The sequence below is a fragment of the Oncorhynchus clarkii genome, chromosome 17, assembly GCF_045791955.1.
Source record: "Oncorhynchus clarkii lewisi isolate Uvic-CL-2024 chromosome 17, UVic_Ocla_1.0, whole genome shotgun sequence".
Taxonomy (NCBI): Eukaryota; Metazoa; Chordata; class Actinopteri; order Salmoniformes; family Salmonidae; genus Oncorhynchus; species Oncorhynchus clarkii.
Window position 1 is genome coordinate 17,197,562 of NC_092163.1, and position 126,560 is coordinate 17,324,121.

Here is a 126,560-nt window from a genome sequence, read left to right on the forward strand (position 1 = left end):
ATAGAGACATACCCCAAGCGACTTACAGCTGTAATCGCAGCAAAAGGTGGCGCTACAAAGTATTAACTTAAGGGGGCTGAATAATTTTGCACGCCCAATTTTTCAGTTTTTGATTTGTTAAAAAAGTTTGAAATATCCAATAAATGTCGTTCCACTTCATGATTGTGTCCCACTTGTTGTTGATTCTTCACAAAAAATACAGTTTTATATCTTTGTTTGAAGCCTGAAATGTGGCAAAAGGTCGCAAAGTTCAAGGGGGCCGAATACTTTCGCAAGGCACTGTATATACACACACACACACACACACACAGAAACGATATCATAACTGCCATCGATAAGAGACATATTCATCGACCTGGCCAAGGCTTTCGACTCTGTCAATCACCACATTCTTATCGGCAGACTCAACAGAGCCAATTCTTCATTTGGCCACCTTTCCTTCCAGTTCTCTGCTGCCAATGAGTGGAACGAACTGCAAAAGTCACTGAAGCTGGAGACTCATATCTCCCTTACTAGCTTTAAGCACCAGCTGTCAGAGCAGCTCACAGATCACTGCACCTGTACATAGCCCATCTGTAAATAGCCCATCCAACTACCTCATCCCCATAATGTATTTATTTATTTATTTATCTTGCTCCTTGGCACCCCAGTATCTCTACTTGCACATTCATCTTCTGCACATCTACCATTCCAGTGTTTATTTGCTCTGTTGTAACTACTTCGCCACCATGGCCTATTTATTGCCTTACCTCCCTTATCTTACCTCATTTGCACACACTGTATATAGACTTTTTCTACTGTATGTTTGTTTATTCCATGTGTAACTCTGTGTTGTTGTATGTGTCAAACTGCTTTGCTTTATCTTGGCCAGGTCGCAGTTGTAAATGAGAACTTGTTCTCAACTAGTCTACCTGGTTAAATAAAAGTGAAATAAATAAAATAAATAAAAATACAATTAATAAATAAAACCAGCCAATACCAGTCAGAGGTGAACTGGTAGATCTCGGTTGATGATCCTGTGTAATAGTCAACGTGAAAGTGAGGAGGGGGAGACAGAGGGTGTATCTTACTGTAAACAGCCCATAGTACCGACCTGCACTCCCTGTGATGGAGGAAATGTATGCAACTCCATAGCCGCTCCCACCATCAACCCACATCTTCAAATCAAATCAAATTTTATTTGTCACATACACATGGTTAGCAGATGTTAATGCGAGTGTAGCGAAATGCTTGTGCTTCTAGTTCCGACAATGCAGTAATAACCAACAAGTAATCTAGCTAACAATTCCAAAACTACTACCTTATAGACACAAGTGTAAGGGGATAAAGAATATGTACATAAAGATATATGAATGAGTGATGGTACAGAGCGGCATAGGCAAGATACAGTAGATGGTATTGAGTGCAGTATATACATATGAGATGAGTATGTAAACAAAGTGGCATAGTTAAAGTGGCTAGTGATACATGTATTACATAAAGATGCAGTAGATGATATAGAGTACAGTATATACATATTCATATGAGATGAATAATGTAGGGTATGTAAACATTATATTAGGTAGCATTGTTTAAAGTGGCTAGTGATATTTTTTACATAATTTCCCATCAATTCCCATTATTAAAGTGGCTGGAGTTGAGTCAGTGTGTTGGCAGCAGCCACTCAATGTTAGTGGTGGCTGTTTAACAGTCTGATGGCCTTGAGATAGAAGCTGTTTTTCAGTCTCTCGATCCCAGCTTTGATGCACCTGTACTGACCTCGCCTTCTGGATGATAGCGGGGTGAACAGGCAGTGGCTCGGGTGGTTGTTGTCCTTGATGATCTTTATGGCCTTCCTGTGACATCGGGTGGTGTAGGTGTCCTGGAGGGCAGGTAGTTTGCCCCCGCTGATGCGTTGTGCAGACCTCAATACCCTCTGGAGAGCCTTATATTTGTGGGCGGAGCAGTTTCCGTACCAGGCGGTGATACAGCCCGACAGGATGCTCTCGATTGTGCATCTGTAGAAGTTTGTGAGTGCTTTAGGTGACAAGCCAAATTTCTTCAGCCTCCTGAGGTTGAAGAGGCACTGCTGCGCCTTCTTCACGATGCTGTCTGTGTGGGTGGACCAATTCAGTTTGTCTGTGATGTGTACGCCGAGGAACTTAAAACTTACTACCCTCTCCACTGCTGTTCCATCGATGTGGATAGGGGGGTGTTCCCTCTGCTGTTTCCTGAAGTCCACAATCATCTCCTTAGTTTTGTTGACGTTGCGTGTGAGGTTATTTTCCTGACACCACACTCCGAGGGCCCTCACCTCCTCCCTGTAGGCCGTCTTGTCGTTGTTGGTAATCAAGCCTACCACTGTTGTGTCGTCCGCAAACTTGATGATTGAGTTGGAGGCGTGCATGGCCACGCAGTCGTGGGTGAACAGGGAGTACAGGAGAGGGCTCAGAACGCACCCTTGTGGGGCCCCAGTGTTGAGGATCAGCGGGGTGGAGATGTTGTTGCCTACCCTCACCACCTGGGGGCGGCCCGTCAGGAAGTCCAGTACCCAGTTACACAGGGCAGGGTTTCGAGCTTGATGACGAGCTTGGAGGGCACTATGGTGTTAAATGCCGAGCTGTAGTCGATGAACAGCATTCTCACATAGGTATTCCTCTTGTCCAGATGGGTTAGGGCAGTGTGCAGTGTGGTTGAGATTGCATCGTCTGTGGACCTATTTGGGCGGTAAGCAAATTGGAGTGGGTCTAGGGTTTCAGGTAGGGTGGAGGTGATATGGTCCTTGACTAGTCTCTCAAAGCACTTCATGATGACGGAAGTGAGTGCTATGGGGCGGTAGTCGTTTAGCTCAGTTACCTTAGCTTTCTTGGGAACAGGAACAATGGTGGCCCTCTTGAAGCATGTGGGAACAACAGACTGGGATAGGGATTGATTGAATATGTCCGTAAACACACCAGCCAGCTGGTCTGCGCATGCTCTGAGGGCGCGGCTGGGGATGCCGTCTGGGCCTGCAGCCTTGCTGAGTGGGTGGATAGAGGGAGTGGACAGGATAGGTCAGAATATGGGAGCAGTGAAAGGAAGATGTTGAGGTTACGTGTTGCCAGTGGGACACTGAGAGGTCCAGACAGGTTTAATCTCATCTGCATCATGTTCTGTGTGCGTAACTCAAATAAAATGTATTCATAAAGCTTTTTTTACATCAGCAGATGTCACAAAGTGCTTATACAGAAACCAAGCCTATAACCCTAAACAGCAAGCAATGCCGATGTAGAAGCACAGTGGCTAGGAAAAACTCCCTAGAAAGGCAGGAACCTAGGAAGAAACCTAGAGAGGAACCAGGCTCTGAGGGGTGGCCAGTCCTCTTCTGGCTGTGCCCGGTAGAGAGTATAAGTGTACCTGGCCATTAAAGCCAAATAATTCTTCAAGATGTTCAAACTTTCATAGATGACCATCAGGGTCAAATAACAGAGTGGACCATTGTGGTCTAATAAAACTATTGAGAGAAGCTTTGGGGAAATTGTTTAGCTGAAAAGATTTAGTTTCATCGAGCTGCCTCTTTCTCAAATGCTCATTTAATTTTGAACTAAGGTAGTTCCAACATGAGAATTCAGTGTCCATATAGACCTATTCACTACATCTGCTGAGGAGAGTGTTGATGCTACATGCATAGTTGAACACCCACACTACCTACTATTAATAGCACCCCTTTTTAACCCCTATCCACATCATCAAGCGGTACCAGAGCGCCAAGTCTAGGTCCAAAAGGCTCCTGAACAGCTTCTACCCCCAAGCTATAAACTGCTGAACAATTAATCAAATGGACACCCGGACTATATACATTGACCCCCCCCACCCCTTTGTTTTTACACTGCTGCTGCTCGCTATGCATAGTCACTTTACCCGTACCTACATGTACAAATTACCGCAACTAACCTGTACCCCCACACATTTACTCAGTACTGGACCCCTGTATATAGCCTCGTTATTGTTATGTCATTCTACTGTTACTTTTTATTTTTACTTTATTTTATTTAGTAAATATTTTCTTAACTCTTATTTCTTGAACTGCATTGTTGGTTAAGGGCTTGTAAGTAAGTATTTCACGGTAAGGTCTACTACACCTGTTGTATTTGGCACATTTGACAAATAAAATTTGATTTGATCCATTTGCCCACAGTCCATGCAAAGCATCCCAAAAGAACCAATCAGAGCTAATGTTCCAGAGAAGTGATAAGCAACAGAACACGGGGGAGCCAATCAACACTAATGTTCCAGCCCTGTGACATACATTGGAACACAAGGGACTTGTGTGAACAACAACCTATTTTTGGATGGGCCATTGTTAATTATTCAACAACAGTTAAAACATCAAGACCAAACGGGTATCATTTAGCCAATGACAAAGTCGGGAGTGTATGGGTTGTCCAATTAAAACTGGTCTGAGATCAGTTTATGCTTATCAACCTGTGGGAAGTTGAGTGCATCCATCCCCAACTCACACTCAGAACAGTAGGACACACTGCAGGACAGTGGACTCCTGTAGAGCAACGCTGATCTGCCTGTGTATGCATACTATGGCACCCTATTTTGACCAGGGGGACCAGGACCCACAGGGTTCTGGTCAAAAGTAGTGCACTATATAGGGAATAGGGTGCCATTTCAAACACAGCCTATGAATCATTCTTACTGGAAAAAGCCTGTATGGAGACAGGCAAAGTGGTCTATTACCAACCTGATTACATTTACAAAGATACACAGCGCCAATTAAAATAGTTAATTGTTCACATAAAGAGAGTGCCAATTCACTGCACACAATTATTATTCAGACAGAGCAGGTCAGTGACGGGTTAGGATAAGATAAAGTCTCTTGGGTGCTTTGCGCTGTTTCTAGTCTAGGCTATATATCTGTTTCCGAATCTACACAGGCAGGTCTATGCATGCTCGCTCCCTGCTCACACAATCACTCAGCCCAGTTCAGCAGAGCGCAGCCATGCCATGACAAATGGCAGAAGGCTTGTGTTAAGCCTAATTTATAGCAGAGAAAACTCCTTTACTAAAACAAACCTGTCTGCCTATGTTTATTACTATGTTGAGGCTGGCACATTATATTAAATATCAAAAGGCTGATGCAATTGAGAGCTATTGGCTATATATAGTCCATTAATACCGTCAGAAGAACACAATTAGCCTATTTTCCAGTCTCTCTCTCTCAGTAGTTGACCTAATTTCTCTACCACAAAATAACACATTTGGACGAAAATGAGTTTCACTTTTTGGGCCAAAATTAGAGCCTGAATACAAGGAATGGGAGAGAAAGGCTGAATCAGATTATCTCACTGGAAAGTGTTACTGTACTCTCCTCCACAGCCACACTGAAAACTAGTTATAACGTTAACAGTTACTTGAAAATAAAATCTCACGTCTATCTTGTATTTTAGCATCCAAGAAAATATACTTTTACAGGTGTAAGACTGAACTTTGTTCAGCTTTTGGTACAAAGAGCCTGTTCCACTTTATGGTATAGGCTATATGTTCTGAATAGCCAAACATGAATGAATTAGTATATTGTAAGTAAATATCTATGCATGTGTAATAACATAGTCTACACGACATAAAACACAACAAGAAACATAGAAACGAAGCCTTTAAACGTATAAACAAACGCTACTGTAGCGCAACGTTACTCCATAAAACACCAGGGGATGCTTGATTGGCATTTATATTACCTCGTCTCCTTGGCCGAACTGTGAACCGAGGTTTACGAAATGCTCCACGCGAATATAACCATCCGAATCCTCGTTGCACAAGTCGACACCTCTTTGAGTTTCCTGAGGAACAGCAGGAGCTGCTCCGCGTCGGGAAGGACACTTTCCATCGGAAGTTTGTTGTCCTGAGGTTGAAAACCCGACTTGAACACCGAAGCAGAGGGCGCCATCCCCGAGGCGAGAACCACGGCTGCTCTGGCGCGCCCGACAGCAGCCTGTGAGTGACTTCACCAACTCAGTAGAGCACGAGGACCACTGGATGCTGAGAGTTGGAAGAGGTACACTAGCGGGAGCGGGAAAAACCCATAAACAGCAGCCAGGATTAAATGGATAAAAATATTATGAACATAACGGACGAATCATTGACTTGAATGGGGACAGCCGTCCTAGTCATTATAATTCCGTGCATTTAATCCTATCCGATATGCGAAATCCAGACAGATAAGTTTTGATAAACTGGGAGTTGATGACAGGTAAAGTTGCAAATTTCGCCCAAACCTAATATACTGTTAAAAAATCACCACCTGAGGGCGAAGTTTTCTAGACAATTTTTTTTGTCCTGAATGAGCAGCCTACTGCACGTTTCAGTTTTTCAGATTTGGATGTCCACATAACATGCTTTTTATTGTAAATGTCTGCATATGATTATGTGAGAATGTCAGTGTTGTCCTGTGATATCTCTGTGTTCAGTACACTATAAAGAAGATACTATTCAATACATTTAATAATAGGTCTAAACCACCTAAACCTCAATGTCTATGGTCCCCAATGGGTCTCTCCATACATTCTGCCCCATACTGACTGGTCTAGTCCGTGCATCCCCCAGAATCCACCCATACCCTGTCTGTTTGTGTTGATGGAATCAATACTGGAGTTCCTGTTCAGTGATAAAAATAACAGAGTGGCTTTTTAGCATTTTTTTCACCCAGGCTCAGCCTTAAAGGTGTAGTCTTAAAGGAACAGTTTAGTATTTTGTTCATTAGTCCGCTGTTAGTGATAGCTCACCCAAATTACAAAATGGCATACAGGCTACTGGTTTCCTTATTGTTAGCAGTCTATGGACAAGGTATGACAGCAATCCATGCTTGGTTTTTGTTTACCTGGTTACTGTCTCCAAATCCTACATTTTGTTGCATGTGTGGCACAAAGGTACTGATATTAGCATTGTTTTGTGCTTACTGACCAAATCATCCTAAAGTATCTCAAATTGATTGTGTAGCTCAGGGAAGTTACTATAGATGATTTGGACATGAAGCATGAAAAATGCATATATCAGTACCATTGACTTGCACTGGATTTGTGCCAATAGTGGAAACAGTGACCATGTAAACAAAACCAAACCAGTGACTACTGTCTTACTTTGCCCATAGATTGCGAACAGGGTAAGGAAACCAATATGTCATTTTGTAATTTGGGTGAACTATCCCTTTAACACATTCCCAAACATGTCAGCAGCCAAGGTGATGTGTTTTGCGAATCCTTTCAGTTTATCAACCTCTTGCTAATCATATGACTGCCAAATGAAAGAATTTGAAACGATACAAGATGTTCAAATAAAACATCACATGTAACTGAAACAGGCTGGTCAGCTTTGTATCACGTGAACAACAACAATCACTAGTGCCATGTTAATAGCTTGGCTACATATTCTCAGTTATGACAAACACACATTTGAAGTAGACGTTGTACAATTGTATAACAGTTTTATTGTAAAACATTTCATTTGACAGTTTTGGAGTAACAAATCATAATTAAAGATGTATAAGCAATAGTTTTTCAGATAGCAGGAACAGCGTGAATGAATCCCAAACATAATACACAATATTGAAAATGATTCACCAATGGTATTCATTATTGACTATTCTCTATTATTATTATTATGTATTCATTATGTTTATTGGTATTGTTGATTACATTATCTCACTTCGCTTTAGCAACAGTGGCTTTGTCATTCATGTTAATACAACTCATCTGAATCTGGTAAGAGATTAGAGGTCATTTGAAGTGAATTGGTATTGGTCCAGTCATTTCTGAACACGTCTCATTTACAGACAGAGCTCCTTTTAGTACTGCAGTCAGTGGAGACAGGCTATCATTACCATTCCCTGCATAGATAACTACTTTGTGCACTATATAGGGAATAGTGTGCCATTTGAGACACATATTTCTTTCATTACCACCTCTCACATAAACCTCTGTTTTTAGACAGCTCATCATCCCAACTACACTGAACGTCACTCTCTACTGCAGAGAGTTAGTGTCAAGTTCTTTGGACAAGAATACGAATAAATAATGTTAATACTCAAGTACCCTGCGCTGAGCTAAATGCTCCATCTTGTCAGTCTCTTCGTCAAGACGTTTCAGCCCATCCAGGCTTGACGTCACTTATCTTCTAAAGTCACTGTTCTCAGTGCATTGTGTTATGCCCCAGTATCACGCCAGCCCTCATAGAGCTGGGTTGTAGTCTTAGTGCACACCCTAGCAAAATGTTTTGCAACGGATAACCAAAGGTATTTATTATTGAACAACTTCAGCTTGTCCCTCCCTGTGTCAGACTCTTTTCTTCCATTCGGTGCCTAGTGAATATGACCCTGGTTAGTGTAGGCAAAGCATCATATCACTTTATACAGCAAATAACCCTGTACAGTTCCTTCATGTGTTTCTATTCTACAACACAGTGCTGTGTTGTCACCTGTTTCTCATCTGTTTCTCTCTGTCGTTGCTGTGAAGGCCCTAGCAACTCATTATGTCACACCGTAACTAAACAAAAACGCCAGGTGGGACTGTAGGCCGGAGTTCAGAGCCATGTCTGAGGAACATTCAGGAGTGGATGGATGACCTGTCAATCAAAACCACTCCAGTCAAACATACAGTAAGTACTTTACTATTTGGGGGTTTGCTACTATAGTGCCAGGCTTTCACTGAGAGCCCATTGTGAAGCTCAGTTCTGTTATTTGAGGCCTGCAGAGAAAAACACCCTCAAGGCCCATGGTATTTTTTTTTTTAAATGTCACCCTTCCCTTGTCAATGTTCTCAGTCAAGTTTGAGGATTCTGTTCAAACACGATCAAGCTAGTCGATGAACTTATGTGTGTCTCCATACATCCAGTGCTGTGGTGGCAAGGCTACTTCGTTGAGATGGCCGCATTCCTTGCTACACTTGCACGACTGGATGAACATGGCGTCTCTCTGGAAACGCTCGCCATCCGGGCACACAAAAGTCACAGGAACGGTGCGCGTGCGACGCGGCGAGCAGCAGCGGCCATCCGTACACACGCCGCAGTAATTGGGCCGGTAGAGGCGGACACTCTGACACTCGCCATACGACAGACGCATGGGTTCTGAGGCTTTTGGAGTCGGGGAGCACTTCTTGCCCTTCTATAAAGGGAATAGAAGGAGGAAGGGGATGATAGAGAAAGAGGGAGATAGTCAGAGAGGGCAGAGGAAAGTAAAATTCTCATGCTGTACTGTCGGGGCACCTGTATTGTTTCAATAAAATGACAAACTTTTGCAGACATCTTTAAAACATCTTTGAATTAAATGTCCGGAAGGCTTATGCAACCAAATCATGAAGTTATCGCCAACAAAGTGTCAGTACTGAAAACAAAACTGAAGTTTATTCAATTATAGTAAAGTTATGAAATTAACTGAACACAGTGACAAAACAAAGTTTTAAATCAAACTCACTGAAACTCATTAATCTCACACTCAGCCAGACAGATGCCTTATTAGTCTCAGTGGTAAATCAGCTATAATCTCCCAGCCCACAGTGGTGCATCCCAAATGGCACCCTATTCCCTACATTGTACACTACTTTTGACCAGAGCCTTATGGGCACTGTCAGGAGCCCTATGCGCCCTGGTCAAAAGTAGTGCACTAAATAGGGAATAGGGTGTGGCATTTGGGTCGCAAGCACTGATCCAGAGAAACAGATGAGGATTAATATAGACACACCATCTCCCTGGCTGAGTGCACAGGGCCCAGGCGCCTAGCTATGGACAGTTGCTTGGCAGGAATGCCGTGGGTGGGGTGGAGGGGACTATATTTAAAAGGGCGCCACCGCCACTGTGAGTAAATCAACGCTAGTCTGTTCCCACCGGGACGTGCTCCGCAGAGGAAACAGTCTAGGGGGTTGGGGTGTGTTATCAAAGTGATATCAGATCAGTAAATGATAACGGAGATATTGTTACTGCCTGGGATGATGATGATGATGGATGAAAATATGTGCGGTCACACTGATGGGCACACAGACACACTACAGTTGCCCACTGCGTTGTCTAAATATGGAATTTACCTTGGGCGGGACGGCTACGTCACCGCAGGGCCGGATGGTGCACAGGCGAGTCTCTCTATCCAGCTTACACTGAGCATTGTCGTTGGTGATGCGCGAGGACACTCCCATCCCACAGCTTCGTGAGCAATGGGACCAGTCCGTTGTCTGGACAACACACTTCTCCAACGAATTCTTCCATACTGGGAAGGGTGGGAGGAAGAGGAGCATGGGAGACAAAGGGAAGGAAGGAAGGGAGTTACAGGGAGAATATCCCTCAGAGGGAAGAAACCAGGATACATGACTGACTGATGTACAGACAAACATGAGTAACTATCGACCAATAGTCCTCAACTATTATACCAAAAATGCTAATAGTGCTAGCGATGATCACTCAGTGTACATGATAAGCTACAGCCAAGTATCTATCATGATCAATAACAATGCATTTGGTCAATGTCAAGAGTGCAACAGCTCCTCACCAGGCAGATGCTTGTAGCCTTGTTCATTCTCCCAGCCCTTGCCTCTCTCCACCAGCTCATTGCCCAGTGTGTTATCCGGCTGGTACTGGTCTGGCTGAGGTTTGGGTTGTGTTGGTTGGCGATGTTGCTTGGTGGGGGGAAGGCGCCAGGTACCTTTGTGGCAGTCCACAGTGAAGCAGCACTGCCCTGGCACCCTGACCAGCCGGGGGTAGGGGCAGGAGGGGATGGCGGGGGGCAGACGGTTGGCACAGAGCAGGGAACAGCCCACGACACCGTCGATGCAGGTACACTGGTGTTTACAGCCGGCACGGAAATTCTCACCGTTTTGGTAGATCCTCCCGTTGTACTCGCACGTACGACCCTCCTTTCTTGCTGTTAAGAGAGGGAAATGAGGAGAATGCATTGAATTCCATTGAGTTCAGTACAGCACGGTACAGTGCAGTACAACTCAATTCAACTTCATAATTCCTTTAGGGGCAATTTAGATGGATACTAAGACCACTTTGAGGTAGTAACATATTTATGATTTATATACACATAAAAACATCAGCAGGACCAAGGAACTGCTTACTGTCTACAGTGTTTAATGTGCTATCATGTAACGAGGGGGTATTTTGGGAACCATCCATCCCTGTCTCTGGAGAGTCTAAATATGAGGATGTGTTTTAAAGTCAAAGTATACAAGAACTTCCACTGACAATCCCAGGTATGACCGGGAGGAATCTGTCATATACTCCAGATACACCAGCTGAAACCCCCTTTACTCAATCCTCCCCTTAACAACTAGCAAACACACAATAAACTACACCGACACGGCACAGACTGTAACCCAGAGAAAACACTTAGATCTAGAGGGAGGTCAGAGAAAGGAAGTCTTGTGAGTAAGAATCCAGAAGAGTCTCATTGTCTGCATGTCATGGACACGGTGGAAGCCTCCAATCTTAGTCTATGAAGGATTGGAATCTTGGTTTGATGTAGCTAGAACTAGTTCCATTTTGGTCTGTGAGATTGAGCTCCATAAGGAATCTACTTAACATCCAAATATCCTCCCCCACTGGGATACAACGTGTTAAGTCCGGGGCTGTGGTGACGTTCAACACATGGTTTAGTCCTACGGTAATATTTCTCATACATGCACCCTAAGATGCTATCACATAAAAACTCAGCATCAACTAACTACTACACATCACACTTGACAAGATATACACTATTTACACCTCATCATAGTTCCAACACTGAACACCTACAACCTTCATTACACACTTTGAATCCCAACACTTCTACAATACACACTTCCAAACGCCCCACTTCCTCCCCCTATCACAACCTTACCCCTGCAGATGCCTTGGGCCAGGGTCACGTCATTGCCGTAGTTGCACTCCAGTCCCTTGTGGTGGTCGCAGGGCATCGTGGGGCTGCAGTCCTGGTTCAGCTGGGAGGCACACACCTTGCAGCACCCGCAGCCGTCGGCCACCGCACTCACCCCGGGGGGGCACGAGAGGGGCATGGCTGGACACTCACATACCGCCGGGCAGCTGGCACCCACCTGGAGGTGTGGGGAGGAGAGAGGAAGAGGATAGAGGAGAGGTTTAGGTTCCTAGGCATAAAGAAAGAAGCATAGGAAAGGAAGTCATTTTTGTCATGTAATTTCTTGCTGTGGTCTGCCTTCATGGGTAAAACACTACTAGTGATAAAGATGCTCTAGGAGTCTATTTTGATCATTTTATATTCATTGTGAGATGTCAACTGATTTATTTAAATTGATTATTGTGTCCCCTTTGGAGTGGTTTTGAACACCGTTTACAATGACTGTATGTACTTGAACTTCAATTTGAAGTAGTCAATTTAATTTGCTCATATAATTTCTACCCCTTCATCCCCGTGGATGTTTTGTCTGTCTAGGCAGCTGTTTAAGTGTCGTACCCAATCCCCTGCCAACTCGTGAATCGAGTAACAGTACATTAGTCTTCCGTGCCAACTTCTTCCAGTAAAAAAAAAAAAAGTCCCACCCTCAGACAGTGAGTCAAAGTTATTTGACAAGCACACACATGCCTATAAAAAAAGAGACACAATTCAAGGTAGGACTGGTAGGCTGCAAAAAAAGTCAGTCACATTTTACATTACTGTGCCCTCATAACTGTGATTATTCCTGTAATCACAGTGTAACCAGTATTGTAATTACTCATTAGAACACTGGGTTAGGGTTAAGGATTTCTACTGTAAGTACATTGTAACTAATTGTAACAATGAGTAATTACAAAAATTGTTACACTGTAATTACACGAGCAGTTACACAGTAGCACGCTCTTGTAAAAATGTTACCAAATAGTCTGTAGGCGACAGCAGTTTGAAAATATATATCTTCAGTTAACAGAAAAAACACGGTAGACAAAGTTCTCACTTGTGTCTCTCTAAAATACAATGACTTGTGTATGACAGTCAAATCACCGCCAACTGTTCGTTACAAAACAGTCTAAGCAATCCACTCATCCATTGCTATTTTGTTGCATGATTTGCATATGATCAAAATCATACTAATTTGACAGCTGCCAAGGTGATACGACTTACCTGACTGGTGACTGCCATTGTCAAGAAAACAAAGGTGATACGTTTTGCCATAATTATTGAAAGAAACAGTAGACAGTTGTCAAAAAACAAGCTCTGCCCCCGTTATTAGTCTGCTTGAAGACAGATCTGAACTTTTAAATCCTCTTTCAAGAATAGACTACAGTCGCACAGTTGCGTTGGATGAACAGAAGTCGTTGAAGTGTAGAGAACAGTTATTTTCATCCCTTCCCCGAGATCGTTACAGCACTCCAAAAAAATAAATAATTCAACAGAGAGAGTATTCTGATCTACTTTATACCAACTCGTGAGCTACGCAGAAACTCCGCCCCATGCGTCGCCATATGTCCAGCCAATTATCATTCGGGCAGCGGGCCAGACATTCTAAATGGGTGGAGTTAAGGAGAGGGCCACAAATTGATTGGGGGTGTGCTTGGGGATGAATACGGTCATTCATAAAAATCCGTAGAAGTAGTCCGTGTTTATTTTATTGGCTGGACTAAAATGTAACCGGTGCTTTTAAGTCACATTTAGGCTTACTGACATTCCACCTTTGTAGCCACCGCTCTGCTAACACCAAGATAACTATACCCGGCTTGCTGGTGAGCACTGCAGACACTCCCAGTACAGTTCAGTAATACTTATAGCAACAGCACCTCAGGAAAGGCGAAGCATTCCGGTGGTTTTGATATTAGTGTAACAGTACAAAAAATGTAGTCAAGGTGAAATGCAAAACATTCAAGTTATATTAAGAGTATAGGTATTACATGATTTCAGGGAAGTGAGACCTTGTCTACCTACTTGTGGCTTAATAAAACCTTGTCCATTTTGTGGACTGCACAGATGTTTCATTACTTCTACTTCCACTGTCTGGGTCTTGATTGTTTAAAACGACCCCCATGTCTGCCTAGCTTTCCGTCTTGAATTGAGGTGGTCTGTTCTGACACAGCCATGAGGATAGACCTTGGTGTGTATTGTTGTAAAGTTAACGGTTAACCCTGTTTATTACTAAAAGCCCATGTGAGCCCATTGTGCATCTTCTCCCAGACTCCCACTCAATAGTACATTCCCATTTCTCCCATCAAGTTCTCTTTCTTTGTGGTTAGCTACTCCCTTGTGCTCTTTCCATTCCTGACACACCTCAAACACACAACCCTTATTTGATGAAAGAATGCATGAAATATGATAGGGAGAATATGCAGGTGAGAACAATATGAACGGTTAACAGTCATATTGGTCTCCTATAGACTGCCTATAGCAGCATTGCTGTTGATAGCAAAGCTGCTTTGCAACAGTTACTACTCAATAGAGCGTTGTAGTCCACAGAGCTCATATGTAAATAGAGTTGCCTCTTTGAACTGGCAGGTGCTTCATTGTTTCTCTTTGAGGGGCAGTGGTTCCATATTTGAGTTGTGATCCACTGAAAGCCTTTTGAATGAACCTGGTTCCTCTAGAGGTTTCTTCCTATGTTCCTTCCTTCTAGGGAGTTTTTCCTAGCCACTACGCTTTTTCTCTTTGGGGTTTTAGGCTGGGTATCTGTAAAGCACTTTGTGACAACTGCATATGTTTGAATTTGATTGATTGCATTAGCAGCGATCCGGAAGGAACTAGCCACAATTGACTAGCTAGTCCTCACCCACCACTCAGGAAACACTGCTGTAGGGCTTAAAAGCTGTATGCATCCCAAGCTATTCCCTATATAGTGCACTGCTTTTGACCAGAGCCCTGTAGGCCCAGATAAAAAGTAATGTACTATAAAAGGAATAGGGTACCATTTGGGATGCACAAGTGGTAATGTGACCATTGGAGACGGAAGTCATGGCCCATCTATTTTAATCCAGGGGTACAGGATTTGAGAGACCCATTTAACCGGCGACCACAGGTTTTCACCACATCACTGAGCTGAACGAGACAGACTGGGACATTTAAAAAAAAAAAAAAAAAAAAAAATGTAAATATGCTTTTTCAAAGACTAAGGTCCATTTGATTTTGGAGGTTATTTATGGTTTGACAATTGTTGAGGTCTGTCAGAAGCCATATGATAAATAGGCCACAGGAGGACAAGACTGTCTGTCCCAAATGGCACCCTATTCCCTATGTATCCCCATTTGGGATGCATATTATGACACAACGGAAGAGAGAAATAGCTGATATTGTGTTTCTAAAGCTAGTCACCCAGGTTGAACACAATACAGATACAGTACTTTAGAGATTGAGGAGCACAATACTATGGGTGCATCCAAAATGGCTCCCTATTCCCTATGTAGTTCAGTAGTTTTGACCAGAGCTCTATGGATTTTGGTCAAAAGTAGTCCACTATGTAGGGAATAGAGTGCACTTATGACACAACGGAAGAGAGAAACAGCTGATATTGTGTTTCTAAGGCCAGTCACACGGTGAACACAAAGCATGGAACTTGATACAGATAAGACAGTGCAGGAGAGAATGAGTGATTGGCTGAGAGCAGAATGGAGAGAACAAGGAAGACCAATGGAAGCGATGGACAAAGAACTGGGCTGAGAAGAAAAGAGTCTGAGAAGGCTTGCCTGAGAGGGAGAAGAAAGGAGGCGTACAGGGATAGAGGGGGAGAAGTGGAGAAAGGGAGGACAGGTGTTCTGTGGTAACAGAGCTTGTTTTTTCAAGGGGAGGAGGTAGCATACACCACGTCTCCTGCTCCACCCCTATATGTGGTGCTACTGACAGCCTGGCGTAAAGTACAGTACTTCACAAAGAAAACAAGCTATGAGGTGAAGATTCCCCTAGGTAGAGACCTAGAATCAGTTTCAACTCCCCAAATCCTAACCGTAGCCATTATGGGGAAAGTTCAAAACTGACAAGATCAGCGTCTAGAGGCAACTTCACCCAACACGCAAAAACACAGCACTATGGTCTGGTCTTACCCAGCATATATTATAACCTTTACATTTAAGATAACTTAAAATACACATTTGCCTACATATTAGGATTTAAACGTAGAGGGCTAAATATGTTACAATTTAATTCCACTAATTATCTAAATAACATTCTGAAATAGGTATACTGAGGAGAGGAAATGTAGTAGCCGTATTCTGAAATAGAAAATAAAACAAGTTTGTGCATGAATGTGAAGAAAAGGGAGAGGGAATAGAGAAAGGGCAGAGGAGAAAGAGGGAAATAGAAATAGAGGAATAGAGTTGCTCCTAGTTATATATTGAACAAAAATAAACGCAACGTGCAACAATTTCAAAGATTTTACTGAATTACAGTTCATATAAGGAAATCAGCCAATTTAAATAAATTCATTAGGCCCTAATCTATAGATTTCACATGACTGGGAATACAGATATGCATCTGGTGGTCACAGATACCTTAAAAAAAAAGAAGGGCGTGGATCAGAAAACTAGTTGGTATCTGGTGTGACCACCATTTGCCTCACGCAGCGCAACACATCTCCTTCCGAGAGTTGATCAGGCAGTTGATAGTGGAATGTTGTCCAACTCCTCTTCAATGAATGTGTAAAGTTGCCGTATATAGGCAGGAACAAGAACCCGCTGTTGTACACGTCGATCCAGAGCATCCCAAACATGCTCAACCGGTGACAAGTCTTGAGCGTTTGCCCGTTACGAAGCCGAACTGCAGTCAGGTCAAGACGAGCTTCTTACAATTTGTACAGAAATTCTTCAGTCGTGCAAACCCCCAGTTTCAGCTGTCCGGGTGGCTGGTCTCAGACGATCCTGCAGGTGAAGAAGTCGGATGTGGAGGTCTGGCATGGTTACATGTGTTCTGCGGTTGTTAAGCCGGTTGGACCTACTGCAAAATTCTCTAAAATGACATTGGTAGCTTACTGTAGGGAAATTAAATTAGCTGGCAACAACTCTGGTGGACATTTCCTGCAACCGGCATGCCAATGGCACACTCCCTAAAACGTATCTGCAGCATTGTGTTGTGTGACAAAACAGCACACTGTAGTCCCCCAACACATGGTGCACATGTGTAATAATGCTGTGTTTAATCAGTTTGATATGCCACACCTGTCAGGTAGATGGATTATCTTGGCAAAGGAGGATGTAAACCAATTTGTGCACAAAATGAGAAATAGGCTTTGTGCACATTTGGAATATTTCTGGGAGCTTGTTTCAGCTCATGAAACCAACACTTTACATGTTTACAATATTTTTGATAAGTGTATATTTGTAAAAAAAAAAGTGTTTAAATGTATGATCATAGCACCACTTACTTCTGACAATTGAATCTGATATTCTATAGTGTTAATCTAGGTTTGTCTTCTGACTCATTTTATTCAACAATGATATACTGCAATGTGAAAATCCAACTTCTCTCTAATTAGTAAGTATGGTTAAATTCTGCTAACTTTCCCAGGGAGGGAATAAGCAGGGAATCACCCAACTGGGAGGTCTTAATTTTTGGAAATTGCCAGAATTTTACAACCCCATTAGCAAGGGAAAAAAAGAAGCCATACAGTGACATAACATTGTATAAAAAGTTTTAATTTCAATTATTTTATTAACCTAATAATAGAAAACCATTAACAGGGAAAATAACATTAAAACTGCAGCCTCGGGAGGATAAAATCAAATAAAAAGTGATGCTTACTTAAAAAAAAAAAAGACATTTTTTATTCTCCATCTCCAAAAAAAAGACAGGGACAGAGGGGCACGCATGCACACGTCGTCTTCACTGGTCAGGGGGTGATTTTCATCTGGACTGTTCAACTGAAACAAGAAAAGAGGGAGAAGTTAGTTTATAGCATCAAGCAGTGTACCCACATAAAATGACTGGCAGATGCTGGGAACCAAAAAAAGTAACCCGAAAATAAAATAGATCCCTTCAGCATAACTACACAGGCCACATACTTGGAATGACTGGGTAATAATCAAATGCTCTAAAGTGTCATCAACTATTGAAGGAACAATTGCAAGCAGCACTGGCATTACAAACAGTAATAATTAAGGAAACTCCAAAACCCAGAGGAATAAATGAGAAGTGAAAACATAGTTGTCTGAAATGGCATCCTATTCAGTGCACTACTTCTGACCAACTACTTCTGACCAGAACCTCTGGCTCTGATCAAAAGTAGTGCCCTACATAGGGAATAGGGTGACATTTAAGACAAAAAAAATGAAAAAGTACTGCAGTAGCACATGAAATCCAAATGAGTGCTAGACTAGTTGGTTGATTATAGCTTACTGTAGGTGGAGATGTCAATCTCTTCTGGGAGCTCTGCCACATTGACCTCAAAGCGGTCCTGCACATCGTTCAGGGTCTTGGCGTCGGTCTCGTCAGACACAAAGGTCACGGCCAGACCTTTCGTCCCGAACCTGCCAGCACGGGCCACTCTGTGCAGGTAGGTGTCGGAGTCCTCAGGCATGTCGTAGTTGAAGACTATGTTGACGCGCTCAATGTCCATCCCTCGGCCAAACAGGTTGGTGGCCACCAGGATCCGCCTCTGGAAGTCCTTGAACTGCTGGTACCGGGAAAGCCTAGGGGAGGGAGGCATCGACAGATTTAAAATAAGTAGAACAAGCATTATACTTCCTGCTTCACTTTTGTGGGTACACTGAAACTGTTACCTACAAACATGTAATCTGAGAGAAGGTTATTGTTCAGGCCCTCTAGATAACAGCTTCTTGACCATTATACAAAATGTGCATGTAAATGAGATTCTCAATTTGATTGCTCAACTCCTGTCCTCTCCACCTCCTTCTGAAAAAAAAGTAAACTAACTGAGCAGAGGAGAAAATGTGCTTGTATGAAATTAGACTACATTCACATCATGAAAATGACATTTACAGGGGTGGAATCCCAAATTAAAATGTGCTAAGTAGTAGAAAAAAAAATAGCTAGACATTTTATGCTACTTATCGTTTTAAATATGTGCATGCTTCTCATCAGAGTAAGCAGCTGATTCAAAAGTAGAGGGGTAGATGTGTCCTTCCCTGAAGAGTTTTGACATGTGCTTCCTCGGAAGCGAGGACACCGTTTACCTACTAACGAATTGACACTCCTCAACCACTTATCGGTTTACGGATAAGAGAAAACGGAGTCAGCGAGGACAGTCTTGTCCAAATGAGAATTTCCCAATGAGAGAAATCTACCCCAAAACCCTACGCACTTATTGATATCTGAGATGATTTGAAGTGTAAGCAATAGCCTAATCTTTGATATAATATTGCTTATACCAATCAAAACCTCTCAGATTTTAACAAATGCTTAGACTGTAGGGTTTAGCCAGTTTTTCCCTCTCCATCAGAACCCACCTCTCCTCCTGGGCCATGCCCCTATGGATGGCGATTGCAGGGAAGTTCTGCTCCACCAGCAGCTGAGACAGAGCCACACAGCGCTGCACAGACTTCACAAAGATCACCACCTTCAGACAGGGGAGAAAATGGCAGTGAGACACCAAAGACAAACATGGGGCACAAACCCATGCTGCATCTGATGTGGCACCCTGGCTTTACCCTGGTCAAATAGATGTACACTCTGAAGACGAAAAACATAGGGCATAAAACTCACAGGCAGAAACTGTCAATGCATAGACAGAGTTCACTTGAATGAGTACAATTGCATTTAAAACGTGACTTTCAAATCCATGGACAAAATACATTCAAGCCACTAAGATTAAAACTAAAATAAATTACGTTTTAGCATAAAAATCTGAAAATATTTATTTTGTCCGTACCTGGTTGAACTCAAGCACATCGAGCAGGTCGAAGAGCTTGCGGTTCTTCTCGCTATCCTTCAGCTTGCAGTAGTACTGCTGCAGACCGTGCAGCGTCAGCTTGGTCTCATCGTCCACAAACACCTCCATGGGCTACAGGAGGAAGGAGATATTCATTAAGCACCAAACAGAACACAGGGAGGGACTACCTGGACTTTCATTGCAAGACATTTTGCTACAGTGTGTCCTAGTGAATCTAACATGGGGAAAGTGTCACTCTTTGGTCCAGTTCTATAAACATAGCTACATTAAGTGAATACCTGAGTAAACCACATTCTGTGTTGGTGGATGAAGAACTAGAAATGTGATTGTTAACGTCAATTATTAGTACTAGAGCCGGATGGAACTTATAGCTTTAATGCAAGGACAGTTCCTCACGAAAATGTCCAAAAGCAGGGGTAGAGCCCAAGATCCTGGTTAAGAGTCACTCTGCCGCACCGATATGGCCACTTGTGAGACGGACAGTCACGAGCAGGCAAACTTAGATGGGCTTGACTTGAACTTTTTACATCACTATTAAACCATATGCAAAAGTCACTTAACTATCGCTTTAAAAAAAAGGGGCAATCAGCAGTTTCTACATACATTTTTGGACATTTAAATTAAAAGAATATAACAAATGTCTCATGAGCTTAATTCAACTTTTGTACCTCATCAGAACCCAAAATAAGCTTGTTTCACTCCAATATTTTTAAACAAAGTACGCGTAAAAACTATATAGCCTCAAAACATGGTCAAAATGATAATTCTGATATCATTGATGGTCAGTCCTTGCATCCATAGCTCTACAAATTTGAGTGGTTAAATTGCTCCAGACGAATCCCTCAGCTTTTTACCGAAAAGGGGCAAGGAAGATGCTTCATGTTTCTACTGCCAGATGTCTCTTTAAAAGTACAATTTAGGGAGATTGGTTCATCTGTGTGTGTGTGTGTGTAAAACTGCTACTTTAAGTTTCAGAACCCCTTCCAACTTACATCCTGCATGAACTTGCGGCAGACAGGGCGAATCTCTTTGCTTAAGGTGGCACTGAACATCATGCACTGCTTCTCGTGGGGTGTGAGCCTGAAGATGTCCTGAACATCACGTCTCATGTCTGAGGGAGATAGGAAAATAAATGTCAAAAAAAGTCAACCCACTCAGTCTGAAATCAGAGTACTACATAAAATAAAATGTAAATACACTTTCCTACGTTTTGGCAAAATCCTTACTTAAGTCACACCATCTATCACAATCTGTTCTAAGATCCACTACTACTTAGCATGAAAGTGCATTCTAAGTGGTATGCTAGGAGGTACATCGAACACATGGTTTCAATTGACTGTTCATCTTTAAAGTTTCAACTTACTCCCGTCACACACATCTGGCATCATCCCCCCTGTCCTACTCACCCAGCTGCTCCAGCATCTTGTCACACTCATCCAGGACAAAGTGCTTCACGTTCTTCAGGTTCAGGGTCTTGTTGCGGATGAGGGCCAGGATGCGGCCGGGCGTACCCACCACGATGTGGGGGCAGTTCTTCTTCAGCACGTCCTCGTCCTTCTTGATGGACAGGCCCCCGAAGAACACGGCCGCCTTGACGGTGGGCATGTACTTGGAGAAGCGCTCATACTCTTTGCTGATCTGGAAGGCCAGCTCTCGTGTGTGGCACATCACCAGCACAGACACCTGGTAGACAGAGAGAGGTAGGAAGGGGAGGATGTTTAATACAGAGCTCTCTGAACATCAGAAAAACACAAGATTATCAAATAGGATAGAAAAGCAGTGTAAAACAGTGAGATTAAAAACAGAACTTCAGACTGCAATAGGGTGGCACATTAGGGTTTGACCGAGGTAGGCTGGCATCATAAATAAGCATTTGCTAACTGACTTGCCTAGTTAAATATATAAAAAGCTGCCGACAAGAAGTTAACACCTTGTGCAAGTTTCCCAGATACATATTAAGCCTATTCCTAAACTTAAAAGCAGTCAATGGATTCTCCAGTGAAAGCTATTTTTAGTCCAGGAGGACTAGGCTTCAATGTGACCGCAATTCAATGGCTGCGTCCACAGTGTAAAGATGAATTTCACTATTCAAACACTCACCTGCCCGTCCACAGGTTCAATCTGCTGCAGGGTGGCCAGTACAAACACAGCCGTCTTGCCCATACCCGACTTGGCCTGGCACAGGATGTCCATGCCCAGGATGGCCTGTGGGATGCACTCGTGTTGGACTGAAAGACAGAAACACAAGTATTTTTTATTTTACTAGGCAAGTCAGTTAAGAACAAATTCTTCTTTACAATGATGGCCAACGAAAAGGCGGTGACACAAAACTACATTGAGAGACCTAAGACAACATAGCAAGGCAGCAACACATGACAACACAGCATGGTAGCAACATGGTAGTAGCACAAAACATGGTACAAACATTGGGCACAGACAACAGCACAAACGGAAGAAGGTAGAGACAACAATACATCACACAAAGCAGCTACAACTGTCAGTAAGTGTCCCTGATTGAGTTTTTGAATGCAGAGATTGAGATAAAACTGTCTAGTTTGAGTGTTTGTTGCTGAAGAGCTAGGGATGTGTGACCTTTGGGGACATTTAACAGAATGTGACTGGCAGAACAGGTGTTGTATGTGGAGGATGAGGGCTTCAGTAGATCTCAGATAGGGTGGAGTGAGGCCTAAGAGGGTTTTATAAATAAGCATCAACCAGTGAGTCTTGCTACAGGTATACAGAGATTATCAGTTTAAGTATGATGTGATCTTTGAAGGGGCATACATGTATAACTCAGTGAATTACTTTCGACCAGGGCCAAATATATAGCACTACTTGTGAACAAAGTCCTATAGGTCCTGCTCAAAAGTAGTACACTATGTTAGGAATAGGGTGCTATTTGAGACAGACAAAATAGACAAAGTAAAAGAAAGTCCTTGGTTGAAGGTGGGCAGTGCCTGCGAGACTCACCTTCAGAGGGATGTTCAAAGCCACAGTCGACAATGGCGCGGAGCAGCTCTGGTTTGAGCAGGAAGTCTCGGAAACCGGAGCTGTGGATGGAGACATAAGAGCCCTTTACCTCCTTCTTGCCCGCAGGTGTGGTGGTCTCCGGGGCAACCTGAGGCTCCTCATCCTCTTCATAGTCCAACAGCTCGTTGTCAACGTCATTCTCTGCCATTCTAGAGAAGGGGTACATGCGTTAGTTGAAGCTAGGAAAGACTGGAGACTAGTTTTTTTTTTTGGGGGGGGGGGGGTTGTATGAACAGTAAATTCAGAAGGTTAATTGTAATGTCAATTCAATACTTTATGTAAAATTCTTCACCTTCTAACCTTAGTTACAAGAATCGTAATAATTTAATGTAACTTCACTTCCTGAATTGAATCCTAGTGAAACATCACCGTCTAGCACCTAGTTACCCTTACTTAGTCCTTAGTACTTACTTACCCTTAGTCCTGGGGATTCCAAGGGGTGCACGTTCTTTCCCCCTAGCATTACACATCTCAAATAACCAAAGCTTGGTGAGTTCATTATTCGAATCAGCTGTGTAGTGCTACCGCAAGAACCAAAACGTGCAACCCTTAGGGACCCTAGGACCGAGTTTGGGAAACGCTGGTCTGACGTGTATTCCTACACAGCATTAGCTAGCTAACAGCTAGGCTAGCTGCTAATAATGCTAGTAGCAGGCCGCATTCACACCACCAAAGTTTAAATTTGACACAATCATTACAATTGACCTAATAACAAGGATTGGACCAGCGACCACCCAGTAACTCAGTTTACAGTAGTTAACCAGTTGCCATATTCAATTAAGTTGAACAGGGAGTCAAGCCTCAAACAATGGTAGCCGCCTCCACTCATTCAAACTGACAGAAAAGTGCTATAAAAAAGGACAATAATAGGTTCCAAATGCAGGGTGGAGATTCAGAAACAACGTTGACTCAAATTAATAACAAGCAAGACATTTCTTGGGCCTAACTTCACCTAAAATGTAATTCTCGGAACCGACCTGCGACACACTGCTAGCAGAAGTTAACTGCTAACTGACATGACCGTGCTAGTACTAACATTAGCTTGACCGCAATGCTAAATGTGTTAGTTAGCCAGATCGCACACGGTTTTAGCAAAGATTAACAATAAATATAGTCGAACATTGCTATTTATGAGCGTTATGGAAAGAGAAATAGATGTCTCCATTTTACAATACATGTGATATTGAAATTTACTCAATACAGCACATTTCTTATGCAATTAAAATACACTTACTTCTCGGTGGTAATTCAAAACGGCTTCGACTATCACTGCTAGCTAGGTTCACAGGGGCAGTCCTCAAGTACTTTCGTCCGGAAGCAGTGTATTCGTGGACACTATTGGTCAATTTTAAAGGCAATCTCCCCAAACCGGTCTGAAAACTAACCATGATTAGCCTATTCAAATGTCGATCTTGAAAACACAAGCAAATAAGGCGGGATTTCACCAGCTAATTGTGGGCATAATTTCTTGTATGACAACCCTGTTATGAAACAAGTACACTGTGATAGCCTTATTCAGCAATAATGTAAACATTTCTGATTTCTGTAAATTATAGCTACGTATGACTAGGTTTCCTCACCAAGAAATGATTTCTGAATTTAGATTCGAATCGATTAGATTAATTTATTAGTCACATACATAGCGTCGCAGATGTAATTGCAGGGTACAGTGAAATTCTTAAGATCTGAACTCCAACAGTGCAGGTCAAAAAGATAATTAATAATAATATAATAATAATATACACCATATATACATATTTATTTACAACATTTACAAACCAACAGCCTGCATTCATCCAGTTTGTATAAATTATGATAGAAGTGTGACATGACTGTAATGAGTATCTTGGACAAATAGGCAGTTGGCTTAATAAAACATTTATTCATAATTGGCAATATGTGGGCCTGCCCTGATTATATCAGCTTACCACATCTGTCTTCCCTCACCAAACCCATCAATGATTAGATTTATTTGACCATAATAATTTGTTTGGTCCATATTATTGACACTAAATAGAGGTTATTTTAACCGTAGCTGTTAAAAGTCCAGTGGGAGTGTGCAGCAGACTAATGATGGCGCGACTTTAATTCCTGACTATTTCAGTTATGGCCAACAGAGGGCAACATTTATCCATAAAATACGATTAAACCTCACTGAACCAAAGTGAATTGGGTTACACTGTAAACTTTATAGAGATTTCGTATGTGATCAGAAACGATGCATTCATTTCCCAGAGTGGTCGCACTGTGTTATTGTAGTTGACGTAATCGTGTACAATGGCATGACGTAATATATGAGCCTATGACTTAAACGCACTCAAGAGAATGTTCAGTGCCTACTTCTGGCTCAGTTGAGTTGATGATTTACAAAGGAGAGTCATCCTCATGTTCAAATAAATCACTTTGAGTGGACAAAGATTACATTCTGTGAGTACAGCAAAACGGGCCAAGATTTTGTAAAAAAAAAAATTGAAATGTATTTTAAAATGTATTTGTTTATAAAAAATGTCAGGTCCAATCTGAAGGGTGCCTGAAAGCACAATGGATAGAAATCATAAACGGTTGAGAATAATTCTTCAAAAAGTAAGTCTCATAAGTGATTAAATTTTTTTTTTTGTTAATTCTGGGGCTTTCTCTCTTGATATGTAATGGGGCTATCTTCTTGGTAGTATAGCCTATATGCTGTAAAAACAGATTGACATGATTTATAGTTGGAAAAGTGGGCATAATAATGGAGGGCTTAAGTTAAATGTATTTCCTTATGATCCTGTACCCCAGGCTGGGACCCTCCAAGCTAGTGCTGGAGAGCAGGTGCTCCAGACAGACGTCATTTCTGCTGGCCATGCTGGAGTAAGGCTGCCAGCCCTGGGAGACTGCCCCAAGGACAGCCCTCTAAAGGTAAGACACAGCTTTTAGTTCTGATGCAAAACATCTGGTTGTAACGGAGACCAGTTGGTTGTAATCTAGTAATATGATGTGTTGAAAACCAGTTTTCAACGAGATAATAACACCATTAAGACACATGGACCACCTACTAGTTAGAACTAATAGTATTGGAATTCTGATTGTAAATATAAGGTTATGATTTATAGTTGGAAAAGTGGGCATAATAATGGAGGGCTTAAGTTAAATGTATTTCCTTATGATCCTGTACCCCAGGCTGAGACCCTCCAAGCTAGTGCTGGAGAGCAGGTGCTCCAGACAGACGTCCATTCTGCTGGCCATGATGGAGTAAGGCTGCCAGCCCTGGGAGACTGCCCCAAGGACAGCCCTCTAAAGGTAAGAAACAGCTTTTAGTTCTGATGCAAAACGTCTGGTTGTAACGGAGACCAGTTGGTTGTAATCTAGTAATATGACGGGTTGAAAAACCAGTTTACAACGAGATAATAACACAATTAAGACACATGGACCACCTACTAGTTAGAACTAATAGTATTGGAATTCTGATTCTAATTCTAAGGTTAACCCTTATGTGACATGTCACTTAGTACCACCATGCCTATGGTGAAATAGGTGGTTTCTATGGTGATATGATTTCCCCACTGTTGTTATATGTCTCAGAACCTTGTGCCGAAGCCCCCACAAGGCCCCAGGCCCAGCCGAGAGGCCAATATAGCAAAGGCAGAAAAGAAGGCCAGAGAGGTTATCAAGGCTAAAAAGTCTAGGGAGGCTAAGTCAGGGGTGATATACGCAAGCCGCCAAGTAGTTGGTGTGTTGGCACTGCCTCAAACTCTTATATCTCGAACAACCAGTTACAGTGAGTATTGATCTCCACTTCCAAAAATCTTGGATTTTTTGATGCAATTCTAAAAGGATATATGGTGGAAGGATCCACTATTATCTACGACTCTCCTCTTTCTGTAGGTGTCCTGCCAGCTATCAAGAAGGGCACTAAAGTTACTCAAATGGAGACAACAGGTGACAGTGTTTATTTCTGATTATACAACTTCAATAGAATCTTTACGGTGGTCACTAGCTTGTTCGGTGGTAATTCTGATTGTCTTCTGTTTCAGAAACCCCAGGTCCCCTGACACCTAATGATGGGGAGATAATGATCTCCTCTCCATCTGTTGATGACCTCCTGACCCCAAAGAGTGATGTGACGTCCGAGGCTAAGAGCGATGATGCCTCCTGTCCAATTTCACCTGAGGCGTTCTCTCTAACGAACTTCCTGAAGTCTCACCCGTGAGTCCTGCTTTGAACCTCTATATGTGCAGAACAAATATAATCTATGTAAACACTAGTTTAAGTTGCCAATGATTCCTGGTGTTGGTTTGTTTTCCAGTCAGAGAAAGCTTATCAGGAAGTTCCTCAAACAAATGGTAAGTCCCGCATTTTTTCTGCTTTCAAGGGTGGAGTGATCATTGGAAACAACTATCTTGTAACATAAAAACTACTAGCTGTCAGATTGTTTTCTGTTTCTCTTTCTAAGAACGTGACAATAGGCGACCTGGACGAAATCATCGAGTGGGTGGTGTGTGTCTCCAGTGAGGTGTTCCTCCCAGTGATGGCTCTGCACAGGACCTCCAGACCAGAGTCGTCAGACTCGTCCCACTGGGGGTCAGGTGTGCTCCAGATCGTCTCTGAAAAGTTCCACCAGCGGAGTTCTGAGTCGAAGGGAAGGCTCCTGGGCGGGCAGCCGCCCACTCCCCCTTCTGAGACCGACAAGGAGCTTCAGGGCATAGCAGATCTGTCTGTGAGTAACATCCTGAAAAGGGCCCAGGAGGACCTCTTCTCTTCTGGTGAGGATGACCTGGAGAACACCCATCCAGGTATTACTCTGACAGAAGAGAAGCTCTCCAGCATCTTCTCAGAGCTGTTCAGGGATGCCTGTGAGAGTGCCCAGGAGGCCGCCAGACGGATCCACCACATGAGGTCTGGAAGAGGCAACAACAGCCAGAATGGGAGTTGGCCTGGGTCGTCACAGGGATCGAGCAAATCCAACATGCCAGAGTTGGGAGAACTGGGATCAGTGAGGAGTCCCAAGGGAAGTGACGTCCATAAAGTCCTTAGCGAGGGGTCCCTCCCTGTCTTTGCCCTGTTTGAGGAGAGGCCAGGGGAAGTTGGGGAGACCAGCAGCCCTGCTGGGGAGATGGACGAAACACAGACTGCCAGCACTCCCAGCATTCCCCGGTCTGGGCATGGCGGCAGAAGGAGTAGCCAGACCACCACTCCCACCCCCGGCCACAGAGAGGCAGGATTCACAGCCAGTAACATCTTTGATGTTATTATTCATCTGGCGCACTCTGACACTGACCGGGAACTCCACCAGGAGTTCAGCAGTGAGGATGATGTTTCACTGAATGACATCATGGACATGAAGTCAACCCTGGCAGTGGAGCCCCTGGGTCAGATCCTGTCCTCATGGAAGCTGGTCAACATGATCTTCAGGGGGAAGGTCCACTACTTTGGGAAGGAGCTCATCTGCAAGGTGTATCAGATGCTTCTGGACACCGGTATGGGCAGGAGGCCAATGGCCCGCCAGAGCAGGTCCGAGCCCATCCTGAAAGACCAGGCTGCCAACCGTAGGCTCTCCAATGAATTCTTCACAGACGTGCTGTACATGTTCATCCAACGGGCCATTAAGAATCTGCTGGAGAACTTCTTGGGTCTGCCGACCACCCCACCAGGTAGAGACATTATGTGGAATGACAACTTTAACTGGATGTATAGGGACGGCTGGGGGAACACCCCCACATCCAGCGAGGAGGAATTGTGGGACAGCGACTCCACCTGGTCAAGTGGGCATGGGGAGGAGGAAGGGACAGAGTCCCGTGGGAGGTGGGCCGCTCTGTTGGAGAAGGGCAGCTTACTGACCCTCCATTCCTCCAGCTCCCTCTCCCTCTCCGATGACAACAAGGAGGCACTAGGTTAGTTATTGTGTTGTTTTTACCGTCTTTTGCACCCGCACATTCCCCTTCTTTCTTTTCTCTTATTGTCAGTAATGGTATTTTCATTTACTCTCCTCTTTTTTTCTTATTTTTCTATACAGTGTTTGGAGACATTTTATGTGTGAAGTATTACTTTGAATCAAATGTCAAACTCATTCTATAGAAGGCCGGGTTTCTGCAGGTTTTCACTCCACCCTTGATTGATGAATTAAGGTCACTAATTAGTTAGAAACTCCTCTCACCTGGTTGTCTAGGTCTTAATTGAAAGGAAAAAACTAAAACCCGCAGACACTCGGCCCCCATGGAATGAGTTTGACACCCCTGTATTAAATAAATGTTGATTTGACCAGGGGCCGTCTGCCAGGTCCTGACCACCAGGGTGGGAGACATCCTGAACAGTACCTGCAACGACGATTGCAAGGCCAGGCTCATCATCCAGAAAGGTACACTTATAACCTGTTTTACCCATATGACCAGTAATAACAGTGTAATAACCTGTGTAATAACCCGTGTATTACCATTATAGTAAATGTGCTAGATACTGCATAGTGTTATACATGAATGTGGCTTTGAACCATTTCAGAATATGAGTGTATTTTCTTAGGATTGGATTCCGGTGCCAGGGAAAGGTTCCCTGACTCTCCGTGTCCCTCTTCACCCAAGGACGAAGAGGAGGTGGTTGTGAGTGCCATGACTGTCTCATACCCTAAACCCTCCACCTCAACCCAGGCAGCATGGGCAGCTCCTGCCCAGACTCTGGACGTTTTTCTGCCCAGACCATGCCTGGATGAAGAAGAGGTAGTGCCCAGCACCTCCTTGAAGGACAACTCTGTGACAACCACCCATGCAGCACTGGCAGCTCCTTCCCAGAGCCTGGAAGAAGAGGTGGGAGAAGCTGAGGTGTCCCACGTGAGTGAGAGCTCCCTGATGCCCACCAAGGCCATTGAGAAGATTCCCTCCCTCCTACCAGGCAAGATCCTTATCGAGGAGGACACCCTCAGTTGCAGCACTCCCTGGGCCACCGTCATGAGCCCCCAGACCCTGAAGTTCATCCTCCACGGCATCATGTGCCGACTGGAGGCCTCAGAGTCCCCCCAGACAAGGAGGGCCAATGACCCCTTCAGGCTGATGAAGGATCTCTTTCTGGAGGTCCAGCATGCCCTGAAGTATGCTGACATCTCTGTCCTCTTTGGCCTGGAGGAGAGCATCCAATTCATTGGGGAGGATGCGGTGAAGGCCATCGTGAAGACTGCAGCTATAAGATTGTCCCTGCGTTCGGACTCCAACCGGGCTCAACTGCGTGCCGCGCGCTCTGGTGGTGAGGCAGCCATCAGGTGCATGGCGGACACCATCACACAAGTCATAGATGACTATTCCGAGCACTGGAGTTCCAGCGGCCATTTTGGAGCCAGGAGGAGCCGTGCTAGTGGGAGGTCACACTCCTCAACCTCCTCAAGGAGTGACGTCACCCTCACCGAGGAGCTCCTGGCCCAGAGGGAATCCCTTGAAGAGGACCTAGCGGAGATGGCTGATGACAGCACTGGTTTGGAGAAGACCATTGTAAGCTCAGCCATCTCTGCCAAGTCCCAGGTAATTAGCTACATTTCAGAGAGCTCCGAGCCCAACAGCTGTGCCCTCTTCACAGACCTCGAGGACATCACCTCCACACATGTGAGACAGACAAGAACTAGTAGATTGTTTAGTTATTTGGGCTGTTTGATTGTGAGGCATCAACTCAAATCTGTTTCTCTCTCTACGAAGGAGAAGGAGAAGGAAGAGGCTATGAAGGAAGAAGTGAGGAAGTCAGGAAAGAAGAGGCGAAGAAATAACAAGGACCAGAAGAAGAACAAGGTGTCTCCTCTTGGCAATGATAGTAAGTCCTCATTTCTGTCAGTCAACATGTGCGTCTGTCTTCAGCACACTATTGTAATGTAAGGACGGGAGACTATGATGAAGTTATCAGGCTCTTATTCATTAGCCACTAAATGGAAGAGAACAGACTAAAACAGGGAGGAACTTTCTTGAACTTGCCAATAACAAATTCTTGTTTTTGTTTTCTGTTTCAAAACATTTTGCTACTGTGTGCCTGAATGAACACGACCCTGATTTCATGCCCTGTTCTATGTCACCTGTTCAGGTACTGTGGCTGCAGATGAGCCGAAGAAAAAACAGGCTCTCCTCCCGCGGATCACAGCTGCCCTGGCAAGACTATTTTGCTTCCCCTGCAAAAAAAGATGCAAAAAGTAACTGTGCAGAGACGAGTTTGGGAAACCCTGATACCACCTCCCCCAACCCACTTTCTAAAAAAACATCAGTGCCACCAGAAGAGGGAGACAACCCCCCCTATTCACAACTCATTTTATTACCCCCCCATTTAATTTAATAAACACAACTTTCAGCTATTTTGATCTTCTTTACTTTTTTTTTTACAGACCCACCTGCATGCTATAGATTCGTAAGGTCAATTTGCTGTGTACTGTCTACAGTATCATTGTTATGAGTAGGTTCACTGTGTCAGTCATTATTTTTACCTTTATTTAACTAGGCAAGTTAGTTTAGAACAAATTCTTATTTTCAATGACGACCTAGGAACATTGGGTTAACTGCCTTGTTCAGGGGCAGAACAACAGATATTTTAGGCTACCTGTCGCTATATAGGTATAGGCTAAATGCCCTAACCTAATTGCAATTTACATAATAAGAGTTACAATAGAATAATTCCCTAATTTTATCTTTCTTGAGAGGGAATAAATCTCTAATACACTATACTCAATACCATACAGTAAGCACACCACTGTATACCGATGCAAGCCCCGCCTCCCCGCAGAATAAAGAATAGACACGAGTGGATAATTGCGGTGTCACTACAAAGGATACCTTAATTAAGCCAATTCATTGGCTTTAGACATGCCAATCATGTCTGTGTTGTAATCTGATTGGTGTGTGTACCACCTCATGGCAAAAGGTGTAAAAACGCTGAAGCACTCCATTCTGTTTATGATTTCTATTTATGATTGACGCTGCTGTTTAAAGCTATATTTTTTAATGTCTGCCTTATTTGCATTATTACACATTTGGAGAGGACAGGGGAGATAGGGTGGACAGCTCCCTGTCTAGTAGTTGTAGCTGTAGTATCTGGGATCTACATCTGTTTATATTAGTTACTGTGCTGTTACTAAGCAGTAATGCATTACGGCAGTGTTACGTTACTACACCTAATAGGAAATGCACATGCGCACTGGAATGCCGCGAACTGTAGAGCACGAGGGGTTTTGACTAAACGAAATCTAACTGTACTCTCATCTCCTGCCTGGTAATTTCTCCACAACACAAATATTACAGTGGCGACGAGGTGATTAAACTACATAAACGGACATTGCTTGAAGGGAAGAATGTTGCTTGAGTAATGAAACTCAAAATAATTATGTAATTCGTCAGTTATATTTATTTTCTTTCGCCAGTAGAGAAGGCTAAGCACTGCTAGCACTGCTAGTACAGTATTCAGGAGCTGCCAAGTAGCAAGACTATTGGAGTCCAGAATAGCGACACTACCCATTGAAATTAGGCGATCTCAGTGGAGAAATATTGACAAGGGAAAAAAGGAAGAAGGGACGTACATTAATACAAATGAGTGCAGTGAATGAAGTAATTGCAGAAACTTCTGAAGTGAAGAAGTAGATGAATATTCAGAAAATTAAGGAATATAAGGAAACTGAACAATTAACTGTGAAAATGGCAACCATCGGTCGAGTACCAGAGTTTGAGGCTACAAAAGAGGATTTTGATTCCTATTTGGAGCGTTTTGAGCGTTGGCTGATAAACCCATCAATGATTAGATTTATTTGACCATAATAATTTGTTTGGTCCATATTATTGACACTAAATAGAGGTTATTTTAACCGTAGCTGTTAAAAGTCCAACAGTGGGAGTGTGCAGCAGACTAATGATGGCGCGACTTTAATTCCTGACTATTTCAGTTATGGCCAACAGAGGGCAACATTTATCCATAAAATACGATTAAACCTCACTGAACCAAAGTGAATTGGGTTACACTGTAAACTTTATAGAGATTTCGTATGTGATCAGAAACGATGCATTCATTTCCCAGAGTGGTCGCACTGTGTTATTGTAGTTGACGTAATCGTGTACAATGGCATGACGTAATATATGAGCCTATGACTTAAACGCACTCAAGAGAAGGTTCAGTGCCTACTTCTGGCTCAGTTGAGTTGATGATTTACAAAGGAGAGTCATCCTCATGTTCAAATAAATCACTTTGAGTGGACAAAGATGACATTCTGTGAGTACAGCAAAACGGGCCAAGATTTTGTAAAAAAAACAAATTGAAATGTATTTTAAAATGTATTTGTTTATAAAAAATGTCAGGTCCAATCTGAAGGGTGCCTGAAAGCACAATGGATAGAAATCATAAACGGTTGAGAATAATTCTTCAAAAAGTAAGTCTCATAAGTGATTAAAAAAATGTTTTTGTTAATTCTGGGGCTTTCTCTCTTGATATGTAATGGGGCTATCTTCTTAGCCTATATGCTGTATAGCCTATATGCTGTAAAAACAGATTGACATGATTTATAGTTGGAAAAGTGGGCATAATAATGGAGGGCTTAAGTTAAATGTATTTCCTTATGATCCTGTACCCCAGGCTGGGACCCTCCAAGCTAGCGCTGGAGAGCAGGTGCTCCAGACAGACGTAATTTCTGCTGGCCATGATGGAGTAAGGCTGCCAGCCCTGGGAGACTGCCCCAAGGACAGCCCTCTAAAGGTAAGAAACAGCTTTTAGTTCTGATGCAAAACGTCTGGTTGTAACGGAGACCAGTTGGTTGTAATCTAGTAATATGATGTGTTGAAAACCAGTTTACAACGAGATAATAACACCATTAAGACACATGGACCACCTACTAGTTAGAACTAATAGTATTGGAATTATGATTGTAAATATAAGGTTAGGATTTATAGTTGGAAAAGTGGGCATAATAATGGAGGGCTTAAGTTAAATGTATTTCCTTATGATCCTGTACCCCAGGCTAGGACCCTCCAAGCTAGTGCTGGAGAGCAGGTGCTCCAGACAGACGTCCATTCTGCTGGCCATGATGGAGTAAGGCTGCCAGCCCTGGGAGACTGCCCCAAGGACAGCCCTCTAAAGGTAAGAAACAGCTTTTAGTTCTGATGCAAAACGTCTGGTTGTAACGGAGACCAGTTGGTTGTAATCTAGTAATATGACGGGTTGAAAACCAGTTTACAACGAGATAATAACACCATTAAGACACATGGACCACCTACTAGTTAGAACTAATAGTATTGGAATTCTGATTCTAATTCTAAGGTTAACCCTTATGTGACATGTCACTTAGTACCACCATGCCTATGGTGAAATAGGTGGTTTCTATGGTGATATGATTTCCCCACTGTTGTTATATGTCTCAGAACCTTGTGCCGAAGCCCCCACAAGGCCCCAGGCCCAGCCGAGAGGCCAATATAGCAAAGGCAGAAAAGAAGGCCAGAGAGGTTATCAAGGCTAAAAAGTCTAGGGAGGCTAAGTCAGGGGTGATATACGCAAGCCGCCAAGTAGTTGGTGTGTTGGCACTGCCTCAAACTCTTATATCTCGAACAACCAGTTACAGTGAGTATTGATCTCCACTTCCAAAAATCTTGGATTTTTTGATGCAATTCTAAAAGGATATATGGTGGAAGGATCCACTATTATCTACGACTCTCCTCTTTCTGTAGGTGTCCTGCCAGCTATCAAGAAGGGCACTAAAGTTACTCAAATGGAGACAACAGGTATTGGTGACACAGTGTTTATTTCTGATTATACAACTTCAATAGAATCTTTACGGTGGTCACTAGCTTGTTCGGTGGTAATTCTGATTGTCTTCTGTTTCAGAAACCCCAGGTCCCCTGACACCTAATGATGGGGAGATAATGATCTCCTCTCCATCTGTTGATGACCTCCTGACCCCAAAGAGTGATGTGACGTCCGAGGCTAAGAGCGATGATGCCTCCTGTCCAATTTCACCTGAGGCGTTCTCTCTAACGAACTTCCTGAAGTCTCACCCGTGAGTCCTGCTTTGAACCTCTATATGTGCAGAACAAATATAATCTATGTAAACACTAGTTTAAGTTGCCAATGATTCCTGGTGTTGGGTTGTTTTCCAGTCAGAGAAAGCTTATCAGGAAGTTCCTCAAACAAATGGTAAGTCCCGCATTTTTTCTGCTTTCAAGGGTGGAGTGATCATTGGAAACAACTATCTTGTAACATAAAAACTACTAGCTGTCAGATTGTTTTCTGTTTCTCTTTCTAAGAACGTGACAATAGGCGACCTGGACGAAATCATCGAGTGGGTGGTGTGTGTCTCCAGTGAGGTGTTCCTCCCAGTGATGGCTCTGCACAGGACCTCCAGACCAGAGTCGTCAGACTCGTCCCACTGGGGGTCAGGTGTGCTCCAGATCGTCTCTGAAAAGTTCCACCAGCGGAGTTCTGAGCCGAAGGGAAGGCTCCTGGGCGGGCAGCCGCCCACTCCCCCTTCTGAGACCGACAAGGAGCTTCAGGGCATAGCAGATCTGTCTGTGAGTATCATCCTGAAAAGGGCCCAGGAGGACCTCTTCTCTTCTGGTGAGGATGACCTGGAGAACACCCATCCAGGTATTACTCTGACAGAAGAGAAGCTCTCCAGCATCTTCTCAGAGCTGTTCAGGGATGCCTGTGAGAGTGCCCAGGAGGCCGCCAGACGGATCCACCACATGAGGTCTGGAAGAGGCAACAACAGCCAGAATGGGAGTTGGCCTGGGTCGTCACAGGGATCGAGCAAATCCAACATGCCAGAGTTGGGAGAACTGGGATCAGTGAGGAGTCCCAAGGGAAGTGACGTCCATAAAGTCCTTAGCGAGGGGTCCCTCCCTGTCTTTGCCCTGTTTGAGGAGAGGCCAGGGGAAGTTGGGGAGACCAGCAGCCCTGCTGGGGAGATGGACGAGACACAGACTGCCAGCACTCCCAGCATTCCCCGGTCTGGGCATGGCGGCAGAAGGAGTAGCCAGACCACCACTCCCACCCCCGGCCACAGAGAGGCAGGATTCACAGCCAGTAACATCTTTGATGTTATTATTCATCTGGCGCACTCTGACACTGACCGGGAACTCCACCAGGAGTTCAGCAGTGAGGATGATGTTTCACTGAATGACATCATGGACATGAAGTCAACCCTGGCAGTGGAGCCCCTGGGTCAGATCCTGTCCTCATGGAAGCTGGTCAACATGATCTTCAGGGGGAAGGTCCACTACTTTGGGAAGGAGCTCATCTGCAAGGTGTATCAGATGCTTCTGGACACCGGTATGGGCAGGAGGCCAATGGCCCGCCAGAGCAGGTCCGAGCCCATCCTGAAAGACCAGGCTGCCAACCGTAGGCTCTCCAATGAATTCTTCACAGACGTGCTGTACATGTTCATCCAACGGGCCATTAAGAATCTGCTGGAGAACTTCTTGGGTCTGCCGACCACCCCACCAGGTAGAGACATTATGTGGAATGACAACTTTAACTGGATGTATAGGGACGGCTGGGGGAACACCCCCACATCCAGCGAGGAGGAATTGTGGGACAGCGACTCCACCTGGTCAAGTGGGCATGGGGAGGAGGAAGGGACAGAGTCCCGTGGGAGGTGGGCCGCTCTGTTGGAGAAGGGCAGCTTACTGACCCTCCATTCCTCCAGCTCCCTCTCCCTCTCCGATGACAACAAGGAGGCACTAGGTTAGTTATTGTGTTGTTTTTACCGTCTTTTGCACCCGCACATTCCCCTTCTTTCTTTTCTCTTATTGTCAGTAATGGTATTTTCATTTACTCTCCTCTTTTTTTCTTATTTTTCTATACAGTGTTTGGAGACATTTTATGTGTGAAGTATTACTTTGAATCAAATGTCAAACTCATTCTATAGAAGGCTGGGTTTCTGCAGGTTTTCACTCCACCCTTGATTGATGAATTAAGGTCACTAATTAGTTAGAAACTCCTCTCACCTGGTTGTCTAGGTCTTAATTGAAAGGAAAAAACTAAAACCCGCAGACACTCGGCCCCCCATGGAATGAGTTTGACACCCCTGTATTAAATAAATGTTGATTTGACCAGGGGCCGTCTGCCAGGTCCTGACCACCAGGGTGGGAGACATCCTGAACAGTACCTGCAACGACGATTGCAAGGCCAGGCTCATCATCCAGAAAGGTACACTTATAACCTGTTTTACCCATATGACCAGTAATAACAGTGTAATAACCTGTGTAATAACCCGTGTATTACCATTATAGTAAATGTGCTAGATACTGCATAGTGTTATACATGAATGTGGCTTTGAACCATTTCAGAATATGAGTGTATTTTCTTAGGATTGGATTCCGGTGCCAGGGAAAGGTTCCCTGACTCTCCGTGTCCCTCTTCACCCAAGGACGAAGAGGAGGTGGTTGTGAGTGCCATGACTGTCTCATACCCTAAACCCTCCACCTCAACCCAGGCAGCATGGGCAGCTCCTGCCCAGACTCTGGACGTTTTTCTGCCCAGACCATGCCTGGATGAAGAAGAGGTAGTGCCCAGCACCTCCTTGAAGGACAACTCTGTGACAACCACCCATGCAGCACTGGCAGCTCCTTCCCAGAGCCTGGAAGAAGAGGTGGGAGAAGCTGAGGTGTCCCACGTGAGTGAGAGCTCCCTGATGCCCACCAAGGCCATTGAGAAGATTCCCTCCCTCCTACCAGGCAAGATCCTTATCGAGGAGGACACCCTCAGTTGCAGCACTCCCTGGGCCACCGTCATGAGCCCCCAGACCCTGAAGTTCATCCTCCACGGCATCATGTGCCGACTGGAGGCCTCAGAGTCCCCCCAGACAAGGAGGGCCAATGACCCCTTCAGGCTGATGAAGGATCTCTTTCTGGAGGTCCAGCATGCCCTGAAGTATGCTGACATCTCTGTCCTCTTTGGCCTGGAGGAGAGCATCCAATTCATTGGGGAGGATGCGGTGAAGGCCATCGTGAAGACTGCAGCTATAAGATTGTCCCTGCGTTCGGACTCCAACCGGGCTCAACTGCGTGCCGCGCGCTCTGGTGGTGAGGCAGCCATCAGGTGCATGGCGGACACCATCACACAAGTCATAGATGACTATTCCGAGCACTGGAGTTCCAGCGGCCATTTTGGAGCCAGGAGGAGCCGTGCTAGTGGGAGGTCACACTCCTCAACCTCCTCAAGGAGTGACGTCACCCTCACCGAGGAGCTCCTGGCCCAGAGGGAATCCCTTGAAGAGGACCTAGCGGAGATGACTGATGACAGCACTGGTTTGGAGAAGACCATTGTAAGCTCAGCCATCTCTGCCAAGTCCCAGGTAATTAGCTACATTTCAGAGAGCTCCGAGCCCAACAGCTGTGCCCTCTTCACAGACCTCGAGGACATCACCTCCACACATGTGAGACAGACAAGAACTAGTAGATTGTTTAGTTATTTGGGCTGTTTGATTGTGAGGCATCAACTCAAATCTGTTTCTCTCTCTACGAAGGAGAAGGAGAAGGAAGAGGCTATGAAGGAAGAAGTGAGGAAGTCAGGAAAGAAGAGGCGAAGAAATAACAAGGACCAGAAGAAGAACAAGGTGTCTCCTCTTGGCAATGATAGTAAGTCCTCATTTCTGTCAGTCAACATGTGCGTCTGTCTTCAGCACACTATTGTAATGTAAGGACGGGAGACTATGATGAAGTTATCAGGGTCTTATTCATTAGCCACTAAATGGAAGAGAACAGACTAAAACAGGGAGGAACTAACCCTAACCCTAATAACAAATTATTGTTTTTGTTTTCTGTTTCAAAACATTTTGCTACTGTGTGCCTGAATGAACACGACCCTGATTTCATGCCCTGTTCTATGTCACCTGTTCAGGTACTGTGGCTGCAGATGAGCCGAAGAAAAAACAGGCTCTCCTCCCGCGGATCACAGCTGCCCTGGCAAGACTATTTTGCTTCCCCTGCAAAAAAAGATGCAAAAAGTAACTGCAGAGACGAGTTTGGGAAACCCTGATACCACCTCCCCCAACCCATTTTCTAAAAAAACATCAGTGCCACCAGAAGAGGGAGACAAACCCCCCTATTCACAACTCATTTTATTACCCCCCCCCCCCATTTAATTTAATAAACACAACTTTCAGCTATTTTGATATTCTTTACTTTTTTTTTTACAGACCCACCTGCATGCTATAGATTCGTAAGGTCAATTTGCTGTGTACTGTCTACAGTATCATTGTTATGAGTATGTGTGTGTCAGTCATTATCAGTCACTGTGTCAGTCATTATTTTTACCTTTATTTAACTAGGCAAGTTAGTTTAGAACAAATTCTTATTTTCAATGACGACCTAGGAACATTGGGTTAACTGCCTTGTTCAGGGGCACAACGACAGATATTTTAGGCTACCTGTCGCTATATAGGTATAGGCTAAATGCCCTAACCTAATTGCAATTTACATAATAAGAGTTACATTAGAATAATTCCCTAATTGTATCTTTCTTGAGAGGGAATACATCTCTAATACACTATACTCAATACCATACAGTAAGCACAGAGAGGACAGGGGAGATAGGGTGGACAGCTCCCTGTCTAGTAGTTGTAGCCTGTAGCTAGTTATACGTCTTCTTGAGGAAGCGCCGACAGACGGACAGCTGTGCGAGTTCGCATTTTCCAATAAAACAGCAGCACCAGCGATGGCTTCCGCGTAGCATGTCGTACCGTATTTTTCACACGGCGGTGAAGTCGACATTGTGAAAGTTTTGTTCTGTGCTAGTTTCGTGGTGTCCGTGTGTTGGCATGACATAGCAGCTACTAGCAAGAGCCGCTTCGATTATGGGAACATTCAGGTAGGCATTACTGTTTTATTTATAAATGTATTATTTACTGTTGTTCTTGTTATAATTGCATGTGTCACATAAATATTTGTTATGCATGTAGATGGATCGAGCGAAGTTTACGTTTATGCTCCTAAACAAAGCACTTGGACCCTGTGTATTTTTACATTGAGGAAGCCTTAATGTTCATCAGAGGTTACTCACTGTGATAGCCTTATTCAGCAATAATGTAAACATTTCTGATTTCTGTAAATTATAGCTACGTATGACTAGGTTTCCTCACCAAGAAATGATTTCTGAATTTAGATTCGAATCGATTAAATTAATTTATTAGTCACATACATAGCGTCGCAGATGTAATTGCAGGGTACAGTGAAATTCTTAAGATCTGAACTCCCAACAGTGCAGGTCAAAAAGATAAGCGAATGAAACAATATTAATATTAATAATAATATACACCATATATACATATTTATTTACAACATTTACAAACCAACAGCCTGCATTCATCCAGTTTGTATAAATTATGATAGAAGTGTGACATGACTGTAATGAGTATCTTGGACAAATAGGCAGTTGGCTTAATAAAACATTTATTCATAATTGGCAATATGTGGGCCTGCCCTGATTATATCAGCTTACCACATCTGTCTTCCCTCACCAAACCCATCAATGATTAGATTTATTTGACCATAATAATTTGTTTGGTCCATATTATTGACACTAAATAGAGGTTATTTTAACCGTAGCTGTTAAAAGTCCAACAGTGGGAGTGTGCAGCAGACTAATGATGGCGCGACTTTAATTCCTGACTATTTCAGTTATGGCCAACAGAGGGCAACATTTATCCATAAAATACGATTAAACCTCACTGAACCAAAGTGAATTGGGTTACACTGTAAACTTTATAGAGATTTCGTATGTGATCAGAAACGATGCATTCATTTCCCAGAGTGGTCGCACTGTGTTATTGTAGTTGACGTAATCGTGTACAATGGCATGACGTAATATATGAGCCTATGACTTAAACGCACTCAAGAGAAGGTTCAGTGCCTACTTCTGGCTCAGTTGAGTTGATGATTTACAAAGGAGAGTCATCCTCATGTTCAAATAAATCACTTTGAGTGGACAAAGATGACATTCTGTGAGTACAGCAAAACGGGCCAAGATGTTGTAAAAAAAACAAATTGAAATGTATTTTAAAATGTATTTGTTTATAAAAAATGTCAGGTCCAATCTGAAGGGTGCCTGAAAGCACAATGGATAGAAATCATAAACGGTTGAGAATAATTCTTCAAAAAGTAAGTCTCATAAGTGATTAAAAAAATGTTTTTGTTAATTCTGGGGCTTTCTCTCTTGATATGTAATGGGGCTATCTTCTTGGCCTATATGCTGTATAGCCTATATGCTGTAAAAACAGATTGACATGATTTATAGTTGGAAAAGTGGGCATAATAATGGAGGGCTTAAGTTAAATGTATTTCCTTATGATCCTGTACCCCAGGCTGGGACCCTCCAAGCTAGCGCTGGAGAGCAGGTGCTCCAGACAGACGTAATTTCTGCTGGCCATGATGGAGTAAGGCTGCCAGCCCTGGGAGACTGCCCCAAGGACAGCCCTCTAAAGGTAAGAAACAGCTTTTAGTTCTGATGCAAAACGTCTGGTTGTAACGGAGACCAGTTGGTTGTAATCTAGTAATATGATGTGTTGAAAACCAGTTTACAACGAGATAATAACACCATTAAGACACATGGACCACCTACTAGTTAGAACTAATAGTATTGGAATTATGATTGTAAATATAAGGTTAGGATTTATAGTTGGAAAAGTGGGCATAATAATGGAGGGCTTAAGTTAAATGTATTTCCTTATGATCCTGTACCCCAGGCTAGGACCCTCCAAGCTAGTGCTGGAGAGCAGGTGCTCCAGACAGACGTCCATTCTGCTGGCCATGATGGAGTAAGGCTGCCAGCCCTGGGAGACTGCCCCAAGGACAGCCCTCTAAAGGTAAGAAACAGCTTTTAGTTCTGATGCAAAACGTCTGGTTGTAACGGAGACCAGTTGGTTGTAATCTAGTAATATGACGGGTTGAAAACCAGTTTACAACGAGATAATAACACCATTAAGACACATGGACCACCTACTAGTTAGAACTAATAGTATTGGAATTCTGATTCTAATTCTAAGGTTAACCCTTATGTGACATGTCACTTAGTACCACCATGCCTATGGTGAAATAGGTGGTTTCTATGGTGATATGATTTCCCCACTGTTGTTATATGTCTCAGAACCTTGTGCCGAAGCCCCCACAAGGCCCCAGGCCCAGCCGAGAGGCCAATATAGCAAAGGCAGAAAAGAAGGCCAGAGAGGTTATCAAGGCTAAAAAGTCTAGGGAGGCTAAGTCAGGGGTGATATACGCAAGCCGCCAAGTAGTTGGTGTGTTGGCACTGCCTCAAACTCTTATATCTCGAACAACCAGTTACAGTGAGTATTGATCTCCACTTCCAAAAATCTTGGATTTTTTGATGCAATTCTAAAAGGATATATGGTGGAAGGATCCACTATTATCTACGACTCTCCTCTTTCTGTAGGTGTCCTGCCAGCTATCAAGAAGGGCACTAAAGTTACTCAAATGGAGACAACAGGTGGGTATTGGTGACACAGTGTTTATTTCTGATTATACAACTTCAATAGAATCTTTACGGTGGTCACTAGCTTGTTCGGTGGTAATTCTGATTGTCTTCTGTTTCAGAAACCCCAGGTCCCCTGACACCTAATGATGGGGAGATAATGATCTCCTCTCCATCTGTTGATGACCTCCTGACCCCAAAGAGTGATGTGACGTCCGAGGCTAAGAGCGATGATGCCTCCTGTCCAATTTCACCTGAGGCGTTCTCTCTAACGAACTTCCTGAAGTCTCACCCGTGAGTCCTGCTTTGAACCTCTATATGTGCAGAACAAATATAATCTATGTAAACACTAGTTTAAGTTGCCAATGATTCCTGGTGTTGGTTTGTTTTCCAGTCAGAGAAAGCTTATCAGGACGTTCCTCAAACAAATGGTAAGTCCCGCATTTTTTCTGCTTTCAAGGGTGGAGTGATCATTGGAAACAACTATCTTGTAACATAAAAACTACTAGCTGTCAGATTGTTTTCTGTTTCTGTTTCTAAGAACGTGACAATAGGCGACCTGGACGAAATCATCGAGTGGGTGGTGTGTGTCTCCAGTGAGGTGTTCCTCCCAGTGATGGCTCTGCACAGGACCTCCAGACCAGAGTCGTCAGACTCGTCCCACTGGGGGTCAGGTGTGCTCCAGATCGTCTCTGAAAAGTTCCACCAGCGGAGTTCTGAGTCGAAGGGAAGGCTCCTGGGCGGGCAGCCGCCCACTCCCCCTTCTGAGACCGACAAGGAGCTTCAGGGCATAGCAGATCTGTCTGTGAGTAACATCCTGAAAAGGGCCCAGGAGGACCTCTTCTCTTCTGGTGAGGATGACCTGGAGAACACCCATCCAGGTATTACTCTGACAGAAGAGAAGCTCTCCAGCATCTTCTCAGAGCTGTTCAGGGATGCCTGTGAGAGTGCCCAGGAGGCCGCCAGACGGATCCACCACATGAGGTCTGGAAGAGGCAACAACAGCCAGAATGGGAGTTGGCCTGGGTCGTCACAGGGATCGAGCAAATCCAACATGCCAGAGTTGGGAGAACTGGGATCAGTGAGGAGTCCCAAGGGAAGTGACGTCCATAAAGTCCTTAGCGAGGGGTCCCTCCCTGTCTTTGCCCTGTTTGAGGAGAGGCCAGGGGAAGTTGGGGAGACCAGCAGCCCTGCTGGGGAGATGGAAGAGGCAACAACAGCCAGAATGGGAGTTGGCCTGGGTCGTCACAGGGATCGAGCAAATCCAACATGCCAGAGTTGGGAGAACTGGGATCAGTGAGGAGTCCCAAGGGAAGTGACGTCCATAAAGTCCTTAGCGAGGGGTCCCTCCCTGTCTTTGCCCTGTTTGAGGAGAGGCCAGGGGAAGTTGGGGAGACCAGCAGCCCTGCTGGGGAGATGGACGAGACACAGACTGCCAGCACTCCCAGCATTCCCCGGTCTGGGCATGGCGGCAGAAGGAGTAGCCAGACCACCACTCCCACCCCCGGCCACAGAGAGGCAGGATTCACAGCCAGTAACATCTTTGATGTTATTATTCATCTGGCGCACTCTGACACTGACCGGGAACTCCACCAGGAGTTCAGCAGTGAGGATGATGTTTCACTGAATGACATCATGGACATGAAGTCAACCCTGGCAGTGGAGCCCCTGGGTCAGATCCTGTCCTCATGGAAGCTGGTCAACATGATCTTCAGGGGGAAGGTCCACTACTTTGGGAAGGAGCTCATCTGCAAGGTGTATCAGATGCTTCTGGACACCGGTATGGGCAGGAGGCCAATGGCCCGCCAGAGCAGGTCCGAGCCCATCCTGAAAGACCAGGCTGCCAACCGTAGGCTCTCCAATGAATTCTTCACAGACGTGCTGTACATGTTCATCCAACGGGCCATTAAGAATCTGCTGGAGAACTTCTTGGGTCTGCCGACCACCCCACCAGGTAGAGACATTATGTGGAATGACAACTTTAACTGGATGTATAGGGACGGCTGGGGGAACACCCCCACATCCAGCGAGGAGGAATTGTGGGACAGCGACTCCACCTGGTCAAGTGGGCATGGGGAGGAGGAAGGGACAGAGTCCCGTGGGAGGTGGGCCGCTCTGTTGGAGAAGGGCAGCTTACTGACCCTCCATTCCTCCAGCTCCCTCTCCCTCTCCGATGACAACAAGGAGGCACTAGGTTAGTTATTGTGTTGTTTTTACCGTCTTTTGCACCCGCACATTCCCCTTCTTTCTTTTCTCTTATTGTCAGTAATGGTATTTTCATTTACTCTCCTCTTTTTTTCTTATTTTTCTATACAGTGTTTGGAGACATTTTATGTGTGAAGTATTACTTTGAAACAAATGTCAAACTCATTCTATAGAAGGCTGGGTTTCTGCAGGTTTTCACTCCACCCTTGATTGATGAATTAAGGTCACTAATTAGTTAGAAACTCCTCTCACCTGGTTGTCTAGGTCTTAATTGAAAGGAAAAAACTAAAACCCGCAGACACTCGGCCCCCCATGGAATGAGTTTGACACCCCTGTATTAAATAAATGTTGATTTGACCAGGGGCCGTCTGCCAGGTCCTGACCACCAGGGTGGGAGACATCCTGAACAGTACCTGCAACGACGATTGCAAGGCCAGGCTCATCATCCAGAAAGGTACACTTATAACCTGTTTTACCCATATGACCAGTAATAACAGTGTAATAACCTGTGTAATAACCCGTGTATTACCATTATAGTAAATGTGCTAGATACTGCATAGTGTTATACATGAATGTGGCTTTGAACCATTTCAGAATATGAGTGTATTTTCTTAGGATTGGATTCCGGTGCCAGGGAAAGGTTCCCTGACTCTCCGTGTCCCTCTTCACCCAAGGACGAAGAGGAGGTGGTTGTGAGTGCCATGACTGTCTCATACCCTAAACCCTCCACCTCAACCCAGGCAGCATGGGCAGCTCCTGCCCAGACTCTGGACGTTTTTCTGCCCAGACCATGCCTGGATGAAGAAGAGGTAGTGCCCAGCACCTCCTTGAAGGACAACTCTGTGACAACCACCCATGCAGCACTGGCAGCTCCTTCCCAGAGCCTGGAAGAAGAGGTGGGAGAAGCTGAGGTGTCCCACGTGAGTGAGAGCTCCCTGATGCCCACCAAGGCCATTGAGAAGATTCCCTCCCTCCTACCAGGCAAGATCCTTATCGAGGAGGACACCCTCAGTTGCAGCACTCCCTGGGCCACCGTCATGAGCCCCCAGACCCTGAAGTTCATCCTCCACGGCATCATGTGCCGACTGGAGGCCTCAGAGTCCCCCCAGACAAGGAGGGCCAATGACCCCTTCAGGCTGATGAAGGATCTCTTTCTGGAGGTCCAGCATGCCCTGAAGTATGCTGACATCTCTGTCCTCTTTGGCCTGGAGGAGAGCATCCAATTCATTGGGGAGGATGCGGTGAAGGCCATCGTGAAGACTGCAGCTATAAGATTGTCCCTGCGTTCGGACTCCAACCGGGCTCAACTGCGTGCCGCGCGCTCTGGTGGTGAGGCAGCCATCAGGTGCATGGCGGACACCATCACACAAGTCATAGATGACTATTCCGAGCACTGGAGTTCCAGCGGCCATTTTGGAGCCAGGAGGAGCCGTGCTAGTGGGAGGTCACACTCCTCAACCTCCTCAAGGAGTGACGTCACCCTCACCGAGGAGCTCCTGGCCCAGAGGGAATCCCTTGAAGAGGACCTAGCGGAGATGGCTGATGACAGCACTGGTTTGGAGAAGACCATTGTAAGCTCAGCCATCTCTGCCAAGTCCCAGGTAATTAGCTACATTTCAGAGAGCTCCGAGCCCAACAGCTGTGCCCTCTTCACAGACCTCGAGGACATCACCTCCACACATGTGAGACAGACAAGAACTAGTAGATTGTTTAGTTATTTGGGCTGTTTGATTGTGAGGCATCAACTCAAATCTGTTTCTCTCTCTACGAAGGAGAAGGAGAAGGAAGAGGCTATGAAGGAAGAAGTGAGGAAGTCAGGAAAGAAGAGGCGAAGAAATAACAAGGACCAGAAGAAGAACAAGGTGTCTCCTCTTGGCAATGATAGTAAGTCCTCATTTCTGTCAGTCAACATGTGCGTCTGTCTTCAGCACACTATTGTAATGTAAGGACGGGAGACTATGATGAAGTTATCAGGGTCTTATTCATTAGCCACTAAATGGAAGAGAACAGACTAAAACAGGGAGGAACTAACCCTAACCCTAATAACAAATTATTGTTTTTGTTTTCTGTTTCAAAACATTTTGCTACTGTGTGCCTGAATGAACACGACCCTGATTTCATGCCCTGTTCTATGTCACCTGTTCAGGTACTGTGGCTGCAGATGAGCCGAAGAAAAAACAGGCTCTCCTCCCGCGGATCACAGCTGCCCTGGCAAGACTATTTTGCTTCCCCTGCAAAAAAAGATGCAAAAAGTAACTGCAGAGACGAGTTTGGGAAACCCTGATACCACCTCCCCCAACCCATTTTCTAAAAAAACATCAGTGCCACCAGAAGAGGGAGACAAACCCCCCTATTCACAACTCATTTTATTACCCCCCCCCCCCCCCATTTAATTTAATAAACACAACTTTCAGCTATTTTGATATTCTTTACTTTTTTTTTTACAGACCCACCTGCATGCTATAGATTCGTAAGGTCAATTTGCTGTGTACTGTCTACAGTATCATTGTTATGAGTATGTGTGTGTCAGTCATTATCAGTCACTGTGTCAGTCATTATTTTTACCTTTATTTAACTAGGCAAGTTAGTTTAGAACAAATTCTTATTTTCAATGACGACCTAGGAACATTGGGTTAACTGCCTTGTTCAGGGGCACAACGACAGATATTTTAGGCTACCTGTCGCTATATAGGTATAGGCTAAATGCCCTAACCTAATTGCAATTTACATAATAAGAGTTACATTAGAATAATTCCCTAATTTTATCTTTCTTGAGAGGGAATAAATCTCTAATACACTATACTCAATACCATACAGTAAGCACAGAGAGGACAGGGGAGATAGGGTGGACAGCTCCCTGTCTAGTAGTTGTAGCCTGTAGCTAGTTATACGTCTTCTTGAGGAAGCGCCGACAGACGGACAGCTGTGCGAGTTCGCATTTTCCAATAAAACAGCAGCACGAGCGATGGCTTCGGCGTAGCATGTCGTACCGTATTTTTCACACGGCGGTGAAGTCGACATTGTGAAAGTTTTGTTCTGTGCTAGTTTCGTGGTGTCCGTGTGTTGGCATGACATAGCAGCTACGAGCAAGAGCCGCTTCGATTATGGGAACATTCAGGTAGGCATTACTGTTTTATTTATAAATGTATTATTTACTGTTGTTCTTGTTATAATTGCATGTGTCACATAAATATTTGTTATGCATGTAGATGGATCGAGCGAAGTTTACGTTTATGCTCCTAAACAAAGCACTTGGACCCTGTGTATTTTTACATTGAGGAAGCCTTAATGTTCATCAGAGGTTACTCACTGTGATAGCCTTATTCAGCAATAATGTAAACATTTCTGATTTCTGTAAATTATAGCTACGTATGACTAGGTTTCCTCACCAAGAAATGATTTCTGAATTTAGATTCGAATCGATTAAATTAATTTATTAGTCACATACATAGCGTCGCAGATGTAATTGCAGGGTACAGTGAAATTCTTAAGATCTGAACTCCCAACAGTGCAGGTCAAAAAGATAAGCGAATGAAACAATATTAATATTAATAATAATATACACCATATATACATATTTATTTACAACATTTACAAACCAACAGCCTGCATTCATCCAGTTTGTATAAATTATGATAGAAGTGTGACATGACTGTAATGAGTATCTTGGACAAATAGGCAGTTGGCTTAATAAAACATTTATTCATAATTGGCAATATGTGGGCCTGCCCTGATTATATCAGCTTACCACATCTGTCTTCCCTCACCAAACCCATCAATGATTAGATTTATTTGACCATAATAATTTGTTTGGTCCATATTATTGACACTAAATAGAGGTTATTTTAACCGTAGCTGTTAAAAGTCCAACAGTGGGAGTGTGCAGCAGACTAATGATGGCGCGACTTTAATTCCTGACTATTTCAGTTATGGCCAACAGAGGGCAACATTTATCCATAAAATACGATTAAACCTCACTGAACCAAAGTGAATTGGGTTACACTGTAAACTTTATAGAGATTTCGTATGTGATCAGAAACGATGCATTCATTTCCCAGAGTGGTCGCACTGTGTTATTGTAGTTGACGTAATCGTGTACAATGGCATGACGTAATATATGAGCCTATGACTTAAACGCACTCAAGAGAAGGTTCAGTGCCTACTTCTGGCTCAGTTGAGTTGATGATTTACAAAGGAGAGTCATCCTCATGTTCAAATAAATCACTTTGAGTGGACAAAGATGACATTCTGTGAGTACAGCAAAACGGGCCAAGATGTTGTAAAAAAAACAAATTGAAATGTATTTTAAAATGTATTTGTTTATAAAAAATGTCAGGTCCAATCTGAAGGGTGCCTGAAAGCACAATGGATAGAAATCATAAACGGTTGAGAATAATTCTTCAAAAAGTAAGTCTCATAAGTGATTAAAAAAAATGTTTTTGTTAATTCTGGGGCTTTCTCTCTTGATATGTAATGGGGCTATCTTCTTGGCCTATATGCTGTATAGCCTATATGCTGTAAAAACAGATTGACATGATTTATAGTTGGAAAAGTGGGCATAATAATGGAGGGCTTAAGTTAAATGTATTTCCTTATGATCCTGTACCCCAGGCTGGGACCCTCCAAGCTAGCGCTGGAGAGCAGGTGCTCCAGACAGACGTAATTTCTGCTGGCCATGATGGAGTAAGGCTGCCAGCCCTGGGAGACTGCCCCAAGGACAGCCCTCTAAAGGTAAGAAACAGCTTTTAGTTCTGATGCAAAACGTCTGGTTGTAACGGAGACCAGTTGGTTGTAATCTAGTAATATGATGTGTTGAAAACCAGTTTACAACGAGATAATAACACCATTAAGACACATGGACCACCTACTAGTTAGAACTAATAGTATTGGAATTATGATTGTAAATATAAGGTTAGGATTTATAGTTGGAAAAGTGGGCATAATAATGGAGGGCTTAAGTTAAATGTATTTCCTTATGATCCTGTACCCCAGGCTAGGACCCTCCAAGCTAGTGCTGGAGAGCAGGTGCTCCAGACAGACGTCCATTCTGCTGGCCATGATGGAGTAAGGCTGCCAGCCCTGGGAGACTGCCCCAAGGACAGCCCTCTAAAGGTAAGAAACAGCTTTTAGTTCTGATGCAAAACGTCTGGTTGTAACGGAGACCAGTTGGTTGTAATCTAGTAATATGACGGGTTGAAAACCAGTTTACAACGAGATAATAACACCATTAAGACACATGGACCACCTACTAGTTAGAACTAATAGTATTGGAATTCTGATTCTAATTCTAAGGTTAACCCTTATGTGACATGTCACTTAGTACCACCATGCCTATGGTGAAATAGGTGGTTTCTATGGTGATATGATTTCCCCACTGTTGTTATATGTCTCAGAACCTTGTGCCGAAGCCCCCACAAGGCCCCAGGCCCAGCCGAGAGGCCAATATAGCAAAGGCAGAAAAGAAGGCCAGAGAGGTTATCAAGGCTAAAAAGTCTAGGGAGGCTAAGTCAGGGGTGATATACGCAAGCCGCCAAGTAGTTGGTGTGTTGGCACTGCCTCAAACTCTTATATCTCGAACAACCAGTTACAGTGAGTATTGATCTCCACTTCCAAAAATCTTGGATTTTTTGATGCAATTCTAAAAGGATATATGGTGGAAGGATCCACTATTATCTACGACTCTCCTCTTTCTGTAGGTGTCCTGCCAGCTATCAAGAAGGGCACTAAAGTTACTCAAATGGAGACAACAGGTGGGTATTGGTGACACAGTGTTTATTTCTGATTATACAACTTCAATAGAATCTTTACGGTGGTCACTAGCTTGTTCGGTGGTAATTCTGATTGTCTTCTGTTTCAGAAACCCCAGGTCCCCTGACACCTAATGATGGGGAGATAATGATCTCCTCTCCATCTGTTGATGACCTCCTGACCCCAAAGAGTGATGTGACGTCCGAGGCTAAGAGCGATGATGCCTCCTGTCCAATTTCACCTGAGGCGTTCTCTCTAACGAACTTCCTGAAGTCTCACCCGTGAGTCCTGCTTTGAACCTCTATATGTGCAGAACAAATATAATCTATGTAAACACTAGTTTAAGTTGCCAATGATTCCTGGTGTTGGTTTGTTTTCCAGTCAGAGAAAGCTTATCAGGAAGTTCCTCAAACAAATGGTAAGTCCCGCATTTTTTCTGCTTTCAAGGGTGGAGTGATCATTGGAAACAACTATCTTGTAACATAAAAACTACTAGCTGTCAGATTGTTTTCTGTTTCTGTTTCTAAGAACGTGACAATAGGCGACCTGGACGAAATCATCGAGTGGGTGGTGTGTGTCTCCAGTGAGGTGTTCCTCCCAGTGATGGCTCTGCACAGGACCTCCAGACCAGAGTCGTCAGACTCGTCCCACTGGGGGTCAGGTGTGCTCCAGATCGTCTCTGAAAAGTTCCACCAGCGGAGTTCTGAGTCGAAGGGAAGGCTCCTGGGCGGGCAGCCGCCCACTCCCCCTTCTGAGACCGACAAGGAGCTTCAGGGCATAGCAGATCTGTCTGTGAGTAACATCCTGAAAAGGGCCCAGGAGGACCTCTTCTCTTCTGGTGAGGATGACCTGGAGAACACCCATCCAGGTATTACTCTGACAGAAGAGAAGCTCTCCAGCATCTTCTCAGAGCTGTTCAGGGATGCCTGTGAGAGTGCCCAGGAGGCCGCCAGACGGATCCACCACATGAGGTCTGGAAGAGGCAACAACAGCCAGAATGGGAGTTGGCCTGGGTCGTCACAGGGATCGAGCAAATCCAACATGCCAGAGTTGGGAGAACTGGGATCAGTGAGGAGTCCCAAGGGAAGTGACGTCCATAAAGTCCTTAGCGAGGGGTCCCTCCCTGTCTTTGCCCTGTTTGAGGAGAGGCCAGGGGAAGTTGGGGAGACCAGCAGCCCTGCTGGGGAGATGGACGAGACACAGACTGCCAGCACTCCCAGCATTCCCCGGTCTGGGCATGGCGGCAGAAGGAGTAGCCAGACCACCACTCCCACCCCCGGCCACAGAGAGGCAGGATTCACAGCCAGTAACATCTTTGATGTTATTATTCATCTGGCGCACTCTGACACTGACCGGGAACTCCACCAGGAGTTCAGCAGTGAGGATGATGTTTCACTGAATGACATCATGGACATGAAGTCAACCCTGGCAGTGGAGCCCCTGGGTCAGATCCTGTCCTCATGGAAGCTGGTCAACATGATCTTCAGGGGGAAGGTCCACTACTTTGGGAAGGAGCTCATCTGCAAGGTGTATCAGATGCTTCTGGACACCGGTATGGGCAGGAGGCCAATGGCCCGCCAGAGCAGGTCCGAGCCCATCCTGAAAGACCTGGCTGCCAACCGTAGGCTCTCCAATGAATTATTCACAGACGTGCTGTACATGTTCATCCAACGGGCCATTAAGAATCTGCTGGAGAACTTCTTGGGTCTGCCGACCACCCCACCAGGTAGAGACATTATGTGGAATGACAACTTTAACTGGATGTATAGGGACGGCTGGGGGAACACCCCCACATCCAGCGAGGAGGAATTGTGGGACAGCTACTCCACCTGGTCAAGTGGGCATGGGGAGGAGGAAGGGACAGAGTCCCGTGGGAGGTGGGCCGCTCTGTTGGAGAAGGGCAGCTTACTGACCCTCCATTCCTCCAGCTCCCTCTCCCTCTCCGATGACAACAAGGAGGCACTAGGTTAGTTATTGTGTTGTTTTTACCGTCTTTTGCACCCGCACATTCCCCTTCTTTCTTTTCTCTTATTGTCAGTAATGGTATTTTCATTTACTCTCCTCTTTTTTTCTTATTTTTCTATACAGTGTTTGGAGACATTTTATGTGTGAAGTATTACTTTGAATCAAATGTCAAACTCATTCTATAGAAGGCCGGGTTTCTGCAGGTTTTCACTCCACCCTTGATTGATGAATTAAGGTCACTAATTAGTTAGAAACTCCTCTCACCTGGTTGTCTAGGTCTTAATTGAAAGGAAAAAACTAAAACCCGCAGACACTCGGCCCCCCATGGAATGAGTTTGACACCCCTGTATTAAATAAATGTTGATTTGACCAGGGGCCGTCTGCCAGGTCCTGACCACCAGGGTGGGAGACATCCTGAACAGTACCTGCAACGACGATTGCAAGGCCAGGCTCATCATCCAGAAAGGTACACTTATAACCTGTTTTACCCATATGACCAGTAATAACAGTGTAATAACCTGTGTAATACCTGACATGATGACTCCTTGCTGTCCCCAGTCCACCTGGCTGTGCTGCTGCTCCAGTTTCAACTGTTCTGCCTTAATATTATTTGACCATGCTGGTCATTTATGAACATTTGAACATCTTGGCCATGTTCTGTTATAATCTCCACCCGGCACAGCCAGAAGAGGACTGGCCATCCCACATATGCTCTCTCTAATTCTCTCTTTCTTTCTCTCTCTCGGAGGACCTGAGCCCTAGGACCATGCCCCAGGAATACCTGACATGATGACTCCTTGCTGTCCCCAGTCCACCTGACTGTGCTGCTGCTCCAGTTTCAACTGTTCTGCCTTATTATTATTTGACCATGCTGGTCATTCATGAACATTTGAACATCTTGACCATGTTCTGTTATAATCTCCACCCGGCACAGCCAGAAGAGGACTGGCCACCCCACATAGCCTGGTTCCTCTCTAGGTTTCTTCCTAGGTTTTGGCCTTTCTAGGGAGTTTTTCCTAGCCACCGTGCTTCTACACCTGCATTGCTTGCTGTTTGGGGTTTTAGGCTGGGTTTCTGTACAGCACTTTGAGATATCAGCTGATGTACGAAGGGCTATATAAATAAATTTGATTTGAAATTTGAGTTATACGTCTTCTTGAGGAAGCGCCGACAGACGGACAGCTGTGCGAGTTCGCATTTTCCAATAAAACAGCAGCACCAGCGATGGCTTCGGCGTAGCATGTCGTACCGTATTTTTCACACGGCGGTGAAGTCGACATTGTGAAAGTTTTGTTCTGTGCTAGTTTCGTGGTGTCCGTGTGTTGGCATGACATAGCAGCTACGAGCAAGAGCCGCTTCGATTATGGGAACATTCAGGTAGGCATTACTGTTTTATTTATAAATGTATTATTTACTGTTGTTCTTGTTATAATTGCATGTGTCACATAAATATGTGTTATGCATGTAGATGGATCGAGCGAAGTTTACGTTTATGCTCCAAAACAAAGCACTTAGACCCTGTGTATTTTTACATTGAGGAAGCCTTAATCTTCATCAGAGGTTACTTACTCACTGTGATAGCCTTATTCAGCAATAATGTAAACATTTCTGATTTCTGTAAATTATAGCTACGTATGACTAGGTTTCCTCACCAAGAAATGATTTCTGAATTTAGATTCGAATCGATTAAATAAATTTATTAGTCACATACATAGCGTCGCAGATGTAATTGCAGGGTACAGTGAAATTCTTAAGATCTGAACTCCCAACAGTGCAGGTCAAAAAGATAAGCGAATGAAACAATATTAATATTAATAATAATATACACCATATATACATATTTATTTACAACATTTACAAACCAACAGCCTGCATTCATCCAGTTTGTATAAATTATGATAGAAGTGTGACATGACTGTAATGAGTATCTTGGACAAATAGGCAGTTGGCTTAATAAAACATTTATTCATAATTGGCAATATGTGGGCCTGCCCTGATTATATCAGCTTACCACATCTGTCTTCCCTCACCAAACCCATCAATGATTAGATTTATTTGACCATAATAATTTGTTTGGTCCATATTATTGACACTAAATAGAGGTTATTTTAACCGTAGCTGTTAAAAGTCCAACAGTGGGAGTGTGCAGCAGACTAATGATGGCGCGACTTTAATTCCTGACTATTTCAGTTATGGCCAACAGAGGGCAACATTTATCCATAAAATACGATTAAACCTCACTGAACCAAAGTGAATTGGGTTACACTGTAAACTTTATAGAGATTTCGTATGTGATCAGAAACGATGCATTCATTTCCCAGAGTGGTCGCACTGTGTTATTGTAGTTGACGTAATCGTGTACAATGGCATGACGTAATATATGAGCCTATGACTTAAACGCACTCAAGAGAAGGTTCAGTGCCTACTTCTGGCTCAGTTGAGTTGATGATTTACAAAGGAGAGTCATCCTCATGTTCAAATAAATCACTTTGAGTGGACAAAGATGACATTCTGTGAGTACAGCAAAACGGGCCAAGATTTTGTAAAAAAAACAAATTGAAATGTATTTTAAAATGTATTTGTTTATAAAAAATGTCAGGTCCAATCTGAAGGGTGCCTGAAAGCACAATGGATAGAAATCATAAACGGTTGAGAATAATTCTTCAAAAAGTAAGTCTCATAAGTGATTAAAAAAATGTTTTTGTTAATTCTGGGGCTTTCTCTCTTGATATGTAATGGGGCTATCTTCTTAGCCTATATGCTGTATAGCCTATATGCTGTAAAAACAGATTGACATGATTTATAGTTGGAAAAGTGGGCATAATAATGGAGGGCTTAAGTTAAATGTATTTCCTTATGATCCTGTACCCCAGGCTGGGACCCTCCAAGCTAGCGCTGGAGAGCAGGTGCTCCAGACAGACGTAATTTCTGCTGGCCATGATGGAGTAAGGCTGCCAGCCCTGGGAGACTGCCCCAAGGACAGCCCTCTAAAGGTAAGAAACAGCTTTTAGTTCTGATGCAAAACGTCTGGTTGTAACGGAGACCAGTTGGTTGTAATCTAGTAATATGATGTGTTGAAAACCAGTTTACTACGAGATAATAACACCATTAAGACACATGGACCACCTACTAGTTAGAACTAATAGTATTGGAATTATGATTGTAAATATAAGGTTAGGATTTATAGTTGGAAAAGTGGGCATAATAATGGAGGGCTTAAGTTAAATGTATTTCCTTATGATCCTGTACCCCAGGCTAGGACCCTCCAAGCTAGTGCTGGAGAGCAGGTGCTCCAGACAGACGTCCATTCTGCTGGCCATGATGGAGTAAGGCTGCCAGCCCTGGGAGACTGCCCCAAGGACAGCCCTCTAAAGGTAAGAAACAGCTTTTAGTTCTGATGCAAAACGTCTGGTTGTAACGGAGACCAGTTGGTTGTAATCTAGTAATATGACGGGTTGAAAACCAGTTTACAACGAGATAATAACACCATTAAGACACATGGACCACCTACTAGTTAGAACTAATAGTATTGGAATTCTGATTCTAATTCTAAGGTTAACCCTTATGTGACATGTCACTTAGTACCACCATGCCTATGGTGAAATAGGTGGTTTCTATGGTGATATGATTTCCCCACTGTTGTTATATGTCTCAGAACCTTGTGCCGAAGCCCCCACAAGGCCCCAGGCCCAGCCGAGAGGCCAATATAGCAAAGGCAGAAAAGAAGGCCAGAGAGGTTATCAAGGCTAAAAAGTCTAGGGAGGCTAAGTCAGGGGTGATATACGCAAGCCGCCAAGTAGTTGGTGTGTTGGCACTGCCTCAAACTCTTATATCTCGAACAACCAGTTACAGTGAGTATTGATCTCCACTTCCAAAAATCTTGGATTTTTTGATGCAATTCTAAAAGGATATATGGTGGAAGGATCCACTATTATCTACGACTCTCCTCTTTCTGTAGGTGTCCTGCCAGCTATCAAGAAGGGCACTAAAGTTACTCAAATGGAGACAACAGGTATTGGTGACACAGTGTTTATTTCTGATTATACAACTTCAATAGAATCTTTACGGTGGTCACTAGCTTGTTCGGTGGTAATTCTGATTGTCTTCTGTTTCAGAAACCCCAGGTCCCCTGACACCTAATGATGGGGAGATAATGATCTCCTCTCCATCTGTTGATGACCTCCTGACCCCAAAGAGTGATGTGACGTCCGAGGCTAAGAGCGATGATGCCTCCTGTCCAATTTCACCTGAGGCGTTCTCTCTAACGAACTTCCTGAAGTCTCACCCGTGAGTCCTGCTTTGAACCTCTATATGTGCAGAACAAATATAATCTATGTAAACACTAGTTTAAGTTGCCAATGATTCCTGGTGTTGGTTTGTTTTCCAGTCAGAGAAAGCTTATCAGGAAGTTCCTCAAACAAATGGTAAGTCCCGCATTTTTTCTGCTTTCAAGGGTGGAGTGATCATTGGAAACAACTATCTTGTAACATAAAAACTACTAGCTGTCAGATTGTTTTCTGTTTCTCTTTCTAAGAACGTGACAATAGGCGACCTGGACGAAATCATCGAGTGGGTGGTGTGTGTCTCCAGTGAGGTGTTCCTCCCAGTGATGGCTCTGCACAGGACCTCCAGACCAGAGTCGTCAGACTCGTCCCACTGGGGGTCAGGTGTGCTCCAGATCGTCTCTGAAAAGTTCCACCAGCGGAGTTCTGAGCCGAAGGGAAGGCTCCTGGGCGGGCAGCCGCCCACTCCCCCTTCTGAGACCGACAAGGAGCTTCAGGGCATAGCAGATCTGTCTGTGAGTAACATCCTGAAAAGGGCCCAGGAGGACCTCTTCTCTTCTGGTGAGGATGACCTGGAGAACACCCATCCAGGTATTACTCTGACAGAAGAGAAGCTCTCCAGCATCTTCTCAGAGCTGTTCAGGGATGCCTGTGAGAGTGCCCAGGAGGCCGCCAGACGGATCCACCACATGAGGTCTGGAAGAGGCAACAACAGCCAGAATGGGAGTTGGCCTGGGTCGTCACAGGGATCGAGCAAATCCAACATGCCAGAGTTGGGAGAACTGGGATCAGTGAGGAGTCCCAAGGGAAGTGACGTCCATAAAGTCCTTAGCGAGGGGTCCCTCCCTGTCTTTGCCCTGTTTGAGGAGAGGCCAGGGGAAGTTGGGGATACCAGCAGCCCTGCTGGGGAGATGGACGAGACACAGACTGCCAGCACTCCCAGCATTCCCCGGTCTGGGCATGGCGGCAGAAGGAGTAGCCAGACCACCACTCCCACCCCCGGCCACAGAGAGGCAGGATTCACAGCCAGTAACATCTTTGATGTTATTATTCATCTGGCGCACTCTGACACTGACCGGGAACTCCACCAGGAGTTCAGCAGTGAGGATGATGTTTCACTGAATGACATCATGGACATGAAGTCAACCCTGGCAGTGGAGCCCCTGGGTCAGATCCTGTCCTCATGGAAGCTGGTCAACATGATCTTCAGGGGGAAGGTCCACTACTTTGGGAAGGAGCTCATCTGCAAGGTGTATCAGATGCTTCTGGACACCGGTATGGGCAGGAGGCCAATGGCCCGCCAGAGCAGGTCCGAGCCCATCCTGAAAGACCAGGCTGCCAACCGTAGGCTCTCCAATGAATTCTTCACAGACGTGCTGTACATGTTCATCCAACGGGCCATTAAGAATCTGCTGGAGAACTTCTTGGGTCTGCCGACCACCCCACCAGGTAGAGACATTATGTGGAATGACAACTTTAACTGGATGTATAGGGACGGCTGGGGGAACACCCCCACATCCAGCGAGGAGGAATTGTGGGACAGCGACTCCACCTGGTCAAGTGGGCATGGGGAGGAGGAAGGGACAGAGTCCCGTGGGAGGTGGGCCGCTCTGTTGGAGAAGGGCAGCTTACTGACCCTCCATTCCTCCAGCTCCCTCTCCCTCTCCGATGACAACAAGGAGGCACTAGGTTAGTTATTGTGTTGTTTTTACCGTCTTTTGCACCCGCACATTCCCCTTCTTTCTTTTCTCTTATTGTCAGTAATGGTATTTTCATTTACTCTCCTCTTTTTTTCTTATTTTTCTATACAGTGTTTGGAGACATTTTATGTGTGAAGTATTACTTTGAATCAAATGTCAAACTCATTCTATAGAAGGCCGGGTTTCTGCAGGTTTTCACTCCACCCTTGATTGATGAATTAAGGTCACTAATTAGTTAGAAACTCCTCTCACCTGGTTGTCTAGGTCTTAATTGAAAGGAAAAAACTAAAACCCGCAGACACTCGGCCCCCCATGGAATGAGTTTGACACCCCTGTATTAAATAAATGTTGATTTGACCAGGGGCCGTCTGCCAGGTCCTGACCACCAGGGTGGGAGACATCCTGAACAGTACCTGCAACGACGATTGCAAGGCCAGGCTCATCATCCAGAAAGGTACACTTATAACCTGTTTTACCCATATGACCAGTAATAACAGTGTAATAATACCTGTGTAATAACCCGTGTATTACCATTATAGTAAATGTGCTAGATACTGCATAGTGTTATACATGAATGTGGCTTTGAACCATTTCAGAATATGAGTGTATTTTCTTAGGATTGGATTCCGGTGCCAGGGAAAGGTTCCCTGACTCTCCGTGTCCCTCTTCACCCAAGGACGAAGAGGAGGTGGTTGTGAGTGCCATGACTGTCTCATACCCTAAACCCTCCACCTCAACCCAGGCAGCATGGGCAGCTCCTGCCCAGACTATGGACGTTTTTCTGCCCAGACCATGCCTGGATGAAGAAGAGGTAGTGCCCAGCACCTCCTTGAAGGACAACTCTGTGACAACCACCCATGCAGCACTGGCAGCTCCTTCCCAGAGCCTGGAAGAAGAGGTGGGAGAAGCTGAGGTGTCCCACGTGAGTGAGAGCTCCCTGATGCCCACCAAGGCCATTGAGAAGATTCCCTCCCTCCTACCAGGCAAGATCCTTATCGAGGAGGACACCCTCAGTTGCAGCACTCCCTGGGCCACCGTCATGAGCCCCCAGACCCTGAAGTTCATCCTCCACGGCATCATGTGCCGACTGGAGGCCTCAGAGTCCCCCCAGACAAGGAGGGCCAATGACCCCTTCAGGCTGATGAAGGATCTCTTTCTGGAGGTCCAGCATGCCCTGAAGTATGCTGACATCTCTGTCCTCTTTGGCCTGGAGGAGAGCATCCAATTCATTGGGGAGGATGCGGTGAAGGCCATCGTGAAGACTGCAGCTAAAAGATTGTCCCTGCGTTCGGACTCCAACCGGGCTCAACTGCGTGCCGCGCGCTCTGGTGGTGAGGCAGCCATCAGGTGCATGGCGGACACCATCACACAAGTCATAGATGACTATTCCGAGGACTGGAGTTCCGGCGGCCATTTTGGAGCCAGGAGGAGCCGTGCTAGTGGGAGGTCACACTCCTCAACCTCCTCAAGGAGTGACGTCACCCTCACCGAGGAGCTCCTGGCCAGGAGGGAATCCCTTGAAGAGGACCTAGCGGAGATGGCTGATGACAGCACTGGTTTGGAGAAGACCATTGTAAGCTCAGCCATCTCTGCCAAGTCCCAGGTAATTAGCTACCTTTCAGACAGCTCCGATCCCAACAGCTGTGCCCTCTTCACAGACCTCGAGGACATCACCTCCACACATGTGAGACAGACAAGAACTAGTAGATTGTTTAGTTATTTGGGCTGTTTGATTGTGAGGCATCAACTCAAATCTGTTTCTCTCTCTACGAAGGAGAAGGAGAAGGAAGAGGCTATGAAGGAAGAAGTGAAGAAGTCAGGAAAGAAGAGGCGAAGAAATAACAAGGACCAGAAGAAGAACAAGGTGTCTCCTCTTGGCAATGATAGTAAGTCCTCATTTCTGTCAGTCAACATGTGCGTCTGTCTTCAGCACACTATTGTAATGTAAGGACGGGAGACTATGATGAAGTTATCAGGGTCTTATTCATTAGCCACTAAATGGAAGAGAACAGACTAAAACAGGGAGGAACTAACCCTAACCCTAATAACAAATTATTGTTTTTGTTTTCTGTTTCAAAACATTTTGCTACTGTGTGCGTGAATGAACACGACCCTGATTTCATGCCCTGTTCTATGTCACCTGTTCAGGTACTGTGGCTGCAGATGAGCCGAAGAAAAAACAGGCTCTCCTCCCGCGGATCACAGCTGCCCTGGCAAGACTATTTTGCTTCCCCTGCAAAAAAAGATGCAAAAAGTAACTGCAGAGACGAGTTTGGGAAACCCTGATACCACCTCCCCCAACCCATTTTCTAAAAAAACATCAGTGCCACCAGAAGAGGGAGACAACCCCCCCTATTCACAACTCATTTTATTACCCCCCCCCCCCCCCATTTAATTTAATAAACACAACTTTCAGCTATTTTGATATTCTTTACTTTTTTTTTTACAGACCCACCTGCATGCTATAGATTCGTAAGGTCAATTTGCTGTGTACTGTCTACAGTATCATTGTTATGAGTATGTGTGTGTCAGTCATTATCAGTCACTGTGTCAGTCATTATTTTTACCTTTATTTAACTAGGCAAGTTATTTTAGAACAAATTCTTATTTTCAATGACGACCTAGGAACATTGGGTTAACTGCCTTGTTCAGGGGCACAACGACAGATATTTTAGGCTACCTGTCGCTATATAGGTATAGGCTAAATGCCCTAACCTAATTGCAATTTACATAATAAGAGTTACATTAGAATAAATCCCTAATTGTATCTTTCTTGAGAGGGAATAAATCTCTAATACACTATACTCAATACCATACAGTAAGCACAGAGAGGACAAGGGAGATAGGGTGGACAGCTCCCTGTCTAGTAGTTGTAGCCTGTAGCTAGTTATACGTCTTCTTGAGGAAGCGCCGACAGACGGACAGCTGTGCGAGTTCGCATTTTCCAATAAAACAGCAGCACGAGCGATGGCTTCGGCGTAGCATGTCGTACCGTATTTTTCACACGGCGGTGAAGTCGACATTGTGAAAGTTTTGTTCTGTGCTAGTTTCGTGGTGTCCGTGTGTTGGCATGACATAGCAGCTACGAGCAAGAGCCGCTTCGATTATGGGAACATTCAGGTAGGCATTACTGTTTTATTTATAAATGTATTATTTACTGTTGTTCTTGTTATAATTGCATGTGTCACATAAATATTTGTTATGCATGTAGATGGATCGAGCGAAGTTTACGTTTATGCTCCTAAACAAAGCACTTGGACCCTGTGTATTTTTACATTGAGGAAGCCTTAATGTTCATCAGAGGTTACTCACTGTGATAGCCTTATTCAGCAATAATGTAAACATTTCTGATTTCTGTAAATTATAGCTACGTATGACTAGGTTTCCTCACCAAGAAATGATTTCTGAATTTAGATTCGAATCGATTAAATTAATTTATTAGTCACATACATAGCGTCGCAGATGTAATTGCAGGGTACAGTGATATTCTTAAGATCTGAACTCCCAACAGTGCAGGTCAAAAAGATAAGCGAATGAAACAATATTAATATTAATAATAATATACACCATATATACATATTTATTTACAACATTTACAAACCAACAGCCTGCATTCATCCAGTTTGTATAAATTATGATAGAAGTGTGACATGACTGTAATGAGTATCTTGGACAAATAGGCAGTTGGCTTAATAAAACATTTATTCATAATTGGCAATATGTGGGCCTGCCCTGATTATATCAGCTTACCACATCTGTCTTCCCTCACCAAACCCATCAATGATTAGATTTATTTGACCATAATAATTTGTTTGGTCCATATTATTGACACTAAATAGAGGTTATTTTAACCGTAGCTGTTAAAAGTCCAACAGTGGGAGTGTGCAGCAGACTAATGATGGCGCGACTTTAATTCCTGACTATTTCAGTTATGGCCAACAGAGGGCAACATTTATCCATAAAATACGATTAAACCTCACTGAACCAAAGTGAATTGGGTTACACTGTAAACTTTATAGAGATTTCGTATGTGATCAGAAACGATGCATTCATTTCCCAGAGTGGTCGCACTGTGTTATTGTAGTTGACGTAATCGTGTACAATGGCATGACGTAATATATGAGCCTATGACTTAAACGCACTCAAGAGAAGGTTCAGTGCCTACTTCTGGCTCAGTTGAGTTGATGATTTACAAAGGAGAGTCATCCTCATGTTCAAATAAATCACTTTGAGTGGACAAAGATGACATTCTGTGAGTACAGCAAAACGGGCCAAGATTTTGTAAAAAAAACAAATTGAAATGTATTTTAAAATGTATTTGTTTATAAAAAATGTCAGGTCCAATCTGAAGGGTGCCTGAAAGCACAATGGATAGAAATCATAAACGGTTGAGAATAATTCTTCAAAAAGTAAGTCTCATAAGTGATTAAAAAAATGTTTTTGTTAATTCTGGGGCTTTCTCTCTTGATATGTAATGGGGCTATCTTCTTGGCCTATATGCTGTATAGCCTATATGCTGTAAAAACAGATTGACATGATTTATAGTTGGAAAAGTGGGCATAATAATGGAGGGCTTAAGTTAAATGTATTTCCTTATGATCCTGTACCCCAGGCTGGGACCCTCCAAGCTAGCGCTGGAGAGCAGGTGCTCCAGACAGACGTAATTTCTGCTGGCCATGATGGAGTAAGGCTGCCAGCCCTGGGAGACTGCCCCAAGGACAGCCCTCTAAAGGTAAGAAACAGCTTTTAGTTCTGATGCAAAACGTCTGGTTGTAACGGAGACCAGTTGGTTGTAATCTAGTAATATGATGTGTTGAAAACCAGTTTACAACGAGATAATAACACCATTAAGACACATGGACCACCTACTAGTTAGAACTAATAGTATTGGAATTATGATTGTAAATATAAGGTTAGGATTTATAGTTGGAAAAGTGGGCATAATAATGGAGGGCTTAAGTTAAATGTATTTCCTTATGATCCTGTACCCCAGGCTAGGACCCTCCAAGCTAGTGCTGGAGAGCAGGTGCTCCAGACAGACGTCCATTCTGCTGGCCATGATGGAGTAAGGCTGCCAGCCCTGGGAGACTGCCCCAAGGACAGCCCTCTAAAGGTAAGAAACAGCTTTTAGTTCTGATGCAAAACGTCTGGTTGTAACGGAGACCAGTTGGTTGTAATCTAGTAATATGACGGGTTGAAAACCAGTTTACAACGAGATAATAACACCATTAAGACACATGGACCACCTACTAGTTAGAACTAATAGTATTGGAATTCTGATTCTAATTCTAAGGTTAACCCTTATGTGACATGTCACTTAGTACCACCATGCCTATGGTGAAATAGGTGGTTTCTATGGTGATATGATTTCCCCACTGTTGTTATATGTCTCAGAACCTTGTGCCGAAGCCCCCACAAGGCCCCAGGCCCAGCCGAGAGGCCAATATAGCAAAGGCAGAAAAGAAGGCCAGAGAGGTTATCAAGGCTAAAAAGTCTAGGGAGGCTAAGTCAGGGGTGATATACGCAAGCCGCCAAGTAGTTGGTGTGTTGGCACTGCCTCAAACTCTTATATCTCGAACAACCAGTTACAGTGAGTATTGATCTCCACTTCCAAAAATCTTGGATTTTTTGATGCAATTCTAAAAGGATATATGGTGGAAGGATCCACTATTATCTACGACTCTCCTCTTTCTGTAGGTGTCCTGCCAGCTATCAAGAAGGGCACTAAAGTTACTCAAATGGAGACAACAGGTGGGTATTGGTGACACAGTGTTTATTTCTGATTATACAACTTCAATAGAATCTTTACGGTGGTCACTAGCTTGTTCGGTGGTAATTCTGATTGTCTTCTGTTTCAGAAACCCCAGGTCCCCTGACACCTAATGATGGGGAGATAATGATCTCCTCTCCATCTGTTGATGACCTCCTGACTCCAAAGAGTGATGTGACGTCCGAGGCTAAGAGCGATGATGCCTCCTGTCCAATTTCACCTGAGGCGTTCTCTCTAACGAACTTCCTGAAGTCTCACCCGTGAGTCCTGCTGTGAACCTCTATATGTGCAGAACAAATATAATCTATGTAAACACTAGTTTAAGTTGCCAATGATTCCTGGTGTTGGTTTGTTTTCCAGTCAGAGAAAGCTTATCAGGAAGTTCCTCAAACAAATGGTAAGTCCCGCATTTTTTCTGCTTTCAAGGGTGGAGTGATCATTGGAATCAACTATCTTGTAACATAAAAACTACTAGCTGTCAGATTGTTTTCTGTTTCTCTTTCTAAGAACGTGACAATAGGCGACCTGGACGAAATCATCGAGTGGGTGGTGTGTGTCTCCAGTGAGGTGTTCCTCCCAGTGATGGCTCTGCACAGGACCTCCAGACCAGAGTCGTCAGACTCGTCCCGCTGGGGGTCAGGTGTGCTCCAGATCGTCTCTGAAAAGTTCCACCAGCGGAGTTCTGAGCCGAAGGGAAGGCTCCTGGGCGGACAGCCGCCCACTCCCCCTTCTGAGACCGACAAGGAGCTTCAGGGCATAGCAGATCTGTCTGTGAGTAACATCCTGAAAAGGGCCCAGGAGGACCTCTTCTCTTCTGGTGAGGATGACCTGGAGAACACCCATCCAGGTATTACTCTGACAGAAGAGAAGCTCTCCAGCATCTTCTCAGAGCTGTTCAGGGATGCCTGTGAGAGTGCCCAGGAGGCCGCCAGACGGATCCACCACATGAGGTCTGGAAGAGGCAACAACAGCCAGAATGGGAGTTGGCCTGGGTCGTCACAGGGATCGAGCAAATCCAACATGCCAGAGTTGGGAGAACTGGGGTCAGTGAGGAGTCCCAAGGGAAGTGACGTCCATAAAGTCCTTAGCGAGGGGTCCCTCCCTGTCTTTGCCCTGTTTGAGGAGAGGCCAGGGGAAGTTGGGGAGACCAGCAGCCCTGCTGGGGAGATGGACGAGACACAGACTGCCAGCACTCCCAGCATTCCCCGGTCTGGGCATGGCGGCAGAAGGAGTAGCCAGACCACCACTCCCACCCCCGGCCACAGAGAGGCAGGATTCACAGCCAGTAACATCTTTGATGTTATTATTCATCTGGCGCACTCTGACACTGACCGGGAACTCCACCAGGAGTTCAGCAGTGAGGATGATGTTTCACTGAATGACATCATGGACATGAAGTCAACCCTGGCAGTGGAGCCCCTGGGTCAGATCCTGTCCTCATGGAAGCTGGTCAACATGATCTTCAGGGGGAAGGTCCACTACTTTGGGAAGGAGCTCATCTGCAAGGTGTATCAGATGCTTCTGGACACCGGTATGGGCAGGAGGCCAATGGCCCGCCAGAGCAGGTCCGAGCCCATCCTGAAAGACCAGGCTGCCAACCGTAGGCTCTCCAATGAATTCTTCACAGACGTGCTGTACATGTTCATCCAACGGGCCATTAAGAATCTGCTGGAGAACTTCTTGGGTCTGCCGACCACCCCACCAGGTAGAGACATTATGTGGAATGACAACTTTAACTGGATGTATAGGGACGGCTGGGGGAACACCCCCACATCCAGCGAGGAGGAATTGTGGGACAGCGACTCCACCTGGTCAAGTGGGCATGGGGAGGAGGAAGGGACAGAGTCCCGTGGGAGGTGGTCCGCTCTGTTGGAGAAGGGCAGCTTACTGACCCTCCATTCCTCCAGCTCCCTCTCCCTCTCCGATGACAACAAGGAGGCACTAGGTTAGTTATTGTGTTGTTTTTACCGTCTTTTGCACCCGCACATTCCCCTTCTTTCTTTTCTCTTATTGTCAGTAATGGTATTTTCATTTACTCTCCTCTTTTTTTCTTATTTTTCTATACAGTGTTTGGAGACATTTTATGTGTGAAGTATTACTTTGAATCAAATGTCAAACTCATTCTATAGAAGGCCGGGTTTCTGCAGGTTTTCACTCCACCCTTGATTGATGAATTAAGGTCACTAATTAGTTAGAAACTCCTCTCACCTGGTTGTCTAGGTCTTAATTGAAAGGAAAAAACTAAAACCCGCAGACACTCGGCCCCCCATGGAATGAGTTTGACACCCCTGTATTAAATAAATGTTGATTTGACCAGGGGCCGTCTGCCAGGTCCTGACCACCAGGGTGGGAGACATCCTGAACAGTACCTGCAACGACGATTGCAAGGCCAGGCTCATCATCCAGAAAGGTACACTTATAACCTGTTTTACCCATATGACCAGTAATAACAGTGTAATAATACCTGTGTAATAACCTGTGTATTACCATTATAGTAAATGTGCTAGATACTGCATAGTGTTATACATGAATGTGGCTTTGAACCATTTCAGAATATGAGTGTATTTTCTTAGGATTGGATTCCGGTGCCAGGGAAAGGTTCCCTGACTCTCCTTGTCCCTCTTCACCCAAGGACGAAGAGGAGGTGGTTGTGAGTGCCATGACTGTCTCATACCCTAAACCCTCCACCTCAACCCAGGCAGCATGGGCAGCTCCTGCCCAGACTCTGGACGTTTTTCTGCCCAGACCATGCCTGGATGAAGAAGAGGTAGTGCCCAGCACCTCCTTGAAGGACAACCCTGTGACAACCACCCATGCAGCACTGGCAGCTCCTTCCCAGAGCCTGGAAGAAGAGGTGGGAGAAGCTGAGGTGTCCCACGTGAGTGAGAGCTCCCTGATGCCCACCAAGGCCATTGAGAAGATTCCCTCCCTCCTACCAGGCAAGATCCTTATCGAGGAGGACACCCTCAGTTGCAGCACTCCCTGGGCCACCGTCATGAGCCCCCAGACCCTGAAGTTCATCCTCCACGGCATCATGTGCCGACTGGAGGCCTCAGAGTCCCCCCAGACAAGGAGGGCCAATGACCCCTTCAGGCTGATGAAGGATCTCTTTCTGGAGGTCCAGCATGCCCTGAAGTATGCTGACATCTCTGTCCTCTTTGGCCTGGAGGAGAGCATCCAATTCATTGGGGAGGATGCGGTGAAGGCCATCGTGAAGACTGCAGCTAAAAGATTGTCCCTGCGTTCGGACTCCAACCGGGCTCAACTGCGTGCCGCGCGCTCTGGTGGTGAGGCAGCCATCAGGTGCATGGCGGACACCATCACACAAGTCATAGATGACTATTCCGAGGACTGGAGTTCCGGCGGCCATTTTGGAGCCAGGAGGAGCCGTGCTAGTGGGAGGTCACACTCCTCAACCTCCTCAAGGAGTGACGTCACCCTCACCGAGGAGCTCCTGGCCAGGAGGGAATCCCTTGAAGAGGACCTAGCGGAGATGGCTGATGACAGCACTGGTTTGGAGAAGACCATTGTAAGCTCAGCCATCTCTGCCAAGTCCCAGGTAATTAGCTACATTTCAGACAGCTCCGATCCCAACAGCTGTGCCCTCTTCACAGACCTCGAGGACATCACCTCCACACATGTGAGACAGACAAGAACTAGTAGATTGTTTAGTTATTTGGGCTGTTTGATTGTGAGGCATCAACTCAAATCTGTTTCTCTCTCTACGAAGGAGAAGGAGAAGGAAGAGGCTATGAAGGAAGAAGTGAAGAAGTCAGGAAAGAAGAGGCGAAGAAATAACAAGGACCAGAAGAAGAACAAGGTGTCTCCTCTTGGCAATGATAGTAAGTCCTCATTTCTGTCAGTCAACATGTGCGTCTGTCTTCAGCACACTATTGTAATGTAAGGACGGGAGACTATGATGAAGTTATCAGGGTCTTATTCATTAGCCACTAAATGGAAGAGAACAGACTAAAACAGGGAGGAACTAACCCTAACCCTAATAACAAATTATTGTTTTTGTTTTCTGTTTCAAAACATTTTGCTACTGTGTGCCTGAATGAACACGACCCTGATTTCATGCCCTGTTCTATGTCACCTGTTCAGGTACTGTGGCTGCAGATGAGCCGAAGAAAAAACAGGCTCTCCTCCCGCGGATCACAGCTGCCCTGGCAAGACTATTTTGCTTCCCCTGCAAAAAAAGATGCAAAAAGTAACTGCAGAGACGAGTTTGGGAAACCCTGATACCACCTCCCACAACCCATTTTCTAAAAAAACATCAGTGCCGCCAGAAGAGGGAGACAACCCCCCCTATTCACAACTCATTTTATTACCCCCCCCCCATTTAATTTAATAAACACAACTTTCAGCTATTTTGATATTCTTTACTTTTTTTTTTACAGACCCACCTGCATGCTATAGATTCGTAAGGTCAATTTGCTGTGTACTGTCTACAGTATCATTGTTATGAATATGTGTGTGTCAGTCAGTTATCAGTCACTGTGTTAGTCATTATTTTTACCTTTATTTAACTAGGCAAGTTAGTTTAGAACAAATTCTTATTTTCAATGACGACCTAGGAACATTGGGTTAACTGCCTTGTTCAGGGGCACAACGACAGATATTTTAGGCTACCTGTCGCTATATAGGTATAGGCTAAATGCCCTAACCTAATTGCAATTTACATAATAAGAGTTACATTAGAATAATTCCCTAATTGTATCTTTCTTGAGAGGGAATACATCTCTAATACACTATACTCAATACCATACAGTAAGCACAGAGAGGACAGGGGAGATAGGGTGGACAGCTCCCTGTCTAGTAGTTGTAGCCTGTAGCTAAGTTATACGTCTTCTTGAGGAAGCGCCGACAGACGGACAGCTGTGCGAGTTCGCATTTTCCAATAAAACAGCAGCACCAGCGATGGCTTCGGCGTAGCATGTCGTACCGTATTTTTCACACGGCGGTGAAGTCGACATTGTGAAAGTTTTGTTCTGTGCTAGTTTCGTGGTGTCCGTGTGTTGGCATGACATAGCAGCTACGAGCAAGAGCCGCTTCGATTATGGGAACATTCAGGTAGGCATTACTGTTTTATTTATAAATGTATTATTTACTGTTGTTCTTGTTATAATTGCATGTGTCACATAAATATTTGTTATGCATGTAGATGGATCGAGCGAAGTTTACGTTTATGCTCCAAAACAAAGCACTTGGACCCTGTGTATTTTTACATTGAGGAAGCCTTAATCTTCATCAGAGGTTACTTACTCACTGTGATAGCCTTATTCAGCAATAATGTAAACATTTCTGATTTCTGTAAATTATAGCTACGTATGACTTTTCCTCACCAAGAAATGATTTCTGAATTTAGATTCGAATCGATTAGATTAATTTATTAGTCACATACATAGCGTCGCAGATGTAATTGCAGGGTACAGTGAAATTCTTAAGATCTGAACTCCCAACAGTGCAGGTCAAAAAGATAAGCGAATGAAACAATATTAATATTAATAATAATATACACCATATATACATATTTATTTACAACATTTACAAACCAACAGCCTGCATTCATCCAGTTTGTATAAATTATGATAGAAGTGTGACATGACTGTAATGAGTATCTTGGACAAATAGGCAGTTGGCTTAATAAAACATTTATTCATAATTGGCAATATGTGGGCCTGCCCTGATTATATCAGCTTACCACATCTGTCTTCCCTCACCAAACCCATCAATGATTAGATTTATTTGACCATAATAATTTGTTTGGTCCATATTATTGACACTAAATAGAGGTTATTTTAACCGTAGCTGTTAAAAGTCCAACAGTGGGAGTGTGCAGCAGACTAATGATGGCGCGACTTTAATTCCTGACTATTTCAGTTATGGCCAACAGAGGGCAACATTTATCCATAAAATACGATTAAACCTCACTGAACCAAAGTGAATTGGGTTACACTGTAAACTTTATAGAGATTTCGTATGTGATCAGAAACGATGCATTCATTTCCCAGAGTGATCGCACTGTGTTATTGTAGTTGACGTAATCGTGTACAATGGCATGACGTAATATATGAGCCTATGACGTAAACGCACTCAAGAGAAGGTTCAGTGCCTACTTCTGGCTCAGTTGAGTTGATGATTTACAAAGGAGAGTCATCCTCATGTTCAAATAAATCACTTTGAGTGGACAAAGATTACATTCTGTGAGTACAGCAAAACGGGCCAAGATTTTGTAAAAAAAAAAATTGAAATGTATTTTAAAATGTATTTGTTTATAAAAAATGTCAGGTCCAATCTGAAGGGTGCCTGAAAGCACAATGGATAGAAATCATAAACGGTTGAGAATAATTCTTCAAAAAGTAAGTCTCATAAGTGATTAAAAAAATGTTTTTGTTAATTCTGGGGCTTTCTCTCTTGATATGTAATGGGGCAATCTTCTTGGTAGTATAGCCTATATGCTGTAAAAACAGATTGACATGATTTATAGTTGGAAAAGTGGGCATAATAATGGAGGGCTTAAGTTAAATGTATTTCCTTATGATCCTGTACCCCAGGCTGGGACCCTCCAAGCTAGCGCTGGAGAGCAGGTGCTCCAGACAGACGTCATTTCCGCTGGCCATGATGGAGTAAGGCTGCCAGCCCTGGGAGACTGCCCCAAGGACAGCCCTCTAAAGGTAAGAAACAGCTTTTAGTTCTGATGCAAAACATCTGGTTGTATCGGAGACCAGTTGGTTGTAATCTAGTAATATGACGGGTTGAAAACCAGTTTACAACGAGATAATAACACCATTAAGACACATGGACCACCTACTAGTTAGAACTAATAGTATTGGAATTCTGATTGTAATTCTAAGGTTCTGATTTATAGTTGGAAAAGTGGGCATAATAATGGAGGGCTTAAGTTAAATGTATTTCCTTATGATCCTGTACCCCAGGCTGGGACCCTCCAAGCTAGTGCTGGAGAGCAGGTGCTCCAGACAGACGTCATTTCCACTGGCCATGATGGAGTAAGGCTGCCAGCCCTGGGAGACTGCCCCAAGGACAGCCCTCTAAAGGTAAGAAACAGCTTTTAGTTCTGATGCAAAATGTCTGGTTGTAACGGAGACCAGTTGGTTGTAATCTAGTAATATGATGTGTTGACAACCAGTTTACAACGAGATAATAACACCATTAAGACACATGGACCACCTACTAGTTAGAACTAATAGTATTGGAATTCTGATTCTAATTCTAAGGTTAACCCTTATGTGACATGTCACTTAGTACCACCATGCCTATGGTGAAATAGGTGGTTTCTATGGTGATATGATTTCCCCACTGTTGTTATATGTCTCAGAACCTTGTGCCGAAGCCCCCACAAGGCCCCAGGCCCAGCCGAGAGGCCAATATAGCAAAGGCAGAAAAGAAGGCCAGAGAGGTTATCAAGGCTAAAAAGTCTAGGGAGGCTAAGTCAGGGGTGATATACGCAAGCCGCCAAGTAGTTGGTGTGTTGGCACTGCCTCAAACTCTCATATCTCGAACAACCAGTTACAGTGAGTATTGATCTCCACTTCCAAAAATCTTGGATTTTTTGATGCAATTCTAAAAGGATATATGGTGGAAGGATCCACTATTATCTACGACTCTCCTCTTTCTGTAGGTGTCCTGCCAGCTATCAAGAAGGGCACTAAAGTTACTCAAATGGAGACAACAGGTATTGGTGACACAGTGTTTATTTCTGATTATACAACTTCAATAGAATCTTTACGGTGGTCACTAGCTTGTTCGGTGGTAATTCTGATTGTCTTCTGTTTCAGAAACCCCAGGTCCCCTGACACCTAATGATGGGGAGATAATGATCTCCTCTCCATCTGTTGATGACCTCCTGACCCCAAAGAGTGATGTGACGTCCGAGGCTAAGAGCGATGATGCCTCCTGTCCAATTTCACCTGAGGCGTTCTCTCTAACAAACTTCCTGAAGTCTCACCCGTGAGTCCTGCTGTGAACCTCTATATGTGCAGAACAAATATAATCTATGTAAACACTAGTTTAAGTTGCCAATGATTCCTGGTGTTGGTTTGTTTTCCAGTCAGAGAAAGCTTATCAGGAAGTTCCTCAAACAAATGGTAAGTCCCGCATTTTTTCTGCTTTCAAGGGTGGAGTGATCATTGGAATCAACTATCTTGTAACATAAAAACTACTAGCTGTCAGATTGTTTTCTGTTTCTCTTTCTAAGAACGTGACAATAGGCGACCTGGACGAAATCATCGAGTGGGTGGTGTGTGTCTCCAGTGAGGTGTTCCTCCCAGTGATGGCTCTGCACAGGACCTCCAGACCAGAGTCGTCAGACTCGTCCCGCTGGGGGTCAGGTGTGCTCCAGATCGTCTCTGAAAAGTTCCACCAGCGGAGTTCTGAGCCGAAGGGAAGGCTCCTGGGCGGACAGCCGCCCACTCCCCCTTCTGAGACCGACAAGGAGCTTCAGGGCATAGCAGATCTGTCTGTGAGTAACATCCTGAAAAGGGCCCAGGAGGACCTCTTCTCTTCTGGTGAGGATGACCTGGAGAACACCCATCCAGGTATTACTCTGACAGAAGAGAAGCTCTCCAGCATCTTCTCAGAGCTGTTCAGGGATGCCTGTGAGAGTGCCCAGGAGGCCGCCAGACGGATCCACCACATGAGGTCTGGAAGAGGCAACAACAGCCAGAATAGGAGTTGGCCTGGGTCGTCACAGGGATCGAGCAAATCCAACATGCCAGAGTTGGGAGAACTGGGGTCAGTGAGGAGTCCCAAGGGAAGTGACGTCCATAAAGTCCTTAGCGAGGGGTCCCTCCCTGTCTTTGCCCTGTTTGAGGAGAGGCCAGGGGAAGTTGGGGAGACCAGCAGCCCTGCTGGGGAGATGGACGAGACACAGACTGCCAGCACTCCCAGCATTCCCCGGTCTGGGCATGGCGGCAGAAGGAGTAGCCAGACCACCACTCCCACCCCCGGCCACAGAGAGGCAGGATTCACAGCCAGTAACATCTTTGATGTTATTATTCATCTGGCGCACTCTGACACTGACCGGGAACTCCACCAGGAGTTCAGCAGTGAGGATGATGTTTCACTGAATGACATCATGGACATGAAGTCAACCCTGGCAGTGGAGCCCCTGGGTCAGATCCTGTCCTCATGGAAGCTGGTCAACATGATCTTCAGGGGGAAGGTCCACTACTTTGGGAAGGAGCTCATCTGCAAGGTGTATCAGATGCTTCTGGACACCGGTATGGGCAGGAGGCCAATGGCCCGCCAGAGCAGGTCCGAGCCCATCCTGAAAGACCTGGCTGCCAACCGTAGGCTCTCCAATGAATTCTTCACAGACGTGCTGTACATGTTCATCCAACGGGCCATTAAGAATCTGCTGGAGAACTTCTTGGGTCTGCCGACCACCCCACCAGGTAGAGACATTATGTGGAATGACAACTTTAACTGGATGTATAGGGACGGCTGGGGGAACACCCCCACATCCAGCGAGGAGGAATTGTGGGACAGCGACTCCACCTGGTCAAGTGGGCATGGGGAGGAGGAAGGGACAGAGTCCCGTGGGAGGTGGTCCGCTCTGTTGGAGAAGGGCAGCTTACTGACCCTCCATTCCTCCAGCTCCCTCTCCCTCTCCGATGACAACAAGGAGGCACTAGGTTAGTTATTGTGTTGTTTTTACCGTCTTTTGCACCCGCACATTCCCCTTCTTTCTTTTCTCTTATTGTCAGTAATGGTATTTTCATTTACTCTCCTCTTTTTTTCTTATTTTTCTATACAGTGTTTGGAGACATTTTATGTGTGAAGTATTACTTTGAATCAAATGTCAAACTCATTCTATAGAAGGCTGGGTTTCTGCAGGTTTTCACTCCACCCTTGATTGATGAATTAAGGTCACTAATTAGTTAGAAACTCCTCTCACCTGGTTGTCTAGGTCTTAATTGAAAGGAAAAAACTAAAACCCGCAGACACTCGGCCCCCCATGGAATGAGTTTGACACCCCTGTATTAAATAAATGTTGATTTGACCAGGGGCCGTCTGCCAGGTCCTGACCACCAGGGTGGGAGACATCCTGAACAGTACCTGCAACGACGATTGCAAGGCCAGGCTCATCATCCAGAAAGGTACACTTATAACCTGTTTTACCCATATGACCAGTAATAACAGTGTAATAACCTGTGTAATAACCTGTGTATTACCATTATAGTAAATGTGCTAGATACTGCATAGTGTTATACATGAATGTGGCTTTGAACCATTTCAGAATATGAGTGTATTTTCTTAGGATTGGATTCCGGTGCCAGGGAAAGGTTCCCTGACTCTCCGTGTCCCTCTTCACCCAAGGACGAAGAGGAGGTGGCTGTGAGTGCCATGACTGTCTCATACCCTAAACCCTCCACCTCAACCCAGGCAGCATGGGCAGCTCCTGCCCAGACTCTGGACGTTTTTCTGCCCAGACCATGCCTGGATGAAGAAGAGGTAGTGCCCAGCACCTCCTTGAAGGACAACCCTGTGACAACCACCCATGCAGCACTGGCAGCTCCTTCCCAGAGCCTGGAAGAAGAGGTGGGAGAAGCTGAGGTGTCCCACGTGAGTGAGAGCTCCCTGATGCCCACCAAGGCCATTGAGAAGATTCCCTCCCTCCTACCAGGCAAGATCCTTATCGAGGAGGACACCCTCAGTTGCAGCACTCCCTGGGCCACCGTCATGAGCCCCCAGACCCTGAAGTTCATCCTCCACGGCATCATGTGCCGACTGGAGGCCTCAGAGTCCCCCCAGACAAGGAGGGCCAATGACCCCTTCAGGCTGATGAAGGATCTCTTTCTGGAGGTCCAGCATGCCCTGAAGTATGCTGACATCTCTGTCCTCTTTGGCCTGGAGGAGAGCATCCAATTCATTGGGGAGGATGCGGTGAAGGCCATCGTGAAGACTGCAGCTAAAAGATTGTCCCTGCGTTCGGACTCCAACCGGGCTCAACTGCGTGGCGCGCGCTCTGGTGGTGAGGCAGCCATCAGGTGCATGGCGGACACCATCACACAAGTCATAGATGACTATTCCGAGGACTGGAGTTCCGGCGGCCATTTTGGAGCCAGGAGGAGCCGTGCTAGTGGGAGGTCACACTCCTCAACCTCCTCAAGGAGTGACGTCACCCTCACCGAGGAGCTCCTGGCCCGGAGGGAATCCCTTGAAGAGGACCTAGCGGAGATGGCTGATGACAGCACTGGTTTGGAGAAGACCATTGTAAGCTCAGCCATCTCTGCCAAGTCCCAGGTAATTAGCTACATTTCAGACAGCTCCGGGCCCAACAGCTGTGCCCTCTTCACAGACCTCGAGGACATCACCTCCACACATGTGAGACAGACAAGAACTAGTAGATTGTTTAGTTATTTGGGCTGTTTGATTGTGAGGCATCAACTCAAATCTGTTTCTCTCTCTACGAAGGAGAAGGAAGAGGCTATGAAGGAAGAAGTGAGGAAATCAGGAAAGAAGAGGCGAAGAAATAACAAGGACCAGAAGAAGAACAAGGTGTCTCCTCTTGGCAATGATAGTAAGTCCTCATTTCTGTCAGTCAACATGTGCGTCTGTCTTCAGCACACTATTGTAATGTAAGGACGGGAGACTATGATGAAGTTATCAGGGTCTTATTCATTAGCCACTAAATGGAAGAGAACAGACTAAAACAGGGAGGAACTTTCTTGAACTTGCCAATAACAAATTCTTGTTTTTGTTTTGTGTTTCAAAACATTTTGCTACTGTGTGCCTGAATGAACACGACCCTGATTTCATGCCCTGTTCTATGTCACCTGTTCAGGTACTGTGGCTGCAGATGAGCCGAAGAAAAAACAGGCTCTCCTCCCGCGGATCACAGCTGCCCTGGCAAGACTATTTTGCTTCCCCTGCAAAAAAAGATGCAAAAAGTAACTGCAGAGACGAGTTTGGGAAACCCTGATACCACCTCCCCCAACCCACTTTCTAAAAAAACATCAGTGCCACCAGAAGAGGGAGACAACCCCCCCTATTCACAACTAATTTTATTACCCCCCCCCCATTTAATTTAATAAACACAACTTTCAGCTATTTTGATCTTCTTTACTTTTTTTTTTACAGACCCACCTGCATGCTATAGATTCGTAAGGTCAATTTGCTGTGTACTGTCTACAGTATCATTGTTATGAGTAGGTTCACTGTGTCAGTCATTATTTTTACCTTTATTTAACTAGGCAAGTTAGTTTAGAACAAATTCTTATTTTCAATGACGACCTAGGAACATTGGGTTAACTGCCTTGTTCAGGGGCAGAACACAGATATTTTAGGTTACCTGTCGCTATTTAGGTATAGACTAAATGCCCTAACCTAATTGCAATTTACATAATAAGAGTTACATTAGAATAATTCCCTAATTGTATCTTTCTTGAGAGGGAATAAATCTCTAATACACTATACTCAACCATACAGTAAGCACACCACTGTATACCGATGCAAGCCCCGCCTCCCCGCAGAATAAAGAATAGACACGAGTGGATAATTGCGGTGTCACTACAAAGGATACCTTAATTAAGCCAATTCATTGGCTTTAGACATGCCAATCATGTCTGTGTTGTAATCTGATTGGTGTGTGTACCACCTAAGGCAAAAGGTGTAAAAACGCTGAAGCACTCCATTCTGTTTATGATTTCTATGTATGATTGACGCTGCTGTTTAAAGCTATATTTTTTAATGTCTGCCTTATTTGTATTATTACACAGTTGGAGAGGACAGGGAAGATAGGGTGGACAGCTCCCTGTCTAGTAGTTGTAGCCTGTAGCTAGTTATACGTCTTCTTGAGGAAGCGCCGACAGACGGACAGCTGTGCGAGTTCGCATTTTCTAATAAAACAGCAGCACGAGCGATGGCTTCGGCGTAGCATTTCGTACTGTATTTTTCACACGGCGGTGAAGTCGACATTGTGAAGGTTTTGTTCTGTGCTAGTTTCGTGGTGTCCGTGTGTTGGCATGACATAGCAGCTACGAGCAAGAGCCGCTTCGATTATGGGAACATTCAGGTAGGCATTACTGTTTTATTTATAAATGTATTATTTACTGTTGTTCTTGTTATAATTGCATGTGTCACATAAATATTTGTTATGCATGTAGATGGATCGAGCGAAGTTTACGTTTATGCTCCTAAACAAAGCACTTAGACCCTGTGTATTTTTACATTGAGGAAGCCTTAATGTTCATCAGAGGTTACTCGGCGACAGCAGGGCTGATACTGCTCCATTTCTCTCTTGTCGAATTAATACAGTGGTCCTCATTTGCATATTTCCGGAAAGCGAATAGGCCCCTCAAATGGAAAGGGAAGGCAAGCGAAAAAGAAATTAGCCGAAATAGGCTACATCCCCGTTATTTTTCTGTTGGCTATTGTTTTACGCATAGAAATAAGAGGACACATTGTAGCCTCTTCCCCTGCGCGGCCTCAATTTCATACATCGTTTTACAATCGTTGCAACGTTTTGAATGGCCTTCTTCTTGTCACATTGCACTGCAAGACATAGGCTTGAGCTGCCATTTGAATTGGTGACAGATGCTGAAGCATCATCTGCAGCGCGACAGCCTGTTATACAGGTAACAGCCATATGCATCAGCATATTGGCCTGAAATCCGGGCTAAGTGCCATCACACAAACAGAAACAGGCATAAACCCACGGAATTACATCCTCAGACAGTTCTTTGTAGCCTATACAACGCAGGTTATTTGTCCTTCAGATGTATTCTTTTTGCTAGTGAAGGCATGCTACAGCCGTTAGAATATTGTAGTCAGAAATGGATGTGCCTTGGGTTGGCTTTACTCCAAAATATTATGAGAGCAGAAGATCTCAAAGTATGGATTGTGGCTAACATTTTATTATGGAAGGGCTATTATGACTGACAATAAACAAGTGAAGTATTCTGCCCCAGGCATCTGAATTCAGTCTCTTTTGGGGACTTACTATTCAAGGAATAAATTACCTTGCATTTCAGACCAATTATGGTTAATATTATAAACGGTGGAATAGAACAGACTAGAGACATGCACCACCAAGTGAAAGCGCTGGGTAGATTTCACCAGCACAGAGTGTGTTGAGTGAGAAATCAAGTCATTGCTTTTAGCCTTATCTAGGAAATGCACTCACCATACAGAGAGTGAAACACACGGGCTCTCAAGAAAACAATTATCTGATCTTCACACATCCTCATGACCTTGTTTTGAAAAGAAATGCTATACCCGTTTACCACACACACGCACACACACACACACACACACACAGATGGGACATTTGAACATTACAGCTCAGTAAAAGTGACAGTTGGCATTCACACACGGCTGTCTAAACCTCACTTCTTTCTCATCATCCCTGCTACTTGCTGTTGCTACGGCAATCCATGCTGAGGTGAACTGTGAATGAATGGTAAGCTAATAGGCCTTTGATGTTGTCAGATGAACAGTCTTTTGTGTTTTACACTGGCTTGGCTGTGGCGTGCCTCTGCTGTACAACCTGCTGAATGCCACAATAAGGGCTGTGGAAATAGGAGGGAGGGATACCATCTACCTGTCCTGATGTCTGTGTCTGTCTGGATCGCTGTCAGGTTCTGTATGTCTGTCTCTGCATCTCTGTGAGGGTCTCTCTGTCTGTCTGCATCTCTGTGAGGGTCTCTCTGTCTGTCTCTGCATCTCTGACAGGTTCTATCTGTTCGTCACACTGACTCTCTCACTGTGGTTGTTTGGTTGTAGCGATCAGCAGAGGCCTGCCCTGTGCTAAAGGCTCCACTCCATTATCCTGCTGTGCTGCTGACGCTGAGATACTGGGAGCAACTCCATGACCTGACATACCAAGCCTAAAACTCCAGTATCCTGCCCTACTGCAGCTACTACAAGCTCCCTTGTAGTGTGTTGTTCCTGTCATTTTGGTAGCACTACATTACAGCACGGAATAAAGCGGTAATAGAATAATAACTAGTTAAAGTTACTCACAAGCAAACCATTATTTGCCCAGATACAGGATGCTACAGATCAGTATAACTGTATTGTTTCAGAGACCTCACATACTAGAGGGGTGATAATATTACAAAAACAACATGGCAGTGTTTCCCCTAAAATTCTCCAAATGTCTTGGCATGGGGCCCCCATTGATTTTGTTATAATGTTTGAGTCACTCAGATACACTATATATACAAAAGTATGTGGACACCACTTCAAATTAGTGGATTCAAACATTTCAGCTGACATATGTATAAAATTAGGCACACAGTCATGCAATCTCCATAGACAAACATTGGCAGTAGAATGGCCTTACTGTCAAGTTCAGTGACTTTCAACGTGGCACTATCATAGGATGTCACCTTTCCAACAAGTCTGTTTGTCAGATGTCTGCCCTGCTAGAGCTGCCCTGGTCAACTGTAAGTGCTGTTATTGTGAATTGGAAATGTCTAGGAGCAACAAAGGCTCAGCCACAAAGTGGTAGGCCACACAAACACACAGAATGAGACCGTTGAGTGTTGAAGCACGTAGCGCGTAAAAAATTATCTGTCCTCGGTTGCAACACTCACTACCGAGTTCCCAACTGCCTCTGGAAGCAACGTCAGCATAATAACTGTTTGTCGGGAGCTTCATGAAAGGGGTTTCCATGACCGAGCAGCCGCACACAAGTCTAAGATCACCATGCGCAATGCCAAGCATTGGTTGGAGTGGCGTATGGCCTGCTGCCATTGGACTCTGGAGCAGTGGAAACGCATTCTCTGGAGTGATGAATCACGCTCCACTAGTTGGCAGACCGACGGACAAATCTAGGTTTGGCGGATCCCAGGAGTATGCTACCTGCCCCAATGCATTGTGCCAACTAAAGTTTGGAGAAGGAATAATGAATGGTCTGGGGCTGTTTTTCATGGTTCGGGATAGGCCCCTTAGTTCCATTGAAGGGACATCTTAACGCTACAGCATACAATGACATTCTAGACGATTCTGTGCTTCCAACTTTGTGGCAACAGTTTGGTGAAGGACCTTTCCTGTTTTAACATGACAATGCCCCCTTGCACAAAGAGTTCCAAACATAAATGGTTTGTCGAGGTTGGTGTGGAATAACTGGACTGCCCTGCACAGAGCCCTGACCTTAACCCCATCGAACAACTTTGGAATTAATTGGAACGCCGACTGCAAGCCAGGCCTAATTGCCCAGCATCATTGCCCAACCTCACTAATGCTTTTGTGGCTGAATGGAAGCAAGTTCCAATATCAAGTGGAAAGCCTTCCCAGAAGAGTGGAGGCTGTTATAGCAGCAAAGTGGGGACCAACTCTATATTAATGCTCATTATTTGGTAATGAGATGTTTGACAAGCTTTTGGTCATGTAGTGTAGCATAAGAACACAACGTAAGACATAGCAAAATGTGTAGAATTTCAGGGAACTAGCTTTAAAACTGTAAAATGTTTTCTCTTCCCCATGGCAAAATGTCTAGAATTGCGACTAGCAGACAAATTTGCTTTAAAACAGCAACATTTTATCTCTGATGCCATGGGAGGGCCTCTAAAAATATTGGTCGAAGAAGGCGCTGTTGGTCACGCCCACGCCCACTACCACTATTTCTCCACCTAGTCATGTGAACAGGGCCTTGCCCTTTATTATGATAAACAAGCCTGGGCAACCATTTCACCAGAGCTGTTGTCTTGGTTGCACTTGTTTTCTAGGATCACTGGTGTCTGGTAATGTACAGGAATGATTCACCTCAGTTCACAGTTCACTCTCGCTGGGAGTATGATTAACGTCACCTCTCTATTGGCCCATTCCACTGTGTGTGGTAAACTATCCAGACCTGTTCTATAACCACAGAGGGAGGTTTCATATGGCTTTAAAATAGAGCTGAATGAACACACAATCAACTGGTGACACGATGTCCCGAGGCTATTGTACCAAAGTGGCACAGGTGTGCCAGTAATAGGTCGGATGGTTTCTGTTTGATGCCGCACTAACTATACTGGCCCCAGATCAGTTTGGATCAGTGCCCCAGAAAAGGGGATCTGGTTGGTTCATCTACTGTGGGGAAAGTGAGGCTTAAACCAATCCCACGGACATCCCATGTATCGTTTATGTGTGTATTTTCTGTTCATGCCTAGGCAAATGCAAGGGCACCCTGGGTTATGTTGGTGCACAGTGTTTAATCTGTTTGTAATCCGTTTGAGGATGACGCAGCATATCTGCTGGTGATCCTTTTAATCTGTATCTTATTGAATCACCTGATCAGGGTCAGGTACACTCACTACCATTGCAGAATAAATTATTAGTCACATCGCATTGCTTTGGAAGTTGTTTGGAGGGAGGATGGTGGAAATGTGTATTTTAAAGCCATGTTCCCCTTGGTATTCATGGAAACGTGATTATCAGGAGGGCGCTTATAGCTAAACTAGGAATTCAGGAAGCAATTCTTGTTCTAAATGTGCTTACTTTTAGGGAACTTTGGTAGTCTGAGGGAGCTTCACCGGATGACATGTCATTCTAATTAGCCCAAATGTGTCTGGTCATCATTCAAGCTTACCGTCAAAGCAACTTATTCATTAGATTCATCTCAATTCTAGATAACAACATCTGCTGTACAGGGCCTTGGACCGATATAACGAATGTATATATAATTCACTTTGTCAAGGAAGGTCATGTGGAGACCAGGCTGTCATTGCCATGACGATTTTGGATGACTAGGGGAGGTCAAGCCTATTAGAGACAAGGGTTAATATGCAGCCATTACAGAATCCGAGGGAATACGTCAACAGCAGTGACGTCAGAAGAGCACAGGGTTCATAATACTAACCCTAGACACCAGAGTGGGAGAAGAACTGGGCACGACATAGTGGACTACTTTTGACCAGGGCCCATTCCCAAGTAGCACACTATATAGAGCATAGGTTGCCATTTTGGATGCTGCCAGTCGCATGCACTTGGATGTTGTGGCGTTGAGGAACAAGCCACGTGTCAGCGGACAGATGGGAACAAAGCTGTAAATGAGATGTAGCAACAGCGAGGTTAGGGCGTACAGGAGGTAGGACTGGGGGTTTAGCGTGGGGGCTGCCCTTGATGTCAAGCATGGCCTGAGGGGGAGTCACAACACGTACAAGGAGGGAGAGAGGGGAGAGGAAGGGATGGGATGGGTGGATTAGGGGTTCAGGGGGAGAAATGGGGGATAGAGAGGGTTGATAGTTGGGGGTACAATAGGTCTGTCTGTCTGCTGTGGACAGTGGGAGCGAGGATAGGAAGTGCTGAGGCGCACACACAATGCGATAATTGTGCACGTGGATAGCGGTTTACATACAAACTCATGCATAGGCACAACACAGTGCTCACATTGAAGATGCCCCATTCATGGCAAGGGAGAAGCTGCTGTTTACACACACAGCAGGGCTCACATTGAGGCTCCCTCGTGTGCTGGGTACAGCCTTTGTTCCCCCAAGGCTAACCCCATCTCCAGTACTCTGCAGTCCCAAGTTCACCATGGTGGTGTCTCAAATTGCACCCTATTCCTTAAATAGTGCAGTACTTTTAACCAGGGCCCATAGGGCTCTGATCAAAAGTAGTGCACTATATAGGGTGCCGTTTGGGAAGCACAACATGCAACCTCCAGACACACTAAATGGGAGAACTTCTGCATTCAGTGCTATTTTTTTGTTGTCCTACCATTACCCTTAGAGAGATTTAATGTACTGATAGCCAGAGCAGCAATTGTCCCACATATTGCTGTAGTCGAGCATGACTCACAGAGTTTGGACTACAGCCTGGCTTCAATGACATTGCTGTACATCCTACTGTAGCTGGACTGGAGTGATTCCTGGTGAGATGACCAATGGGGATGCCAGTAATTTAGGGGATTAGTTTTCAGAGGGAGACTAGTGTTATATTTTCAGAGATGTTAAGATTATTTCTTGCATTGGTTTCTTAAAAGGTAACTACAGTTGAAGTCGGAAATGTAAATACACTTAAACTCAGTTTTTCACAATTCCTGACATTTAATCCTAGTAAAAATTCCCTTTCTTAGGTCAGTTAGGATCACCACTTTATTTTAAGAATGTGAAATGTCAGAATAATAGTAGCGAATTATTTATTTCAGCTTTTATTTCTTTCATCACATTCCCAGTGGGTCAGACGTTTACATACACTGAATTAGTATTTGGTAGCGTTGCCTTTAAATTGTTGGGTCTATCGTTTTGGGTATCCTTCTACGAGCTTCCCACAATAAATTGGGTGAATTTTGGCCCGTTCTTCCTGACAGAGCTGGTGTAACTGAGTCAGATTTGTAGGCCTCCTTGCTCACATACACTTTTTCAGTTCTGCCCACAAATTTTCTAAAGGATTGAGGTCAGGGCTTTGTGATACCTTGACTTTGTTGTCCTTAAGCCATTTTGCTACAACTTTGGAAGTATGCTTGGGTCATTGTCCATTTGGAAGACTCATTTGCAACCAAGCTTAAACTTCCTGACTGACTGATGTCTTGAGATGTTGCTCAATATATCCACATAATTTTCAGTCCTCGTGAAGCCGTCTATTTTGTGAAGTACACTAGTCCCTCCTGCATTAAAACACCCCCACAACATGATGCTGCCACCCCTGCTTCACGTTTAGGATGGTGTTCTTCGGCTTGCAAGCCTCCCCCTTTTTCCTCCAAACATAACGATGGCCATTATGGCCAAACAGTTCTATTTTTGTTTCTTCAGACCAGAGGACATTTCCCAAAAAGTATGATCTTTGTCCCCATGTGCAGTTTCAAACCGTAGTCTGGCTTTTTTATGGCGGTTTTGGAGCAGTGGCTTCTTCCTTGCTGAGTGGCCTTTCAGGTTATGTCGGTATAGGACTCGTTTTACTGTGGATATAGATACTTTTTTACCTGTTTCCTCCAGCATCTTCACAGGGTCCTTTGCTGTTGTTCTGGGATTGATTTGCACTTTTTGCACCAAAGCACGTTCATCAGCACGCGTCTTCTTTCTGAGCGGTATGACGGCTTGCGTATTATTGTTTGCACAGATGCATGTGGTACCTTCAGGTGTTTGGAAATTGCTCCCAATGATAAACCAGAATTGTGGAGTCCTACAATTGTTTTTCTGAGGTCTTGGCTGATTTCTTTAGATTTTCCCATGATATCAAGCAAAGAGGCACTGAGTTTGAAGCTAGGCCTTGAAATACATCCACAGGTGCACCTTCAATTGACTCAAATTATGTCAATTTGCTTATCAGAAGCTTCTGAAGCCATGACATTTTATGAAAATTTCAAGCTGTTTAAGGGCACAGTCAACTTAGTGTATGTAAACTTCTGACCCACTGGAATTCTGATTTAAGTGAAATAATCTGTCTGTAAACAATTGATGGAAAAATGACTTGTGTCATGCACAAAGTAGATGTCCTAACCGACTTGCCAAAACTATAGTTTGTTAACATGAAATTTGTGGATGGGTTGAAAAACAAGTTTTAATGACTCCAACCTAAGTGAATGTAACCTTCCGAGTTCAACTGTATATGCATCGTCACAGTGAGCAGTCGAGAGGAATATCAAGGGTTAAAGTTCAGTATTTCTAGTGTCATAAGATTAGCTTTGATAAAATTAGGCTACAACTTTTCTCTGTTGCTATTGTTACGTTGTTTTGGAGGAACTAGCTACGTGTCATTCTGAGAGAGGATTGTGACGGTTTGGGGACGCTCGTTTTCCTGAGCTGCTTCTTCTGAGGCAATTGGTCTCATGCTAGTTAATGGCTCTTTTGATTGGCCTCTCCCAGCACATGAATGGCGTCCTTGTCCCTCCATCCCTCTGCAGTGTTTTCTTCCCTTCAAACAATCTTTTTTTTTTCTCTCTGGGCAGTTTTTCTGTTTTCCTTGTCGTTGTCGTGCTTCAGTAGACATATGTATCAGTGTGACTATGGCTGATATTAAAACAGCTAGGGTGTGTGTGAGTTGTAGTCATAGAGCTGTTCAGCATTCCGAGGATGGCTAGCCCATTCCCCTCATCTCTCTCGCGCTCACTCGCAGATGTGCATAAGCCCTACATTCTGGGATTCCGTTTGTCAAATGTATGCTGAATTACCCTCGGCTTGGGGTTACGCCTATCTCTCCTCTCCCTCTATGTGGATTGGGGCCACCAGCTTGGCTGGACTCTGGCTTACCCAGTAATAGAGCTCCCATACATGATGCAGGCCAGGGCTGTACTTCTGTCCATAGAAACAGAATCACTAGAATGGAAATGCTATGAGGGTGCAGTCAAATTGCCATTGCCAAAGGTGTTTTACTTGTTCGAATAATTATATTTCTATGAGGCTGTCAGGGTTTCCTTTTTCATTCTAGTAATTCTATTTTTATGGTGCTGCCTGGCTGCCAAGTAGAACAGGAAAGAACCCTGGCCACCGCAATTTGGCTGCACCCTCATGGGATTCTCATTCTAGTAATTCTATTTCTATGGTGCAGCTTGGCTGCCACAGACAGGAGTGTAGAGAGGAACTGCTGAGCAGCATTGGTACCTTCATGATTAAACAGTAGCAGCGGACCTCTGGTTTATCACTGACCAATGGTTCCCCCCTATTAGTTTTGTGATTAGTAGCTGCATTGTGCAGTGCACAGTCTGTTCTTGGCTTTACTAGAGGGTGGAGATGGGATAGTGGACTGAGAGAGTACCAGGCCTTGCCTACCTGGCCTCGCCTCACATAGGCCAGTAGAATGTTGCACATTGTGAATCACAAGCCTGAGTGCGTGTGCGCACACACACACACACACACCGCAACAATATACACAAAACCTTCCTTATCAGAAAATGGGATTTCATGGATTTAACCTCTGCTTAAATTGCCATTATTTCTTTCTTTGTCAATGGATTTGCATGAGAAAACAAACAATTAGAAATTATAATACTTTGAGGAATATTTTCATAGCTCTGCAGATTTCTACTATATCAACATGGCCTATCTTTCTCAACACATTCTTTCTAGTTTGCTAATCTCATAATTAATTATGGCTCCAATCCAATCACCTTTAATGCACTGTCTCTTCCTGCTTGCTTGATATTCACAGCATGATGTCATCAAACATTCATGACATCACATTTAATGGTAATCTAGCTAATGTTGATCCATCAGTGAGTGATTTAAATGGTGATCTACTCTGCAACACAGAGTGCTAGGACACAGCCCTTAGTCATGGTATATTGGTTCTGTAACAAATCCCCTGAGGATTTATTGCTATTATAAACTGATTACCAACGTAATTGGAGCAGTAAAAATACATGTTTTGTCATACCCATACAGTCTGATATACCACGACTTTCAGCCAATCAGCATTCACGGCTCGCACCACCCAGTTTATAATACAGGATTACATAATGATCCATTAAATCCATACACTTAGAATGTGTGCGTCCCAAATGGCACCCTAATTCCTATGTAGTGCACTCCTTTGACCAGAGCCCTGGTTAAATGTAGTGCACTATAGAGAATAGGGTGCCATTTGAGGCACAAACCAATCTCTTTATAAAGAAGACTGTAAGTGAATGTTGAGCCACAGTGAGACAATGGCCATTATAGAATGTGATCCATGGTGACTCAGGCCCACACCCTGATAACCACTCCCTTAGCAAGTGGACGGCTATAATATCGTTCACTGTGGATTGACTGTGATCAATTCACTTAGATGGGAATCAAGGGACTGTGTGTCAATTATTTTTGTTTGTTGTGTTTGACATAGAAATTGGCTCTGTAGGAAAATGTCAAACAACCAAATTATCTTTTCATAGCACTTAACCATTTATCACAGAATTCAACAAACAGTTGACCTCGTATAAGCATTGACTAATGAGACACAGGACTATGTACAGTGCATTCTGAAGTATTCAGACCTCGTGACTTTTTCCACATTTTGTTACGCTACAGCCTTATTGTAAAATGGATTCAATTGTTTTTTTCCCCTCATCAATCTACACACAATGCCCCATTTAGACGTGTGTGTGTGTGATATAACATTTACATAATTATTCAGACCCTTTACTCAGTACTTTGTTGAAGTACCTTCGGCAGCGATTACAACCTGGATTCTTCTTGGGTATGAATCTACAAGCTTGTCATGCCTGTATTTGGGGAGTTTCTCCCATTCTTCTCTGCAGATCCTCTCAAGCTCTGTCCAGTTTTTTCAAATCAAATCAAATTTGATTGGTCACATGCACATGGTTAGCAGATGTTATTGTACATATAAATATATGGATGGGCCATGACCGACCGGCATAGACGAAATGCAATAGATGGTATAAAATACAGTATATACATCTGGGATGAGTAGTGCAAGATACAGTTTAAGTCGGAAGTCTACATACACTTAGGTTGGAGTCATAAACTCATTTTCAACCACTCCACAAATTTCTTGTTCACAAACTATAGTTTTGGCAAGTCGGTTAGGACATCTACATTGTGCATGACACAAGTAATTTTTCCAACCATTGTTTACAGATAGATTATTTTACTTATAATTCACTGTATCACAATTCCAGTGGGTCAGAAGTTTACATACACTAAGTTGACTGTGCCTTTAAACAGCTTGGAAAATTTCAGAAAATGTCATGGCTTTAGAAGTTTCTGATAGGCAAATTGACATAATTTGAGTCATATGGAGGTGTACCTGTGGATGTATTTCAAGGCCTTACCTTCAAACTCAGTGTTTCTTTGCTTGACATCATAAAAAATCTAAAGAAATCAGCCAAGACCTCAGAATATTTTTTTAGACCACAAGTCTGGTTCATCCTTGGGAGCAATTTCCAAACGCCTGAAGGTACCACGCTCATCTTTACAAACAATAGTATGCAAGTATAAACACCATGGGACCACGCAGCCAGCTTACCGCTCAGGAAGGAGACGCGTTCTGTCTCCTAGAGATGAACGTACGTTGGTGTGAAAAGTGTAAATCAATCCCAGAACAACAGCAAAGGACTTTGTGAAGATGCTGGAGGAAACAGTTACAAAGTATCTATAACCACAGTAAAACATATCCTATATCGACATAACCTGAAAGGCCGCTCAGCAAGGAAGAAGCCACAGCTCCAAAACCGGCATAAAAAAAAGCCAGACTACGGTTTGCAACTGCACATGGGGACAAAGATTGTACTTTTTGGAGAAATGTCCTCTGTTCTGATGAAACAAAAATTGAACTGTTTGGCCATAATGACCATCGTTATGTTTGGAGGAAAAAGGGGGAGGCTTGCAAGCTAAAGAACACCATCCCAACCGTGAAGCACGGGGGTGGCAGTATCATGTTGTGGGGGTGCTTTGCTGGTGTACTTCACAAAATAGATGGCATCATGAGGGAGGAAAATTATGTTTATATATTGAAGCAACATCTCAACACATCAATCAGGAAGTTAAAGCTTGGTGACAAATGGGTCTTCCAAATGGACAATGACCCCAAGCATACTTCCAAAGTTGTGGCAAAATGGCTTAAGGACAACAAAGTCAAGGTATTGGAGTGGCCATCACAAAGCCCTAACCTCAATCCTATTGAAAGTTTGTGGTCAGAACTGAAAAAGCGTATGCAATCAAGGAGGCCTATAAACATGACTCAGTTACAACAGCTCTGTCAGGAGGATTGGGCCAAAATGCACCCAACTTAGTGTGTGAAGCTTGTGGAAGGCTATCCAAAACGTTTGACCCAAGTTAAACAATTAAAAGGCAATGCTACCAAATACTAATTGAGTGTATGTGAACTTCTGACTCACTGGGAATGTGACGAATGAAACAAAATCTGAAATAAATCATTCTCTCTACTATTATTGTGACATTTCACATTCTTAAAATAAAGTGGTGATCCTAACTGACCTAAGACAGGGAATTTTTACTATAAAAAATGTCAGGAATGGTGAAATGTATTTGCCTAAGGTGTTTGTAAACTTCCGACTTAAACTGTATAATAAACATCATTATTAGAGCCCTGCGGTTGTGGGTGGTGCAGTTTCTTTTCCAGGCGGCGATATAGCCGGGCAGGATGTTCTCAATTGTGCATCTGTAGAAGTTTGAGGGTTTTATTTGACAAATATCTTCAGCCTCCTGAGGTTGAAGAGACGCTGTTGCGCCTTTTTCACTGCACTGTCTGTGTGGGTGGACCATTTCAGTTTGTCCGCGATGTGTACGCCGAGGAACTCAACTTTCCATCCAACTTGGAAGCGTAGCTGCACAGCTATTTTCAGGTCTCTCCAGAGATGTTCAATCGGGTTCAAGTCCGGGCTCTGGCTGGGCCAATCAAGGATCTTCAGAGACTTGTCCCGAAGCCACTCTTGCATTGTTTTGGCTGTGTGCTTCGGGTCGTTGCTCTGTTGGAAGGTGAACCTTCATCCCAGTCTGAGGTCTGGAGCACTCTGGAGCAGGTTTTCATCACTAGTCTCCCAGTCCCTGCCACTGAAAAACATACCTACAGCATGATGCTGCCACCACCATGCTTCACCGTAGGGATGGTGCCAGGTTTCCTCCAGATGTGGATCTTGGCATTCAGGCCAGATAATCTTGTTTCTCATCCTTTAGGTGTCTTTTGGAAAACTCCAAGCGGGCTGTCATGGAAGCAACTCCTCAGTAAAATTCACGTCTTTTTACTCTACCATAAAGGCCTGATTGGTGGAGTGCAATAGAGATTGTTGTCCTCCTGGAAGGTTCTCCCATCTCCACAGAGAAACTGGAGCTCTGTCAGAGTGACCATTGGGTTCTTGGTCACCTCCCTGACCAAGGCATTCTCCTCCGATTGCTCAGTTTTGCCGGGCGGCCAGCTCTAGGAAGAGTCTTGGTGTTTACAAACTTCTTCCTTTTAGAATGATGGAGGCCACTCTTGGGGACCTTCAATGCTGCAAAAATGTTTTGGTGCCCTTCCCCAGATCTGTGCCTCAACACAATCCTGTCTCAGAGCTCTACGGGACCTTATATAGACAGGTGTGTGCCTTTCCAAATCATGTCCAATCAATTGAATATACCACAGGTGGACCAAGTTGTAGAAACATCTCAAGGATAGTCAATGGAAACAGGATGCACCTGAGCTCAATTTTTGAGTCTCATCGCAAAGAGTCAATACTTACAGGAGAAGAAAAACCCTTGAATGAGTAGGTGTGTACTAACTTTTGACTGGTACTGTATAAGGTATTTTATATTTTTAATAAATTAGCAAACATTTCTACAAACCTCCTTTCGCTTTGTCATTATGGGGTATTGTGTGTAGATTGAGATTTTTATTTTATTTAATCCATTTTAGAATAAGGCTGTAAAGTAACAACATTTGGAAAAAGTCAAGGGTATGTATGTATGTATGTATGTATGTATGTATGTATGTATGTATGTATGTATGTATGTATGTATGTATGTATGTATGTATGTATGTATGTATGTATGTATGTATGTATGTATGTATGTATGTATGTATGTATGTATGTATGTATGTATGTATGTATGTTTAACAAAAATGTAAACGCAGCATGCATCAAAGATTTCACTGAGTTACAGTTCATATAAGGAAATCAGTCATTTTGAAATAAATTCATTAGGCCCTAATCTATGGATTTTACATGAATGGGAATGCAGATCTGTGTCTATTGTACAGAAGAAGGTAGGGGCATGGATCAGAAAACCAGTCAGTTTCTGGTGTGACCACCATTTGCTTCATGCAGCGCGACACATTTCCTTCTGATAGTTGATCAGGCTGTTGATTGTTTCCTGTGGAACATGCTGTAGTATACATTGATCGGTGAGTATGCAGGCCATGGAAGACCTGAGAGATTGAGCTTCCAGGAATTGTGTACAGATCCTTGCGGCATGGGGCTGTGCATTATCATGCTGAAACATGAGTTGATGGCGGCTGATTAATGGCACGACAATGGGCCTCAGGATCTCGTCACGGTACCTCTGTGCATTCAAATTGACATTGATCAAATGCAATTGTGTTCATTGTCTGTAGCTAATGCCTGCCCATACCATAACCCCACCGCTACCATGGTGCACTCAAACCGCTCGCCCACACAACGACATACACATGGTCAGCAGTTGAGGCCAGTTGGACGTACTGCCAAATTCCCTAAAACAACGTTGGAGGTGGCTTACGGTAGAAAAATGGGCATTCAATTCTCTGGCAACAGCGCTGGTGGACATTCCTGCAGTCAGCATGCCAATTGCACGCTCCTTCAGAACTTGTGGCATTGTGTTGTGTGACAAAACTGCACATTTTAGAGTGTCCTTTTACTGACCCCAGCACAAGGTGCACCTGTGTAATGATTATTCTGTTTATCAGCTTCTTGATATGCCACACTTGTCAGGTGGATGGATTATCTTGGTAAAGGAGAAATGTTCACTAACAAGGATGTAATCAAATTTGTTCACGAAATTTGAGAGAAATAAGCTTTTTGTGCATATGGAACATTTCTGGGATCTTTTATTTCAGCTCATGAAACATGGGACCAACACTTTACATGTTGCATTCATATTTTTGTTCAGTGTATGTCCTCGTGAATATGTCCTCGTAATTAAAATGTCCTCTAAATTCACAACAGGTTTGAGGAACCCTGATCCGATTGGCTCCGGCACCGCCCTACCAGGTGACCCTACAGCCGGGAAGACGTGTAAGGAGACCCAGCCACAGCCTCCCCTGTCCAACAGTGCGTTGCACTGTGCCTACCACCACAACCATGCCCACCCCCAGCGGCAGCCCCGAGAGAGAGGGCTCCACAGGGGGACCCAACCAGCTGGCGTGTCCCCCCTCCTCTCCCCCTGGCATGGACCATTCCATGGGCAGCCCCCTGCTCAGCCCGGACTCATCTTGCCAAGATGCCATGCTCTCAGCCCCCGCTGCCTCCCCTGCTGACTCGGAGAGCCTGAGCCCCGACGAGCTAGAGCTGCTGGCCAAGCTGGAGGAGCAGAACAGGTGAGAAAGAGATGGGAACTGGGGTTCACATGTGTTGCACAGTAGCTACAGGTAACTGCCAAAATAAAGGAAACCCCAACATAAGTTGTCTTTAATAGGGCGTTGGGCCACCACGAGCCGCCAGAACAGCTTCCATCCACCTTGGTATAGATTCTACAAGTGTCTGGAACCCTATTGGAGGGATGCGACACCATTCTTCAGCGAGAAATTCCATAGTTTATTGTTTTGTTGACGGTGGTGGAAAACGCTGTCTCAGGCCCTGCTCCAGGATCTCCCATAAGTGTTCTGTTGGGTGGAGATCTGGTGACTGAGACACACACACTTTAAACCCCCTATACTCCTTTAAGACCCCTCTTTCAAAGTCACTGAGATCTCTTCTAGCCATGGTAGCCAAATTAATGGCCAACTGGGTGTTTTTATACATAGATGCTAAGCATGATGGGATGTTAATTGCTTAATTAACTCAGGAACCACGCCTGTGTAGAAGCACCTGCTTTCAATATACTTTGTATGCCTCGTTCACTCAAGTGTAATTTATTTAGGCAGTTACCTGTATGTTTCCATTAACTTGTCCAGTGGTTTTGTGTAGACATTTGGAGAGTTTGCATAGAAAATAGATGTGACAATTGCCTGCCACGTTGCGTTTCCATTGAACTGTCTTGTGTCGATTAAAAAATCTGGACGTAATGACATCCCACATCCCACAAAAACAACAACAAAACTTTTTTTTGCAAAAACGTGTCATATAAAAATGAAGTGGTTGAAATGTTTCCGTTATCCATTTAAGGCAAATTGCTCATTAATAAATTGGCGGCAGCCTGTATGCCCTCCCACCTATCTGTTTCATGTCTCAGGTAGCTCCCAAAAGCTTGCATGGATAGAATGCAAGAATTTACTCATATTTGCCATATTCTAATAATTCTCATGTGCCACCTTGTTGCCATGGTAAAACTTGCACTCCTGTAGATCTAAAATCATTGGATCTTGAACTTGCAACCAGAAAAGCAACGCTAAGCAATTCAGGCGTTATTGAACGTCACTGCAAAGGGACATTCTTTTTTTTTTAATAGTAAAATGTTTTATTTGGGTAGTAGTTGGCATTTAGAATTACATGTGGATTTGATGAGCCCCTCGTAGGCCTACCTTAAAAATGATTTGGCAATCATTTCTTAGATGAACACTGTTTCCATCATTTGTTGCAATAGGTTTTACAAAATAAACATCCACCCCTGTTGAACGGATAAATGTTGTCTATCTTTAGAACATTTCTCCTGTATCTGCCGTTTCCAATGACACATGTCACCAAGATAATTTTTTTGCAACATTGCTTTTGTCGAGTAAACCTTGTTCAATGGAAACCTACTGTTAGGTTGTGACTGGTCTCGCATGGCTGCGTTCAAGATCACTGCGCTGTTGTGACAATGGCATTTTCTGATATTTTGGCAGGTAAATGATGAGCCACTCATTTAAAAAAAAAATGTAACCTTTATTTAACTAGGCAAGTCAGTTAAGAACAAATTCTTATTTACAATGACGGCCTACCCCGACCAAACTCGGACGTTGCTGGGCCAATTGTGCACCGCCCTATGGAACTCCCAATCACGGCCGGATGTGATACAGCCTGAATTCGAACCAGGTACTGCAGTGACAACTCTTGCACTGAGATGCAGTGTCTTAGGCCACTCATAAACAAACAGGTACAGTCCAGCGATTCAACTGTGTTACAGCACATTTTACTATGAGGCTTCCAGGTCAGTATGGGGTAGCAGAGTAGCCTCTCCCCGCTGTGGGTAGCTTCAGAGCAGATGCACTGAGCAGATGTGTCATTGGGCTGGAGGAGCTTCTGGCCAAGGCCTAGCGGGCCGGCTAGGCTAGCTGTGAGACGCTTTGATGCCAGAGCTGGAACATGCACTGTTGAACCTTCCTCTTTTGCCTCTGTGAGCTGGACATTTGCTGTTATTGGCACAGTATTATAACCAATGTGTTCAGCACTCAGTATGCGTCCCAAATGACACCCTATTCCCTATGTAGTGCACTACTTTTGATCAGGGTCCTGATGAGCTCTGGTCAAAAGCAGTGCACTATATAGGGAAAAAGCTGCCATTTTGGATGCAACCTCAATGTGTCTCTACTATCGGAGTAGCTGCTACGGCCTTGGCACTGATAAGTATCTCAACAATAGGCCCAGTGTTTCACTATCAGAGAGGTGCTCAGTGTCTTGACGTAGTAGTAGTAGTAAAGGTACTGCTGGTTGTTTGTGCCCTCCAGTGTTTTAGATGACATTCTCCCACACGTGACTTTCTACTATTTTCTACTAATTAAAAACGTTTTGAATTAAGTCTAATGTAATGCAAAAGAGAATATAACATTAAGCCTGAAAAGCTTAACATCATGGATTAACAATAAAAAGATCAAAACAAGTAATAGAAACAAGACTAGTGTAATGAAAGCATAAGTGGCTCTTGATTCACTCATATGACCCTTGTCTGATGACCTCTAACCCCTTGATACCCCCTCCTCCTCCCCAGACTTCTGGAGGCAGACTCCAAGTCGATGCGTTCGATGAGCGGCTCGCGGCGGAACAGCGGCTCGTCCCTGGTGTCCAGCTCCTCTGCCTCGTCCAACCTGTCCCACCTGGAGGAGGACACCTGGATCCTGTGGGGACGCATCGTCAACGAGTGGGACGAATGGAGACGCAAGAAGGACAAGCTGCTCAAGGTGAGGGGGGAGGATGGATTAGTGATCGAGAGACTGATAGAGCAAAGGGAAGAGAGGGGAGAAGATGGAGAGAGGACAGGGGGAAAAGTGGTGTTGGAGGGCCAGTAGGAGGCACCCTTCCCTCTGGTCTAAAAAAAAATATCCCAATTCCCCAGGGCAGTGATTGGGGACATTGCCCTGTGTAGGGTGCCGTCTTTCGGATGGGACATTAAATGGGTGTCCTGACTCTGTGGTCACTAAAGATCCTATGGCACTTATCGTAAGAGTAGGGGTGTTAACCCCGGTGTCCTGGCCAAATTCCCAATCTGGCCCTCATACCATCAGTCACCTAATCATCCCCAGTTTACAATTGGCTCATTCACCCCCCTCCTCTCCCGTGTAACTATTCCCCAGGTCGTTGCTGTAAATGAGAATGTGTTTTCAGTCAACTTACCTGGTAAAATAAGGGTTAAATAAAATGAAAATAAGAGAGCAGACAGAGCCAGGGAGAGGGGAACAGAACAGCAGGAGAGATTAGAGAGGAGAAAATGGGAGTGAGGACAAATGAGCAGAGAGCACAGATGGAGGGATATGATCAGTGAAGATAAGGTATGAGATGACATAGATATTCATTATAGGCTAGGATGTAGAGTTCTACACTAAGCTGAGAATTAGATTTGTAAAATAAACCTTTCCTTTCACCTACAGGAGCTGATCCGTAAGGGCATCCCACACCACTTCCGGGCCATCGTGTGGCAGCTGCTTGGTAACGCCACAGACATGCCAGTGAAGAACCAGTACTCTGAGCTGCTCAAGATGTCCTCGCCCTGCGAAAAGCTCATCCGCCGGGACATCGCCCGCACCTACCCCGAGCATGAGTTCTTCAAGGGCCAGGACAGCCTGGGTCAGGAGGTGCTCTTCAACGTCATGAAGGTGAGGATATTTTGACATTTGACCTTAAACATGACTTTTTTTCTGCATTATTAGAATGTTGTCTCTTAGGTTTACATGGACAAACAGAATGGATTTGGTATGATTAGTCATTTGTGTACTAGTGAGATGTGAAGTTAGATGAAGTTAGAAGCAGTTACATCTGCATTGCTTGCTGTTTGGGGTTTTGGGCTGGGTTTCTGGTTTTAGGGCTTTATAAATAAATGTGATTGATTTGAGTTAAATGTGTATTTAAGCTGTATGGGCCGGTTTCCCAGACTCTGATTAAGCCTAGTCCTGTACTAAAAAGTTTAACAAATGTAGAATCTCTAAACTTAATCTGTGTCTGGGGAAACCTCCCCAATGAGTGTAGGTTTGTTTATGTTGATTGATGTCTGTGTGCAGGCGTATTCTCTGGTGGACCGGGAGGTGGGCTACTGCCAGGGCAGTGCCTTCATCGTGGGCCTGCTGCTCATGCAGGTAACGTCTCTTCAGCAGCCCTCTAGTGTAGACATTCCCCTCTCTTGCTATCGCACTACGTTGTGCTAAATACGGAATTGTCCTGATTCTACCCTTTTTCGTTGCTTATACAGTATGAATAAATGACCTCTGAGTTCCTGATTTAGTCTGAATGCACACAGTCACACAGCCTGACCCGGTCTCTCCTGTGGCCCTCTAGATGCCAGAGGAGGAGGCGTTCTGTGTGTTTGTGCGTCTGATGCAGGAGTACCGTCTGAGGGAGCTTTTCAAACCAACCATGGCTGAACTAGGCCTCTGTATCTACCAGTTTGAATACCTGCTGCAGGTAAATAAACGTTATCCATCTCCATATGTCACGCTAGCCAATGTAGGAGGTTGGATGTGTCCCAAATGGCAACTTAGACCCTATAAAGTGCACTACTTTTGAACAGGGCCAATAGGTCAAAAGTAGTGCACTATGTAGGGAATACAATGCCATTTAGGATGCATGTATTGTCAAATTAACTAAAACCTTAAGGGCCTTGCAGGTGTCTGGGATTGAAATTATTATTATATTTTTTTACCTCAAAAATGTCTGGTTTTAAGTAAGTATGGGAATAAGCATACATATATTGCAATTATAATTTTGTCCACTATGGGGCAGCAAATAGATTCATACAGCAAAGACTTGAGCTAGGTTCGTCCTTACATTTTTAATAGTACCACTTTGAAACCATTATGGATTTGTAGCTCAACTAAAACCCCTATTATAAACTGGGTGGTTCGAGACCTGACTGCTGATTGGCTGACAGCCATGGTATATCAGACCATATACCACGGGTATGATAAAACATTTATTTTTACTGCTCTAATTACATTGGTAACCAGTTTATAATAGCAATAAGACACCTCGGGGGTTTGTGATATATGGCCAATATGCTACAGCTAAGGACAGTGTCCAGGCACACCGCTTTGCATCGTGCATAAGGACAGCCCTTAGCCCTTTCCCTCTCATCCACCCTCTTTCCCTTCTTCTTCCCCTCTCATCCACCCTCTTTCTCACCCTCATTCCCTTCCTCTTCCCCTCTCATCCACCCTCTTTCCCCTCTCTTTCCTTACCCCAACAGGAGCAGCTCCCGGAGCTGAACGTCCACTTCCGTTCTCAGAGTTTCCACACCTCCATGTACGCCTCCTCCTGGTTCCTCACTCTCTTCCTCACCTTCCTCCCCATGCCCGTCGCCACACGCATCTTCGATATCTTCATGTACGAGGTAAGAGACTCACCACTGGTGTCTTGTTTGGGTGAACATATACTTGAAAAATAAACATAGTGGATCCATATACATTATGTTTGATTTTAAATGTAACCTTTATTGACAGGTTGTTCTCATGAACATAAAATATATTCTACAAGAGAGTCTTGTGATCTAGCACTATGAGTGTGTTGAATTGAACTTTGATTCCCTGTCTACAGGGTCTGGAGATTATATTTCGTGTGGGCATGGCCATTCTGCAGTACAACCAGACTGACCTCATCCAGCTGGATATGGAGGGCATGTCTCAGGTAACAACCCCCATAGGGCTCTGTTCAAAAGTAGTGGACAATATTTGGAATATGTGTGCCATTTGGGATTTATCCCATGAAAGGCACTACAGCAGGGTTCCCCAATAAGCTGTTTCACCATTAAGTAATCAGCTTTAAGGGACCTAATTTGTGATTTTATTTGCCCCCCCCAAGTGTTCTGAGATTTTATTAAAATAAAATACAAATCTTTCTTGGATGTAAAAGACTGTAAGATTACCAGAAAATGAGCTCAAAGTGATTTTAATTGAGGAAATCTGTTCCCAAGTAGTCCGTCGGATAAATGGAGGCACGTGATCGTATCACAATGTAATCAAGGTTTGAAATTCTAATTGTTTTGTCAAATACTATATCTGTTCTTGCGGTCAATTTGCAGTGTACAAATTATTTATAACTATGATTCTGGCCCCCCTCCCATCCACTCAAGGAAATTTCGGCCCACAGCTAAATGTAATTGGGGACCCCTGCACTGTAGTATACATCATGAATTATCACTGTAGATAGATTCAAGACCTGCTGAAGGCAAGAAAAACAAAAGAGTGAAATTGGCCATTGTATAAGCATATGGGCATTTGTGAAGTGTCTTTACTTCAATTATCATGTGATACCTACTGAATGTTTTATTCCCTTTCATAGTGTCTTAACAGGACATATTATTTTTCAGAGTGTCTTAACAGGACATATTCTCGTTCAGAGTGTCTTCTATGAAGCTCTAACCTTGTCTCTTCCTTCTCTCGCAGCACTTCCAGAAGGTGATCCCCCACCAGTTTGACAGCTGCCCAGACAAGCTGATCCTGAGGGCCTACCAGGTCAAATACAACCCCAAGAGGATGAAGAAGTAGGCTCTGCTTCTGATCACTGTTCATTAGAATAACAACACTGGCTTTGGGTTGTAGACTACAGTTAATATGGGCCAATGTGACCTGGCTTGTGGTGTTGTTACTATACAAAGCATGTTTTCAGTTTAAGATGATTAGTTTCAGTTTGATTTGCATACCGTCAAATGCATAAATGTGAAATAGAAACACATTGTATGAACCTAACTCTACTAAAATGTGTTTACTTGCCAGGTTGGAGAAAGAGTACACCACAATCAAGAACAAAGAGATGGAGGAGCAGATAGAGATCAAGGTGTGTGTGTGTGTGCGCGTGTGCCCATCTAACTTCTTCTTTGAGCTAATCTATTAATAGACCGACAGAATATATCTTTTTTTTCTGTCTTACTTACAAAGCCCCCAATTTATAAGCCTTGTATAATGACTAATACATGTTCCTAACAGTCTCTCTACCCGTTTTAAATACACATCCACAGAGGTTACGCACAGAGAACAGGCTTCTGAAGCAGAGGATTGAGACATTGGAGAAGGTAAGAGACGGAAACTTGGCTTCGAGTCAGACACTCACTTTAGCGCTAAGGTGAATAAGGTTTATGCTGTACAATAAAACACAGCCAGAAACATGAAGCTAAAATATAGCCATGCCAACCAAGACTTATATCCTGTCACATTTACAGAATAAGTGAGGTGACTTAAGTTGTGAATGTACCTAAGGACAGAGACCATGTCTGTTGATTTTGTGTGCGTGAGTGGATGATTTAAAAGGATGGGCCTTAATTCTAGACCGGAGCCACTGAGCCTCTCCTCCTTTTCCAAGTACTCTGGCTTTTCTTGCCCTCTTGCTTCTCTCCTGTTGTTCTCCGGGTAATGCTTTTTGTCTTTCTGTTCTTTTTAAAATGTAATTCCTTCTCTCACACAAACCCACGGCCACTCGTTCACTCTGTATTATCGATTTCTTTCTCTTGTTTATTTTCTGTTGTCACATTTCCGTTACTCGTTTGCCCTGTTCTTATCCTTCATTCCTCGTGTTCGTCTTTATTTCTCCCTATTCTCTCCTTATCCTTTTTCTTGTCTTCTTCCTCTCCTTCACTGGTGTTGTAGGAAAGTGCTGCTCTAGCAGACAGGCTGATACAGGTACAGTACTGGAAAACCACCTCTCCTCCTCTTAACACCTTCCTTCCTCCTGCACTTCCTCTCTCTGTCTCCTTGACGGTGACCAATCAATGCCTGACTTCTGCATGAGAGAATGTTTTGTCTGTCTGTCCGTCTGTACGTCTGTCTGTCAGACCATGCTCCCCCTTGACTGCATGTGCGTCTGTGTGTCCATGGTAGGAGCTCTAATATTAAGGCCTACAGCCCTGCATGTGGAAACACAGGCACTGTTTTTTGCCCTCTGTCATTTATTAGGATAGAAGTGTCTTTGTAGGGTAATTACAACCTAATAGGAATGGATACAGAAGTGCCATTTTATATTCTACTCTGTCAACTCCTAATATCTAACCTCCAATTGGGAAAGTGTTAAAGCTAAGCACCAATTCCCTCTAAATTCAAACCAACGTTGTCGATACAGCCCCCCCCCCCCCCCCCCAGACATATTCCCTATAACTGGCACGGCCCCCTCTGGTCTCTGACCCTGTGTCTTCACTATTCCAGGGTCAGGTGACGCGGGCGCAGGAGGCGGAGGAGAACTATGTGATCAAGCGGGAGCTGGCGGTGGTGAGGCAGCAGTTCAGCGTGACCAGCCAGAACCTGGAGAAAGCCCAGGACACCATCGGAGAACTGCAGCGGGAGAAGGTAAGGAATGATCTGGAGTCAGTGTGGGTGAGATATTGGGATGCTGCAGGGGCAGGGACTCAGATGTAGAACTGATCTAGAGTCAGGATTTGATTAACGGTGCACCTGTTTTAGGCTTTCACTCAGAGATTATGAGTAAAATTCTCAGATACAAGTCTATTGCAATGGATAACAAGCTCTAAAAGTTACAAATGACAAAACATGTTTTTGACACACAAATGACGGGTATGGAAAATTACCAGCACTAGGCTGTATAGTCTGTGGTTGCCCCTGTGGATTTTTGTTGTTGTTCTTGCTTGGGGAACTGACTCATTCTGACAGTCTTCTGCTCGTAAAATATTGACATAATTATTTGCCAATGTTACTTGTCATTTAAAAAATAATTACGCTCTAAATCGATGACATTGACAAATTCTTCGGCGAGGATAAAAAAGGCTGGTGTTGGGGAAATTCATATGTCTAGAAGTCAACTGTTGTAGTGTATACTATTATTCTGCCCCTATGCTCTTCATACAATTTAACATAATAACGTCATGTGTTTTCCAAACAGTTCAGTATAATCTGTTCAGTGTAATCTGGATGTTTGTGATTTGTAAGTTTAGGATCAAGTTGATTAGCGTCTTATCGTAAGTGTTTGGGTAGCGCTTTGATGATAGTGGACAGGCTGGCAAACACTTTCTTTGTTTCTCTTCATGGGTCATATCTGGAAAACTTCACTTTGGTAGTGATTCAGTTTCTGTATTTTAAGTATCTGTTTGATGCTCACTTACAGTAATTCTGTGTGTTTTTTTAGGATGGTGTTGCTTGGCAAAGTATTGGCTGTTTCTAATGTAGAATTATTTGCTTTCAGTTGCCAGTAGAGCAACATCGTACATTATAAATCAAAACAAATGTTATTTGTCACATGTGCCGAATACTTACAAGCCCTTAACCAATAATGCAGTTTTAAGAAAATATTTACTAAATAAATGACAGTAAAAAAAAAAAAGAAGGGAACACCATGAAATATCAACAGCGCTATATACAGAGGATACCGGTACCGAGTCAGTGTACAGGTTAGTCGAGGCAATTATGGTCGTTTGTACATGCAGATAGGGGTGAAATGACTATATGCATTGATAATAAACAGCGAGTAGCAGCAGTGTAAAAAGCAAAGGGGGGATGTCAATGTATATAGTCCGGGTGGCCATTTGATTAATTGTTCAGCAGTATTATGGCTTTGGGGTAGAAGCTGTTAAGGAGCCTTTTGGACCTAGACCTGGCATGCCAATTTTTGGGGCCTTCCTTTGCTGTTGTTCACTATCATCTACTTTGTCTTGCTCAAGTTGAGGGAGAGGTTGTTGCTCTGGCACCACACTGCCAGTTCTCTGACCACCTCCCTATAGGCTGTCTCATTGTTGTCGGTGATCAAGTCTACCACTGCTGTGTTGTCAACAAACTTAATGATGGTGTTGGAGTCATGCTTGGCCATGCACTCGTGGGTGAAAAGGGAGTGTACAGGAGGGGACGAAGCATATACCTCTGAGGGGCCCCCGTATTGAAGATCACCCCTTAACACCTGGGGGCGGAGCATCAGGAAGTCCAATATTTAGTTGCAGATGGAGGTCTTTAGTCCCAGTGTCCTTTGTTTATTGATGAGCTTTGTGGGCACTATGGTGTGGAACGCTGAGCTGTAGTCAATGAACAGCATTCTCACATAGGTGTTCCTTTTGTCCAGGTGGGAAAGGGCAGTGTGGAGTGCAATAGAGATTGCATCAGCTATGGATCTGTTGGGGCGGTATGCAAATTGGAGTGGGTCTAGGGTTTCCGGGATGATGGTGTCAATGTGAGCCATGGACGGCCTTTCAAAGCAGATCATGGCTACAGATGTGAGTGCTACGGGGGCGGTAGTCATTGTATAGAGTTTGATGTTTGACCTATTCTAAATCCATAGTGTTATAACATTGTGCTCACCCAGGGCTGGTGTGGTATAAGCCAGTTGTATGAGCATTCTAATGCATAGATGTAGACAAACAGCCATGGTGAGGTGGACAATAGTGTGATGTTGAATGGGTAGACAGACAGACACAGACGATGCCTGTAGTCCAGCTGGTCCAGCACAATAGGGCTTCGGTTATTCTATTGTGACTGTGTGTGTTAGCAGCTGTGTGTCGCCTGTCCTTGTGTGTTAGTGTGTGTTGAACGCTACAGAAACACGAATGCTCCTCTGTGACTTTGCCTCTAGGTGCAGTGCATCATGTGTGCAGGATGTTTATTTATTTTTTAAATCTTTCTCACACACGCACACTGTTTATGTTAGTCTATTCAAACACGTGTGAGTCACTTAGTGCTTGAATCCGTTTTGAATGCAAGTCCCCAACTACGGCAAAAAACTAAAGACGATGTGTTTCTGTTACTGAATGTGTCAGGAACCACAACTCTTTCTACAGGCATTCGGTTCTCAGTTTCAATTTATTGGGAAACGTGTGTTTACGTTGCCGGACCAAATGAAATGGATAATCAACAAAAGTGAAATGAACAGTAAGCATTACACTCTCAAAAGTTTCAAAGGAACAGAGACATTTCCAATGTCATATTATGGCTATGTACAGTATGTACAGTGTTGTAACAATGTGCTGTTTCTCTTCATACTCAGACACAGCAGTCACACTAATGACACTCATTCACCATGTGACGAATAGGGTGTGTGAGAGTTCACGCGTTTGCACGGCTCACCATTGTTTCTTGACTCTCTCCTCCTCCTCTTCCTCCATCAGTCTTTCAACACCAGCTGAACTAAGTTTAGATCGACTAGAATTGGGGCCATGGAGAGAATCCGTGGTATAGGTGTGTGTGGTGTTGCTATGGAATTGGAGTTTCAGGTGTGGTCAGATAATGTGTTGTGCCTCTGATGACTAGCCTGGGTGTATTACCAAGCCAGAATTCACACACCCCCACCTCTCACTTCTCTCTCACATTGAAACTGAGTGGGTACTTTAATTCACAAAGAAAGAAAGGCCTTTATGCCATGCATACGCATACAAAGTTATTGGTTCTCTCTCTGTCTCACCATCTGTCTCTTCTCTCTGAAACGCATCTAGTGAGAAACGGACATGTTTTTGGTTGGTTGACCCCTTTGCCAACCCACATCCCTTCTGTCCATCCCACCACAACTATCACAGCTACACAGTGCTGTACTCCACATCTCCTTTTAGTACATCACTCATTTATCTGCTTGGGTGTACACAAATGAGTTGAATCTACCTGGTGGATACACTGATAGACTTTTGTAAGTGGTTCCCATTTCCAAATCAATAGAAAACGGCCATTTTAGACAGACGTTCTTCTGACCCATCAATCAATCAAATGTATTTTAAAAATGCCATTTTACATCAGCAGTTGCAAAGTGCTGTACACATACCCAGCCTAAATTCCCAAAACAGCAAGCAATCCAGATATAGAAACACAGTGGCTAGGAAAAACTCCCTAGAAAGGAAACCTAGAGAGGAACCAGGCTCTGAGGGGTTTCCAGTCCTCTTCTGGCTTTGCTGGGTGGAGGATCTTTATCTTCTGATGCCTTAGTACACAGAAAAGTTTGATTGGTTGGTATGTGTAGTGTCCGTTTGGGATTGGTCCCAGTGTGTTGTCTCAGTTTATAATTGGTCCATGTGTTGTGTCTCAGTACACAGAGCAGTTTGTGACCGGTCTGCAGACGCAGCTGGAGCAGTCCCGGCTGCAGGAGGCAGAGCTGCTGGGGGCCCTCAAAGAGATGCAGGACAAAGTACTGGACCTAGAGAAGGTAAGAGAACACACCTGTGTGTGTGTGTGTGTGTGGTTATATCAGTGTGTTTAATATCTTCATTGTGTGTGTGTGTGGTATATCTGTGTGTTTAATATCTTCATTGTGTGTGTGTGTATGTTCCAGAGGAGCAGCTCTCTGCCTGATGAGAACAACGTGGCCCAGCTGCAGGACGAGCTGAAGCTGGTGAAGCTCCGAGAGCTGGAGACACTGCACTCCTTCAGAGAGATGCAGGACACGGTGACCGAGCTCAACCAGCGCTGGCAGGTAAGTAAACACACCACAGAAGACTGTAGAGTAGGGAACTGAATGCTTCAGAAGGGGAGGGCATAGTAGAGGTGACTAGAAGAACAGTGTTTGTGTAACCGGGTTGCTTCCATCCCTCTCCTCGTCCCAACCTGGGCTAGAACCAGAGACGCTCTACACACATCGACAACAGTCGTCCTCAAAGTATCGTTACCCATCGCTTCACAAAAGCCAAGGGAAACAACTACTTCAAGGTCTCAGAGCGAGTGACATCAGGGAGAGATGGATAGAGAACCGATGCACCATGGTTGTGGCTCTCTAACCTGTTCTTCCTCTCCGTTCCTCTCTTTCTCTCTCCAGCTCCACATGTCCAAAGGTGGCGGGGGTCACTGGAAGGAATCCCCCAAGAAGAATGCCCTGAATGAGCTGCAGGACAAGCTGATGGGGGTGCGTCTGAGAGAGGCCCAAGCCCAGGCTGAACTCAGGGAGGTCAAACTCCAAGCCATACAGCTGGAGAGCCAGGTCAGTGGAAGAACTTTAGCCTGATGCCAAATCTGTTTGTGCGCTATCTATATAAAAGTGATCCATTGTGTGTTATTTCCTTCATCTGATCCCAGGTCTGTTGCATGTAACAATGACCATAGGAGTTGGCAAGACAGTGCTGGAACCAGCCTAGGGAAATACATTGTATTGGATCACATTTCTAAAAGAGACTTTCATTAGGCCTAAATGACTAAGGGGTAACTTATACATCAAATACTATGTGAAATGGTAGATAAATGCCAAGTACAAGTGTGACATATGACATTGTGAAAGAACAATGCAGTATAAAAGTGGTAAGGAAGATGCAAATACTGCCTCATCTTTTGGATTTATGGAAAGTACCTCGCTCAGTGTTTTAACATTCAGTTCCACACTCATGTTTCTCACCCTGATGAGTGAGATGTTTGACTTTTGTGGTGGATTATTCACAGCTCTATACAACACCATAGGCCTACACACACACGCACGTTTTCGTTACAGTTCATCACTTTGGGCCGCAGGTTGGCATTTCTTGGGATGACTCTTATACTGGAGGCAGCTCTGCAGAGTGGTCACTAGCTGGCACAGCCAGAGTCATAAAAGCAAAACCTAAACCTAACCTTAAATTAAGACCAAAAAGCGTATTTTTTTTCATGAATGTTTACAATATAGCCAATTTTGACTTTGTAGCCTGCCCATCTAGTGGAAATCTCCCGGCACTGCCTCCAGGACGAGGAGTCTTGAAGGAGTTCCCACATATGCTGAGCACTTGTTGGCTGCTTTTCCTTCACTCTGCGGTCCAACTCATCCCAAACCATCTCAATTGGATGGGGTCGGGTGATTGTGGAGGCCAGGTCATCTGATGCAGCACTCATCACTTTCCTTCTTGGTCAAATAGCCCTTACACAGCCTGGAGGTGTGTTTTGGATCATTGTTCTGTTGGAAAAAGATGATAGTCCCACTAATCGTAAACCAGATGGGATGGCATATCGCTGCAGAATGCTGTGGTAGCCATGCTGGTTAAGTGTGCCTTGAATTCTAAATTAATCACAGACAGTGTCACCAGCAAAGCACCATCACACCACCTCCTCCATGCTTCACGGTGGGAACCACACATGCGGAGATCATCCGTTCATCTACTCTGCGTCTCACAAAGACACGGCGGTTGGAACCAAAAATCTTAAATTTGGACTCATCAGACCAAAGGACAGATTTCCACCAGTCCATTGCTCGTGTTTCTTCTTAACCACTACTCATTTAGTAGTGGTTTCTTTGCAGCAATTCGACCATGAAGGCCTGATTTCACGCAGTTTCCTCTGAGCAGTTGATGTTGAGATGTGTCTGTTACTTGAACTCTGTTGCAGTTTCTGAGGCTTGTAACTAATGAACTTATCCTCTGCAGCAGAGGTAACTCTGTGTCTTCCTTTCCTGTTTGCGGTCCTCGTGAGAGCCAGTTTCATCTTAGCGCTTGATGGTTTTTCGACTGAAGAAACTTTAAAAGTTCTAGAAATGTTCCATATTGACTAACCTTCATGTCTTAAAGTAATGATGTCGTTTCTCTTTGCTTATTTAAGCTGTTCTTACCATAGACCTGTTTGGTAAAAGACTGTGTACCACCCCTACCTTGTCACAACACGACTGATTGGCCAAGCCACACTGCTTCTTAACACAGCGCGCATCAAACCCGGAAGCCAGCTGCTTCCAGGTTCGGAGGAAACACTGTACACCTTGCGACCTGGTCAGCGTGAACTGCGGACGGCCTGCCACAGGAGTCGCTAGTGCGCGATGAGACAAGGATATCCCTACCGGCCAAGCCCTCCCTAACCCGGATGACGCTAGGCCAATTGTGCGTTGCCCCATGGACCTCCCGGTCACTGCCGGCTGCGACAGAGCCTGGGCTCAAACCCAGAGTCTCTGGTGGCACAGCTAGCACTGCGATGCAGTGCCTTAGACCACTGCGCCACCCGGGAGGCCCCAAAAATGAACTTTTAACTCGGGCACACCTGTTAATTGAAATGCATTCCAGGTGACTACCTCATGAAGCTGGTTGAGAGAATGCCAAGAGTTTTCAAAGCTGTCATCAAGGCAAAGGGTGGCTACTTTGAACAATCTCAAATATAAAATATATTTGATTTGTTTAACACTTTTGGTTACTACATGATTCTTCCATATGTGTTATTTCATAGTTTTGATGTCTTCACTATTATTCTACAATGTAGAAAACAGTAAACATAAATTAAAACCCTTGAATGAGTAGGTGTCCAAACTTTTGTACTGTACATGACATTTAAATACTTGTAATTTAGCAGACGCTAACCCAGTGACGAATTACTCTTTCAGCCTTCTGACACTGTCCCCACTCTCTCTTCACCCGCAGAACCAGATTCACAGCAAGCTGATTGGGCGCCATGAGGTGGAGAGCGCCGCCATGCAGGAGAGGCTGCAGCAGCTGGCGAGCCAGAACAAGGGGATGCTGGCCCAGCTCACCGAGATGAAGAGGAAACAGGCCGAGCTCGACTGCAAGGTGGGGGAGAGGTGGAGGGAAGGGGGAGGATGGAGGTAGCCAATGGTAGCGTTGAAATGTGTGGAATAAGCGGGCTGCAAGTTAAGACGGGGGAGGGAGAGTGGGGATGAAGGTCCAGAAAGAAAGAGGGATGGAGAATGGAAGCGGGAGGAGAGGGGGAGTAGAGAAGGTATGGGGAGGATGGAGGAGCTGCCAGGTGACTGCCAGGTGAGAGAGGAGATGGAGGGGGAAAAGGAAGCAGCCTAGGGTGACATTGATAAGTGGGCGTTGTGTGTGAGCCTGCAATCTAAACAGATGCCATTGCAGAACTAGATGGTCTAGTGGCTTTCACTCAGGCTTTGCGCCAGAGGTGATTTTTCTCTCTCTTGTCTTTTCTCTTCTGCCGCTCTCTTCCCTCTCTCTGTAGAGTAAAGAGGAGGTGATGGCGGTGCGCTTGCGGGAGGCTGACAGCATGGCTGCCATGGCTGAGTTCAGACAGAAGATAGCTGAGCTGGAGATACAGGTGGGATGTTCGTACACAGAACTGAACTTGACTTCCATATGGAATGGATGTCATTGTCAAGTGTGTTTTAGATTTCTTCTGGGTGGTATGTGTGCATTGGAGAGATCGTCTTCCCTGCTTCTTTGGCGTTGACTGTTCGGTTGTGTACGTTTGTGGGCGTGTGTGTGGGCGTGTGTGTGTGTGTCTAATCCCCCTATCCCTGTCCTACAGAAGGAGGAGGGTCTGATCCAGGGCCAGCTGAACCACTCTGACTCCAGGCAGTATATCACCCAGCTTCGAGACCAGATCGGAGAGCTCAAGAATGAGGTCACACACATTTAACAGTCATTTAGCAGACGCTTTTATCCAGAGCAACTTACAGTAGTGAGTTTGTACTTTTTGTGGTACTGGTCCCCCGTGGGAATGGAATCCACAACCCTGGTGTTGCAAGCGCAATGCTCTACCAACACACACACACACACAGTAAAAGTCCTTGTGTCTGGGGTTAGTTTAGCCATTGACACCCAGCTACATGTGAATCAGATCCCCTCATGCTTTTTGTATTTCTCTGAAATGATAGATGTTGTCCGCCACATGAAGCATGACATACTAGATTCAGTACTCTGGCCTTCCTCTGTATGACATTTCCAACCACACAGAATAGACGTACCCCCCCCCCCCCCCCCCCACCCCCCACCCCTTCAAAACCCCAGATCTCAGAAAGAGAGCGATGAATGCGTGTGAGAACGAGACAACACTGATTCTCACATGCTTAAAAACACACACACACACCAACATAGCTGAACCACGTAATATACACTTGCTCATTCAGAGAGCGGCTGTGCGTGAGAAGGATGTGTCAGAGGAGGGAGTGATGGGACTGCCTTGCCCTTTTCTGTTCACTAGTTCTTAGAGTGCATACTGTTGGGGGTATTCGTCATATGGAGCCTTTATGTGAAGAGTACCGAAACATTACAAAAATTAGCAAGCAGTCATTTTCCGGTCTCAAATCTCAGGCATCTATTTTGCAAATGAATTCATGTTTTGGCGTTGGACCGTATCATAAGTCGAATTAGCATATATGTTTATTTTTTTGGTAACTGTCGAAGTTATGATTATAGAGTCATACCAATGACTTTTGAATATTCTGATTTGTCCCAGAACAATATGATACACTTCGAGAAGGGCTGATCTAGAATCAGACCTGTATAGCGTACATGATTAAACTCTGCTGTGTAAACCAAGACAGAAAAGGAAGAGGTGGGCGAGTGCCTAGTTATAGTGTTCCTATTGGTTAACCACTACCCTCCCCCTCCTACCAGCCTAACTCAGTACAAATCTCAGAGTTTTCTGTAAGTACTGAATCAGTGTTGTATCTACACGCGCACACTCATGCAGACACACACAGAAACATCAGACTGGATTTAACCTTGTCACTGCAGGCTAGACCACCATACCAGGTTGCTATAGAAATGGGTCACTTTCCAACCAGTGTACACACTCTTCTCACCAACAAACCGCATCAAAAGCCTTTCTTTGTGATATCAGTAATATCCTAGATAATTGTGACAGTAATCTATGTGTATGAATGTCTTATCCTTATTTCTTTCTCTTTTAGATCAGGCAGCTCCGCGGGCAGCGCTCCAAGTTCGCTCCTAGTTCCCGGGATGGGGGCGGGGGCTACCCGGATCTGTGTCTAGCTAGCCCCTTGTCGGCCGGAGGCGACTACCTGAGCTCGGATGAGGACCTTCTCCCCAGCCCCATCCCCCCTAACGCCATGTACCCCGCCCTGCCCCACCCCTCGGCCAGGCTGGACAGCGAGGGCAGCACCGACAGCGAAGCAGAGGCCCACCCGGACCACCCCCACCACGGCCCCTCGCAGCAGCTCTACACTAGCATGGTGTGTGCTGAGGTCCTGGACAACTGAGCCATGGCGGTCCCTGGAACTCCCTGGTCCTGTACTCAGTATCTCTTTAGTATTAGAGATGCTGTACTCGCCCCAACTTTACTGTACTACTGTTTTCACCCTAAACTACTGTAACCTGTAACAGACATCCTCCCCTCCTCCTCCTTCATGTTGGTGCCATGGTCTCTCCTCTTTTTGTCATTCTCTTTTCTCCATTTCCCCCTTTTACTTCTCTCTTCTCTCCTATCTCTCTTCACTTATCCCTCTCTTTATCTCCCTCTCTCTCCCTCAATCTCTTTCTCCTCTACATTCTCACAGACCCTAAATTCCCTATGGGGGTTGAGTCATTTCCAGTCCTATTCCCCTGTCCTGTCCTGTCCTTGGCATTAGTTTCCACACTGCACTCCGGACCTGAGTGAAGAACAGATAACTTCAGTATGCTCACTGTGCAGCAAGCATATCCTATCCGCACAGAAAGCCGAGAAAATAAAAGGGAGTGAAAATGGACCAAAATAATAACTTTCAACACTCCAACCATACCACACAGCAGTGACTATGAGATGCATAGGACATCACTTTGATTAAATGATTCCCCTCAAGCTTGTAAGGACTTCAATATGGACTTGGGATCGGTAAAAGAGGATATGGATGGATGACTTGTTGGGCTTGACCCTGCTTGTACAGTCCCGTGAGCGAGATGTGGGACTTACTGTCTCCCTCCATCTTTCTCTTTCCTCCTGTTCTCTCTCTCTCTGTCTCTTTCTGTCATTTCATCATTCCAAGAAGACCCATTGGCCACCTGCACTGCCTGTCAAAATGTAAACAACCATCCACTGTAACCTCACAATGCACACTTCAAAACAAATGAGAGCGAGAGGGAATGAAGGAAGGATAGAGGTAGGAAAGGAGTATGGTATGGACTTGTACACATCAATATCATAGGGATGTTACTAGATGACATCACATGCATAGATGAATATTAACAATTTACCTTACTGAAATATGTTTGTTGTGTCTGTCTTGCAAATGAAACAAGGCAAGCGAATTACGATTACAAAAAAAATCTCAACGTTGCCAAATCTTAGGTCATTTTTTCTGCTATTATTTATGTTCTTATTTATTTTAATATTTTTTTATATATCTATATAAATATATAGATACCAACGGCGGCCAAACATTATATATACGTTGAGTTCCCTCGGTCCTTTGTGCCAACTTGAATCCTGAGGCTGAGGCGTGAACGGACGGCGTCCTTGACGATTCATGTCAGAGAGACGGAACAAATGCGCTGCTATGATTTTCCTTTTTTTTCTCCCAGTCTTCTTTTATGTTTTGTTCTATCTGCTCGACATACAGTCGAACTTTACGCCCCTTAGGAATCAGTTGTGAGTGCGAAAACTACTGTGAAGAAATTGTTGAACGGTTATGCTTCATAATGATGTCTCTACCTATGACTTGTGCAATACCCACACATAAACAACTCCTTTATACTTCATTTGAAATGTGTTAAGGCATTTTTAAACCCTAAGAGCAGGTATCAACCCACAAGTGTTTATAAGAGGACAGCAATGGCTCAGTCAATCATTCATTTTGTCTCATGGTGAGGCTGGAGTTTACTAGTTTGGGACTGCTTGGCATGTGTCTGTCAAAATGCTGTGTGAGTGACGTGAAGGGGTTCATTTGAAGTTACCAACAAACAAAAAAATATAATTTGTTGAAACTGACTAATCAGAGGCAAAATAATAATAATTTACCAGCTACAAGTGTACTGATCAGATCATCATAAATATCATTATCAAGTTGGACCAGGGTTATCACTCTGTTTATGTCTCTGTTGTTCTGTTCTCTGTTGTTCTGTTCTCAGTCATGGTGCTGTATGATGAATTATACATACCTCTCCTTCCAGAACAGCCAACTGTGACATCACTTCCTCTTTCTACTGCCTGTTACCAATAGGATTTAGGGATGGATGGAAACATTCAGTTGAACGTGTTGACTGAAAATGTCTGACTATCTGATGCACGCTGTTACTACAGCTTCAGATGGCTAAAATGCACAGGTGTTAACAGACTGGGAGCAGTATTTTGCCTAGTATATACCTCATTGGCTAACTATGTGGCATATCATCCCAATTGTCTTGAATATATGACATGCTTGTTAGAATTAGCTTTAGCTCAGTCATTAGGAGAGGGGAGACTAATGCATCGGCTTGGTGTCATGTTTCCAAAGCATTCAAATGTTCTGTGTTTATATCAGTGGGACAGAGTTGATCATGGGAATCGATGATGGCCATCTGGAAAGAAGCTCCATGTGGTTGCTATCCCAATGTCAAGGGGGAAAGGGTTCCATACAAACTCTATATAGATGGAAAGAGCATTGTCCTACTTCTGTGGCAGACACTTCACATTTTGATATATTCTTACAACAGTGGAAGCAAAATGTATTGTATAATTCAATAATTACAATAATTCCATATGATAACCTGAACTAAAGTATTAATATAAATAGATCACAAGAATAATTGAGTTGATTTGCTGATGCAGAGGATGTGTAGTAATATATTCAGTAGGGTGATATACGATCCTAAGATTCTGGATATACGATCCTAAGATTCTGGATCTAAGATTCTGGATCTAAGATTCTAGATATTGATTCTAAGATTCTAGATCTCCTCCTGACTTAAAACAGTGAGTGCTGTTCTGGGAATATGGGAATGGACGCTTAGAGTGCTTAGTGTAGCAAGCTAAGGCCCTGTCTCATGTCAGTATTAGTGAGAACTTGTAAGGTTTCTTGGTAGTATTGAGGTACTGTATAATGCTATGCCACCAAGCCTATGCATCCCAACTTTGTATCATGTTTTCTTGTGTTCAACTTATGCCACGCACTCAGATTTGGTGTGTGCCTGGCTTTTGTCACACAGTGATGCTGAATGACGGGGGAACCTGTCACCAACTGCCAAGGAAATAAGGGAGCTCCTTTAATGGGGTTCCACTGCCATGTAGCCCATCTTTCGCTCGCTCAAGTATTACAAATAACCACCTTTTTAGAGGTTAAACCAGTGCAGCAGCTGAAATCACTGTTGTCTGGTGTAACATCCTGGACCAGTCAGTTACGGCATTACTTTAGCAATGGGAGGGAGTTCGGATGCCATGTGTTGTCAACCTGTGGTAGAGTATAGTTTTGGTCAGTGGTGGAAAAAGCCCTTGAGTCATACCTGGAGTAAAAGTAAAGATACCTTTTTAATAGACAATTACTCAAATAAAAGTGAGTCACCCAGTAAAATACTACTTGAGTAAAGCTATTTGGTTTTAAATATACATCAGTATCAAAAGTAAAAGTATTAATCATTTCAAATTCCCTACATTAAGCAAACCAGACGACACCATTTTCTTGCTTACATTTTTTTTTTTTACAGTTAGCCAGGGGCACACCGACACTCAGACATAATTTACAAACGAAGCATTTGTGTTCAGTGAGTCCACCAGATCAGAGGCAATAGGAATGTTCTCTAGATAAGTGAGTTAATTTGACAATTTTCTTGTCCTGCTAAGCATTCAAAATGTAACGAGTACTTTTGGGTGTCAGGGAAATGTATGGAGTAAAAAGTACATTTGTTTTCTGTAACTTTTACGCCACTAAATTCCTAAAGTTGTCAAAAAATATAAATAGTAAAGTACAGATACCAAAAAACTACAAAAGTAGTACTTTAAATTATTTTTTACATAAGTACTTTACTCCACTATTTAGACACTACTAGACAGTGTCTAATTTACACAAAGTCTTGTGTACTCGCTCTACACTCGCATAACACCAGGCTGTATAACAACCCTGCATAATACAAACACTATACTGCTGTTCAGAGATGGTGCTTCGATGCGGAGCTCTCCAGTGTCCCAACTACAACTGGTAGAACTGTGACAATACGTTTTGATACACATGAAGATGCCCTCTGATTCAGTATTTGTCATCCATGTAGTTTTATGATTAGCGTTGGTATGGCTATTCTTTGATCTGAACCAAGTTTAAAATCTTAGGGTGTGTCGAATGGTAGGGTTCCATGTTTAAATCTAATATAGTGCCATAATGTAGGTAGATTTATACATAGTATATCAAATGCAATTTTCATAGACAGTTCAGCATTTGCACTCTGGTTTAGGGTGGTGTTCACCAAAAATATCTCAAAGATGAAGGCCACTGTTGAGCTAGGACTGAAGGATCCCCAATATGTTTAAGATTTTTATTTATATATATATATATATATATAAAACCATGTTAGAATAAAACTGGAACACTACATGCCGTTGTCTGTGTCTCAAAGAAGAGAGAAACAAAACACAAAACTCCCCCTTAAGGACGGTGTCCTCCATGCATACCCTGGGTTGTACTCATTAGGGCACTCAAAGTAAAATATTTTAAAATGTTCTGCAACAGAACAAAAATTTGTGTTTCTTATTGGACAAGTCCATGAAGTACCTCCCGGTTTCAGTCACTTTTCTTCCATTTGGTGCCTCAAACACAACCCTGGTGTAGGACAGGTCGGTATCCACTTTACTCCCTCCAACCTTGTTCACTCTCTCTTGCAATTCTACCAATGTGTTGTCAAGTATATTAATGACAGTAATAAAGACAATATTATGAAAATATTTCAGTGTTCTGTACTTGATGATTGATATGAAATTAACATTGACACTACACATTCTCAGATGCCATGTCGAGGTGGTACGGGGTTGTTGTGTTGATTGTCTCCACCTCTGTCTTCATTTGGATATAAAATCCATTGTAAATCTTCCATTGAACCTGTTCTCCTCTTTGGCTCTCTGTCCCTCTCTCTTATCTTTCTCTCTCGTTCTGCTCATCGCAACATTGGGTCACCAGTTAATTTCTGTTTGGGCTTTCCGCCTCCATCGCTCTCTGCTCTAACTTCCATTTTGAAACCCCCTCCTGTCTCAACACTTGTGTGTTGTGTCGACACTTTGCCCCACATTACTCAAGTGACTCCACCATCCTTCTCTCATTCAGTTTCTTATTACTTGTTATTCTCTTGCCTCACTTCCACACATCTTCCTGTTTGGTGATCATGTGAATCATGTTGATATAACAATGAAGTAGACTGATATTAGAGATTTGTATACCAACCTCGAGTCAAAGAGGACATTTTGGTCATTTGAAAGTGAAGAGATTAGAGAGGGTACATCTGGACTTGTTTGGTCCTATATACTGTAGCAAAGCAGCGACGAGTGGGTTTTTAGTGCAGCAGAAAGACCTGTTGCTCAGCAATGGAGTCTTTCTGAGGAAGCTCTGTGGTTGAGGTGGCTGCTGCTGAGTGTAACGGTGCTACAGAGACGCTCTTCCCCATCACTTTCATTGGGCTTCACCGAACTGAACACTACGTCTCAGTGGCTGAATACAGCCTAGAACTTAACTTGAGCGTATAGATAGATTTATACTGTAATGATACATGATTTGAGCTTCCTATTCAATTTTCATTAGTTTACTACGCAGTTGGAGATTCAGGGGTAAAGTCTACATTTTGGCATATCATATTTTGATATCAAATTCATTTTGAATTTGAGCCTGAATGTATTTGTTCAGCCTAATGACTTGATGTGAAAGGTTGACATTTGTATGCCTTTTAAAGAACCTTATCTGGTAAGTTTGTATGAAACACTTTTTCGTAGTGAGATTTTCACATTTTCCATTCTCGCCGTAATGGCATAAATTACTTCTTGCAGTCTTCAATTCCATCCTGCAATTAAGATTAGGAGCATATTTTTTGCTTTGTGCTTTTAGGAAATGATCATGTACATTATCACCATCTTTTAAATCAAAGCTCTTTTGTCATCTCACCAGGTGACTTGACTGAAGACATCTTCAAGAGGGCTAGCTGCAGAGATTTGTCATTCCTCTTTTACTAGGTGAGTTTTTCTGAATTTACTGTACCAAATGAATTCAGCCAATGTGTTCAATCTAATCATTTATCTCCACGGGTGTATCTGCATCATACTTAGTTATGCTATTTCAAATGTCACCCTGTGTCTGCAAAATTACACAGTAGAAAGAGTTCCGTGTTTTATTTACAGATCCCTTGGGCAAAAGATATGAACTATTCTGACTAGTAACACAGAATACTTCAAATGACAAATATTTTATATCTGAAGCTTTTAACCACTATGAATCCAGCAGAGGAAAAATATATCAAGTTTTGCTATTTTTGGGAACCTTTTTGCCCCTAGTCTTCTATCTTGTTATGTCTTCAATACTCTACCATTTGCCACCTGTAAGGCTGTGCAACCAGAGGGGAGAGAGCTCACAGGGTGAGCCGGGATAATACATAACGGTCTGCTGTGTTTGGTTGAATTTGGGTGGTAGTTGCTGTGGAATTGTTTCAAAACACTGGGTGCTAGTATATGTTGCCACAGTTTATGCAGCAATCCAACCAAGCTCAAGAGTAATGAGTATGTGCAATGACTTGCCTGAGGCGATGACATCTAGAGATGTCTGTAAATTATACATTCATGCCAAATAAATGACCTCCTTTATGAATAGATTCAGCAGGGAAAGCTCTGCTGGGAAAATACTCAATTTCCGTTCAGTATATTTGAACTGATTTCATTATGGAGTTCGTTTTTATGGTTTCAAAATGTTGCCTTCATAATTTTAGTGTCAGCAAAACCCACAGTACTGTTACTTTCCGAGTGGTTGTGTGACCAGGGCCTGTACTCAGAAAGCATTTCCGATTAGCTGTGCTGATCTCGGATCAGGTCCCCCTTGTTCCTGTTATCCTATTCCTAATGATCTGAAAATGTAAAAACTGATCTTAAATCAGCACTCATACTCTGAGAAGCTTTATGAATACAGCAGTGAAGTATGTGACCTTGTTAGTCAAAGCACTGCTGCCACCTGCTGTATGTTGGTTGATATGAATAACACCTGGACTATTCTGCCATTTGTCATGTACTCCATATTGCAGGACCTTCTACTTCCCTTCCATTAGACTGAGTCTACAAAACCCTCTGTGCTCCTGCTGCTTCTCGCTTCCCCACCATGCCTCGCTCTTTCCTGGTGAGGAGGGGGGGCTCTCACCCTCCGCGCCCCAAAGCAGGTAGCCCCTACTTGGGCACGACCCTGGTCCCAATAGGTTCCTCAGAAACAGACAAGAGGCAGGGGGGTACCCTTCCAGGACAGCCGTCACCTAAGGGTGCAGTGTCTCTAGTGACACACAATGAGGCCTACCCACCACAGCCTTCTCCATCTCCAGCCCTCCACCCTGCCTCACATAGTCCCCCTTACCTTCACCCCACCAGTCCCATGTCTTCAGGTAGGTGTTGAACACTGAGGCTCAGCTAACACAAGCTCATGTACATCTGCCAGTTTTGTGTATTTTCATTTTCATTCAAGTTAAGACTGAAACAGTAATGTGTTTAAGACCTAGAGATCAGTGATTGCTTATAAGAGGGGCTATTAATATAACTTATCAACCTTCTGCTATTCTCCGTCTTAAGATGGTAGAGCTGGGCTGCACCACGACTCTCCCTCCCAGTTGAACCCTGGCAGCCCTGCAGAGGAGGTGGGCTCGCCCCTCCTGGGGGAGACCCGACACAGAGGCTGTCCCCAGATCAGTGACGACAGGACCACTGGGACTGAATGTCCACTGTGTGGAAAGGTTAGTGGATGATCCCAAATCAGTTTTGTTATACTAACCCTCTAACAAGTTGTCATTGCAAATAATAATCTGTTCTTAATTGATTTACCTGTATAAATAAAGGTGAATTATTTAACATCAATCCTCCTCTCCACCAAAAAGGCTTGATATTAGTAATAGGAGAAAGCTATTTTTGCTTCCATCATGGATAGTGAACAATTCTGACTCATTGGTATTACCACTGAGGTGATTGGATAGCCCTACACACAGTATTTTTATTAACCAAAGGTCAAAGTGCAGCAACTGAAGTCTGACGTGCTTTGATTCTCTATTCTGTTTCTGACTGGAAGACCAGTGTGAGGATTAAATCAAGATAAGAGGTCTATTGTATTTACTGCACTGCTCTCCCCTTCTGCAAATCACATTAAAGTATTTTGTTTTCTTTTCAGAGTTTATTTTCTTTCTCCAGTATGGAGTCCCACGTCCACAAGTCCCATGGTGGCAGACACAAGCAGTCATCATCAGCACACATCAAGACTAACAGTCAGCCGTACGGCTATAGGCCAGACCTGGGTTTGAGCTACAGGGTCAAGGTAGGAATAACACACCTAATCACGCCAAACAAGGTCTGTTGCCTGCTACATTACATGTATAATGAAGGGTTTTAAAGCAGCTCTGGGGTCAGGTCTATTATAATCAGATCACATTGTGACGTCAAGATGTGGGACATAAGTTCCATCCCACCTGAAAAGGCTGATATTGCAGGCATTTGTTTTCATATGCCAGCTCTTACAGAAAAAGGGCATTATCAACATTTCACAATGTTATTTCGACCTCCATAGTATGGAAATATCATAAAAAGAACTGGAAATCAAGTTATTAACTGCACTGTTCTACTAAGATATATGGAATTGTTTTAAGGTCATAGCAAGGATGATTTAGCTATTTGATTTTGAATTTTAAGACTCCTTGAAGTACCAAAAATATATATAGACACATATTTTTGTCCTTACTGTTATTAGCCCATAGAAATGCATTGAATAACAGATTCACTACATGGAACAACAGATAATCCCCCCCAAAAAGATCAAAAGGAAGTTAGTTCTGAAGTGTCTCTCCTATATCTGAGAGATTTAAGAAAGATCAGGAAACCTATATATATATATATATATATAAATATATACCCCATATTTTGGGCATTAAGTAGTCTCCATATATACTTCCATACATTTTTTCAGCTGGTACCAGGGGGACCTTCAGACGAGTCTTGTGAGAGTCCTAGAGCAAAACATGTAAGTTCCGTGAGAGTCTCATCTTTCCAGAGAGGGGTCAAAATAGTTTGTAGGACATTCGGAACACTACAGATGATTTTGCGCTAAGACCGATTTTCAAGATGTCTCCTGGTCTGACAAACACCGCTCTAGCTCTGTCACCTTTCACCTCAGATGTGAAAGTGCGACATCGGGGGATGTGGTGGATTGAGACGCATCCAATGCAAAAACAACATCTCTCTATCTTTAACTGGGGCATTTTTTCATGCTAATTAGATCAACATTAGGGAGTTTTAAGAGTTTGATGCTAGTTATAAACTATATACAGGAAAAAACACTACAGTAGACCCTATACATGACTATATGGCCCATCTTATATGGCCTATATTTGTTTTTGTTTGGTGTAAAAAAAAAATTAAGATTCATCAAACTTCTCACGAAACTGTGAACCCAATAAATATATTTTTTTTTACAAAATATATGTCCATATATGTTGTGTTCTCATGTGTTTCAGGAGCGTACATTTGGCTGTAAGGTGTGTGGGAAAGTGTTCAAGCGCTCCTCTACCCTGTCCACTCACCTGCTAATCCACTCTGACACGCGACCCTACCCCTGTCAATACTGTGGCAAAAGATTTCACCAGAAATCTGATATGAAAAAACACACCTTCATTCACACAGGTGAATCAATATGTATTCTATGGAAATAGGGATCTTGTCTTTGTCACAGTCACGTTAGAAACATATGAACTATTTTAAATATATAAAAAATACTATGAGACTGGTAGGGGCATAAGGTGCCTTCCGGCGGGAAGTGATTTGGCCTTTAAAATAAATAAATATAACAGCCACTGCATGCCCCTACCACTCTCATTGATTTGGATTAAGTTAGCTGAAGTTTGTAGTGGCTGTTAAATTAAAGAAAACCGAACCATGCATTACAGTTTTCCCTGGCTCACTTTCAGGGTGAGGAACCATCTAACATTCAGTTATAAGAGAGTGAACTTCCCCTTAAATACAGTATGTCCCCTCTGCCCTCCAATCCCAGGTGAGAAGCCTCATGTGTGCCAGGTGTGTGGCAAAGCCTTCAGCCAGAGCTCCAACCTCATCACCCACAGTCGTCAGCACAGTCACAACCAGCCCTACCGCTGCCTCTATGGCTTCCAGCGCAAACAGGACCTGAGACAAAACCAGAAGAATCCCCGTACATAGACCTTTAGGCCAAGACCCTGGCTAAGAGCTGATCTGAGCTCAGTTTTCACAATCGGGAGAACCACTGTACAAAGATAGCAACTCAAACATCTTTTCATTATAAGGGGCACCACTGCACAAGCTAAACAGAAGCTGGGGATGGATGAAAGAAGGGATGGATGCTCCACAAAAAATTCTAACATTTACCTTGACTGTAGTTGAATCCCAACTGTATATTTTGCCTACATATATATTGTTTTTTTTCAGTGTCATCATAGGGTCATATCTGAAAATATGTTTACAACACCTTTGAACTTTATTCCAAAGTATCGCTTTCTTATGTGTGTGCATTAAAACTCTTTGTTGTCCACTTTCAGATTTGGATAACAACAATATATTATTGTTATGAATGAATGATCATTGTTTTTTTTAAGTGATCAAACTCCCTTGCTTTTTAATGATTTACCTCTCGGAGTGGTTTTAAAGGTATGTCACTTTGAGATAAAAGAAGTTAGGCATTGCACATGGTTTATCTGGAATTCTCTGGAAATGAATCATTATCTTCATTCTCTTTAATTCTCTGGAATGGAAAGATTTACCTGGATTTAAATACCTGTGATGGGCTGAGAATGCCCCCTCTCTCTCTCTGTCAGCGCTACCCTATAAAAGCACAGTCTCTCTTCACTCTGCACTAAAACACCTGATCTCTTCAACCCCTCCACTGCACCACCAAGGAAGAACACACAGACACAGGTAAACGCATAATTTAGAATACATGCTTTAGGTTTAGGTTTTAAAGCACAATTGGCCTCATTGTGACTACATCCCCAGGCTTAATTGCTACAGAGAGAGAGAGTTGGTCGGGGACAAGATTAGCCTCATGGTGACATACCTGAGCAGGGATGACTGATGGCCCTTACAGTTATGTTGTGTGTATGGGGTACATTACAGCGATAGATCAGTCATTCAAAAATCATGTTAACCACTGTCATTGCACACAGAGCGAATCAATGCAGTTTATTATGCGATTTGAAGTAAATGTTTTGTCCGGATCTAATTTAAGCTTGCCATAACAAAGGGGTGTGAATACTTATTATAGGCGCTGTGTGTAGTGTAGCATCCTGATGGTGGTGTTGTTTACAGTTGTCTAATATTTGAATTTAATTAATTGATTGGAATGGGAATTCTCAAATCAGTTCTGATTTGACACCCACCCTGGTCTCATTTCAAGACTTAAAAACAGTTTTTTTTTTAACCGTTTCAATCGGTATACAGACCAAGACATCACAAAAGACGTATGTACTGCCATTTCATGCAATGAGTGGTGACTGACACTTAATTTCAATTTCAGTATCTTCAATGCATGTTGTACCCTGATTTCCATTTCCATTTGGAGCATCTCATTGTCTCTTTTCCTCTCACCCTCTTCTTCTTCCGCTCTCCATCGTAGCAACAATGGGTTAGGGAAAGAGTGCTCCAGCTTCAGACACCAACAGCCATGACGACAAGCCATGACGACAAGCCATGACGACAAGCCATGACGACAAGCCATGGTGACAAGCCATGGCGACAAGCCATGGCGACAGCCATGACATATCAGGTGTAAACGAATCAGACCAAAGCATAATAGGTGTTAAGGGCGATATTTAAATTGGCAAATCACCAATCAGGCTGGTAACCTGATCCAGCAGGAGGTGCTCTGTGTATATAAACTTATATTTTATTATTGTGCACTGCCACTTAGATTATGTGCGATTATATGCGATTATAAAACACATTGATAGACATTTCAAAGAATAAAGCAATTACACGTCTATCTATATACAGTGAGCTCCAAAAGTATTGGGACCCTGACAACTATATATATTTTTTGGCTCTACTCCAAGACTTTGGATTTGAAATGATACTATGACTGAGTGCAGACTAAAGTGCAGACTCTCAGCTTCAATTTGAGTGTATTTTCATCCATATCAGGTGAACCGTTTATAAATTAGAGCACGTTTTTTTTAAATACACCAGGGGGCCACCAGAGAACCCACAATAGGGATAGGGGGGTTACTACTATTATCAGGACGTCCATAAGTAACACAAAGTTTGGGAGCTTTATACATCTAGTAAAAGGTCATGTCATCTGGTCTCTTTGGGGATAGGTGATAAAGGACAGGAATGACATCACACTTAGGGTGTAATTCACTACAAGCCCACAGACCCAACATGACCTCTCAACAACTGTTGCTTTAGCCACCAACTCAGCTCTACTCAGAAATAAGTTGAACTGTTCTTCCACGGGGAGGGGGGTTCCTTCAATGCCCTCCTCTGTCTGCTGCTTCTGACTTCTGGGCCTATATTCCAGGCCTGCGTCGGTCCCTTTGGCTCGGGACCTTCTTCCGCCACTAGGAACTCTGGCCCAGGCAGAGTATTTCTCAATTCATTAACATTGGTCTGTGGAGTTCGTCCTTCTGGTAGCTTAACAACAGGGAAGCTGAGAGTCACTGCTGCAAAGACACACAGACAGACAGAAAGGGAAGCGGTGCTACATAGTGGGTGGGAACCCTCCCTACACTCACTGGATTCTTACGAATATTGAATTAGTTTCAAGAAACACCCTCCCCTCACTTTGTGCTCTCCACAGTTTAGGGGCAGCTCTCTGTCTCTCCTTTTCACCTTTCCGAATCATAATTTGACCTATTGATCCAACCCAAATTTAGAATGACAGTCCCTAGTGCTTCACGTTGAGTCTATCACTCTAATGTAAGACCCTCAACTTAGCACACACCGACACTGGCAGAATGTACATTTACATACAGGAAACAAATATACAGTATTGTTAGGTTCTAATTATTATAGCAAGAACTCGATGGACACTATGAAAGCTCATACAATGTTTTTTTTCTTCCCAAAGGGTCAAACAGCTGTACGGACAAAGACATTTTGACACAAGCACTGATATTTAACCCTTCCTCCTAGGCTGAGTCTCCTCCTACACATCTGAGCAAGCATTCTATCTTTACTGCTAGTCAGGAAACTAAAGGATATGGGCCAAAAACTTGTCTTTCTCCCTTAATGTGACCTGACCTGACCTCGACCCCCTTCATCACTAATCTATGTCTCTCTCCCCTTATCAATGCTGCCATGTGTGATCGTTTCCCCTGCCCTCAGCACATTCCAAGCTTAATTGCACACACACCATATTACCTTCCTCCTACAGATAACCATTAACTTCTGGTGTAGACCCTCTAAACCTAAGCGCTCAATATTTCAATAGGATACCTGATAATTAACTCTATCCCAAGTTTAGGAGTTAGTACCCAGAATCCATCAGTATGTGCTACTAATGTTGACATACATTATAGAAATCTTATATTTCTAGCATGAACTATTCTCATCCCGGCCCCATTATGACCGATCGGTACTTTAATGCATTTTTTTTGTTTTTGTTTTGTTTTTTCTAAATTACTAAAAAATTGTGTGCAAACCACCCCACTCCCTCCCAGCAATCATTCTTCTGAAGTCTCTTCATTTTCCTCTTAAGATAGATGTACAGTTCATCCTTCCAATGGCACACATGTAACTCATGCATGTCAAAGTGAATGGCCCTTGATAATGTCCCCATTTCAATATCTGGGAAACAATCCGATTTTCCCAAGCAGACGAATCTCTCACCTGAGCTGCCACCACCATCCTTTACGGTCCATTCTGTCTTGTCCCTTTTCTGACCAGTGCACCAGCTGCATGAGAGAAGTTTGGACGTGATCTCTCTGCATGCTCACTCCATGTGGACGTTCTCAGGACTCATGCCGCACTCCTGAGAGAAAAGGCAGTTGATAGCTTTGATTGGATGCTGAACATCAGTTTCTGGCTCGGACTCAGATCTCAGGTAGATGTCGTGAAAGACAGTGAACGCCATTGTCGCCATTACTTTAGTCGGTTAAAGAGGCTGAAGCTCACACTGTTCTCGGTCAAATTATCCCTTCCATGCATCTAAATACCATCTGCGGTCACCTTTGCTATAACAGACCAGAACAACAGTTTCTTTTATTTCGGATTCAGGAAATCCATACCAACTATTTACTGTATGACAAATTATTACATTCCCAATATGTGTAATACAAATTCCCAAGACAAATGTCAAAGAGAATAACAACACACCATTAAAACCATTTTTGCAAATTGCCGTATATTCCCTATTGGCGACCTCACCACAGGGTCAGGGAGTTAGAGGGCTAATCCTTAGGGAGAAATCCAGACCATCCAGCAGACCCAATCTGGTGAGATATGTATTGATGCAAGACAAAAACAAAACAGAAGTAACAGCAATACACTTCTTCATATATCACTTGATACACTTCTTCATATATCACTTGATACACTTCTTCATATATCAATCGAGGTGGTTAAAACCTAAATCCATTTGGAGTAACTGTCAACCATTACCAACATATATTGTTTCCTTTTACAGTCAGGCATGTGAAGAAAATAATTTGGCATGTTTACCAAAGGGCCCCAGGGGGCAGGTAATTCTGCCTTTGGACTCCAAAAAAACAATAACAGTGCCTGTTAAATAAAAATAACAAATAAAATTAGAATTACAACCCTTGATAACTCCATCTTAAATGAATTGTATCCCATAAGGTAATGGTAAAAGAGACTAGAGACAGGTGTCCCTCATTTCAGGGGCAGCACTCTCTCTCTGTCCTTCTCATGGTCCAAATCCCAAATAGGACTATTGCTAAATTATAAACCTCTTCCTAATTATTAGTGTTTCCATATAACATTTAAATGTCCCCCAATATTCTTAGCCTTTCTAGTAAGGGTGATCAGGCCTCACCAGAAAGTCCGAACAGAGTTCAGAGTTCAGTCAACTCTATTAAGTGAGTATTTACTTTCCTGTACCTCGACATTATTTACAGATATTATAAACATTTCAAACATTTTGTGTATCAGGTTTACATCAGGGTTTTCAGTACATTTCTTATGAGAATTTACATGTGGGGCGGCAGGGTAGCCTAGTGGTTAGAGCGTTGAACTAGTAACCAAAATGGTTGCAAGTTCAAATCCCTGAGCTGACAAGGTACAAATCTGTCGTTCTGCCCCTGAACAGGTAGTTAACCCACTGTTCCTAGGCAATCATTGAAAATAAGAATTTGTTCTTAACTGACTTGCCAAGTTAAATAAAGATTAAATAAATAAATATGTACAACAAAAACTCTGACATACTTCAGAAAATGTCCTTTGTGTGCCCTTTAAGGTGCATGCTTTCTAACCTGTGTAAAAAAGACCCGACACAATAAATAAAAGAGAGTATTAACACCACTAACAAATATTCATAATAGGTGGGTTGTGTGTGGGTGCTGGTGTGTGTGGTAAAACGTAATGTAAAAACAAACTAAATGGCCAGGCCTTTAACAGCCGGATTCAGGTACCTTTATACTGAATTTCACTAACTGCAACTAACTTTCCCAAGGCAACAGCCTCGGGAAACATTTCAATGGGAGAGATGGGGACATCCCATCCTCTCCTAAAATATAAAATAAACATTTAGTTAGTTTTCACTTTGCTAAATCTTAATCAGTCTAAACAATTCAAAATTCAAATTCTTACTTTCCATTTCACTCTCCAATTAACTTCCCATTTCATTTCTTTCTCACTTTCTTTGCTACTTGCACTTGTCTACATATGATTCCTTCAATTCATATAGTCCTTTCAATCAGCATCACTGTTGTGTCTTTGGCATCATTAAAACTGAAGACTTATTTATCAAATGACTCTCTGTAATTATTATTACGCGATTAAACTGATTAATCATGTAACTGTAATTAACTAGGAAGTCGGAGCACCAAGGAAAATATTCAGATTACAAAGTTGTAATTTTCCTAATATAACTTTCAGATATCTTAATATCTGATCAATTAGTCTTTGAATTAATGAATGATTATTTACCTCACGTTAGTCTCATTCCAAACATCGTAAACTGTTGGTTATCTGCACGAACCCAGTCTTCACTATGAGTCATCCATATGTCTGTCGTTAGAATACTTATTTTCCACCATAAGTTCATTAAAAATCCTACAATGTGATTTTCTGGATTTTTTTTCCTAATTTTGTCTGTCATAGTTGAAGTGTACCTATGATGAAAATTACAGGCCTCTCATCTTTTTAAGTGGGAGGACTTGCACAATTGGTGGCTGACTACGATACTTTTTTGCCCCACTGTAGTTGTGTTCTTGTATTGGGGTCTTCTGGCTTATTATTTTTGAGTGAATGGGCTGCTTATTCGTGAAAATCATTTCATGCTGTGTGTGACTACTGTTTCTATCGGGGCTCTCTTTCAGCATGTTGCTGAAATAGCGGAGGCAGTGCGCCTGTTTTCTTTGCACTGATGCGCACTAACTGTCTGTGGTCCTGAATTAATAGTTAGTCCTATGTGTGGTGTTGAATTTATTCCACCACTATGCGAGTATGACTGCCTTTTTGGAACTGTTTCTGTGAAACAATGTCTGGCTTTTTCGGCCTTACATACCACGGTGGCATAATAATGCATTTCTAACAGATTTTAGAGTAGCCTAAATAACACAATTATCATAACATAGATTGTAATATGGCTTTTTTTGTCTGTGTGCTGTCTCGTTGAGCTGCAGCCCAAGGCACAGCTCAGGCCTGTTTGAATTTTGTCATCAGAAAGCTTCTTTTGTCTGTGTGCTTCTCCTGCACTAGAATGGCCAGGCGCATTGTGATCCTCTGTTTTTATATGACGTATTGGAAATGTATTCCCCAACTGAAGGCCTAGGAACAATAGTCACAGTTTGCCGCTGCTTTCCGCAGTGCTGAACTGAGTGCCGCTGTCCACTGTGCTGAGACATGAGGGGAGACATGAGACATGAGGGGAGCCATAATGAAGCTTGGGAGGGGCTGAGTGTAGGGGAAACAATCACATGTGACAGTTCTGATAAAG

At 43.9% G+C, this 126,560-nt stretch overlaps 8 protein-coding genes across 9 annotated transcripts; 6 read left to right on the forward strand and 2 right to left on the reverse strand.

The window, feature by feature from the left end:
• Positions 1–7,430: 7,430 nt before the first annotated feature.
• Positions 7,431–13,330, reverse strand: LOC139370374 (CCN family member 1-like). The gene is made up of 5 exons (XM_071109817.1): positions 13,064–13,330; positions 11,828–12,041; positions 10,496–10,867; positions 10,038–10,216; positions 7,431–9,121 (listed from the first exon to the last, which is right to left on the reverse strand). Exons 1-5 carry the CDS (start codon positions 13,112–13,114, stop codon positions 8,816–8,818), a joined length of 1,122 nt encoding a protein of 373 aa, XP_070965918.1. The 5' UTR covers positions 13,115–13,330; the 3' UTR covers positions 7,431–8,815.
• A 2,946-nt stretch (positions 13,331–16,276) lies between these two features.
• Positions 16,277–24,102, reverse strand: LOC139370373 (ATP-dependent RNA helicase DDX39A). Its single transcript, XM_071109815.1, has 9 exons — positions 24,025–24,102; positions 22,731–22,939; positions 21,861–21,988; positions 21,167–21,443; positions 20,753–20,871; positions 19,740–19,871; positions 19,318–19,427; positions 18,248–18,540; positions 16,277–17,772 (listed from the first exon to the last, which is right to left on the reverse strand). Exons 2-9 carry the CDS (start codon positions 22,936–22,938, stop codon positions 17,756–17,758), a joined length of 1,284 nt encoding a protein of 427 aa, XP_070965916.1. The 5' UTR covers position 22,939; positions 24,025–24,102; the 3' UTR covers positions 16,277–17,755.
• A 1,229-nt stretch (positions 24,103–25,331) lies between these two features.
• Positions 25,332–31,082, forward strand: LOC139369352 (uncharacterized). The gene is made up of 12 exons (XM_071108642.1): positions 25,332–25,373; positions 25,569–25,688; positions 25,950–26,069; positions 26,352–26,499; positions 26,604–26,708; positions 26,804–26,975; positions 27,076–27,112; positions 27,223–28,660; positions 29,032–29,124; positions 29,286–30,271; positions 30,443–30,554; positions 30,819–31,082. Exons 1-12 carry the CDS (start codon positions 25,332–25,334, stop codon positions 30,926–30,928), a joined length of 3,483 nt encoding a protein of 1,160 aa, XP_070964743.1. The 3' UTR covers positions 30,929–31,082.
• A 1,889-nt stretch (positions 31,083–32,971) lies between these two features.
• LOC139369353 (uncharacterized) lies at positions 32,972–51,865 on the forward strand. The gene is made up of 34 exons (XM_071108643.1): positions 32,972–33,010; positions 33,342–33,461; positions 33,723–33,842; positions 34,124–34,271; positions 34,376–34,480; positions 34,584–34,755; positions 34,856–34,892; positions 35,003–36,440; positions 36,813–36,905; positions 37,067–38,133; positions 38,224–38,335; positions 38,598–38,703; positions 39,494–39,566; positions 41,059–41,178; positions 41,440–41,559; positions 41,841–41,988; positions 42,144–42,197; positions 42,305–42,476; positions 42,577–42,613; positions 42,724–43,392; positions 43,434–44,376; positions 44,749–44,841; positions 45,003–45,988; positions 46,160–46,271; positions 46,534–46,639; positions 47,433–47,505; positions 48,999–49,118; positions 49,380–49,499; positions 49,781–49,928; positions 50,033–50,137; positions 50,245–50,416; positions 50,517–50,553; positions 50,664–51,756; positions 51,819–51,865. The coding sequence occupies exons 1-34, from the start codon at positions 32,972–32,974 to the stop codon at positions 51,863–51,865; spliced, it is 9,105 nt and encodes a 3,034-aa protein (XP_070964744.1).
• Positions 51,866–56,057: 4,192 nt separating this feature from the next.
• On the forward strand, positions 56,058–60,502 carry LOC139369603 (uncharacterized). Its single transcript, XM_071108858.1, has 8 exons — positions 56,058–56,112; positions 56,216–56,387; positions 56,488–56,524; positions 56,635–58,072; positions 58,445–58,537; positions 58,701–59,686; positions 59,858–59,969; positions 60,232–60,502. Exons 1-8 carry the CDS (start codon positions 56,100–56,102, stop codon positions 60,339–60,341), a joined length of 2,961 nt encoding a protein of 986 aa, XP_070964959.1. The 5' UTR covers positions 56,058–56,099; the 3' UTR covers positions 60,342–60,502.
• Positions 60,503–74,221: 13,719 nt separating this feature from the next.
• Positions 74,222–78,690, forward strand: LOC139369354 (uncharacterized). The gene is made up of 3 exons (XM_071108644.1): positions 74,222–75,121; positions 75,293–75,398; positions 78,602–78,690. Exons 1-3 carry the CDS (start codon positions 74,222–74,224, stop codon positions 78,688–78,690), a joined length of 1,095 nt encoding a protein of 364 aa, XP_070964745.1.
• Positions 76,542–110,551, forward strand: LOC139370377 (EVI5-like protein). 2 transcript variants are annotated; one of them, XM_071109820.1, is made up of 20 exons: positions 76,542–76,892; positions 91,380–91,750; positions 94,279–94,468; positions 95,156–95,380; positions 95,783–95,857; positions 96,057–96,182; positions 96,964–97,107; positions 97,311–97,400; positions 98,159–98,256; positions 98,489–98,549; positions 98,731–98,784; positions 99,356–99,388; positions 99,908–100,048; positions 103,710–103,826; positions 103,953–104,093; positions 104,433–104,594; positions 106,972–107,118; positions 107,525–107,620; positions 107,831–107,926; positions 109,218–110,551. In XM_071109820.1, exons 2-20 carry the CDS (start codon positions 91,515–91,517, stop codon positions 109,524–109,526), a joined length of 2,541 nt encoding a protein of 846 aa, XP_070965921.1. In that variant the 5' UTR covers positions 76,542–76,892; positions 91,380–91,514; the 3' UTR covers positions 109,527–110,551. The 2 variants fall into 2 exon arrangements, with proteins under 2 accessions (XP_070965921.1, XP_070965922.1); XM_071109821.1 differs by lacking the exon at positions 99,356–99,388.
• A 5,998-nt stretch (positions 110,552–116,549) lies between these two features.
• LOC139370378 (zinc finger protein Gfi-1b-like) lies at positions 116,550–119,941 on the forward strand. The gene is made up of 5 exons (XM_071109822.1): positions 116,550–116,823; positions 117,008–117,168; positions 117,597–117,740; positions 118,933–119,098; positions 119,466–119,941. Exons 1-5 carry the CDS (start codon positions 116,550–116,552, stop codon positions 119,627–119,629), a joined length of 909 nt encoding a protein of 302 aa, XP_070965923.1. The 3' UTR covers positions 119,630–119,941.
• Positions 119,942–126,560: the final 6,619 nt, after the last annotated feature.

Excerpts from the sequence above, each read along its gene's own strand:
- LOC139370374 (XM_071109817.1), bottom strand. The coding sequence starts at position 13,114 with ATGGCAAAACGTATCACCTTTGTTTTCTTGACAATGGCAGTCACCAGT. Across the intron at positions 12,042-13,063 it reads CAATGGCAGTCACCAGTCAG|GTGGGTGCCAGCTGCCCGGC; the intron begins GTAAGTCGTATC and ends CCACACCTCCAG. Across the intron at positions 9,122-10,037 it reads ACGTAGCCGTCCCGCCCAAG|AAGGGCAAGAAGTGCTCCCC; the intron begins GTAAATTCCATA and ends TTCCCTTTATAG.
- LOC139369354 (XM_071108644.1), top strand. The coding sequence starts at position 74,222 with ATGACTGTCTCATACCCTAAACCCTCCACCTCAACCCAGGCAGCATGG. Across the intron at positions 75,122-75,292 it reads CCATCTCTGCCAAGTCCCAG|GAGAAGGAAGAGGCTATGAA; the intron begins GTAATTAGCTAC and ends CTCTCTACGAAG. Across the intron at positions 75,399-78,601 it reads GTCTCCTCTTGGCAATGATA|CGATCAGCAGAGGCCTGCCC; the intron begins GTAAGTCCTCAT and ends GTTTGGTTGTAG.
- LOC139369352 (XM_071108642.1), top strand. The coding sequence starts at position 25,332 with ATGGATAGAAATCATAAACGGTTGAGAATAATTCTTCAAAAA. Across the intron at positions 26,500-26,603 it reads CGCAAGCCGCCAAGTAGTTG|GATATATGGTGGAAGGATCC; the intron begins GTGTGTTGGCAC and ends CAATTCTAAAAG. Across the intron at positions 30,555-30,818 it reads GTCTCCTCTTGGCAATGATA|GTACTGTGGCTGCAGATGAG; the intron begins GTAAGTCCTCAT and ends TCACCTGTTCAG.
- LOC139369603 (XM_071108858.1), top strand. Across the intron at positions 56,388-56,487 it reads AACTTCCTGAAGTCTCACCC|TCAGAGAAAGCTTATCAGGA; the intron begins GTGAGTCCTGCT and ends TTTGTTTTCCAG. Across the intron at positions 59,970-60,231 it reads GTCTCCTCTTGGCAATGATA|GTACTGTGGCTGCAGATGAG; the intron begins GTAAGTCCTCAT and ends TCACCTGTTCAG.
- LOC139370377 (XM_071109820.1), top strand. The coding sequence starts at position 91,515 with ATGCCCACCCCCAGCGGCAGCCCCGAGAGAGAGGGCTCCACAGGGGGA. Across the intron at positions 97,401-98,158 it reads ATATGGAGGGCATGTCTCAG|CACTTCCAGAAGGTGATCCC; the intron begins GTAACAACCCCC and ends CTTCTCTCGCAG. Across the intron at positions 98,550-98,730 it reads AGGAGCAGATAGAGATCAAG|AGGTTACGCACAGAGAACAG; the intron begins GTGTGTGTGTGT and ends ACACATCCACAG.
- LOC139370378 (XM_071109822.1), top strand. The coding sequence starts at position 116,550 with ATGCCTCGCTCTTTCCTGGTGAGGAGGGGGGGCTCTCACCCTCCGCGC. Across the intron at positions 117,169-117,596 it reads AATGTCCACTGTGTGGAAAG|AGTTTATTTTCTTTCTCCAG; the intron begins GTTAGTGGATGA and ends TTTTCTTTTCAG. Across the intron at positions 119,099-119,465 it reads ACACACCTTCATTCACACAG|GTGAGAAGCCTCATGTGTGC; the intron begins GTGAATCAATAT and ends CTCCAATCCCAG.
- LOC139369353 (XM_071108643.1), top strand. The coding sequence starts at position 32,972 with ATGACATTCTGTGAGTACAGCAAAACGGGCCAAGATTTT. Across the intron at positions 33,011-33,341 it reads GCAAAACGGGCCAAGATTTT|GCTGGGACCCTCCAAGCTAG; the intron begins GTAAAAAAAACA and ends CCTGTACCCCAG. Across the intron at positions 49,929-50,032 it reads CGCAAGCCGCCAAGTAGTTG|GATATATGGTGGAAGGATCC; the intron begins GTGTGTTGGCAC and ends CAATTCTAAAAG.
- LOC139370373 (XM_071109815.1), bottom strand. The coding sequence starts at position 22,938 with ATGGCAGAGAATGACGTTGACAACGAGCTGTTGGACTATGAAGAGGAT. Across the intron at positions 19,428-19,739 it reads ATGTGCTTGAGTTCAACCAG|GTGGTGATCTTTGTGAAGTC; the intron begins GTACGGACAAAA and ends CCCTGTCTGAAG. Across the intron at positions 18,541-19,317 it reads GGCATGGCCCAGGAGGAGAG|GCTTTCCCGGTACCAGCAGT; the intron begins GTGGGTTCTGAT and ends TCCCTCCCCTAG.